This window comes from Tamandua tetradactyla, chromosome X, assembly GCF_023851605.1.
Source record: "Tamandua tetradactyla isolate mTamTet1 chromosome X, mTamTet1.pri, whole genome shotgun sequence".
In the NCBI taxonomy this organism is placed as follows: domain Eukaryota; kingdom Metazoa; phylum Chordata; class Mammalia; order Pilosa; family Myrmecophagidae; genus Tamandua; species Tamandua tetradactyla.
This window is the reverse complement of record NC_135353.1, coordinates 70061603-70205781: the sequence shown is the minus strand read 5'-3', so window position 1 is coordinate 70205781 and position 144179 is coordinate 70061603. Positions and strand designations below refer to the sequence as shown.

The 144179-nt window shown below is 40.2% G+C and overlaps 1 protein-coding gene, 1 non-coding gene and 2 pseudogenes across 4 annotated transcripts; 2 read left to right on the top strand and 2 right to left on the bottom strand.

The window, feature by feature from the left end:
* The first annotated feature begins 9728 nt into the window (after window positions 1-9728).
* On the top strand, window positions 9729-10266 carry LOC143670315 (acireductone dioxygenase pseudogene; annotated as a pseudogene).
* A 22221-nt stretch (window positions 10267-32487) lies between these two features.
* On the bottom strand, window positions 32488-141381 carry PLP1 (proteolipid protein 1). 3 transcript variants are annotated; one of them, XM_077145137.1, is made up of 7 exons: window positions 141213-141381; window positions 39386-39572; window positions 38344-38605; window positions 37099-37267; window positions 36574-36647; window positions 35741-35806; window positions 32488-34618 (listed from the first exon to the last, which is right to left on the bottom strand). In XM_077145137.1, exons 1-7 carry the CDS (start codon window positions 141271-141273, stop codon window positions 34547-34549), a joined length of 891 nt encoding a protein of 296 aa, XP_077001252.1. In that variant the 5' UTR covers window positions 141274-141381; the 3' UTR covers window positions 32488-34546. The 3 variants fall into 3 exon arrangements, with proteins under 3 accessions (XP_077001252.1, XP_077001254.1, XP_077001253.1); XM_077145139.1 differs by having other exon boundaries at window positions 38449-38605; XM_077145138.1 differs by lacking the exon at window positions 141213-141381 and adding an exon at window positions 47582-47800.
* LOC143670937 (large ribosomal subunit protein eL15 pseudogene) lies at window positions 71737-73112 on the bottom strand (annotated as a pseudogene).
* LOC143672345 (U7 small nuclear RNA) lies at window positions 110668-110729 on the top strand. The gene has a single exon (XR_013169800.1). It is a non-coding gene; the product is annotated as a U7 small nuclear RNA (small nuclear RNA).
* Window positions 141382-144179: the final 2798 nt, after the last annotated feature.

The window sequence follows — 144179 nt, the reverse complement described above, 5'->3', positions numbered from 1 at the left end:
GAAAAAGAAATACAAGGCATCAAAATTGGAAAGGAAGAAGTAAAACTCTCACTGTTTGCAGATGATATGATACTGTATGTAGAAAACTCCGAAAAATCCACAGCAAAACTACTAGAGCTAATAAATGAGTACAGCAAAGTGACAGGTTACAACATCAACACTCAAAAATCTGTAGTGTTTCTATACACCAGCAAGGAACAATCTGAGGGGGAAATCAAGAAAAAAAATTCCATTTACAATGCAACCAAAAGAATAAAATAATTATGAATAAATTTAACTAAAGAGACAAGAGACCTATACAAAGAAAACTACAAGAAATTGTTAAAAGAAATCACAGAAGACTTAAATAAATAGAAGGGTATACTGTGTTCATGGATTGAAAAACTAAATATAGTTAAGATGTCAATTCTACCTAAACTGATTTACAGATTCAATGCAACACCAATTAAAATTACAAAAATTTACTTTTCAGAAATAAAAAAACCAATAACCAAATTTATCTGGAAGGGCAGGGTGCCCTGAATAACAAACTATCCTGAGAAAGAAAAATGAAGTCGGTGGTCTCATGCTACCTGACTTTAAGGCATATTATGAAGCTACAATGGTCAAAACAGCATGGTACTGGCCTAAAGATAGATATACTGACCAATGGAATAGAATAGAGTGCTCAGATATAGACCCTCCCGTCTATGGACAATTGATCTTTGATGAGGCAGTCAAGCCAACTCACCTGGGACAGAACAGTGTCTTCATAAATGGTGCCTAGAGAACTCGATATCCACATGCAAAAGAATGAAAGAATATCCATATCTCACACCCTATACAGAAATTAACTCAAAATGGATCAAAGACCTAAACATTAGATCTAAGGCCATAAAACTGTTAGAAGAAAATGTAGGGAAATATCTTATAAATCTTATACTAGGAGGTGGTTTCCTAGACCTTACACCCAAAACACAAGCATTGAAGAAAGAAAGAAAGAAATGGGAATGCCTCAAAATTAAACACTTTTGTGCATCAAAGTACTTTGTCAAGAAAACAAAAAGCCTATACAATGAGAGACAATATTTGGAAATGATATATCAGATAAAGGTCTAGGATCCAGAATATAAAGAGATTGTTCAACTCAACAACAAAAAGACAGACAACCCAATTACAAAGTGGGAAAAAGACTTGAACAGACACTTCTAATAAGAGGAAATACAAATGGCCAAAAGGCACATGAAAAGATGCTCAACTTCCATGGCTGTTAGGGAAATGCAAATCAAAACCACAATGAGATATCATCTCACACCCACCAGAATGGCCATTATAAATAAAACAGAAAATGACAAGTGCTGGAGAAGATGTGGAGAAAGAGACACAATTATCCACTGTTGGTGGAAATGTTAAATGGTACAACCACTGTGGAAGGCAGTTTGGCGGTTACTTAAAAAGCTAAATATAGAATTGCCATATGACCCGGCAATACCATTGCTAGGTATTTACTCAGAGGACATGAGGGCAAGGACACATATGGACATTTGCACACCAATGTTTATAGCAGCATTATTTACAGTTGCAAAGAGATGGAAACTACCAAAATGTCCATCAACAGATGAGTGGCTAAATAAGCTGTGGTATGTACATATGATGGAATATTATGCAGCTGTAAGACAGAATAAAGTTATGATGTATGTAAAAACATGGATGGACCTTAAGGACATTATGCTGAGTGAGATTAGCTGGAAACAAAAGGACAAATACTGTATGGTCTCACTGATATGAACTAACATTAATGAATGAACTTGGAGAGTTTCAGTTAAGAACAGAGGTCATCAGGAGATAGAAATAGGGTAGATATTGGGTAACTGGAACTGAAGGGATACAGAGTGTGCAATGGGACTGATTGTAAAAATTCAGAAATGGATAGCACAATACTACCTAATTGCAATACAATAATGCTGGAACACTGAAAGAAGCTGAATGTGAGAATGATAGAGGGAGGAGGCCTGGGGGCAGAAATGAAATCTGAAGGAAGGATATATGATAAAGACTGAGATGGAACAATCTAGGAATGCCTAGATTGTATAATGACAGTGACTAAATGTACAAATTTAAAAATGTTTTTGCATGAAGAATAACAAAGGAATGCCAATATTGCAGGGTTTTGAAAATAGATGGTAATTAATATTTTGAAACTTTAACTTACATGTGAGAATAAAGCAAAAAATGTTTATTTGGCACAAAATTTATATTTTGACTAGTGCATTTCTTAATATAACTTATGTGGACAGCTTAATTGAACATCATAAGTACATGGAACCTTGAGTAGGGCATGAGATTTTGTAGGCTTGTCCAGAGTGATGCCCTGATAAATCCCAGAATGATTTGAACAGTGAATTAAAAAGTATTTGCAAAGTCTCCTTGGGGGAATGGTGAGAAAGGGGCAAAATTCAACTTCCGCATGTGGAGAATTCTTGATATTCTCACAAGCAGTGGGAACAACCAAAGCAATAGACTGAGCCCCCAATCTTGGTTTTGTTCATATGAAACTTAACCCCATAAAGGATAGGTCAAGCATACTTAAAATTAGGCGTGATAGTCACCCCCAAGAGAACCTCTTTTGTTGCTCAGATGTGGCCTCTCTCTCTCAGCCAATATGACAAGCAAACTCACTGCCCTCCCTGTCTCTACATGGGACATGACTCTCAGAGGTGTGGGCCTTCCTGGCAACGTGGGACAGAAATCCTAGAATGAGCTGGGACTCAGCACCAAGGGATTGAGGAAACCTTCTTGACCAAAAGGTGGAAGAGTGAAATGAAGCAAGATAAAGTGTCAATGGCTGAGAGATTCCAAACAGAGTTGAGAGGTTAACCTGGAGGTTATTCTTATGCATAATATAGATATCACCTTTTTAGTTAAGGTGTAATGGAGAGGCTGGAGGGAACTGCCTGAAAATGTAGAGCTGTGTTCCAGTAGCCATGTTTCTTGAAGATGATTGTATAATGATATAGCTTTCACAATGTGACTGTGTGATTGTGAAAACCTTGTGTCTGATGCTCCTTTTATCTACCTTATCAACAGATGAGTAAAACATATGGCATAAAAATAAATAAATATGGGAGCAAATGCTAAAATAAATTTAGTAGATTGAGATGCTAGTGATCAATGAAAGGGAGGGGTAAGGTGTATGGTACTTATGATTTTTTTCTGTTTTCTGTTTCTTTTTCTGAACTGATGCAAATGATCATGATGATGAATATACAACTATGTAATGATATTGTGAGTTACTGATTATGTATGTAGAATGGAATGATCATGGTAAGAATGTTTGTGTTTGTATGTTGGTATGTTTAATAAATAAAACAAATTTTTTCAAAAAGAAGTACATGAACATCATTAGCCATCGTGGAAATGCAAATCAGAAAACCACAATGAGATATCACTTCACATTTGCACAGATAGCCATAATAAAAAAGATAGATAATAATAAGGGTAGCAAAGATGTGGAGAAATTGGAACCCTTTATGGTGGGAATATAAAATGGTGCAGCTGCTTTGGAAACCAGTCTGACAGTTCCTCAAAAGCTTAAACATAAAGTTATCATATGACTGAACAAATTCACTTCTAGGTATGTATACCCAAGAAAAATGAAATTTTATGTCCACACAAAAACTTGAATGTGAATGTTCAGAGCACCATTATTCATAATAGCCAAATAGTGGAAACAACCCAAGTGTCCAACAAATGGTAAATGAAAAAAAAAAACATGCAATGGAATAGTATTCAGTAAGAAAAAGCAATGAAGTATCAATACATATTATATGTATGGACCTCGAAAACATGCTAAATGAAAGCAGCCAGTCATAAAGGACCACATATTGTATGATTTCATTTATGTTAAATGTCCAGAATAGGCAGATCTATGGAGACAATAGGTTAGTGGTTGCCAGGGGTCTAGGAGGAGGAGGGAATGGGATTTGATTGCTTTCTTGGGGTGACTTAAATGTTTTAAATTTGGTTGTGGTGGTGATTGCATAACTCTGCGAATACACTAGAAGTCATTGCAATGTACATTTTAACAGGGTGAATTGTATGGTGTTCAATTATATTTCAATAAAGCTGCTTAATATATATATATTATTCAAATATATATATATTCGTTCAAGCTGCCAATGTTCTGGAGTGGCTAGAAGGAAAAATCTGAGACGATGGTATGGTAGTCCATGACAAACTCTGGGATCTGTCCTATCACTACTTGTTGAAGGGTGTTTTGAAAACTATTGCTTTTTCCTTTCTTTGCTTTGTATATATATGCATTATTATACAATAAAAATGTTTTTAAAAAACTGAGAAAACCTGCTTTGAGGAATAAAACAAGTTTGGTACAGTGGAATGCTATGAAGTCATTAAAATGATTAAGTAGACGTTTATTTGTTTATGCAGGAATATATTCCTAAATGAAAACACAGTTTACAAAAAAAGAAACCCTATCTATTTTGTGGTATCTGTCTTGAGCAGCCTAAGAAAATAAATAATCTATTATACATGATATATTAGGTGAAAGAATAACTATGGTAACACTATGTGTGAGGTGTATGATAGTCAGATTCACATGTCAATTTGGCCAGGTGGTGGTGCCCAAATGTCTGGTCAGGCAAGTGCTGGTCTGCCTGTTGCTGTGAGAACATTTCATGGATTTCAATCATGACCATGTTGGTTGTATCCACACATGCTTGTATTTGCAGTCAGCTAAGTGGAGTCTCTTCTACAATGAGTGATGCTAAATCTAATCACCAGAAGACTTTTAAAGGAGGATTCTGAAGAGACAATCACTTTTCCTGCTTCAGCCAGCCATCCAGCCTCTCCTGAGAGTTCTTTGAGGACCTTCATTGGAGCTGCCAGCTCATGGCCTGCCCTACAGATCTTGGACTCTTACATCCCCACTGTTCCACGAGACACCTTTATAAATTTTATAATTACAAATATCTCCTGCTGATTCTGTTTCTTTAGAGAACTCTAACTAATATAGCTTGGTACCAGAAGTGGGTTTCTACTCTGACTAGACTCAAAGGCACTAATGACTTTGTTTCCTGTAATCAGGATGGCACTGACAGTCCACGGGGTGAGCTGACAAAAGAGATAGTCAAAATATCTTAATTCAATTCTGCTAATTGTATGCTTATATGAGGCAAAGCTCTGGGTGATAATGTTTTTGACACCTTTAAGGAGTTTTGTGGAATTAAGTGGTATAGAGATGTTGGATGGTCGTTGTTAGATATGGTGGATACATTGATGAGGGAAAGGGATGAGCTGAAGGCTTCAAATGAGAAGCTTATGTGCTGTATGACAGATGTAAACGTTTCTATGAGTGCTCTTAAGGAAAATCTTATTTCTTATAGCCACAGACTTGAGATCTCTGAAAATCAGACTCAGAGTCTCATTGTTAGAGTAGCAACTTGACAAACTGAAATCTCAACCTTGCATGGTGTCTGCCATTAAAGTGAGGGCATTGATTAGAAAGGAGTGGGACCCTGAAAAATAGGATGGTGACATATGGATTAATAATGATGGCTGTGGAGACATTGAAACCCTAGATTGTGCTGAGTCTTTTCTAGCTAACCCTGTAATAGTGCTCCCTGAGGACGTAGCCACCCTACCTCTAGCCTGCCCTGAGGAAATGGCTTCCAGACCTCCAGTCAGTCCTGAGGAGTCTGCCACCCAACCTCCACCTGACAGGATTAACCCTTCAGTGTCTGTGAAGCATGTAATTACCCCCCATGAGAAAAAAACCCTTGTTCCTCTGCCTGGAGTGATTAATCCTGTTTCACCAGATGAAACTGCAAAGGACTGCCCTGAAGTAATTGGCTTGGAAGATCCTTCTAATTTTTTTCATGACCCACCCCCACCATCCTTCTTTTCTTCCAGACCTTTAACTAGACTGAAAACCCAACAGGCCCCAAAAGGTGAGGGACAAAGTGTCACCCGTGAAGAGGTATGTTATACTCCAAAAGAACTGCATGAGTTTTCCAATTTATATAGACAGAAATCAGGGGATTATGTGTGGTAATGTGTTTTAAGGGTATGGGATAATGGTGGAAGGAATATAAAGCTGGATCAGACTGAATTTATTAATATGGGCCCACTAAGCAGAGACTCTGCATTCAGTGTTACAGCTCAAGGGGTTAGTTTGTTTGGATGATTAGCTGAAACATGGATCAAAAAGTTACTTGAGGTTGAAATGTCAGAAGTGCCCTAGTATAATGTAGAAGAGGGGATCCAAAGGCTTAGAGAGATTGGAATGTTGGAGTGGATTTGTTGTGGTAAGTCTGCTCATATACCTCAGGAATGTTCAGGGGACACACCTTTTATCAGAACTGTGAAAAATAAATTTGTGAGACCATCTCCATCATCCCCGAAGAGCTCTGCAGTCGCCCTTCTCTATAGGTCAGATATTAGTGTGGGAACTGCTGTCACTGAGCTGGAATCCTTAAACACAATGGGGATGACCAGATCCAGAGTTGGCAGAAGCCAGGTGGCAGCACTTAATCACCAAAGACAAGGTAGGTGTGGCTATCATAATTGACAGCAGACTCAAGGCAGGAGTCAAAATAATCTGACTCGCAGAGACTTCTGGCATTGGCTAATAGATCATGGGGTACCTAGAAGTACAATAGATGGGCAGTCTACTAAATTCTTCTTTGAGCTGTATAAGAAGAAGAGTTCTGGGTCAAGTGAACAGAAGTCTAACTTGAATTACAAAAACACAGTCACAGCCCCTTAATCAATTTCCAGGCTTGAGACAGTTTACAGACCCAGAACCCCTTGAATGAAGGGGAGGCCAGGTCCCTATGGGGAAGAAACCTGTTACACTGCCATGAATTTATACTGTCAATCTTCCCCTAAGCCTTCCCCAAGGAGACCCACGGCCTTTTAGCAGGGTAACTGTGCATTGAGGAAAAGGAAATGATCAGATATTTTGGGGATTGTTAGACACTAGTTCATACATGACATTAATTCCAGGGGACCCAAAATGTCACTCTGGTCCACCAGTCAGAGTAGGGGCTTATGGAGGCCAGGTGATCAATGGAGTTTTAGCTCAGGTTCATCTCACAGTGGGTCCAATGGGTTCCTGGGCCCATTTTGTAGTTATTTTCCCAGTTCCAGAATGCATAATTGGAATAAACATACTGAGCAACTGGCAGAATCCCCACATTGGCTCTCTGACTTATGGGGTGAGGGCTATTATGGTAGGAAAGGCCAAATGGAAGCCACTAGAGCTGTTTATATCAGGTAAAATAGTAAAGCAAAAGCAATACCAGATTCCTGGAGGGATGGCAGAGATTAAGACCCATCCGGTTCAGTGGAGCCACACCTTAGTTAAAGTGACCTCAACAAAAGGGTTCACACTCACAGAAATGGACTAAGAATGTGTTGTTCCAGGGTACAAAACTCCAAGCCACTACAGTCTATTTGAGAGAAGATGTTAATTTACCATACTTGAATCCATATATTAATTTGTTAACAAAGCCACATGTAAGCCTGATGTTTTAAAAATTTATGAATTCTACAGTTTAATGTGTTAGAGAAGAACAGACCTAGAACTGTTTTCTTTCTTCTTTCAACACTGACCAGCATGCCAACCTCCATAGAAATGGAAAAAGAGAAAGAACAACAACCTTACAAGGGCAGCGGATTGTGGGAAGATAGTGGGGTAGGAAGCTCCAGGAATCAGTCCCTCCACCAAAGTAACTATTGAACTGAATCAACCGCTTTGAAACGGCAGAATCTAGCAGAACACTATGCATTGTGTAGGTAGGAGCTAGAGGAAGAGACTGGTAATTTGTTAAAAAAAAAAAAAAAGACCAGCAAGTTTCACCCTCCCTGAAGCAGTTACCAACCCCCTTACCCTAGCCTCATGGCCAGCAGCAGTGGAGACTGGAGCTCCAGCTACTTGTTCAGCATTCTGGTGCCAGATTGGGACATAAAGAACTAGTCCTCCAAACTCCAGGGTTTGGTGGCCTGATCCTAGTTACTTCAGATCATTGGGGGACAGCACTGAGAGCAGCCATTGTTTCAAGTCCCTTGAAACAAAGCAAGCAGAGGAATCTTAAAGACAGTAATCTTCCTCAAAACTGCAGAAAACAGTTAAAGGACTGAATTGACCAGATGAGTGCTGAATTTTTAAAATGCAGCTTTAAAAGCGAAGAAGCTCCTGGGGCCCTTGCTGGCTCCTCTCCCACTGTCTCTACAACACAATGCGGAACCAGCTTGTGCTCCTATTATAAGTCCCTGGCCTGTTCCAAAGTGAACAGAGTGACCCCTGGGTGCATACCGGAGTACATGTATGTCAGTGTCAATCTAGCAAGTGGAAGTCTGAGAGACTGAGCAAGAAGTGTTCTGGCTTGCCCTCCAAGACTTTGTGGTGAAGGCAGAGTAGCCCCTTGCAGACAGCTGAGAAAGTGTGAGAAACAAGTTGAAAGCGTCTAGGGCAAAAAAAACCACCTGCTTTAGGTCTCTGGAAAGAGCACCCAGGGGGAGGAGTTCTGTTCCAAAGGGAGTAGATGGAGTATTCATTCAAACTCCTATAGATAGTGTACAGTGCATTCCTGAGGCCTCTAGCAAGGATGAGTGGAGGAGATGAAGCAGGCTCCCCTGCTCAGGCTCCATTCAAGCTCAGATAAGACAGAGGGGACCCTGTGTTTGCCATTTGCCTCAGGCTGATCTGCTTGATAGTGGGACTAAGCTCTGAAGGAGACCACCAGCCAAAGAAGAGCAAATTTGCAAATAAGCGCTTTTTGCCTCTGTTTGTTTGTTTTCATTAGCTCCTGGCATTCATGAAAATCTCTGTCATATCACTAGCTGGATATAAACTTAAGAGACATCCCAAGAACTAAATCTCAGAGTTAATACTTTAAAATATTAAAACACGCAGTGTGCAACAAAAGATTACAAGACAAAGAAACAGAAAATGATGGCCCATCCAAAGTAACAAGATAAAAATACAGATTGCATCAACAAAAAGAACCAGGCTTTTGATTTACTTGATGGAGATCTTTAAATGATGTTCTTCAATATGCTCAAGAAGATAAAGGAAACCATCCAGAAAGAACTAAAGGATATGAGGGAAACAATGAATGAATAATATGGGAATCTCTCCAAAGAAATACTGGAGTTGAATAACACAATAACTGAAATGAAAAATTCCCTAGATGTTTTCAACAACAAACTGAAGGTCGCAGAAGAAAGAATCAGTGAACTCAGAGACAAGACAACTGAAATTATTCAGGCTGAAGAACAGAAAGATAAGAAAATAAAAAGAATGAACAGAATTTAAGGGACATGTAGGATGAACATAGCTTAAGAGACATGTGGGATACCATCAAGTATACCAATATATGCACTATAGGGTCCCAGAAAGGGAGAAAGGAGCAGAAGGAATAGTCAAAGGAATAATGGCATAAAACTCCCCAAATTTAATGAAAGATATGAATATGCACATTCAAGAAGTCCTCAATGAAACTTAAGCAGGAAAAATTCAAAGAGAACCATACTTAGACACATAGTGATCAAATTGTCCAATGCCAAGGACAAGACCAGAGTTCTGAAAGCTGCAAGAGAAAAGCAATGAGTTATGTACAAGGGAATTCCAATAAGATTAAATGCCAGAGCAGCTCCAGGGGATTGGGACAAAGTCTGCTCCTGCCCTACCACAGGCCACACATTGCACTCCCCCAAGACTGAGGATGGTGGATGCGTGGTATATGGACAAGTCTTCCGAGGACCAGAGGAAGCCCCACTGACTGGAACCCGGCCATCCAGCTGACCTGGAGCAGCTGCTTCAACTTGGGTCTTTTACTGGAAGCTGGATGCTGACAAATATGAGAATGATCCAGAATTAGAAAAGATTTAAACAGAGAGAAACTACTCTTTGATGGACACAATAACAATAAACAAACATATATTACCAAATTATTAAGAAAAGACTAAAATATTTTATGAGGAACATATGCACTTGGATAATGAAGTTCAATACATTTGGGAAGGAAGTGGCTTTTAGATGTAAGGGATAAAGAGGACAAGTGGATCTGGATTTTTATGGAAAAAGGAGACATGGTAACACTTCCTGCTGGAATTTATCACCACTTCACACTGGATGAAATGAACTATGTGAAGGCAATGTGGCTGTTTTCTGGAGATCCAGTGTGGACAGCATACAACCGGCCAGCTGAACATCATGATGCTCAAGTACAGTATGTGAAGTTTTTTACCCAGAAAGCATAGTGATGCTCTCTGGAAACTAATACATTACTTGTAACAGTCCTAAACATGATAATTGAGCAGAAAATCAGTCATTTTCTTTTTGCCTTTATATTGTAGACTTGAGGCTAGATTGTCTTTTCCTATGCAAGATTATTTTTAATGATATTTTTTATTATATTTAAATATTTAAATGTATCAGAATATTTTTTAATGAAAATAACAATAAAACTAATTTTTGCATCCCTTTTTTATAACTAAATAAAAATAGTGATTCTCTAAAAAAAAGAGATTAAATGCCAATTTCTCATCAGAAATGATAGAGGCAAGAGGATACAAAATTGTTAAAGTGCTGAAAAAAAATTGCAAACAAAGACTTTTATACCCAGCAAGACTTTCAAAAATGAAGGAGACATTCCCATATAAACAAAAACTGAGAGAATTTATCACTACTATACCTGCCCTACAAACAATGCTAAAGGGAATTCTTCAGACCAAAGGGTAAGGACACTACACAGTAGATCAAGGCAACATAAAGAAGTACAGACTGGGCTAAAGGTAACTACATGATTAATTTAAATGCCAGTACTAGTGCATTGTACTGTTCGTTATGTCACTCCACTTCATACAGGTGCTAAAATGTAGATGCATAATAAGGATGAGAAAATGATGGTTTGGGACATACAATGTACAAAGATATAATTTGTAACAAGTACAAAAAATGGTGAGGGGACAGAGGAACAGTGTATGTGTATGCTATTGAAGACAAGTTGGTATCAAAGCAATTATGATTGTTATAGATTTAGGATGTTAAATTTTAACCCCAAGATAACAACAAAGAAAATACATGAAAAATACATTCAGAAAGAAAAGAGGTGTGTCTCATAATGGTACAGCACAAAAAGCCAAATAAATATGGAAGCAGGCATTAATGGAAAAATTGAGAGTCAAAAAAAGATATGATTTAGACCAAATAAGCAAAACAACAAAAAGTCCTGCATTAATCAGTAGTTACTTTAAATGTAAATAGATTAAACTCCCCAGTCAAAAAGTACAGATTGGCAGAATGAATTAAAATGTATGATCAAACTACATGCTGTTTACAAGAGACTACATTAAATTCAAAGATGTAAGTATGATGAAAGTGAGAGGATGGAAAACAATACAGATGCAAGTAGTAAAACAAAAGAGAGCTTCACATAAAGTAGCCTTTAAGTGAAAAACTCTTATGAAGGACAAAAATTGCCACTGTATCCTGATAAAAGGGTCAATTCAATAAGACATAACAATTATAAATATATATTCACCTAAAAGCACAGTCCTAAAATATATAAAGCAAATATTGACAGATTTGAAGTGATAAATGGACAGTTCTACATTAATAGTAAGAGATTTCAATACATCACTTTCAATAATGGATAGAACATCTAGACAGAAGTTCAATAAGGAAATAGAAGACTCAGAGGATACTCTAAACCAACTAGACCTAATAGATACATATAGAACATTTCATCCAACCAGCAGCAGAATTCACATTATTCCCTAGTGCACATGGGTCATTCTCCAGGATAGACCTGCATTAGGTCACAAAATAAGTCCGAATAAATTCAAAAGTATTGAAATCCTACAATGTATCTTCTTCAACCACAATGCAATGAAGCTACAAATTAATAATAAAGAGAGAAATGGAAAATTACCAAATATGCAAAACTTAACCAATTTTCTTTCAAAGAAGAAATCACAAGGAAATAAGGAAGAATCTTGAGGTGAATGAAAATGAAAACACAGCATACCAAAACTTCTGGAACGCAGCAAAGGCAACGCAGAGACAGAAATTTATAGCTCTAAGTGTTTATATTAAAAAAGAAGAAAGATCTCAAACTAGAGACCTTAGCCTAAAACTAGAGGATCTAGAAAAAAAGGGGCTAAATCAAAATGAACAGAAGGAAGGAAATAACAAAAGTTAGAGAGGCGACAAATGAGATAAAGAATTAAAAAAATAATAGAGAGAATCAACAAAGCCAAAAGCTTGTTCTTTGAAAAGATCAATAAAATCGACAAACCATTAGCTAGAGTGACAAAAAGAGAGAGAGGACATGAATAAATAAAATCAGAAATTAAAAGAACAATACTGCCAACCCCACAGAAATTAAAAGAACTATAAGAGGATACTATGAACAACTGCATGCCATACAAATCGGGTAGCCTATATGAAATGGAAAAAATTCTTAGAAATACACTAACTACATATGCTGACCAAAGAAGAAATGGAATATCTCAGTGTAACAATAACTAGAAAAGAGATTGAAAGAGTTATCAAAAACCTCCCAACAAAGAAGAGCCCTGGACCACATGGCTTCACAGGTGAATTTTACCAAACATTCCAAGAAGAATTAATATCTATTCCACTCAAAGACTTCCAAAAAAGTTGAAGAGGAGGGAACACTCCCTAACTCATTCTATGAGGCCAACATCACCCTTATACAGAGTCAGGTAAAGATACCACAAGAAAACTACAGACCAATATCCCTTATGAACATTGATGTGAAAATCACTAACAAAATATTAGCAAACCAAATTCAATAATACATCAAAATAAATTATACATTATGATAAAATAGAGTTCATTTCAGGTACGTAAATGTGACTCAACATAAGAAAATATGTCACATTAACAGAAAAAAGGTGGGGGAACCACATGATCATCTTAATTGATGCAGAAAAGACATTTGAAAAAAATCAAGCACGCTTTCTTGAGAAAACCACATAGCACATTAGGAAAAGAAGGAAACTTTCTTAACATGATAAGGGGCATATATGAAAAAACAACAGCTAACATCTTACATAATGGTGAAATATTGAAAGCTTTCTCTGCCAGTTTGAAAATGTTGTGTATCCCAGAAAAGCCAAGTTCCTTAATCCTAATTCAATATTGTTGGGTGGGATCTTCTTTATTAAGTTGTTTCCATGGAGATGTGACCTACCCAGTTGTGGGTGGGACCTTTTGATTGGGTTGTTTGCATGGAGATGTGTCTCTACCCGTTCAAGGTGGGGATGCTTACTGGAGTCCTTTAAGAAGGAAGGATTTTGGAAAGATCTGACAGAGCCCACACAGCAGAGACCTTTGAAGATGCAGAAAGAAAATATCCCCAGGGAAGTCATTTGAATGAGAAGCTGGAAGAGAAAGCTAGCAGATGTTACCATGTGCCTTCCCAACTGACGAAGGTGTTCCAGATCCATTGGCCTTTCTTGACTCAAGGTAATTTTCTCTGGATGCCTTATTTTGGAGCTGTATCTGAGATTCTACAAAGGTTCCATGTGCTATGAATGAAGCTGATCTGGATAGTTCTAAGATATATCAGAATACAGGATAAAAGATGATATCATCCATATTTTAAGACTTCAGCTTTTGTGTGAGACTAAAGGGAAAGATGTCCATCCACTTGGTGCAAAATTTATATTTTGGGTAGTGCATTTCTTAATTTAACTTCCATGGTCAGTTTAGTTGAACATCACAAGTACATGGAATCCTGAGTAGGATATGAGATTTTGTTGATTTGTCCAGGTTAGTCACTATATATCCCAGAGTAATTGGGCAGGGAATAAGTAAGTATTTACAAAGTACCTCTGGGGGACTGGCGAGAAAGAAGGAAGTATTCAACTTCCTCATGGCAGGGTCTCTTTTAGAAAATACTTACAAGAAAATTGAATACTGGATGTGAGTTCTTATTTTTTTAAATTTATTTATTAATTAAAAAATTAAGAACAAACAAAAAAATTAACATGTAATTCCATTCTACATATATATTCAGTAATTCTCAATATCATCACATAGTTGCATATTCATCATTTCTTAGAACATTTGCATTAATTCAGAGAAAGAAATAAAAAGACAATAGAAAAAGTAATAAAATGAACACAGGAAAGAAAAAAAAAAGATTATACATACCATACTCCTTACCCCTCGCTTTCATTGATCACTAGCATTTCAAACTAAATTTATTTTAGCATTTGTTCCCCCTATTATTTATTTTTATTCCATATGTTCTACTCCTTTGTTGACAAGGAGCATCAGACACAAGATTTTCACAATCACACAGTCAGATTGTGACAGCTATATCATTATTCAATCATCCTCAAGAAAAATGGCTACTGGAACACAGCTCTACATTTTCAGGCAGTTCCCTCCAGCCTCTCCATTACATCTTGAATAACAAGGTGATATCTACTTAATACATAAGAATAACCTTCAGGATAACCTCTCGACTCTGTTTGGAATCTCTCAGCCATTGACACTTTGTCTCATTTCTCTCTTCCCCCTTTTGGTCGAGAAGGTTTTCTCAATTCCTTGATGCTAAGTCTCAGCTCATGTGAGTTCTTATTAACAGTTACTTTTAGTCCAACGCTGTAATTGTTATTTCTAGATATTGAGAGGCTATGCAATATATGTATAACTTAGTATTTTCTTGGAACTTTGGGTACCTGTGTGACACCTAAGACTCAGAGTAGGAGTTCTGTAGGTCGGAAAGTCAGCATTGCCACATACAACAACTGGTAAAGAAATTGAGAAAGAGATCAGGCTTCTATTAGAGATCAGAATAAGATAATTCAGAATACAGGGGTAAAGAGGTCATTGCCTGTATTTTAGAATCTCACCTACTGTGTGAGACTAATGGAAGAGAGTTTTATTTTGTCCAAAACTTAAATTTTCTGTAGCACATAATCTAACTCAACCTGTTTGGATAGATCATTTAAACAACCCAAGCACATGGAGCTCAAAATTGGAATGAGGACTTTTGATTGGGTATAGCTTAACGTAATGCCCAGATACATCCCAGAGTATGTTGAGCAGATAACTTAAAAGTATTGGCAAAATCCCTTGAGGGATGGGAGAAAAAAATATGGAACTATTAAGATTTACCACTAGGGAAATCTGTGATACTATCTCAAACATTAGAGACTTCCAAGTCAATAGGCCAAGCCCTTGATCTTGAGGCTTGCTCTTGTGAAGCTTATGTATGTAGCACAGAAGTTAAGCCTACCTATACTTATGCCTAAGAGGTACTTCCAGAGGACCTCTTTTGTTGCTCAGGTGTGGAATTTCTCTCTCTAAGCCCAACTCTGAAAGTAAAATCTTTACCCTCCCCCCTCCATGCAGAATGACATCCTGGAGTGAAAGTTTCCTTGGTGACATGAGACATGACCCCCAGGGATGAGTCTGGACCTGGAACCATGGGACTGACAATGTCTTCCTGACCAAAATGGGGGAAAGAAACGTAAAAAATAAGATTTTAATGGCTGAGAGAGTTCAAATAGAGTCAACAGCCAATTCTAGAGGCTACTCTTTCACAAGCTTCAGATACATATTGCTATTTACCGTGGTTTGACAAACCCCAACCAAACCATTCCTGTAAACCCTAAAGAACACCTAGGGCTCAGTGCCTCTTTGAAGCTATTATATACTCCAGAGAAGCCAGAATCTAATCCTGATCCAATCTTGTGGGGGCAGCCGTTTCTTTTAATCCTGAATGAATATTGTAGGATGAAAACTTTTGATTAGATTATCTCCAGAGTTGTGGGGTGCTCAATTGTGGGTTTGGCTTTTTATTTAAATTGACATGACTCCACCCATTCAAGGTGAGTCTTCATTAGTTTATTGAGTCCTTTTAAAGGGGAAACATTTTGAAGAAATTTCAGATGCAGACAATTGGAAAACAGTTGCTTCAGAGCTGACAGAGACATGGGTGTTTGGAGATGCTTGGAGTGCCAATAGAGAAAGCAGATGTCTAGACACAGGCAGAACCCAACAGACATCACCATGTGCCTTCCCATGAGATGCTAAACAAGCCAGAGCCCAGAATTGTGTCCCAAAGGACCTAAGTGTAGGCCCACAGATGCTTAGAGAGGAAACCTCTAGACACAGGCAGAACCCAAAAGACATCACCATGTACCTTCCCATGAGATGTTAAGCAAGCCAGAACCCAGAGTTGTGTCCCAAAGGAACTAAGTGAAGGTCCACAGATGCTTAGAGAGGAAACTATTGGTATCTGAAGCTGGAAGAAACAGAACCAGGAATAAGGACCAACAGATACCAGCCACATGCCTTCCCAGATTGCCCTTCCTTGAGCCAAGGTATCTTTCCCTAGATGTCTTAGTTAAGAAGTATTTATGGACTTAGAACTGTAAACTTGTAACTTGTTAAATTCCCTTTTTAAAGGCCATTCCATTTCTGGTATACTGCTTTCTGGCAGTATTAGCAAGCTAATACAGATATAGGTACCAGAGAAGTGGGGTGATGCTGTGGTTTGCAAATACCAAACATGTTGGAACAGTTTTTTAAATTGATAAGGGGAAATTTTTGAAAGAGTTGTGAGGAGTTTGATAGAGAATGCCTGGAATGCTTTGAAGAGTCTATTGGTAGAAATGTGTACTCTAAGCATACTTCCGATAAGGCCATAGACCAAAATGATGCACATGTTATTGTAAACTGGAAGGAAGGTGATCCTTGCATTAAAGTGGCTGAGAATTTAGCTAAATTGTGTTCTGATTTTACATGGAAGTTAGAATTTAAAGACAATGAGTGAGAATACTTGGCTGAGGAAATTTCCAAACTAAATGTGGAAAATGCAGCTTGGCTGCTCCTTGCAGCTTATAGTAAAATGTGACAGGAAAGAGATAAATTGAGAACTGAACTCTTGGGTACAAGGAAAACAGAAATTGATGGTGTAGTAGTTAGGTTCAGGTGTCAACTGGGCCAGGTGAACGTGCCTGGTTCTGTTGCTGTGGACATTAGGTAATGGTACATGAACCTCATCTGTTGCTGATTACATCTGCAGTCGGCTAGGAGGCATGCCTGCTGCAATGAATGATGTTTGATTTAATTGGCTGGTGCTTAAATGAGAGAGCTTAATGTAGCACAGCCCAAGCAGCTCAGCATACCTCATCTCAGCACTCACAGCTCAGCCCAGGCCTTTGGAGATGCAGAAAGGAATCACCGCAGGGAAAGCTGTTGGAACCCAGAAGCCTGGAAAGAAAGCCAGCAGAGATCACCCTGTGCCTTCCCGTGTAAGAAAGAACCTCAGTTGAAAGTTAGCTGCCTTTGCTCTGAAGAACTATATGTTTTTAACTAAATAAATCCCCTTTTATTAAAAGCCAATTCGTCTCTGTTGTGTTGCATTCTGGCAGTTTTGGCAGGCTAAAACAGATGGCCTGGAAAATTCTGGGGTTCCAGAGAGTGAGACCCCAGTGAGTAGGGTCCCATGTGAGGATTTACCCAAACTTGGAAGCATTCAGACATTTCAGAACAAGGGAGGATTGAAGTTGGAGTTATCTAGAAAGGATTTGTGAAAACTCCTGTTGTCTAATGGCTTTGATCTTTGTGTACTACATGGAAAAATCAACACATTTTTGTGATATCTGCATGAACAGACCCATTCCAAGTCTGGACTAAAAAGGACAAATTGAGGGAAAAAGGGCTTCAGAGGCAGAACCATGGAAGCTAAGGTCTGGAGCCAAGAAATCTCAGGTCAGGAGAGCGGACTCACCCATATACATGGAGGGGGTGAGTTTACCCCGTTGCAGAGGGCAGGCCTTCCACTTCATTGCTCAGGAAGAGTTGCATTGTCCCAGTCCTCAGACAGAGTGGAGCACATAAACCGGGTATTGAGGGGAGCCTGTTTGCCACCCCATTGTTCTCGAAGGGTTGAGCATGTGCCCTGGGTATGGCAGAGATCCTGGGTGCTGCCTTGATGTTTGGAGAGGGTGGAGCTGAGAAACAGGTGGTCCCCCCAATAAGTTGAGAACTGAATTCTTCAGTACAAAGAAGGGGGCACCTTTTTCCCAGCTCCACCCTCTGGTTGTCCCCAGTATTGTAATCCTCACCCCAGTATTTGGAGAGAGCAAGGCTGCTGTGTAAGCCCTTGGAAAGGGTGGGACTGTGGTTTTCTAAAGCCTGAGAATGAATGACTCTCCGACTTTAAAATCCAATGTAGTTTTCCCTACAGGTTTTCAGTTCTGTTTGGGTCTGGTGACTCTTGTTTACCTTTCAATTTCTCCCTATGACAATGGAAACGTATTCTATGTCTGTCTCTCCTTTGTATATTGGAGGCAAACAACTTGTTATGAGTTTCTCAGGTCCACAGCCAGAGAAGATTTTTTTGCCTTAGAACAGACAATGCCTGTAACTGACTTTGATGAGATTTTGTACTGTTTTAGACTTTGTATGTGCTCTAGTTTGCTAGCTGCCAGAATGCGATATACCAAAAACAGAATAGCTCTTTTTCTTTTTTTGCAGGGCAGGCACTGGGAATCGAACCTGGATCTCTGGCATGGAATGGCTTTTAAAGGGGAAATTTATAAAGTTGCAAGTTTACAGTTCTAAGGCCATGAAAATGTCACAAAGCAACTCTATAAAAATGTCCAAATTAAGGCACCAACAAAAGGTTACTTTCACTCAAGAAAGTCCGATGAAGTTCAGGGTTTCTCTCTCAACTGGAAAGGCACATGGCAAACATGGTGATGTCTGTTAGCTTTCTCTCCAGGCTTCTTGTTTCATGAAGCACCCCTGAGGGCATATTCTTTCTTCATCTCCAAAGGTCTCTGACTGCATGGGCCCTGGTGGTTCTCATGACTCTGAGGCACTCTCCAAAATGTTTCCTCTTTTAAAGAATTCAGCAAAGTAATCAAGACCCACCTGGAATGGGTGGAGTTACATCTCCATCTAATCAAAAGTCACACCTGAAATTGAACACATCACATCTCTGTGGAGATACTCTAATTAAGTTTCCAACCTACAGTACTGAATAGGGATTAAAAGACATGGCTGCCTCCATAAGATGGATCAAGATTAAAACATGGCTTTTCTAGCATACATAATCCTTTCAAGCAGCACAGTATGGTATTTGTATTGTTACTGTAATGGTTTAAGGCTTTTGTGATACCGTGATGGAGGGAATGTATTTTGCATATGAAAAGAACATGCTTTTGAGGGGTCCAGAGAGTGGAATGTGCCAGTTTGAAACTATTATGTACCCCAGAAAAACCAGGTTTTAATCCTGATCCAGTCTTGTAGGGGCAGGCATTTCTTCTAATCCTGATTCTATATAGCAGTATGAAAATTTTTGCTTAAATTATCTCCACAGAAATATGACATGTCCAATAGTGGGTATAGCCTTTTGATTAGATGGAGATGTGACTCCACCCATTCAAGGTGAGTCTTGATTATGTTACTTGAGTCCTTTTAAAGGGGAAACACTTTGAATAAGTCTCAGATTCAGACACTTGGAGAACAGTTGCTTCAGGGCTGGCAGAGACACGGATGTTTGGAGATACTTGGAATGCTGGCAGAGAGGGCAAATACCTAGACACAGGCAGAACCCAGCAGATGTGACCACATGCCTTCCCATGAGATGCTAAGTAAGCCAGAATGCAGAGATGTGTCCTGAAGGAGCTAAGTGAAGGTCCACAGGTGCTTAGAAAGGAAACCACTGACATCAGAAGCTGAAAGCAATGGAACCAGGTACAAGGACCAGGAGATGCTAGCCTCATGCCTTCCCAGATCAACCTTCCTTGAGCCAAGATACCTTTCTCTGAATGCCTTAGTTAGGACATATTTATGGCCTTAGAACTGTTAACTTGTCACTTATTAAATTCTTTTTTTAGAAGCCACTCCAATTCTGGTATATTGCCTTCTCCAGCATTAACAAACTAACACAGGCTTTATCTGAGACTTTCCAAATGTTTCATGCACTGTGATTACTTTCCAGAAACCTATACCCTCCAGATTGGTTTCCTAGGCTAGATAAGTCCTGAATCCAGAGGGGTGAGCCTCTCCAGAAACATCAATTAGTTCCATCTCCCATCCCATGTTATCGATAGCCCTTTCCAATATGAAAAAGTTAGAATGGGAATAGCCCAAATACCCTCAGACTGGGAGAAGGATCAAAGGAGAAGGAGGAGTTATGACAGAGAAGACAGGATTTAACAAATAAGTATGACTCCTGAATCATTATATTGATATTTCTTTTAGTCTCCAATGTCTTGCAGCAGCTAGAAGGAAAAACCTAAAATTGTGGAACAGTACCTCATATCAAACTCCAAAATCTGTTCTATTACTCCTTGTTACAAGATACTTTGAAATCTATTGCTTTTTTGTATATATGTTATATTTCACGATTGAAACGGGCTTAAAAATTTTTTATGGAAGCATCAGGGACTCCAAATAGCCAAAGCCATTTGAGAAAGGAAAAACAAAATTTGATGACCCACAGTTCCCAGTCTTAAAACTTACTACAAAGCCATGGTAATCAGAAGTACATGGTACTGGCACAAAGACAGGCATATAGACTAATGGAATCAAATTGAGAGTCCAGAAATCAACCCTCACATCTATATCCAATTGATTTTTTTACAAGGCTGTCAAGTCCACTCAAATAGAAAAGAATAGTCTCTTCAACAGTTAGTCCTAGGAAAACTGAATGTTCATATTCAAAAGAATGAAGGTAGACCCCCTACCTCACATCATATATAAGAATCAGCTAAGAATGGATCATAGACCTAAATATAAGAACCAGAACTATAAAACACCTAAGAGAAAATGTAGGGATGCATCTTTAGGACCTTGTATAAGGCAATGGTTTCTTAGACTTTACACCCAAAAGAAAAGCAATGAAAGAAAAGTTAAGTAAGTGGGACCTCCTCAAAATTAAAAACTCTTTGCACCTCAAAGGACTTTATTATGCAAGTAAAAAAACAACTTACTCAATGAGAGAAAATATTTGGAAACCACATATCTGATAAGGGTTTAATATCCAGAATGTCTAAATAAATCCTGTAACTTAACAATTAAAAAAGGAAATAACCCATTTAAAAATGGGCAATAGATTTGAATATACATTCCTAAAAAGAAGATATATAAATGGCTAAAAAGTACTTGAAAAGATGTTCAACATCACTGGCTATTACAGAAATGCAGATCAAACTGCAATGAGATACCATTTCACACCCACTGTAATGACTACTATTAGAAAAACAACCACAGAAAATAACAAGTGTTGGAGAGGATGTGTAGAAAGAGGAACCCTTATCATTCTTGGTTGGAATATACAATGGTGCAGCCACTGTGGAAGACAGTTTGGTGGTTCCTAAGAAGCTAAGTATGAAATTCCTATATGACCCAGCAATCCAACTTCTAGGTATATACACAAAATATTTGAAAGCTGAGACTGTAACAGTTATTTGTATACCAATGTCCATAGTGGCATTATTCACACATTTTTCTTTTGCTGAAAGATGGAAGCATCCCAAGTGTCCATCAATCAATGCATGGATAAATAATATATGGTATATACATATACAATGGAATATCATTTAGCTATGAAAATGAATAAGGATAAACCTTGACATCATCACGTTGAGTAAAATAAGCCAGCACCAAAGGACAAATATTGTATGCCCTCAGTCATGTGAAGTAATTAGAATAAACAAACTCATAGAGTAAAATCTAGAATACCAGGGGAATGGTTGGGGATAGGGAATGAAGAATTTATGCTTAAATTGTACATAATTTCTGTTTGGGTTGATCTTAAGATTTTGATAATGGATGGTGGTGATGGTAGCACGACTTTGTGAACATAATTAGCCCTGGATTATCAATGTGAATGTCGTTAAAAGGGGAAGTTTTAGGTTGTATACATGTTACTAGTACAAAAATTCAAAAATACATAGGCTCATACAACACACTAATGAACCCTACTGTAGACGATGGGCTATAGTTAATAGTATAATTGTAAATGTGTTCTTTCATGAATCTTAACAAATGTACCCCACTAATACAAGGTGTTGATAATAGGTTGGCATATGGAAACTGTATTTTATACATTGTTTTTCTATTAACCTAAAACCTCTCTTAAAAAAAGAACTTGACTAGGAAAAAGATTGCAGCTCAGAAATGGATTAAATCACTAAAGTGATAAATGCGTTCCCCCCAACATTCAAAATACAAAAGCAGTAATCATATACAGCTTGTCTTACTCTACCATTCATGTAAAGTACAACTATTTTTTATACTGAGCCTGTGCAGAAATGTCTCCCTATAGCCCTCTGGATAAATGTAGTATAATGAATAGCACCCACAATAATATGCCCATAGTAGACACAGCCACTGTTTCACAGGACTGCTTTTTTGTTGGTGAGGGGGAATACATGGACCGGGAATTGAACCCGAGTCTCCCACATGGCAGGTGAGAATTCTACCACTGAACTATACTTGCATCCCCCATAGGACTGCTTTTTAAAAACATCTCCCAATATAGGTCACTGACATAACAAAAGTAAGCATTTCAGTAAAAATATTTCCATTAGGAGCAATATGATGTCATTCAAGTATGTTACTACCTGTTGACCTGGTTTAATCCAGGAACAGAATTTAGACCATAGAATGGAGTGATTCCCAAGCTTTGCATTTTTGTCCTCTGTGAATGGGGTAAAACTGGAAGCATTTCTGCAAGGAGTCCCCATGTCCATATGAACACTAAGTTGTCAAGAAAATTAATGAATAATATGCCTTCATATTTAAAGACATCAATAAAATGCAGACTCATTTTACAGTATTACTGACTATTGATAGCTGTAGAAGCTGATTGTTTTGGTTTGCTAAAGCTGCCAGACAGAATGCAATATACCAGAAATGGAATGGCTTTTAAAAAGGGAATTTGTAAACTTGCAAGTTTACAGTTCTAAGGCAGTGAAAATGTCCAAATTAAGGCACCAACAAGAGCGTACCTTCACTCAAGAAAAGCTGATGTCATCCAGAACACCTTTGTCCTCTGGGAAGGCACATGGCTAAGTCTAGTAGCTTTCTCTCCCAGCTTCTCGTTTCATAAGGCTTTTCCAGGGGTGTTTTCCTTCTGCATCTTCAAAGGTCTCAGGCTGTGTGGGCTCTCATCTTTCTTCAAAATGGTTCCCTCTTAAAGGACTCCAGTATGCAACCCCACCTTGAATGGTTGGAGACATATCTCCATGGAAACCACCTAATCAAAAAGTCCCACTCACAATTGGATGAGTCACAACTCCATGGAATCAACTTAATCAAATGATCCCACCCAGCAATATTGAAACAGGATTAAAGAACATGGCTTTTCTGGGGTACACAGCAGTTTCAAACTGGCACATTGAGCAATGGTACAAGGGGCTCGTTGCAACATTTTCTTTATTTTTACATATGCTTGAAACTTTCCATGATTAAGAGATTAGAAAGAGTGTTACCAAATTGCTGATAGATTTTATGTGTCAGCTTCAATCAATGGATAATAAATGCATAACCACTACCATGGTGGAGGCCTGAGAAAAGTTTTGACCTTAATAAGAGATCTTCATACTCAAAATGCTTTGGAAATACTGCTACAAAGTATTGTCTCTAAGTGGGATGTCTACATTCTATGGGGATTCTAACAAGATCTATTAGAATTAGCCTTTGTATTAATTTTTAATTATAAAGTTAGAAACAAATTAAGTTTTACTGATATCTAATATAGACTCTGGTGTCCTCACTATTTGTCAAGGAAAGACACCTTTAAAACACTGAGTGAGAAAGTAAGTGTTTTTTCAAAAGTATTATACCATAGAGAGAGCATTTTGAAAACAGATAATCTGGAAATGCTTTCATCATCTTGTGATTTTTTTTGCTGAAAACCATGTGTGTCACATATTTGCCAAGTTTTTTTTAATATAATGGTATATTTTTAGCTTGCAATAAAAAATCTCTGATCCAATAGGTTGAACTCATTAGCAAAAATATCTTAGTTTGAAAGAGCCATTGATTAATGTCAGGGAGAATGGAAATTTAATAGCCAAATTTCAGCAAAAAAACCCATGTGTAACTGCAGAGTGAGCAGAAATGGTTAAAATGGGAAGTTTTGTATTATATAGATGTTACCAGAATTTTGTAAACAACTATAGTGTGATTTACTGAGCACAACCATTGCTGTACCGTGCCAATTTAGATCTATGAATCTTTGTGAGATATTATTTTCAGCTCTGACATCCACTCAAGCCAAGTGTTAGTAGAAACTGAACTCAGTATTCCAAAATGTTCAACCATGATTTCAAAATTAATGAGGCATGTTCAATCACAATGTTCTAACTGAAACATTAAAAATGTTTCAAATAAAAGTCAGAAGTTAAACATATTATCAAATAAAATTTATTTTAATATATCATTTATTTAATAGTTATCTCATATCTTTAAATGTTGTTTTGCATGCTTTATAATACATATGCCAGTACAGCAGTACATGAATATAGAGTTAATATTTTAAATGTAAGTGTATTACACATTTTAACAAATCTTATATAGTTATATAATACAGATTTTAATACAATTTCTGTATTATAGCAAGTATATAGCAAACTTCAAATTTTAATGTGTGTTATTAGCTAGGGTTCTCTAAAGAAACAGAATCAGCAGGAGCTATCTGTAGATATAAAATTTATAGAAGTGTCTAACATAACGATGGGAATGTAGAGTCCAAGTTCTGTGTAGCTGTTAACCAATGAAGGTCCTCAACTCTCAGGAGAGGCTGGCTGGGCAACCATGGGAATGTAAGGTTCCAAGGTCTACAGGGCCATCCACAAGCTGTTAACTCTGATGAAGTTCCTCAGTGAACTCTCAGGAGAGGCTGGCTGGACAACCATGGGAATGGGAGAGTCCAAAATCTGTAGGGAAGGCTGTGAAGATGGTGACTCCAATGAAGGATCTAGACAAACTTCACAGGAGAGGCTCATAGATCAGTTCTAGTTTGCTAGCTGCCAGAATGCAATATACCAAAAATGGAATGGCTTTTTTAAAGGGGAATTTAATGTTACAAGTTTACAGTTCTAAGGCCATGAAAATGTCCCAATTAAAGCCAGTCTATAGAAATGTCCAGTCTGAAAAGATACCTTGATACAAGAAGGCCAGTGAAGTTCAGGGTTTCTCTCTCAAGTGGAAAGGCACATGGTGAACACGCTACCATTCTGCTTGCATCCTCTCTGGGCCTCTTGCTTCATGAAGCTCCCCCAGGGGTATTCTCCTTCATCTCCAAATGTTGCTGGCTGGTGGACTCTGTGGTTCTCTTGGCCTCGTGGTTCGGCTTGGCTCTGCTTTGCTCTGGTGTTCCGTCATTCTCCAAAGGCATTTTCTTCAGGCTAGAGGAAAGTGCCTAAAACTACAGAGCTGTGTTTTGGTAGCCATGTTTCTTGAAGATGATTGTATAATGATATGGCTTTTGCAAAGTGACTGTGTGCTTGTGAAAACTTTGTGTCTGATGCTCCTTTTATCTATGGTATGGACAGATGAGTAACATATGGATTAAAATAAATAAATAATCGGGAAACAAATGTTAAAATAAATTGAGTAGATTGAAATATTAGTGATCAATGAAAGGGAGTGGCAAGGGGTATAGAAAAAAATAGGGGGAACAGAAGTTAAAATATATTGGGTAGATGGAAATACTAACAGTCAATGAGAAGGAGGGGTAAGGGGTATGGTAGGTATGAGTTTTTCTTGTTTTCTTTTTGTTTCTTTTTCTGGAGTGATGCAAATGTTCTAAAAAAATGATCATGGTGATGAATATACTATGTGATGATATTGTGAGCCATTGATTGTACACCACATATGGAACGTTTGCTTGTTAAGAATGTTTGTGTTTGTATGTTGTTTTGGTTTGACAATAAAAAAAGGCATTCTCTCCAAAAATGTCTCCTCTTTAATAGGATCCCAGCAAACTGACCAAGACTCACATAGAATGGGTAGAGACATGTCTCCATCCAATTAAGTTTAACACCCACAATTGATTGAGTCACATTTCTGTGGAGATAACCTAATCAACTTTCCAACCTATAATACTGAATAGGGATTAGAAGAAATCATCGCTCCCACAAATTGATTAGGCTTAAAACATGGTTTTTCTAGGATACATAAGTCTTTTCAAATTGACACAATGGGTATACAACTCATCGTGAGATCTCGTTAAAGTGCAGTTTTTGATTCAGTAGTCCTAGGGCAGGGCCTGAGATTCTACGGTTCTAACAAGCTCCTAGGTGATGTTGATGCCACTTTTCCTCCTACTACACTTTGAGCAGCCAGGGTATGAGGGGTGTGAGCTCAAATATGTCTTATTGATAGGGTTGCACAATCAAAAATGTTTGGAGATGTCTGGGGAATGAATGGACTATACTTTGTTCAGGTTTTTCTCTATCACCACTTCTTTCTGTGGAGTTTTTATGTCCTGAACTGCAATGGCTTTGAAGTTCTCCCTCATAAACACTAGAATAAAGCTAATCTCTGCGGTCTTATCAATCAGCTGAGCTGGGACAGGATTAATATCTGTGAGGTTTGAAGTTGTACTACCCCAGAAAAGATCATATTCTTAAACCTAATCCACTCCCATGGGTATCATCCAATTCTGGGTCGGATATTTTAAATCTGTTTTTAATTTTTCAACATTTTTAATTGTGAAATATAATATATATACAACAAAGCAATAAATTTCCAAGTACATTTTAACAAGTAGTTATAGAACAGATTTTAAAGTTTGGTATGGGTTACAGTTCCATGATTTTTTGTGTTTTCTTCTAGCTGCTCCAAGACACTGGAGACCAACAGAAATATCAATATATTGATTCAGCAGTCATACTCATTTGTTAAATCCTATCTTCTCTATTATTCTTCTCTTTAAATAACATATACATAAAAGCAATACATTTCAAAGTACATCACACAATTAGTTGAAGAACAAATTTCAGAGCTTGGAAAAAAAAAATTTCAGAGCTTGGTACGGGTTACAATTCCACAATTTTAGTTTTTTATTTTTAGCTGCTCTAAGGTAGTGGAGGCTAAAAGAAATATCAATATAGTGATTCAGCACTCATACTCATTTGTTAAAACTGACCTTCTCTGTATAAATCCACCATCTCCCCTGATCTTTCTCCCACTCTTTAGGGGTATTTGGGCTATGCCCATTCTAACTTAATCATGTTGGAAGGGGTTATTAATAATATGGGATAGGGGATGGAACTAGCTGATGTTCTGGAAAGTCTGGCCCCTTGGCATTTCAGGACTTATCTGGTCCATGGACCCATCTGGAGGTTGTAGGTTTTAAAGAGTTACCCTAGTTCATGGAACCTTTGTAGAATCTTTTATAATGCCCTAGGAATTCTTTAGGATTGGCAGGAATGGTTTTGCTTGGGGTTGGCAAGTTATGATAGAAGCAATGTCTAATTGAAGCTTGTGTAAGAGTGATCTCCAGAGTAGCCTCCGGACTCTATTTGAACTCTCTCAGCCACTGATACCTTATTTGTTACACTTCTTTCCCCCTTTTTGGTCAGGATGGAGTGGATCCCACAGTGCCAGCATGACCTCATCACTGGGGTCATGTTCCACAACACCAGGGAGATTTTCATCCCTGGATGTCATGTCCCACATAGCAGGGAGGGCAATGGTTTCACTTGCATAGTTGGGCTTAGAGAGAGAGAGAGAGAGAGGCCACAACTGAGCAACAAAAGAGGTCCTCTGGAGGTGACTCTTAGCCATACCTATAGGTAGGCTAAGCTTCTCCACTACATGCATAAACTTCACAGGAGCAAGCCTCAAGATCAAGGGCTTGGCCTATCAAATCGTTAGTCCCTAATGTTTGACACAGTATCAGGGCTTTCCCCAGAGGTAAATTTGAATAGTTTTATATTGTTTCTCCCATCCTTCAAGGGGCTTTGCCAATACTGTTTGATGATCTGCTTAATATACTCTTGGGTGTATCCAAGCATTACATTAAATTATACAGCATTAAAGGCTCTTGTTCTTATTCTGGGATCCCTGTGTTTGGATTGTTTAGATAATCTATCCAGACAGGTTGTGTTAGATTATGTGCTATTGAAAATTTAGGTTCTGGACAAAATAAACCTTTCTTCCTTTGCCTTAAAGAGTAGGTGAAGTTCTAAAATACAGACAATGTCTTCCTTAATCCTGTTTTCTGAATTACCTTAATCCTGAGCTGATTGGCTTTGTTCTTATCTCTAAATACCAGGTTATACACATATAAACAGCCCCTCAAAATCCAGAAATAACAATTACCACTCCAGACTACATGTGACTGCTATAAGAGCTTACAGTCTAGGTCCCAGTTTTCTTATAAGTATTTTCTAAATGAGATCATACAATATTTGCTCTTTTTTTCTGGCTTATTTTACCTTACCAAATGTTCCATATGTTCATTCACATCTTTGCATGCCTTACAACTTCATTCCTTTTTGTAGCAGTACAATGTTAGATCATATGTATATACCATCATTAGCCAACCTACTTCTCAGTTGTACATGGAATCCTGAATAAGGCGTGAGATCAGGTTGGTTTGTCCAGGTTAGTGTAATGCCCCAATATATCCCAGAGTAATTTGGGCAGAGAATGACAAAGTATTTGTAAAGTCCCCTTAAGGGACAACCAATTCAATAGGCTGAGCCCTCAATCTTGGGGTTCAACCCTATGAAACTTATTCTTTCAAAGGAGAAGCTAAGCCTGTGTATAATTATGCTTAAGAGTCATCCCCAGAGACCCTCTTTTGTTGCTCAGATGGGGCCTCTCTCTCCAAGCCAACTCAGCAGGTGAACTCACTGCCCTTCCACCTACATTGGACATGACTCCCAGGGGTATAAACCTCCCTAGCAATGTGGAACATAACTTCCTGGATTCGCCTGGACCCGAGATCATGGGATTGAGAAAGCCTTCTTGACCAAAACAGGGAAGAAAGAAATGATAAAAAATAAAGTCTCAGTAACTGAGAAATTTCGAAGAGTCAAGAAGTTATCCTGAAGGATAACATTATAGAGATATCCCTTTTTAGTGTATGGTGCACTGGAGTAGCTGGAGGGAAATACCTGAAACTGCTGAGCTGTGTTCCAGGAGCCTTGATTCTTGAAGATGATTGTATAGTGATATATCTTTTACAATGTGACCATGTGTGATTGTGAAAACCTTGGTTATGATGCTCCTTTTATCCAGAGTATGGACAGATGAGTAAAATAATAAGTATAAAAAGTAAATAAATAATAGGGGGGATAAAGGGTAAAAAATTGGGTAGATTGAAATACTAGTGATCAATGAGAGGGAGAGTTAAGGGGTATCCAATATGTTGAGTTTTTCTTTTTTCTTTTTATTTATTTTGCTGGAGTGATGCAAATGTTCTAAAAATGATCATGATGATGAATACACAACTATGTGATGATATTGTGAGCCATTTATTCTACACCACGTACGGAATGTATGTGTGTGAATATTTATCAATAAAAATATTTTAAATTTTTATATATATATTTTTAAAAGACCTCTCCTAGCTTGTGGTAATTGTATAATGTCATCCGAATATAGGAAAATACTTGTGTTTATATTCACAGTTTTTGTTACTGTAGGATAGTTTCATTATTTTAAATCAAATGAGATTTCACCAAATTTATATCTGGTACATTTTGGGGGATGGGAAGGAGTTTTGGTTTCAAGGGCCACATATCCTTTCCTTTTTAAAAATCTCTCTACATGTGAGCTCAAATCATCAATTAGAATTAGATCCATCCATAAAATTTCAAACATCAAATAGGTTGTTTGATTTAATATTGTAATCCTGAGAATTTAGCTTTGTGGTTTCCCCTTTTGATATCTGAAGGGTAGAGTTCACCATAACATATCAAATATCAATGAAATTAGTTCCTTTGGGACTTGGAGATAGGTTACTATCCACATTGGTGAGCAAAACAGTCCAAAGCCATTTAACATTTTTCTACCTTAAATGCCAATGGCATTTCGGGGCTCTGACTTCTTTGCCTTCATCTTCTTTTACTTGGCCTTTTGTTTCTCATGAAGCCATAGAAGTTTCTCCCTGATTCTATATTTTCCTGTTAAAGGACACTAATTTCATTATTCACCATGCTTACTCTCTTCCTTTGTAACCATTTTTTTTAGTTGAATTCTATGAGGGCAGTCTCTGTGTCTGTTTCATTTATTACTGTATTGTCAGCACCTAGTATTAACATTTGATACAGAGAATTTGTTAAACAAATACTTGCTGAAGGTTTGAATAAAATGTTAAGGTTGGATTTCCTTTGGTTATTTCATACTCTGGAAAATACTCCAGACTTTTAACTTATTTTTATTTCCTTTAGAATAAAGCAGAACAATTCAAGGAGTACCAAAGCAGGAACACATAGACATCAAACTTTGCAGGATAGCAAAAATATTGAAGAGCCTGGCTGCTTATTTCAAAGCAAGTAATTGAACAATGAGCATCTTCCCCAGTTTATAGATATTGACTTGAATTCTTTGCCTACTTATTGTTGTAGGAAAGGGCCTGGTGTTGAGTTTTTAAAAGTGAGAATAAATATTTCTTCCATTTGTTACTTAATAATCATCAATATGTTACTATCAAAATGTACACACTGTGTGCGCTCACAGTAGGGAATTTCAAAGAGAGAAGGAATTTGTATCTTCTATTACCCTTCATTGGGTTCTTGGATTTATCCTAAATGGAGAGAAAAAGTTATAGCTGAAACACAGAATAGCCTGTATTTATTTAAATTCTGATCCATGCGCCCTCTGACTCCCTGAATCACCAAGTGGGTGGAAGCACGCACATGCATTGTGCCAGTGTGTGCATAAATGCTGTCACATGTAAGGCAAGAAGCAGGGTGACAGGGAGAGCAAGTCACAAGTTATCAGGACTCTAAATTAGAGTTTTGTTTTTATCAGGGCCTAGAATACCAGAGCCATGTGAAGTCATGGCCTTTAATCACCCCCTCTCCCACATACTGAGGGGAGAATTCTGGTGCCCATTGCAGTCAGCTGGTCAGATTGTATCTCGCATGCTCTCTGCCTCCACCCCAGTCTCAAACTTGAATCCCCCAGCATTTAGCAGAAAGCTAAAAAGGTGCACAGTAAGTATTTGTAGAATGTATGAATAAATGAATGATCAAACAAACGAAAGTGTTACTTTGGATAAAGCTGAAGCTTCCACACCCTGCATGACTGTACTCAGTACTGACCTTGGAGATAGGAGAAGCAATACAACTGACACTGTTAGAAAATGTTTCTTGTTTACACTGCTACAGCTTGATCTCTGACTGATCTAAGCACAAAAAGAGCTCTTATAGTTCAGAGAAAGGACGTTTCTGGTGTGTGGGAGAGCTAAGAACAATAGGCTCAGTTGATAGACTGGAGATGCTCTCAGCTTCTGAGAGGCTGCAAACTCCATCTATAGATTGGCCCCAGAGGGCAGAGCCAAATAAGGGCAGATGGAGAATGCAGCTTTCTTGGGAACTAGTTTTCTGCTCCTCTGAGGCAAAAATACATTCACTCTACAACCCCCTGTATCAATTTTCTAACATATGGTGCCGTGTCCTTATTTGCCAGTGTCTAAAAATACATCCTTGCCTTATTTTTATTCTTTTTGTCTTAAAGTCATACAACCAGACTTGTTTGTGGAATATTAACTGTAGTGAAGCAGAAATCAGGAGATTAAAGTGAAACTACTTTTGAATGGAGCTCCTTACCTGATGTCCGACTTGTTTCCCAAGTTAACATATCCTTTCTCTATAGTCTTGTTCCTTGCCAGTACAACGCCAGTACAAGGAATTTACAGCTAATTCCACGTTGGCTTTCTTTAGGCTGGTCATAAGAGTGCTATCTAAGAGTGTCAATTCTATCCTAAGGTTGTGATAGGGCTTTAATGCTATGTCCCAGGTGGACTAGTGGGTTGGCCATTCAGGGCAGTAGGTGCCCATGTGAATAATTGATTTTAATACTACCCTACCACAGCTTGTTCATTAAACCTTTCATCCAGCACTTTCCAGATAAAACTAAGTATCATTCATGTGTGAAGCACTGAGGGCTGATTATTAAGACTATCCAAACAATTCAAAGAAAGGGTACTAATAACCGAACCCAAACAGGCAATTAATTGGTATCAAAAGACCTAAGTTCTAATCTGAGCTCAGACATGTACTTATTGAATTTCTTTGGGTAATTTGCTTCACCTCTATTTCTTCGTGCCCCCAACTGTAAAAGAGAAGCGATATATTTCTCTCCTCTTTATTTCAGAGCATTTTTGTAAGAGTGAGTCAGATGGTTTGAAAGTATTCATGTACCTTGAACAAGGCACAATGTAAGGTACAATTATTAGGGTTTCTACTGTGGGATCAAACAAAACAATTCACTCAAAAGACATAATGTTTGATTGAGAACATTCTTAATTTTATTTTCTTTAATTTTATAAAATACATTTGGTAAGATAAGTTTCTAAAAGTTTATCCTTTATGTGTGTTAAAATTCAAATTCTATATGAGAAATGAAGGAAACACTTTCAGTCGATTAACTTTCTTCGTGTGTGTATATGTGTGTATGTATGCATGTGAGGTTTCCAGGGAAGGATTGGTTACTTGTTATGTTATTAAATCAAATACAACACAAAGTGTGGATTATGTCACTTTCCTTGATCTTGATTGATTTCTTACAAAACCTTTTCCTTCTCCTCCCTCTATGCTGCCTGACACTTGTCTTGTATATTAGACGGGGAAAAAAATATCAAATATCTTTTTGTGAAAATCTTACATTTCTTTAAACAGTACTAAAACTACTTGAGGGGGGACAAACAACTCTTTACAAAAAAAAGTACTACCGTCATACCATTGAAATCTTTCCTTAAAGACAAATCAGACTGTTTTTTTAACCCAAAGTTAACAGAAACTAGAAGAGAAGACTGAAATATGGGAACTATTCGGGTTACAAACTCTTTCCACCTGCCCTTTTCCTTGGATGCTTACTAACTGTGAATAGCTGACAGCTGGTGCATTCTCTCATGTGAGCTATACCATAAGAAAACAACCTTGATGTTAAACCTAACTCTTTAACACACCAGTAGAACATTGCTAAATAATATCATTCCCACCAGCTAGAAAGAATGATCAAATAGGTTATTTAAACTGTGGTTTAAATTCACCAAATCTGTTTCAGCAAAGGGCAGAATAATTTGTAGAAAATCCCAATGGATGCACGGAACTAGCCAATTTTAAATATCATCTGTGATGCATAATGCCCAATTTTCATTTGTTAAACTAGCCAATTTTAAATATCATCTGTGATGCACAATGCCCAATTTTCATTTGTTAAAGAATCATAATCAAATAATCATTCTCCAGACCTTTCTGGTACAACTGCAAACAGGTGATAAATTGGGAAATGTGAACTATGCACCATTCTGAAACAAATCAAGATCTTCAAATCACCTACTATAACTGAATTGACAATACTCCATGATAAGAGCACCAATATGAAGATACAACAGAGACCAGAGTACATAACTAATAAGAAAAAATAAAAAAAGATATGATATCCAGAGAGTTATCTATCCTGTGTCCACCAGAGGGCCCTCTTAGGTTACGCCATTAGCCAATGGCAACTGCTGCTCCCTATGCCAGTCTTTTCAATGTAAGCTAGTTTCCCTCCATTCTCAGATCCTTAGAAACCAGAGGGTTGTCACGGTAGCTATTATAAAGGAAAAGGGAATGAGAAGATGCTAATAACACCCTGTTTTTCTTCCCTAACAAAGTGTAAGGCCAGGTGCCCCCTTTGTCTACACAGACACTATGCTTCTTTACGGTATAAGTAGGGTTGGCTGAGTTAGGGTTTAAATAATCCATCACCATCGGGGTCAGTGCTCTCTCTCTGTGTGTGAAAGATCCTTGCTTTGACCCCTTCTCCCAGATGCAAATAGGCAGATTTGGGCAAATGCTCTTATAGTTTCGCTGGTGTTTTCTTCTTCTATCTTAGGCGGTAATAGGGAAATAGGAGTGAGTTCTCTGGTTTTTACACTGAAGAGAATATATTTGGTTTTCACAGATTGCAGGGGGCCAATGTCTCTACCTGAGCATCTTTGTTTCCACTTTGTTTTCCATCAAGTGTAAGTGCACTGTGAGAAGAAAGCACTTCCTTGTCCTCAGGAGATGCTTGAGAATTGAATTAAAGCCTTCATTTCTTTGTGACTTGCAGTTGGGGAGTCACTTTCTTAGGCATTTCCCATTTCTAACAGGACCAGCTGTGAAACAAAATGACTAAAAGAAGTACGTAAGAGGGGAGAGTCCATTAATCACTGCAAGACTCTCAATTCTTTTCACACTCGTCAAGAAGAGGGCCAATCAGTGGCAAAGGCAAAGAGTTAAGATAGGAGATGCAGCATTGAAGGCTGTGGGGTTAGAGCCTCGCTATTAGAGAAAGGGGAGTTTCTACAGGAGATCAGAATTTGGTGCCTCGGCCCATGAGTTTAAGAACGGCAAAGTTGTAAGTGGCAGCAATCATGAAGGTGAGCTGTAAAGAACAAAAAAAGAGAATATGCGTGAGAGTGGAAAGGGCAGCTCTCCACCCTCAAATCATTTTGGGAATTAAGAAGCGTAGAAATAAAATCACAACTAAATAAAGGGAAAATTCCTGCTCTGCTTTCTCCCTTTCCTTAAATACTTGCCAATAAGTTCTCTCTGAGACATTTCCTTCCAATGGCCTAGGCCCAGAGAATCAACTCAACAAGGATTTACTCCACACCTCTGCTCAGCTTAGAACTGAGTTTTCCTCAGGGAAGTGAACAATTCACAGATTCTGTCATCATCATATCCACATGTCTTAGTGATTTGTAGTCATTAGGTGCTGACTGTAGACCCATAGCCATGCTGTGCAGTCCAGCCCTCCCTGTTTAATGCATCAATTTATTTTACAAGAAGAGAAGCAACTCAGTTTTGTATAAAAAAGCCCCAAGAGTAGGGGCCAGGATTTCTGAAAACTCATCCTTGTCTGTTCACCAGCTTATTAAATGACTCAGATAAATCACTTCACTCTTCAGTGCTTTTTAATCTGCACAGTGAACACACTACATTGACACTTTGCTGTAAGACCATCAGCAGGATCCAAGGACATAGAACTGCATTATAAGTAATAAAAATTCTAATAACATTAGGAGATCCTTCCAGTCTTTCCATGCGAGTAACTAAATCCCTTGGAGAATGTTCAAGATAGATTCATATTTACAACATATCAAATTTGAATTCCTGCCTATAGCAAATCACATTTAGTGATGTTTCAGTTCCTTGTTACTAATCTGGCCAGAATGTGTCGAGAATTAACTGTAATTTATGAATGTAAGGCACTTGGCAATATTACATAGTGTGTAAATGTAAAATGTTATCATTAATTACTATGAATCCTTTACTTCCTCTTTCCTCATACCATTTTTCTTATTTCTGTCTAATATCTAAGTTTTTCTACTCTGAAAAACCCTCATCCACTAGAAGTACACAGTCACTGTACTTTTGCTGTCTCCTCCCAATAGCTTCTCCCTAGCATTCCAAGGTTGGACAGAGTCTAGTTTCTTGCCTTTCAGCACAGCTGAACCCAAGCTATCCCAGGACCATTTATTTGCCAAAATCAAAAACCGCTCACCAGGGAAACCAGTGTGGCTGCGGCTCCCACAAATGCAGCTACAAACAGGTGGAAGGTCATTTGAAACTGCAAGAAAATGCAAGAGAGAGAACTATTTCTAACAGCAACGAAGATATGCTCTGATGTAAATCGTGAATGTACCTTTCTGAATATGTTGCTACCTTTTTTGTGTATTAATTCTGCATCTCTAACTAAATTATCAACATACACCATAGCACCTAACCTCTCAGCACCCGGAACACAGAATACTCATTTAAAAATGTAATACTCCTGAATAATCAATAGGTTCCTTACAGTTTTACCCACGGTCCCATTTTTAAAGTCAACGTTCGCTTTCAAAAAAATACCTTACTAGCTTCCTCCCCAGGATTTACTTTTATTTCCCTGCCTCGTTTGTGTTCTCAAGACACTGTTATTCTTTTTCAAATGTATTATTTAACCTCTTTTTAGAGATTAAGAAGCTCCAAATTGAAATGTTTCATAAAACCTATGAATATCTCTGTGCACAGCCCATTTTCTTGATGCTTTTTAATTAAAAGAATGAAAATTTTCATTTTTTTTCCATTAAACTCTACCTTTACATAAAACTACCAATTTCTTTTTTAAGGGGGGAAGTTTTGGAATGGAAGTCTTTATGCAGGTCTAGGAAAAGTAGTTATTTTACCCTATTTGCCCATTAGCTCAGGCATACTCAGTCAATATTTTGTAGAAAGTAATCTGATAACTCAAAACACAGCAAAGAGAAACTGTAACCCTTAAAATGGAAGGCCATGGATAGGAATTTGTATGGTACTAATCATCCCTCTGTAATTTAACCTAAATGGCCAACTCACCTCAGCTGTTTTGCAGATGGACAGAAGGTTGGAGCCACACACTTTGCCAGGGAAAGTATTCCAGGGGAGAACACCTAAACAAGACACACAAATGGACTAGGGTAAGCTTGGTGGAGCTTTGGGGCCCATGAAAATTTCCCCCCAGGGCCCTTCCTCCATTTTTTATCATCCTGATTGAAAAGTTGGGTCCTGTCAACAATGGAGATCCTCTTCTCTAAAAATGTACAAAACAAGAGAAGACAGTATTGGAAAGTTGTGAAATCTTGTGCTTGTTATTGAAATATGCTGTTTCTGGGTTAAGAACAGCAGTCAACTCAAGTAAAGCAGTGTGAAAGGTAAGAAAACTCCCACAACTTCCAAGAAGTTCCCATTCCAGGGAATAAATCTCTCTAGTTTCAGTGGAGAGGGATTTATGAATCCCAGGTATCCATAATCACCACCCTCCTTTACCCCAGAAAAAGAACTAAATGTAATAGTGCTTCCACAGGGGGTAGGGGGAGCCAAGACACCCATGCCCTAACTCACCATACATTCTGGCATCAGCACAGAGACTGCCTATGCTGGCAGAAGTCTTGCTGGGGAAGGCAATAGACTGGCAGGTGGTCCAGGTGTTAAAGTAAATGTAAACAGGTACAGCAGAGCAGGCAAACACCAGGAGCCACACAATGGTCAGGGCATAGGTAATGCCCACAAACTAGAATGATTGACATGGGATGGTTAGAAATCAGCATCAGCCTGCAGACATTAAAACACAAACTGGAGATCCTGGAGTGGCATGTGCCAGACATGAAACCAGATTCCAGGGATCTCCACCAACTGAAATTAGTGAGCAGGGCATCTCTGCCAAGTGTCGTTGGCAGTATCTTCTAGATAATTGACCCCAAGTGTGAGGGGAGGTGGAGGAATGGGGGGGGAGGTGGGTGAGGAGGATCCCTGGGTTAGAGAGGCTTCAGGGGATTTTCTGGGCAGATAAAGTGTAAAGAATTCAAAACAGATCTTGAAAGAAAGTCGTGCCATTTCATGCCTTAGGCTGAGCCTAGAAAATGTCCCCCATCACAGGACTGTTGTCCCCTAGTTTTTGAGCAAAGTCAATTGGAGATTTAAATTTCAGATCCAAAAACCTTTCTAAGCCAACTGCTAGCCCCAAAAGAAAAGACATCATCATAACCCACACCTATTGAGTCTCCAAAAGATCTTAAACTCTAGAGTCTGAAAATCAATATGTATGTTGCTAGAAGCATGGGAAGGGCGTTGGACAAAGATGAAACATTAAATATGCAGGTCTGCTCTGATTCCCTCTGGGAGCTCCAACAGTGTAGAACCCAAGGGTTTTGTGAATTCTACCTTGGAATCAATTATTTAATTTCTATGATCCACCCTCCCACTCAGATCAGTTGCTAAGTCTCAATCCCATGAGTAGCATTTCCATACTCTTGGGCAGTCAGATCCACTCTTATTGTGGTTTCTGCTAAGAGGAGAGTAAAGGGATACTAACAGATGGCTTAGAAATGGTTTGATTGTTCAGTGCATCCACAAAACTCAGGATTTTCATTATGAGATGAAATTTTCTAGGGAACTTTTGAAAGATGTGGCCAAACCAGCCAGGCACCACGTTCTTCCTGACCTTTTTGTTCAGCTGTAGCCATCACTTCCTCACTCAAAAGCCAGGCCCGTTGAGAGGACCCAGCCTTGGGTGGGGTTGAGGCCACAGATTCACGCCCAATCATCCCCCACCCCTTGTTATTGCCACAAAATCCTGAGGATGATCACCTTGTCGGGATGTCCTAGCCATTTTCCCAAACAATGACACACCCGCTCCAAAGAATGAGCTTGATGTTGTCCTCTGGAACCCCTCCCCTTCTGGCCCCCTGTTACCGTTGCGCTCAGGCCCTTGCCGCAGATGGTGGTCTTGTAGTCGCCAAAGATCTGCCTGACTGCGCCGGTGGTGTAGAAGCCCTCAGCCAGCAGGAGGGCCCCATAAAGGAAGAAGAAAGAGGCAGTCCCATAGATGACATACTGGAAGGCATGGATCCTGCATTAACAGATAGCCAAGAGACCAGCGAATCTTATTAATTGAGGATTCAGCTCCTTTTCTACACTAGTGAGGTAGACACAAAGCTGGAATCCTAACAAGGCTAGGGATTCTTTAGAGGAATTTCTACGGCTCCTTCCTCCATGCTTTCACCTTATCTTTACTGAAGTAAAGGAAGACTGAGAGCATGTAGCCAAGAGCAGATGCTCCTCTATCACACCTTGCTTACTTTGTGACCTGAAGAACAAGGGCCCCTCTCTCTTTGCCTGACCCTTCAGAGATGCTACCTGAGAGGTGAGAGGAGAGAGGAGCTAGACAAGAAGGAAGAGGGCCCAAGGAGCAGGATCCTAACTTGCTCTAGGAACATAAAAGATCTTAGTACTGGACCTGAGCAGACTAAAGCAGTGTATCTAACCAAGAACAGGAACTTTACTTTGTCTAGTCATTATGCCTTCCCTGAACTCTCCATATCTACTATTGTGGAGGCTCTGACTCAATCATATTAGTCATACTAGCATAAGTTAGACAGAACATGTTTGAGAAAACAAGAAGGAAGTTGGGGGTGGACTGGCAAGCAGACAGACCTCCCTTCCTGATTCTGGCACTTTTCCCTCATTTAGGGCTTCAGATGTTGCAGAAGTGGTATCCATACAAAGTGGTAATATTCAGGAATCCTGGCCGGCTCCACACCAATCCCCTAGCAGTCACTAAGGCACTGATGAGTTCTGTATATCCAAGAGGAAGACAGAGGTGGGTTTGTGTACAAGCATAGGTACTTACACATTGATGAGATATTCATAGTCCTGGTAGTTTTTGGAGAAGTAGGTCTCAATAAGCTTTTCTGTGCCAGTGAGGGCTTCATGTCCACAGCCACAGAACAGTGCCACCCCAAAGAAACACAATCCAGTGGCCACCAGAGAAGCAAAGGGGGCCCCTACCAGACATCGTGCACAGCACTCTAACAAGCCTGGGAAAGAAGGACGGGAAACAGTCAGGGATGTTCAGTAGGTAGCTCATGCTGCTCATGCTAATCTGTCTGACCAGCCATTCTCTGTGCTCACAAGCATGAAGAATGTCACCCCAGAATCCAAAAGCAGGAGAATCTAGAGGTTTAGGCTCTTCGAATCTGGGGTGGACCCAGAATCTTTACTTTATTCCATTCTCAAAAATAAATCCTTACTTTTAATTTCCAAAATAAATTTTTTTAAATAATTCAGCAATTCAAGTAGCAAGCTAGAGAGATTTTGCAATCAGTGCCTCTTTTCTTACTCTGATTTGTTTGTTTGTTTTGGTCATTCAGCAATTACTTATGAAGTGCTTACTCTGTGCCTAGCATTGTGTTATGTGGAATCTGAAGACATAAAGACACAAACTCTACCATATGGGAGAGTTTAGTTTACTGAGAATGAATTAGTTATATAGATCTCATATTTTCCATGAACAATTCTAAGCAGTCAACTATGTGGTTACCAAGGGTAAATGCATTTGGAGTTCCAGGAAAGGATGAGTGGGGGCTAGAAATGTTGGTATTGTCAGACAGGATCCAAGCCTTGAAGGGCATTCCAAGTGGGGTAAACGTTGGAAATTGCATGCTTTGGGATATTCTTAAACATTGTGCATATTTCCCTCAAGGAATACTAGATTCTTCTTAGTCTAGAAATGTGGAAAGCAATCCAAAGAGAAGGAAGGAACTAGAAGAGGGCAAGAGAGGTACTGGGAAGATTGCTATTATTCACATCAATAAAAATGCAGGCTCAATGATTTCTGGACACTTAGCATGGCTGCTTTGTCCCCCTATACTGTAGCTTGGCCAATGTCTCCACCCTCAGTCCTACACTGAGGTTCTGTCAGAATAGCTACAAAGAGACTCATACAAAGTCACCAAAGCTTGAAACATCTTTCTGGAGTGAGAAAAACACACCAGGGTCTGAGAACATGGGTGTCTTAAAGTACAAAGTGTCTCTGAGATCCCCAGACCTGATACTCCAGGCCCCATGCCAGTGTTACTGAGAAACAGGAAAGGCACATATGAAATCACAGGCCCCAGGTACCAACCCCTATACTGTAATGTGCCATACAGGATGAAACTTAGCAAACATCAAGTACATGACTGACGAGATGGGAAAAAGGATGGTTCCCACTGGCCTCTTGGCCAAATCCCTAAAAGGAAAGTTGTCGGAATAAAAACGTTAAGTTCTTAAAAAAAAAAAAAAACTTTATACATATAGATATGTGTGTGTGTGTATATACATATATATGTCACACGATTTGTAAATGTGCTGAAGAATCTGCTATCGTGGAACAAGCATGTAGCAGGCACAAAAATTGCATCAGGTTTTTGAGTTTGGATTTAATATTCAAGCACTTCTTCTCACCAAACTTATTTATCTATGCCAGGAGATGGGGGAATCCTTTGCCTAACCCTCTTAATACTACAACAGTTTCTTTTCAGTCCTAAATACATGAACATTTGATGATTTGCACAGACGGCATACATCAATGTGAACTGTTTTTAGAGGACCAGATTATCTCTGTCATGAGAAAGTTAAGGGAGAGGCATTTGTCTCTGTTTTCAGAGCCACAAAATGGGTGAGCCTGTTACCCACCATTGCTTAAAATGATAGATGTTTCCTGGACCTCAAAAAGCATCTTCTTCAAAACTCCTTGAATGCCACACCAGAGATAAGGCTCAGAAGCCCAAGCCAAGCAAAGTAGCTGATATTTACAGCAGTACTGAGTACCTTTCCTTTTCCAAGAACTGCAACACTGCTATTAGAAAACTTGGCCTCTATGGGAAGCAATTTGTAGCTGTGCTGATTGATATAAGTGGAGGCTAAGTTTACTCAGCATGAAATTTGCAAGAGTGCTTGGAAAGAGTGCCTCATCAGAGTTGGCCCAAGGTGTGTGTGTGTATGTGTGTTTGCGCACATGCAAGCAAACACATACACACATATGTATACAAGAGGGAAGATATTATATGCGTCCTTTAAGCTAAGAAAGGGAGCCTGGAAGTAAACAGTGCTGCCATTTCCCTCTCAGCCTATGCAACTCCTCCCTACCCCCAAACACTTAGACTCTTCTGTTAAGAATGGCTCTGAAGCCTGGGGAGTGGAGGGAGAAGGTCAGTGACCTCACTGTTCCTTCTTTCCCCAGCACAGGGTCAAATCTTGGACAGAACCCTCCATAGCAAACCCAGACAAAGGAGCCTTGTTTTCTCCTGAGATTTCAGGAGCCTCATTGGTATTCTGTAGGGGCCTCCGGGCCTGGGGCTGGGGAGGGGGTCAGACCCAGGGAACAATGGCAGATCTGTTTGTTTAGCCCAGGGTAAGGAGAGCCATCCACCCAAGCAAGTGGCATCCTGGACCCACACACTGCCCCCCAGCTTTTTCATTCTGGGAGGAGCTAAATGGTGGTAGGTGTGATCAGGGATGGGCGAACTTGAACACTTGCGAACCAAACAAGAGAATTCCACTCTAAGTTAGCCAATGCGCATCCAGGTTGTAAATACGAGAAAAAAATCTTTAGTGTTTTTCATCCCTTCATCCCTAATCAGAGTTTCATATGTACTATTCTTACTGAGTGATAAAGGGCTAAACTATGGGAGAAAATCTTGAATCACCAATTGATACTCTTTCTCCTTGCATCCAGTGTTCCTCTCTTTTACTAGAGCTCAAATAACTTAGCACATCCTTTGCTGCTCCACTGCCACTCAAAGCAAACGACAAGAATAAAATAGGCTTAAATGAGTCCCTATGTGGAATATGAAGTCAATTGTCTTGGATAAATGTATCCTTCAAGCTATACATAGCTCAACAATAATGGCAAAAGCATCAGATGTCCATTTCTGTCATAGTCAAAATGAAATGTTTGCTCTGAGGACTTGTGAGTTCAGCAGAAGTGAAGAATCTCAGGCTGTCCAAGTAAAAATCAAATTTCAGACTCCAACTGGGGAAAACTTAGGAACATGCATGAAATTGTCTCTTCATCAAAGTAGTTGGCAATCAAAGCATTCTGAGAAAGATCCATTGGGTTCATTTTGATTTTTCACAGCCCAAGAAATGTCCTTGGACATGAATGAATTATAGCCTAAAGTCATGGGCTCTTCATTTCAGGACCCCTCATGGTTGAAGCAGTGTTGTTTGATTCAGAAATCCTGTGAAAGATTCCAGAGAAGTTCTTTTGCTCTCTCATGAGATATCCTCACATTCCCAGACTAAATACGGACTTTGTCATGCTAAAGTTCACACAAAAGGATTCTATAATAATAATATTGCCCAATGCAAATTGATTGGGTAAAATTGCCTGACTTTGATGAGAGGTCATAGACAAGAATAATGACCTGTACTAGTATTTTCCTTTCATTTCTGTTTATGTGGATTCAGTACAAGTATTAAGCACCTTAGCTGTAACCTAGAAACTGTGGGAAACAGAAAGGAATTATATAAGGCCTAGTCCCTTTCTTCAGGTAACTTGCGTCTTAATGAGGAAAACAAACTTATGTCTTTGTGTCAAAGATCAAAGATACCTACAATCAAGTGTAAAATGGATATAACCAAGACCTGATGACAAAAGGTAAATAAAAGGGAAAGATCCAATGTTAGTTGGACTTATTTGCAATTCCCAAACTAATCTAATCGATCTCTGATTGAACTGAAAGCCTTTCTCACTCTTCACAGGGGTCTGACAAACATCAACAGAACCTTTATGACTTTCACTCAAATCCATGTCTATCCAAGGGACTGTGTTGATCCTGACACTATCTCTTTAGGTAGGAGCCAAGAGCTTCCAGGCACTCCTTTCTTTCCCACACCCTGAGCATGCCTCAAGGACGAGCTCCCTGATGGAAATTCAGTGTGAATCTAGGAGCTCATCAAAGGGAAGAGAGGAAGGGATTTCATTGAAAGGGATGGTAGAAAGAGACTTATTGTGCCCTGTACAATTCCCAGCCTGTCCCTTGAATTCAGGAGACAAAGGAAGAGATAGAAGAACCCTATACAATAGAGCTAAACAACAGGCAGGCTCATTGAGTGAGACGCTGGCCCCATCTCCCTAAATCTCTAATCTGCACTATAGTCTTACCCTCCTCCCAGAACCCACCCCTTAACCTTACGCCATGAACAGAGGCTTCCTTGATCAGGGCCTATGGAATTGACAGGGCCAAGATGCTAGAGAAGCCGTGACTGGTACTAGGGATGGATGGAGATCAGTGGGTGGATTCTAGGAGTGAAACAACAATCGTCAGGAGGTCCAGAGACAAAGACTTTTGCTTCTGGCCTTCTCCTGGTCAGACAAAGCCCTGCCTATGATTTTGCCTTTCCTCCATGATATCACACATACCACTCAAGTGCTAAAAAGGGATCCTGTAGGTGCTGAGGTCTGGAAATCTAAGCCCCACTGAATAATAAAGTCATACAGACAGGGTTAAATGAAGAGGAATCCCAGAGTCTTCTTTAGACAGGCATTATTATTACTGTTGCAACAGCATTGGGACCACCTAGTTTCCTACATGCTTGCTCCTCCCCAAGACAAATACACACACATGTGTATGCATGTGAACTGTATGGGCATGCCAAAAAAGCCCAAAGAATGGGAGGCAGAGATAGAAACTTGATTGTTAAAACTTGTCCCTCACATACTATCTCTGCCTTGCCCACTTAGTGGAAGGTAAAAGAGAAGTACCTGGCACTAAGCTAAGAAACAACAGTTATCATACCTGATTCTTTCAGTCTCCCAACAATTTCTCCTCTTTCCTTGTTTGCAGTGTGAAGCTGGTCTGGGGAACCTTGTTCTCTTCTTTGGGATGTCACTGGCTCCTCTCGGAGCCTGCTTGCAGAGAGCTCAGAGGCTAGTGCAGAGCTGAGAGATAATACTTAGGGCCATTTTGGAATAGCCAAGGAGGGATTAATCAATTAATACTTGCAGATCTTTTGATGTTAAGTTTGGCCCTGGATAGGGCCTGGCAGTGGGAAAGGAAGGAAAAGTCGCTATGCTCACCTGCCCGAGCTAATGTGACCCATCATGATCACGTCAGTGCCCCCATGTAGCCTTCTCTGAACCTAAAGTTCTATGTTGCTTTCTTTCAAGATCAAGAGCTATACTCCAGAGATGGATTTCAGTGTTTCGCAATGAAGCACAAAAAGGCAACAATGGACAGAGGCGGGGGGGAGGGGGTAAGATACCACTGGCTGGAGTTCTGCTTTGATGGGTTTGGAGACCACATTTTCCCTTGTGGCCATTTCCCAGGGGTTTCTTAGGCCTTATTGCTACTGAGGAAGCTCTGAGAGAGTAGTTTTAGTTGTTAGGCTGTTGAGTAAACTTCTTGCTTTCCTAGCTCAGAACCAGGAGGAAAGCACCCCAAAGCAGAGCAGACCTTTTAATCTGTCAGCTCTTCAAGAGCTCCTCCGGCTCTGGAGGGCCAAGGGAGAGGAGTGGGGTGAGATTGGATGTCCTTGATCAATTTAGTCAGTATCCCCAGGAAGAGAAAATGAACATGCTGGTTTGGATCTGGTGTCTTATAAGCGCCTAACATTCTCACAGTATTCTTGCCAATCTTGGTGAGATTCAGTTAGTCTTTAGAGATTTTGTAAAAATCTGGGCCCCTGCTTGGCCTCCATACTTTTTGTCTGGGCTACACTCACTTACTCCCAGCCAACCAAAACTATACGGCTCTATACCGCAAATAGCCACTTCTGGAGGGAAGCATCGCAGTCTGGTTACCAGGGCAACAGCCACTGTTCTCAGACAACAGACTTGCAGAAGCCAATGTTTTGCCATTCATTAATGGCACTGTATTACCAAACAGTGAAAAATCAGCTACTGCTCCTTGATTCTTTTCTGGTTACATTGCTATCCCAAAGACTCATTTAGAACATCCTCCCTCCCAGGTTGGGACAAAGTTTAATGAACTATCATTTTTCTATAAACCTTTTGTACAGACACTACTGAATTGATTGTTCCTCTTCATTTCTGATCATAAGGGATTCTATATGGTTGAGGTAGTGAGCTCCCTGTTCTTGGAGGTTATTAAGCAGAGGCTGTATGAATATTTAATTGGCTGATGTAGAAAGGAATCCTACACTGAAGGTTGGCTCAGACAACTTCTAAAATTCCTTCCAATCACCAATTCTATGATACAATTGTCTAATGCAAATTTCACTCCAAAACAGAAATGGAAGCACTTTAGTACCTTATTAGAGGTGGTTTAGAATTCACAAAGTATTTGAAATACCCTGTTACTGGATAACTGAAAACTCAAGGTTACTCCATCATGTGTACCTAGCCCAAGTGTTGCCCAACGCCAGGATCTGGGATCCAATACATGTCCCCAATGTTGCCCTCATATATGGCCATCTTCCTCTGGAGGAAATCATCCAGCCTTCATAACCGGAAACTGTTCCTATGGTCACAATATCTGCTCCCACCTCTGCCTCAGGGCTCTCATTCTCTGAGAAATCAATATTCAACATCCTTCTTTACCTTCTCTCCATTTTAAATTTACAAGCTACCTAATCAGCTGCCCTGACATCAGACAGATTCCTGATGATTCCCAAGGCAGGAATTGAGTTCCTCCAGTACTCATCTTTCACCTGGTCACACTTAATAGGTCAAATGATTCTTAACCAGGCACACAAAGTACCCACAAAGAAAACCCAATCATCCTGGAAAGATTAAGAATTAGTTTGTACACAAGTGATTGCATAATAATCGGTATTAACATAATTTACAACTGTTAGAGAGATTGCCCATTTTCAAAGAATTTCCACACCATTTTTATTTGATTCTTACAACCCTGAAAGTATACAGAGCAGTTTTCTTTATTTCTATTTTCCAGATGATCAAATGGTTATTTACAGTGACCTGCCCAAGTTCACTCACTTCATAAATGGGAGAGCTGGGATTCAAACCTTATTGTGTGACACTTAACCCAATTTTCTTCCCTCTTAACTATCCTACCTGAATATATTCTTCAAAGAGCTCTCTCAGTGTTTCAGGATGAAACAATCTAAAAGCCAACACTGGTTCAATTATAGTTGAAAACCTATCTCCATAGATGTTGCTGGAGTCTACTAGGCACTAGTAGACTATTTGATGGTGAATACATGGGGCAATTGATTCTCATTTCATTTAAGATGCATCAAATCTGCTACCCATGTTTTGCCAAATGTGAACAGGATCTACATGTCTCTGTGGCATCCCGTATGGACAAAGACACCTTTGCTCACAGAAACTCATAGCTTCTCTCTTTGATCACAGAACCTGGGGAAGCCTTCTGTACTCAACCAACTCAGCAAGGGACCTAAGGTCCCAGAAGACTCCCTGTTACAAGCAGGAATTAGGAGTCTGAGTCTTGCCCTCAAAAAGGCTAAGTCTTTGACATTTGCTAGAAATGGTTACCCATATGGGCACATGCACACACACACACACACCTACACGTATCTGTGCCCCATGATAGTCATTGAGGACTTTATTTTCATTTCCTAAATGCCCTCCTCTGCCATGATGAAGCCTGAGTCTAGATTGCCTGGTTCTCCAACTTCCTACTAATGCCAAATAGGGTCCAAGTTTTATATCAAGCAAGCAGTTATTTTGTAAACCTGAAGGACAGCCAACCCTCATTTGCCTCCAGCAGAACCAGAGATGCCAGCAGACCTGGCCATTACCAGGGCCTTCAACCCAGCAAAATAGAAAAGGTAGAGGGAAATGAGGGGGCAAAAGGACACATGATCACATCCATCCTGTTAGGCACTCTCTCCAAGGATCTCTGGGACTCTTCACTTACTGTTGGCATTCTTTGTCAAAAAGCATCATTCTCAGTACAGCAGAGATGGAATTAACTTAATTGAATGCTAAGGAATTAAAAAGTAAAAAGGACAACTCATTAAAATCCATTGGAAACCCCAAACCCCAAAGGTGGAAATCCTCTTACAAATTCCTGTGCCTCCTTGAATCTTCCATGCTAAAGTTTTTGAAACTCACCCATGTCTTTGGGACTCTGACTCCAATTGTAGCCGGCTGGCTAGTCTGCTTTGCAGCTGACTTTGTTCAGCTGGCAGGATCCTGGTCTCTCCAGGCTCCTTCTTCGATCCTTTACTTTTTCTCTCTGAGCATCTTTGTCCTTTTCTCCAGCAATGAAAAGGGCTTTCTGATTGACAGCCAACCCCCTTAAAGGGACAGGCCTCCTCTCTTCCCCTTCTCCTCCCCTTGACCCCACCTCCTCAGGGATACTCCCTTCTCTAAGGGTTCTATATTCTCTTTCTGCCTCTCACTACCAATTGTTTCATTTTCTTCTTTTTTTTTGTCTTAAAGCTTGTCTGTGTGGAATTTCACTTAACTAAAGAGACATCTGGGCATACAGATTGGGGGTAGAAATAAAAAGAGACCTTGGAAGACTCCAGTGATCCTTGGGTCTTTCTTGGTGTGGGATGTGGCAGCACAAGAGTCTGAAACCATGGAACTGGTAGCCCTGACGACAGGTTCAGGGTCAAAAAACCTATATGCTACCTCCCAGAGTCCGTCCAGCTTTGCATCAACCCTACTTCTCACTCTCTGACCCAGTCCACCTTTCCTCTCCCCCAAGTCCCTGGCAGATAAGCACACCCCCCACCCAGCTTGAGAAATACAGTAGAGAAGAAAATTTTGTCTTAAAAAATAATTTCCCACAAATCTTTCTTGGTTTCAACTGAATAAGGATGAAATGCAAGCTGTTGATTGCATGAACAGATTGTGATTAAGTCGGGGGAAGTTAGACTTGTAATAATTTTATAGCTAGGATATCAGAAACTTACAGAAGGGATAAGCCCTGGGCAAGTTCACAGAATGAGCTAAAGAAAATGCCAGAGTTGAGAATGTGGGTAATTTCCAAGGAGGATAATCGATTTTGAGACAGATCAAGAAGTGTTGAGAATCAGGTGGTCAATGCCACATCCTGAGAACATAGTGTCTTTAGCAGAAAGCTAAGGCCAGGCTAGCGAGAACCAGGGTGTGGGTTGGGGTGAGGCAGCCAGTGGCACTGAGGGTGGAGCAAAGGAGAAAGGAAATACAGTTTTTGCCTCAGAGAAGGAAATACTAAGAAAAAAAGCAGCGAACGTAGGGGAATAATATATGAAACCTGCCTAACAATAAAAGTTATATCTAAAGTCTATGAAGGACACTAGAGGTATTTCAGTGCCCCATGCTAGGTAGGAGTAGCTTGGGAAGATTTTCTAGAAGACTTGACTATAAACCAGTGTCTATCTGACCTCCTGAAGATATTTTCTTTCCCTTCAAGAGTCTCAAAGAGGCACAGCTCTCTTGATTTTGTGGCCTGCTTCCTCCCATGGACGTCACACAACTCTAAGGAACCTGGCTGGCACATAACTCAAGGAGTACCTGTTGGAAGACTCCAGGGAACAAAGGTATCACCTCCCAGAATTTTTCCTGTGGCTTTGTCTTGAGGTTAAAGAGCAAGGGAGGGGAGTGTTGAGCAGAGCCTAGAATCTCTTCCTGTTGGGGGAGAGAGGCAAGATTGTGTCTTACAGTTTTCTCTTTGGGCTATGGCTTTGGGCATATTTCTGTCTTGGGCTCTGTTAGGAGATACGTGAGTCTTCTGCAGTTTCCCCTGGAGGTCCACCGTAGTGCCAAATTCTGCAAGATTGAAGTTTGCTCAGAGTCCTAGAATTCTGTCTCCTTTGCTCTTATACCACTCTCAAGGAAAAAGGATTCCTGTTAGAACTGCCCTTTTTGCAGAACAGCATTGTAGTAGCTTTCCAGAGCATATATAACTGATGGTAGAGGGTTCCAGGACCCCTGCTCTCCCCAGCCCTGCTCTCCAGTCATAGGCTCTGCCTTCTGTGGAAGCTGAGTTGTTGTCACAATTGCCCTGGGGAAGGGTGAGAACAAGAACAAAAGTCACCAGACTTGTGCCCTTAGTTCATTAGATGGCAGGAGGAGCTGAGTCTAAACATTGGAGGTACTGATTACAGGATGGGAGAGATGGTTCTTTAAAGCTCAAGTAGATAAGACATCTCTGCATGCAAGGGAATTGCCCAGGCTGAGCGTTCTCACAAATACTCCTCTGAATTCTAAGCAGCAGCTCTGGATACTTCTAGCCTACTTGGAAGAAAATATATGGTCCCAATAAAATTGCAGATCCCAATTTATCAACCACATTCCCCTAATACACATTGCTCTTCTCCTTTCTTCCATTTCTAGTCCCTTACTATTTGTTTGGCCTTCTCCCTGAGTCTCCATATCTCTGTGTCTCTGTCTCTCCCTCACTGTCTCAGTTTCTTTCTGTGTCTGTCTCTCTGCCCTGTGCATCTCTCTGTGTCTCTGTTTTATCTCTCCCCTTTCTCAGTTTCTTTCTTTCTCTCTCCATACTTGTTAATGGATCATGTCTTCCTGTCTCCAATTTATTCTTATGCCCAGAGCTGAAAAGGGTGTTTGGCTACGTGATTGTGTCATCATCACTGTCCCCAGTGCCTTAAGTTTCCCAACTCCCCAGGATCTAGTTTGTTACGGTAGTCTGTACCTTTTGACACTCTGCCCCAGCACCTACTCACCTCACCACCCCTATCCTGAGCCCTCCCCAGAGCCCTCAGAGTATTTCTTTCCAAATCCCCAAGAGGGCATTTTTACCCATCCACTAGCACCTTTTTCTGTGATTCTGCTTACACTGATTCTGTTGAGTGCCCTTGGCAAAATGTTCTCCAGGGTCCAGCTGGGCTCCTGGCAGTACCCAGGTATTCCTCTAGAGGGCACTGTCAGCTTTCTCAGTGGCAGACTGCTGCCTGCACTGGGTGCCTATGGGAACAATGCAGGATTGTATGAAACTAGTAAACAGTTTCCTTCATGCAATTCTGAAGCGACCTCAGAGGCTCTGGGCTCCTTTGATCATAGCTTGGTTTGATTGTGCATCTTTTTTGCAAAGAACTCCAAAACACCTGGACATGTCCTTCCACTCTGCTCCGTGATCCCACTGTACCAGATTCTTGAAGGCCAATGTGCAAGTGAGTTCTCCTTGCTCCATTGTATAACGTGAACTCTGAAACTCAGAGAAGTCAAGTGAATTTCCCTCAGGAACCTAAGTAAGGACTTGAGGGACCCATCTGGTTTTCCATTCCTTAATGTCTATGTAGAAGATCATAAAAGAGAACAGAGAAGGCACAGCACCAGTGAGGGCCTGAGGTCACCTGCTGGCATTTGGACGTGTGGAGCTGAGGTTTCACTTCTTTCCAAGATAATGTCCTCTGAGACCAACTATGGAAATGCAAATGACTTCTTCCTACAGCTTTTCTAGCCCAAGCACAGAAAACTGGCTGGCTGGCAGTATACTATGTCCTGTGTCCTTGCAGCCACATCTTTCCACACCCAACTTCATGCCAATTGGCTTAGCCATGCCTTTCTGGCCATTCAGAACTGAGGGCTGAGGGCCGGAAATGCCACATACTTCAAGCTAGCATGGGTGGGGGGAGTGGCGGCTGCTCTTCTACCTCTCCTGATGATTCAAAGAGCTGTGCAATGTTGGATAAGGGGAGGTGATGAATCAGATGTATATTTGTGAGGGGAAGATACCCATGGCCTGGGAATGGGGTGAGAGTAACCTGGAAGTCAAAATAATCAGATTAATGAGCTCAGGAAAGGAGTACCTGAGGAGCACCAAATAGCTGCTAGCAACACAGAGAAACCAGCTGTCCACATAACCCATCTGGACCAACATGAAAACTCAACCAACTGTTATAGAGTGGTTCCTTCAGAGAAGCCACATGTCTGAGGCAATCTCTGTGCACAGCAGAAACAAGACTACTATCCTTGGCTGTCAAAACTCACTTTACTCTAAGGCACCAATATTGTTAATTCCATTTTACTGATGGCAGCATTCTCAATGCTATCCAGCACGCAAAGAACAGAGCCACCTCTAGATAGGGTTCTCTCCAGACTCTCATTACAGTTGCTTGGAAGATTGTTCTGCTCCAAAATAATGTTTCAATTGAGAGCCTCTTCCCTGAGCAAGAATAGCCAGGGGAAGGATGGACAGGCTTCAGGCTGCTGTGGCCTGAGATTCCAACCCTCTATACTTCTCAGGCTAAGTAGGAGGCTCATGTTAGAAATCTAGGACAGGGGCAAGTTTTGTGTGGTTTGTAGGATCTATGGGATTCAACATAGTCAGTGGGGATTAGATGATATTAAGGAATTTTTGTTAAATTTCTTGGGTGTGAAAATAGCATGGCAATTATTTTTAAAAAAACCTTTATAGTCAGAGATGCATACAGAAGTATTTATAAGTGAAATGTCATGATGTCTTGGATTTCCCCTTCCCAGAAAATTTTAGCTACAGGATTAGATGACATAACATTCACCAAATGTTGATAATGATTGACGCTGGGAGAAGCTAGTATAATGGTGGTTTATTATACTTTTTTCCTACATTTTGTATGGCTGAACTTGAGGTCAGAAATGAGGAGGCATAAGAGTTAAGATTGAAACTAACTCAGAAAAAAAAAAAAAGAAAACATTTCCAAGCACAATCTGATATTTCTGGAAGGCAGCACATAGATTGGTAAGAATGGCTGCTTCCAGGGAAGGAGATTGGAGTTTGGAGTGGGAAGGAGACTTACTATTTACTGTATGCCCTTTAATATGGTTGGAATTTGTAATTATTTGCATTTCTTACTTTTTCTGTTGAAAATTTCATTTGAAAACTCCTTCAGGCTGGGTTGAGGGACAGCAGTGCACAGGTCCCTTGGGCCTGCTACATGGCAGGGCAATCTTGAGATCCCTCACTGACGGAATGGCGGTGGGGAGGGGGCAGGGATGCCAGCCTCCACTCCCTCCACATACACATGCACCACCCACACCTTTCCTCCGCCTGGGCCTATGAAACCCTGAAACATAGGCTGCTCCCAGTCACAGGAAAGGACTTATAGGAATCCCTCCCTGAAGCACAACTTGATGGGGAAAAGGGGCAATGCTCTGGCCCTGCTCCCATGGGAGGAGAAAAGATGAGTCCTGGAAAGGGAGAAAGGTCCTCAGACTAAGGCCCAGCCTCTCTGCCTTCCAGTGGAAACAAAGCCCTTCCTTTCCTCTCTGATGAATTCACAAACAACACTGAAGGCTCTTATGCCAGATAGCTGCCCAGGCCTCCTCCTTTCAAAGCCACTGCCCAGAGCAGTGCAATGGTGGCTCAGTGGTATAATTCTTGCCTGCCATGCCAGAGACCTGGATTCGATTCCCAGAGCCTGCTCATGTGAAAAAACAAAAACAAAAAACAATGCCACTGCCCAGGGCTGCATCCTTAGAGGTGGGATTTTATCCCCTCCAAAATAATGTCGATAATAATAATAATAAAACTTTGCTGTTTGTCTAAGAAGCCAAGCCAAACCCTTCACTGGCTATTAGCTGGGTAAGAAGAATCACCTGGGCAGTGGGCAACACCTCAATCTGAAGCTGGGCTCCTAGAGAGCTGTTTATCCAATTTTGAGGCTGGAGAGGATTGTATAACCTTGGGAAACTGGGCCTGTAGCAAGGATGGAGAAGAAAGGGAGCCTTAGTTCTCCCTGCTGAGAGCTGCACACTCAGGTGAGCACAGATCATGGAACCAGAGAGCCTGGAGCAAATACCCCATGCAGGGAGACTTGCCATGCTTAAGCCTCTTAGCTGAGGTTTTCTTCTCCTGCCCTGGCCAAGCCCAGGAGGAGGCCTGGGAAGCTGCTGTCTGCCCCAGCATGGGCTGAAGTGACAGCCTATATCCTGGCACACAGAAGTAAGAGTCCCACTGCCTCTTCTCACCATCTAGTATGGTGGGGCAGGCTCTGTATTCCAAGAACCCCCACCCTTTACTATTCTTCCCCCAGGAACTCAGTCGCTGTGAAATTTTCTCCATGATAGGCGGGCATTAGGGGCACTAGGCCCTAGAGCTGTGGCTGTTGGCAGGCTCTGCTCAGCTGCTGCTTACCCCAGGTCCCATGGCAGGGAGGGGTTAATGCATTCGTCCATCCTGGCTTGCCCTGTCCTAGGCCGTAGGCCCTCTAGCCTTCAGAGAAAATGGTTTCTTTTTTTAAGCACAATTAGTCCAAAACCATAAAGTCTAAGAAGCAATTCCCCCAGAGGACACTCTGAAGAGGGTTTTACATGCTCCTTGGGTTATCCTTGAAAATACTTTAAAATTTCTAAAGCACTGCAATTATTTCCACAGGCTGAATCTAGCAATTCTTGGAAGGGTTTCAAGGGGTAGAGTGGCAGCAGCTCCCCTTAGCCTCTTCTCCCTCCCTGTAGCATTAACCTTCGGTAGAAAGTAGCTGTCCTCTTTTACTCTAGCTCTACCTCTACTGCCCAGCCACAGAGAATCTGTTCAGTTCTCTGCCCAAGGGACTTCCCCCAAGGAGCTGGCCCTATGGTTAAGCTACAAGTCTAAAGAGCCAATAGGGTTCTTCATTCAGGGGCAGGAACTGCCTAACTGTACTGAAATTCCCTCACAAAAGGGAACATGAAGGTGGCTGGTGGATGCTGGAGTGGGAAAACTCATCCTGTTGATGCTGACTTTGGGGAGAGGAGTATCCTGGGTTTCCTGGGAGTAGCCATCCTCTCTCTACTGATAACAGAGCAAAAGGGAAGATATTAGAATTGCAGTATGAGGGTTTTTAGCTAGACATCAAATAGGTCTTCCACATGATCAGGTCTCACTATGAACAGTGACGTATAGTGGTTAAGGACATAGACTCTGATATCTGACACACCTGGGTTTGAATAGCAGCTCTACCAATACCAGCTCTGTGACTTTGGATGAGGATTTAATCTTTAGTTTTTCATCCCTAAAAAGGAATAATAATAGTAGTGAACCCAAAGCATCATTGAGAGGGTTACTGAAGATAATGAACTTAAAATACCTAACACAGTGCCTGGGCTAAGGTACAATATTAATAATAATAATAGCCAGGTGAATGGATGATGTCTCTATCTCTGGAAATGTTTAATAAACATCCAACAAACAGGCTGAACTTATTGATCTCTGTAACCAACACCATTCAGATCTAAGATTTCTAGACTTCTCCCAAATTTCAGTCTGCCCATCTTTAAAATGGAGCCAAGGAAATGTTCTTGGGAGAAAAACTGAGACTCTTTGCGACCCAAGTAACAGTTTCATGTACTAGTTATCTTCCAACTTCCCCAACTCCTGAAGATGTGCCCAGAACTAGAGTGACCACCTGTCCTAGAGTGCAAGGAACTAAGAGGCTTTCCACAATTTGGGAGTTTTAATGCTAAAATAAGGACAGTCTTGGGAAATCTGGGACAAGTTGGTCACCCTACTCCAGCAATGGAGTGCTGAAGTAAGCATTGTGCTTGAAGCAGTTCCCTCAAGGACTACCAACAACGGCAGGTATTAGTTTCCCCATGCTGAAGCCCTAAATGGGGCATTCCAAATGCCATTCCTCCAATCTCAGAAAAATCATGCCCAGGTGAGTAGAGAAGCCAGGTAAAATACATGACACTCAGTTAAATTTGACTTTCAGATGAACATACTTATACTAAAAATTATTCCTTGTTTATCTGAAAGTCAATTTAACTGGAGCCCTGAATTTTTGTTTGCTAATTCTGGCAACCCTACAGGCAAAGGCTATCTGCTGTGGCAAGGTAAGCTGGCTTCTGGGGAGGCAGCCAGGAGAGTTGCTAGGGAAATCTCAAACAAGAAAGCATGATTCCCTAAGAAACACACCTTCTACTCTGCATTTCAGCCCATAATTCCTTCCTCTTGTTGGCGTGCCCTGGGCATTCTGGTCATGCCTTGCTCTAGGGAACATCGTTTTGAGCAAAGAAAGATGAGACAGGTAGCCTAATGCAATGGTTAGGAGTTTGGGGTTGTAACCAGCCAAATTGGGTTCATATATCACCTTGGTCTAGGACATAACTCAATAAATGACAATTGTTGTTAATACTTAGAGCATAGGCTTTCTGCTGTTTATCTTTTCTCTTCCCTTACTCCCATCCTTTAACCAGCACTTTGCCAGACACTGAGGGGAATTCAGAGGAAGGGGAAGATTTCTGGATATAGCTCTGCCCCCGGGGAGCTCATTGTCTTGCCTGGAAGTACATTGAAGACATTAATGAAATGCGAATTCAGATACAACTAATACTGAACACCTACCCAGCGTTGGGCCCTGCCCCAAGTGCACAAGTAAACCACATCCAACAGAAGCTTAGTCTGTCCTTTCAAATTCAGATTAAACTCATTCAAACCTCTATCCCAACCCTTGTTTGGAAAGCCCAGGGTATTCCTAGAGATTTCTGAGAATTCTGAGGGAACTTATGATCCCATGTCCAGTTCTGATTCTGAATTTGACCTTTGTGCCGATTTGAAAGGATTTATGTACCCTAGAAAAGCCATGTTTTAATCCTGATCCAATCTTGTGGGAACGTTTCTTTTAATCCCTATTCAGTATTATAGTTTGGAAACTGGATTAGGTTATCTCCATGGAGATGTGACTCAAACAATTGTGGGTGTTAACCTTGGATTAGAGGGAGATGTGACTCCACCCATTCCAAGTGGGTCTTGATTAGTTTACTGAATCCTTTAAAAGAGGAAACATTTTGGAGAGGGTCCCTTTTAGAGCCACAAGAACTACATGAGCTCACACAGCCAGAGGCCTTTGGAAAATGTTCCGGGGGAACTTCATGAAACAAGAAGCCGGGAGAGAGAGCTAGCAGATGCTGCCATATTCTCCATGTACATTTCCAGTTGAAAGAGAAACCCTGATCATCATTGGCCTTCTTGAACCAAGGTATCCTTCCCTGGATGTCTTAGATTTGACATTCTATAGCATGTTTTCACAGCCTTAGAACTATAAACTTAAAACTTAATAAATTCCTCTTTTTAAAAGCTATTCCATTTCTGGTATATTGCATTGAGCAACTTGCAAACTAGAACAACCTCCTAATGAACTAACATCACACCCGGTTCATCTTCTATGGCCACTCTTTTTTCTATTTTGTGTCACACCAGACAGGGAACATTGCTTTCCATCCTAGATTTCTATAGAAACCACTCACATGAAGGATTTACACAAATAGCAGCACTTATCCAGGAATATATAGATGGAGGGTACATATGTTATGGCAACACAATTATGATTACTGACAATACAGATAATTAACAAGACCAAAAGTCAGTTCTTTGAAAAGAAATCGAAACTTTTAGTTAGACTAACAAAGAGAAAAGATGCAAATAAATAAATTTAAAAATGAGAGGGGTGGACATTAGTTAATTTAACTAAAAGAACTGAAACAAAAATGATCAGAAGAGGATACTATGAACAACTGTATGCCAAAAATTATACAATCTAGAAGAAATGAACAAATTCCTAAAAATACACAAATAATCTACTCTGACTTTGGAAGAAATAGAAAATATCAGCAGACTAAAAATAAGAGGTAGAGTCAGTCATCAGAAACCTCTCAACAAAGAAATTTCAGGACCAGAGGACTTGACTTGTGAATTTTCCCAAACATTCAAAGAATAATGCAAATACTGCTCAAACTCTTCTAAAAAATTAAAGAGGAGGGGACACTTCCCAAATCGTTCTGTGAGGGCAACATCAGCCTCACACCAAATCCAGATAAAGATATCACAAGAAAATTACAGACCTATTTCTCTCATGAATATGGATGCAAAAATCCTCAACAAAATACCAATGTTCTAGTTTGTTAGCTGCCAGAATGCGATATACCAGGAATGGAATGGCTTTTTAAAAGAGAAATTTAATAAGTTACAAGTTTACAGTTCTAAGGCCGAGAAAATGTCCCAATTAAAACAAGTTTATGGAAACGTCTAATCAAAGGCATCCAGGGAAAGATACCTTGGTTCGGAAGGCTGATGAAGTTCAGGGTTTCTCTCTCAAGTGGAAGGACACATGGTAAACACAGTCAGAGTTTCTCTCTCATATGGAAGGGCACATGGCGAACACAGCATCATCTGCTGGCTTCTTCCCCTGGCTTCCTGTTTCATGACGCTCCCCAGGAGGCATTTTCCTTCTTCATTTCCAAAGGTTGCCGGCTGGTGGACTCTGCTTCTTGTGGCTATGTCGTTCTGCTCTGCTCTCTCTGAATCTCCTTCATTCTTCAAAATGTTTCCTCTTTTATAGGACTCTAGAAACTTGTCAAGACCTAACCAAATGGGTGGATACATGTCATCACCTAATCCAGCTTAACAACCACTCTTGATTAAATCACATCATCCAGGGAGATGATCTGATTACAGTTTCAAATATACAGTACTGAACATGGATTATTCTGCCTTTAAGAAATGGGATTTAGATTAAAACATGGCTTTTCTAGGGGACATACATCCTTTCAAACCAGCACAACTAACAAGCTGAATCCAACAACACATTAAAAGAAGTATGCACCATGATCAAGTGGGTTTTATCACAGGCATGAAAGGGTGGTACAACATAAGAAAATCGATTAATGTAATATACCTCATTAATAGAAGGAAGAAAAAAAGGTGATTATTTCAATTGATGCAGAAAAGGCATTTGACAAAACTCAGCACAGCTTCATGATAAAAACACTCAGAAAACCAAGAGTAGAAGGAAACATCCTCAATATGATAAAGGGCATATATGAAAAACTCACAACTAAAATCATACTCAATGGTGAAAAACTGAAAGTTTCCCTCTAAGACCTGGAACAAGACAAAGACGCCCACTGTTACCACTTGTCGGGCTATGAATTTACAGAATGGGTTCCACCAAAGTTCAGTAGTCACTTAAAACAAAGAAATGAAGTAGGCCACTTCATACAGCAAAATAGTAACAATTTATTAGGGAACGTACAAACCAGGAGCTGGTCCTGGGTGGCCCACAGGACTTTCAAAGTGGCACTCCTTGCCACGCAGGGTGTTACGAAGGATATATGGGGATAAGAACAAGGAAGGCAAGAGCCAAGTTGGGATCTGCAAGATTGTAAATATGTTTCTTTGAAGCTACTGATATGTAGCAGGAGTGGTTCTAGTATAGCTAGCTATAACGCTTAGGAATGTGCACATGTGCCTTAAGATATACTACAGGTTTTTTTTGTTTGTTTGTTTTACTTATCTAGGAATTTATGGTTTCTTTGGTTTATGGCCTTAAACCACTGTTATTCAACATCTACTGGAAGTTCTAGCCATAACAATTAGGTAAAACAAAGAAATAAAAGGCATCTGAATAGGAAAGGAAAAAGTTAAATCCTCCCTATTTGTAGATGACATGATCCTACATAAGAGAGAATCATGAAAAAAATCCACAACAGATCTAGTAGAGCTAACAAATGAATTCAGTAAAGTAGTAGGGTAACAAGATGAATATGTAAAAATCAGTGGTGTCTCTATAACTAATAATGAACAATTTGAAGAAGAAATCAAGAAAAAATCTGCTTACAATAGCTACTAAAATAATCAAATATCTAGAAATAAATTTAACCAATGATGTAAAGGATTTGTACATGGAAAATGAAAAAACATTGCTGAAAGAAATTAAAGAAGACCTAAATAAATGGAAGGACATTCCGTGATCATGTACTGGAAGACTAAGTATTGTTAAGGTGTCAATATTAAGCTATATGCAGATTCAATGCAATCCTAATAAAAATTCCAACAAACTTCATCACAAAAATGGATAACCAATCATCAATTCATATGGAAGAGTAAGTGACCCCGAATTGCCAAAACCATCTTTAAAAAACAACAAAGTTGGAGGTCTCACACTTTCTGATTTTAAAAACTATTAAAAAGATGATGGTATGGTAGCCCATGACAAACTCAGGGATCTGTACTGTAACTACTGTTGAAGAGTGCTTTGAAAACTATTGCCTTTTTTCTTTGCTTTACATATATGTTATACTATATAAAAAATAAATAAAACCTATTGCAAAGCCTCACTAATCCAAACAGCATGATATCAAGCTGTGGGGACAACCAAAGCAATGGGCTGAGCCCCCAATCTTGGGGTTTGTTCATATGAAACTTAACCTTGCAAAGAACAGACTAAACCTACTTAAAATTAGGCTTAAGAGTCACTGCCAAGAGAACCTCTTCTGTTGCTCAGATGTGGCCTCTCTCTCTCAGCCAACACAACAAGCAAACTCACTGCCCTCTCCCTCTCTATGTGGGATATGACTCCCAGGAGTGTAAACCTTCCTGGAAATGTGGGACAGAAATCCTAGAATTGAACTGAGACTCAGCACCAAGGGATTGAGAAAACCTTCTCAACTGAAAGGAGGAAGAGAGAAATGAGACAAAATAAAGTGTCAATGGCTGAGAGATTCCAAACAGAGTCAAGAGATTATCCTGGAGGTTATTCTTACACATTAAATAGATATCACCTTTTTAGTTAAGGTGTAACCGAGAGGCTGGAGGGAACTGCCTGAAAATGTAGAGCTGTGTTCCAGTAGCCATGTTTCTTGGATATGATTGTATAATGATACAGCTTTTGCAGTGTGACTGTGTGATTGTGAAAACATTGTGTCTGATGCTTCTTTTATCTACCTTATGGACAGATGAGTAAAACATATGGATTAAAAATAAATAAATAATAGGGGGAACAAATGTTAAAATAATTTTAGTAGATTGAAATGCTAGTGATCAATGAAAGGGAGGGGTAAAGAGTATGGTACGTATGAATTTTTTTCTGTCTTCTTTTTATTTCTTTTTCTGAATTGATGCAAATGTTCTAAGAAATGATCATGATGATGAATATACAACTATGTGATGAAAAAAACAGTGTGATACGAGCACAAGGACAGACATATAGACTAATGGAATCAAACAGGCAGTTCAGAAATAAACTGTTATACCTTTGGCCAACTGATCTTTGACAAAGGTGCCAAGTCCACTCAGTGGGAAAGGAATAATTTCTTCAACAATTGGTGCTGGGAGCACTGGATAGCCATATGTAAAAGATTGAATGTGGACCCCTACCTCATACCATATACAAAATCAACTCAAAATGTATCCAGACCTTAATATAAGAACAAAAATCATAACACTTCTAGAAGAAAACAGGGAAGTGTCTTCAGGACCTTATGATACATACATGGTGGTTTTTTAGACTTTACATGAAAAGTAAGAGCAACAGAAGTGAAAAAACAGATATATAGGGCTTCATTAAAAGTAAAACTTTTTGTGCATCATAGGACCTCATTAAGATACTAAAAAGACAACCTACAGGGTTTGGTTCCTGGAACCTGCCCTTGCCAAAAAAAAAGACAACCTACAGAATGGGAAAAAATACTCAGAAACCCTATTTATGATAAGGGTATAATATCCAGAATTTATAAAGAACTTCTACAACTTAACAACAAAAAGACACACAGTCCAATTTAAAAATGGGAAAAGGACGTGAAAAAACATTTCTCCAAAGAAGATATACAAGTGGTCAATAAGCACATGAAAAGATGATCAAAGCCATTAGCCATCAGGGAAATGTAAATTAAAAGCACAATGAGATACCATCTCACACCTACTAGAATGATTACTATTTAAAAAACAGAAAACAGGGCAGGCCACGGTGGCTCAGCAGGCAGAGTTCTCGCCTGCCATGCCACAGACCCAGGTTCGATTCCCAGTGTCTTCCCATGCAAAAAAACAAAACAAAACAGAAAACAACACATGCTGGAGAGGATGGAGAAACTGGATCATTCATACATTGTTGGTAAGAATGTAAAAATGGTGCAGACACTGTGGAATGCAACATGGCAATTCCTTAGAAAGTTAAGTATAGAATTGCCATACGACTTGGCAATCCCAAAAGAATAAGTATATACCCAAAAGAACTGGGAGACTCGAACAGACATTTGTGCACCAATGTTCATAGTGGCATTATTCACAATTGCCAAAAGGTAGAAGGAAATCAAGTGTCCATCAGCAGGTAAATCAATAAATAAAATACAGTGTATACATACAATGGAATATTATTTATCTATAAAAAGGAATGAAGTTCTGATGCATGCTATAACATGAATGAACCCTGAAGACATCATATTGAGTGAAATAATCCAGACCAACTGGACAAATACTGTATGATCTCACTTATATGAAATAAGCAGAATAAGCATATTCATGAAGTCAGAAACTAGAATACAGTTTACCAAGGGTCAAATGGGGTAAGGAGGTGGGGAGTTAATGTTTAACTGGTCTGAAATTTCTGTTTGGGGTGATGGAAAAGTTTAACAATGGACCATTGGGATGGAAGTACAATTTTGCATATGTTTAATTAATGCCACTGAATTGTATATTTATAAAGGGAAGAAAGAATAACTTTAAGTTGTATATAAGTCACCACATACAGACACAGAAAACCCACAGAACTGAACAGGGCAATGTATACAGTGTGATAAAGTTAATAGCATAATTATAATAATATTATTTTATGAATTGTAACAAAGGTATCACACTAATGCAAAATGTTAGTAAAAGGGAAAACTGCATGTGAGAAGGGAGTATGTGGGAACTTTGTACTTCCTGCATAACATTTCTGTAAATGTACAACTGCTCGAATGAAATTTTTTAATTGATTAATAGACATTCCTGTATTTAAAATCTTTTGGCTGCATTGCCATTACAAATTTCTCTACAAATTCTAACCTTCTGCCATGGAACCCTCCTGCTCTTTTCTCCCCTCCATTTCCCCTTTTTCCTTCACTGTCCCAAATTCATGTTGATTTCTTAGGAAGAGCAGATTAGCTACATATCCTTTCGATCAAAGCTTTTCCCTTCCCCCAATTGGTTTATCAGGGTATTTTCCTTAAAACAAACAAACAAAAAACCTGTCTCTTTTTAAAAATAAATTTTGATGTAAGCTAATGAAATAATCATTTTCATCACTCCACTATTCTTGTACAAACATAATCCTTGTTAATCCCACAACACGTGAGATAGGGCTTTTTATACCCATTTTATGCATGCGCAAACTGAGGCTTCTGAGGCCCATAATACTGGAAGAGCTAGGATTCAAACCCATTTTTTCCAAATTCAAGTCTAATGTTATCTCCAATACTCAAGGCTATTGCTGCAGAGACTATATCAGAAAGTGCTAAATTGTGTAGAACAGACAGTAGAGAACAAACACACCAGGGATGGAGGTTGGAGAAATTGCCTGGGGAAAGGGGCTTTCTTTCTGCAGACAACCACCCTCTCCCTCTATCTACAACAAAATAACAGGTCTTCAGATTCACTAGGCCACTGAATTCCTGAACTGGTTACTCTAGGGGCCACTTCAGATATAACCTAGCTATCACACTTTTGTTTCATTTTTAAAACAAATTTTATATCTGTGTCTTACAGCAGCCCACAACAGTTGACACTGTTACTATGTCCAATTTATAGATGAGAAAATCTAGTATCAGAGAAGTCAAGTGACTCGCCCAAGGTCAAACAGCTGGTAAGTGGTAGAAGCTACAATGCAGGCTTTCTGGTTTCATGTGTAGAAATGCTTTCAATACTCTCCAACCAAAGACCACCAGGAACACACCTGTAGTTGAACAAGTTGGGTTTTCTGCTCAGTGGTTGCTGCAAAGGGGAATGCAGACCAGAGGGGTAAGTTATCTCCTTTTGCTGCAAAGAGCAATAAAACCCAACTTGTTCAATCACAGGTGTGTTCCTGGTGGTCTTTGGCTGGGGGACATTGACAGACAAGGAGGGTCACTGAGATTCAGCTAAAGCCCTCACTGCCTTGGATCCAAATATTCTACTTAGTAACAGTGACCACATCTGTGACCCCTCAAGTCTACCTATTTGAGGTGCCACCCTGCCCATGTTTGGCAAGTGAGTTCATGCTGAATTGGGAGGGAAGTTTATTCTGAATTGAGCTCTGATATTTCAATGAAGCCCTTCTGCGTTGGGCTTATTTTGTTTTCCTATAAATTGGTTATGTGATTGCATCTTTATTGTTTCCTGGTGAAGCTGTTTTCTAGCCTTCTTACAACATACTCCTATGGTCAGACTGCTTGCCTAGTGCCCTTAACGTTTCTTGAATATAAAAGGATAAGCCTATAGGGAGAAGATGACAATAGTTCAGATAAGTTTGTTCTTGAACTGGCCCTGGGGACGGAGTTCAGATCTCCTCAGACCAATGTTTGGTAGATACATTTTGCCTCAGGTTATCATTTTAAAGCCTTACAAATACTTTATGGTCTCATAGATACGAACTAACATTAATGACTGAACTTGGAGAATTTCAGTTAAGAACACAGGTTATTAGGAGATAGAAACAAGGTAGAGATTGGGTAATTGGTGCTGAAGGGATACAGATTGTGTAACAGGACTGATTGCAAAAATTTAAAAATGGATAGCACAACACTACCTGATTGCAGTACAATAATGTAGGTACACTTAACGAAGCTGAATGTGAAAATGATACCGGGAGAAGGGCTGGGGCACGTATAAAACCAGAAGGAAAGATAAATGATAAAGACTGAGATGGTATAATTTAGGAATGCCTGGAGTGTACAATGATATTGATTAAATGCACAAATTAAAAAATGTTTTTGCATGAGGAAGAACAAAAGAATGTCAGCATTGCAGGGTGTTGAAAATAGATAGTCATTTGTATTTTAAAACTTCAACTTCTGTGTAAGATTAAAGGGAGAAATGTTAATTCGCTGTAAAATTTATACTTTGACTAGTGTATTTCCTAATTTAATTTGTCTCATCAATTTAATTGAATACCATAAGTACGTGGAATCTTGAATAGGGCCTGAGATTTTGTTGGTTTGTCTAGGTTACTGTGATGCCCCGACAAATCCGAGAGTGATTTGGACAGTGAATAAAGAAGTATCTACAAAGTCCCCTTGGGGGAATGTGGAGAAAGGGGGAAATATTCAACTTCCCCATTTGGAGGATTCCTGATATTCTCGTAAGCAGCAGGGACAACCAAATCAATAGGCTGAGCCCTCAATTGTGGGGTTTGCCCCTATGAAACTTATGCTTGCAAAGGATAGGCTAAGCCTTCTTAAAACTAGGCCTAAGAGTCACCCCCAGAGAACCTCTTATGTTGCTCAGATGTGGTCTCTCTCTCTCTCTCTAAGCTGACATGGCAAGTGAACTCACTGCCCTCCCCCTTTACATGGGACATGACTCCCAGGGCTGTAAACCTCCCTGGCAACGTGGGACAGAAGTCCTAGGATGAGCTGGGACTCCACATCAAGGAATTGAGAAAACCTTCTCGACCAAAAGGGGGAAGAGAGAAATGAGACAAAATAAAGAGTTAGTGGTTGAGAAATTTCAGAGATGAGAGGTTATCCTGGAGGTTATTCTTATGCATTACATGGATACCCCCTTTTAGTTTATGGTGTATTAAGTGGCTAGAGGGAAGTACCTGAAACTGTAGAGCTGTGTTCCAGTAGCCATGTTTCTTGAAGATGATTGTGTAATGATGTAGCTTTTCCAGTGTGACTGTGATTGTGAAAACCTTGTATCTGATGCTTCTTTTATCTGGGGTATGGACAGATGAGTAAAACATATGGATAAAAAATAAACAAATAATAGGGGGAACAAAGGTTAAAATAAATTGAGTAGATTGAAATATTTGTGGTCATTGAGAGGGAGGGGTAAGGGGTATGCTATGTGTGAGTTTTTTCTTTTTTCTTTATTATTTCTTTTGCTGGAGAGATGCAAGTGTTCTAGAAAATGATCATGGTGATGAATACACAACTTTATTGCGAGCCACTGATTGTAACCATGTGTGGACTGTATGCATGTCAAGAATGTTTGTATTTTTGTTTGTTAAGGTTTGACAATAAAAATATTAAAACAACAACAATAAAACAACCTTATAAAGACTTTTCAGTCCTGTCTTTGTGTTCCTGAGACCTACGTTGCTTAGTTTTGTCTACCCAGAATCAGGGTCTGGTCCCTGATCTGTAACACCTGGCCTTTGGCCAAACTCCAGAGACACAGATTTCACAAGTATCATTTTTACGGACTGGTCAGTTCTCATAGAGTTTTCTCAGTCTAAAACAGTTCCTCTTCCAGGCCAAACATCCCTCACATTCTCTCACTACAATGCTAACCGATGTGCTTCTTTCTCTGCCTGGACCAATCTCACAAGGGACAATGTCAAATTGCAGTGACTACATTGGGGAGCTTTTGACATGAACAAAAGAGGAACTTTAGAACAAAAAGAAAAGAAACCCTATTAGGTGATTGTCGAAAAGAAAGCGTTTGTTGAACGTAGGAGATATCCCCTCCTTCGTTTGCATATTTGGGGATTTTTTTTTAATTTTATTTTACACCTTTAAAAATGTCAAGGGCCCATGTTATGTCAAAATCATATGTATTCCCCTCTCTTTTATGTGTTTATATCTCAAAATCTGTTTTTTTGTATGTTAACTTTCTTTCCTCATCTTGCAGAAGAAACATAACTAGTCTTTTACAGTGATAATTGCATATTTGACAGAAGCCAGTTCTCTTTCTTTGTTTTCTGCTCCACTTCCTCTTGTTTTCCCTCTCTTGCAACATGTTTTTTTATTAGCAGCCATCAACAATTTATTTAATATAGCATGGTGCTTAAAAGTGTGGACAAAGGATAATAATAATTTGAAATCACAGCTTATAAATCATGGTTCTCTAGGAAAACAGAACTGACAGGAGATATCTGTAAATATGAGAATTTTATAAAAATTATCTCATGCTGAATGAAAGAGGGAGGAGGGCTGGGTGCACAAATGAAATCAGAAGGAAAGATAGACGATAAAGACTGAGATGATATAATCTAGGAATGCCTATAGTGTACAATGATAGTGACTAAATGTACAAATTAAAAAATGTTTTTGCATAAGGAAGAACAAAGAAATGTCAATATTTCAGGGCGTCGAAAACAGGTGGTAATTCATATTTTAAAACTTTAACTTACGTGCAAGACTAAAGCAAAAAATGTTTATTTGGTACAAAATTTATATTTTGACTAGGGCATTTCCTAATATAACTTATGTGGACAGCTTAAGAGAACCCCTTAAGTACATGGAACCTTGAGTAGGGCATGAGATTTTGTTGGTTTGTACAGAGTGATGCCCCGATAAATCCCAGAGTGACTTGAACAGTAAATAAAAAAGTACTTGCAACATCCCCTTGGGGGAACGAGGAGAAAGGGGGAAAATTCAACTTCCCCATGTGGAGAATTCCTGATATTCTCACAAGCAGTGTGGACAACCAAAGCAATAGGCCGAGCCCTCAATCTTGGGGTTTGTTCATATGAAACTTATCATTGCAAAGAACAGGCTAAGCCTACTTAAAATTAGGCTTATGAGTCACTGCCAAGAGAACCTCTTCTGTTGCTCAGATGTGGCCTCTCTCTCTCAGCCAACACAACAAACAAACTCACTGCCCAACACCTCTCTATGTGGGACATGACTCCCAGGGGTGTAAACCTTCCTGGTAACATGGAACAGAAATCCTAGAATGAGCTGGGACTCAGCATTAAGGGATTGAGAAAACCTTCTAGACCAAAAGGAGGAAGAGAGAAATGAGACAAAATAAAGTGTCAATGGCTGAAAGATTCCAAATAGAGTCAAGAGGTTATCCTGGAGGTTATTCTTACGTATTAAACAGATATCACGTTTTTAGTTAAGGTATATTGGAGAGCCTGGAGAGAAGCGCCTGAAAATGTAGAGCTGTGTTCCAGTAGCCATGCTTCTTGAAGATGATTGTATAATGATACAGCTTTTGCAATGTGACTGTGTGATTGTGAAAACCTTGTGTCTGATGCTCCTTTTACTTACGGTATGGGCAGATGAGTAAAACCTGTGGATTAGAAATAAATAAATAATAGGGGAAACAAATGTTAAAATAAATTTAGTAGATTGAAATGGTAGTAATCAATGAAAGGAGTGATAAGGGGAATAGAAAAAAAAGGGGGGAAACAAAGGCTAAAATATATTGGATAGATGGAAATACTAGCGATCAATAGAGGGAGGGGTAGGGGGTATGGTATGTATGAATTTTTTTCTTTTTATTTCTTTTTCTGAATTGATGCGAATGTTCTAAGAAATGATCATGGTGATGAATATACAACTATGTGATGATATTGTGAATTATTGATTATATACCAAGAATGGAATGATCATATGGTAAAAATGTTCATGTTTGTAGGTTGTTTTTAAATAATTTAAAAATTAAAAAAAAATGAACCAAGACAAATGCTTTAGCTAATTTTTTAAAATTTGATGGTTAATTTTACTCAGAAAAATAAGACTTTTTAAAAACTATTTTCCTATCTCAATGTGAATTTATTCACCTTAAAAATAACAGACTAGCAGCTGAAATAGATAATTAAATCATAATGTCATAGAAAAAAAATATCTCATGCTATTGTGGGGAAGCACGAGTCCAGATTCCGTAGAGCAGGTACAAGCTTGGAACTCTGATGAAGATTTTTCATGAATTCCCTGGGACAGCAGCTGGCTGGCTGAAGTAGAGTAAAAATTCTCTCTTCTGACTGCTGAAATCATTACTTCTCCCTTTAAAGTCAATAACTGATTGGATTAAACATCTCTCATTGCTGAAGACACTCTCCTTGGTAGTTGAAATCAGCCATAGATGCAATAAAATTACTGATGATTTAAGTCCACGAAATGTCCTCACAGTAACAATGACGCCAGTGCTTGCTTAACCAGAAAACTGGACACTATCACCTGGCCAAGCTGACACATGAATCTAACCATAACAGGCAGTAAAGCAAATATAAATGGTTCTTCAATAAATGAATGATTGGCTCAACTTATTGAATTAGTCAAGGTCAAGCTAGGATATGCTGCCATAAGAACTAAAGCAACTAACACAAATAAAGTGTTATTTCTTACTCTTATAGTCTGATAGGAGTTGAACAACTTTCTTCCCTCTTGTAGTTATGCTATCTGGATCATTGGCCTCCAAAGTTGATCGTATTTTGCAAGAGGCATATCAACTCTCAAATGCCTTGTGTGAAGTAACATATCACTTCTGCTCACATTCCATTGGAAAAAAATATCATAGGGTCCCTACCTAAACATATAAGGGTCAGTAAAACAGTTAGCTTATCTGTGTGTCCACGGAAAAAAAAGCTATGATATGCATATAACTTTGCCTCTGCTTTACTCAGAGGCAAAATAAAACTATCTAGCAATATCATTTTCCCCTATTATATTGGCAGTGATTTTTAAAATGTGATAATGTGTTGGCAAGCATGTGGGTAAACAGATCCTCTCACTCACTGCTGGTGGGAGTGTAAATTTTTGCAATCTCTATAGAAGACAATATGGCACTATCTATCAAAATTAAAGTACACATAATTTTTAACCCTGCCATTCTACTTTTAGGAATTTGTCCTACAAACTAAGACATATACAAAAAATATTTTTTTTGTAATAGCATAAGCTTGAAAAAAAATCTTAATATTCATTGGTAGGGGCAGCATTTAACCAATTAGAATACATCCATATAATGGAATACCAAGCGGTATAAAGAAGAATGAGGAAGCTCTTCATGAACAAGCTCTAATTAAGTGAAAAAAAAAAACAATGTGTATAATGTACTGCTATTTGGGCAATAAAATGAAAAATACTTACACTTATACAGTCATAAAAACATCTGATGAAAATTCAAGAAACTGATCATACTGACTGTGTCCATGGGTAAACTGTGGGGCAGGGAGACTTTTTACTGTAGAACCTACTGTACCTTTTAAATTTTTATCCATGTTAACTTATTACCTAATGAAAAATTTAAATTAAATTTAGAGACAGGGTTTGGATTCACACAGCTACTTAATATCTGTGGGACCTTCAACAAGTTGCTTCTCTCTGTGCCTCATTTTCCTCATTGGCAAAAAAGGGTTAAGAATAATACCTACACCTCATGGGGTTGTGATAAACCAATTGCAGTATTTCTTAAGAAAATCTGACTCATCAGTTTTGATGTGTTTGAATTATATGCTGCTACAGAAATATTAAAGCAAACGGGAATGGCTTGTAGAGTGGCAGGGAAAACTCTCTAAGGTGACACTTAATACTCTGGGGAGTTTTCCTGTATAGAGGACAGCAAATGCAAAGGCATTAGGACAAGAGTGGTTGAGAAGCAGTACGGAGTCTGGGATAAGATCGAGTGAGGACAGCATTAGGACATGAAGTCACAAGGGAGGTGGGAAGATCATGGAAGTTATTATGACTCTGGTTTCCAGCACAGAAGTGACATGATGGATTTAGCAGGATCCATCTACCTACTTTGTAGAGATAAAGACAATACTGTAGGAAGGACAGGAGCAAGCAAACACTCCTTGGAAATAGATGATGCCAACCTTTGGCCTGAACCCTCACCCCTTTCCTAGCTAAACTTCTGGAATAGTTTTAGAAGTTTTCTAATTCATGCAATGCCCAAATAACCAAGAATGAGAAGCTCTAAAGACTAAATACTATATATTTTATTTTTTCTCAGATTATATTGACAATTTTTGCCATCAAGTTTTGACGCCTTTTTGCAGATTGCTTTAAAGCACATTAGTACTAGATGCCAAAAGATAACAGAAGCCTGATAACAGAAGTCTTGTTTGTCTTAAGTTTAATAGACATGAATTCACTCAGTTGAACCATCCCTACCCACATCAGAATTTATAGTTTATTAAAAATATTTTTAGTAGAAAGGAATTAAAGTTAGAAGGTTTTATTAATGAAGGTTGTTAAAAATGTTTTCTGGAAATCATTTAACTAGCCTTTTGAGACTTCTAAAAAATAAAAATTGGCTCAAGGAAATCAGCAATCAAAAATCAAACTAACCATTCTTAATTCAGCAAACTCAGAATTTGAAGTTGAGTATTTCTTACTCAAATATACCCCGAGAAACAGAGGCTTAGTCTACTGGAAAAAAAGTTAAGGTAGGAAAACAATTGATGGCCCAAGTCTGCAGAATGGTATTTTGAAGGTAGTTTGACCAGGGAGAGGAGTAAACACTTCAGCCTAGGTTGGAAACCATGAACCTACACTGACGCCAAGAATATTTTTCTCAGTAATCTTATGGGAATGGATAAAGTGGGTCAATCAAAGATCAGTTGTGAGGTTATATTGTACTAAGCAATGATGTGCGTTTATATAACCAATTGTATTTTTTTCCCTAATAAGGCTAGAGCCTCATAAAGGCCACAAATTACCATTACAGTAAGATCTTGATTAAAGCAAGTTTCAATTTTTTATCCTTACAAATTTGAAAGTATTAAGTCTAATGGCCTCTGGCTTCATGACCGTATGTATTACTAGTTTACAAACCTTAAGGTTAATAATTCACTTGTCTCATTTACCTTCTAATGCTCAGTTTCCACCACTCCCAATATATAACAGTGTAAATACCACAGCTAATTAATCAAATTCAGGATTATTCATATATCATAGATAGAAGTATGGAATTGAACCAAGTTTCACCTTTCATGTGAACTTAATGGTACTGTGGAGACCAATCAATTTTGTTTAGGTTGTCAACCCAGGTTTATTTCATTTGTAAGAGAACTCATTTTAAAAATTTTTCTAGAAATGGTGGCATTCTTTTGAAGTTTTTTCCCTCTAAGAAGCAGCAGTTACATGAATAGAATACAAGATTCAATCTAAAAATGTGAGCTCTAGTTCCGATTTTAATTACTTTATTGCAAATGATGTAAGAGAAAGGATATCCTCCTCCCATCCTACAAATTTCCAAGCAAATTTCAATTTTAAAAAACTTTTCCAAATTTTCCCTCTAACTAAACTAAAAAAAAAAAAAGCTACTTGAGAATAAACCAGGACAGCATGTTATCCCCGCAATAAAATTGCAGGTTTTCATGCACCAAACAAATCTACAGAAAGAGCTAAAGAGCTGGCTTCAGTCCTCCTCTTTTGAAGAATTTATTTTACACCTTTACCACACTGCATGGCATTTTAAGCATTAACATGTAACTCCCTGAAAAGATAAAGCAAAGACAAAATTGTTTATCTTATTAGAAACAAGATACACCATCACTTTATAGTCTTCAAACATTATTGCACTTTAACTTTCATAATTTGACAATATATATATATATTCATGAAATAATCTGCAGACAACTACTGTTTAACAAAGAACGCTTTTAAGTAGACGTGACTGTCCTAAATTGTTTATTATGTATTAATTTTACAAACATTTATTTATATTAGTGGTAACAATGGGGCTTGGGAGTACTGCGCCTTCTTCAAGCTGCACAGTGAGAGCCACCAATACTGTGGTGGAACATGTGGCCCTTTCCACGGCCACGGCTCTTGTGGCCTGCAGACGTTAGCCCACACATCTTCCTGTGCTTGTGGACTGGCTTGGTGATCCACTGGGTGTCAAGATTTCTTCTGATAGCTTTATAGAATGGATCAATGAGAATTACCTCAAACAATTTGCATATAGAATCTTCACCAACCCAATAAGAATTGGGGACTCTCAGTGCCCCCACAATGGCATCCAGCATGCTCCTCAGCAACAGACTGAAGGTTTCTTGCAAACTTCAGTTGGGTAACACATGAAGGACAAGCTTGCCATACATTGCACCCTTAGGAACTGGGTGTTTTCAACCACCACGGCACACTCAAATCCTATAGATGACATGATCTTACTTGGCCTTGTATCCCAGTCTGTGTGCTTTATCAGGCCGGGTGAGACCGTGGGGGTTGGGTGGGCTGTGGAATGCAGAAAGCTGGCATTATTGCCAGTAGCAGACCCTCAGAAGAAAGCACATCACATCGGACTGCTTCTTCCTCCATAGCTCCTATATATACTTATAAGCACCTGACTGAAAGGGCTCTTGCAACACTTAAAAAACAAATTGATAAAAAAAAAACTATTGAGTTGCTTTGCACACACTCTAGGAATATGTAGTCCACATAAACTGGCAAATCTGTCTAAAAGAAAATTAAAGAAGTTAATGAACTATGTTTCTTTGTGTAGGCATTGAAAAGTATACTTACATAAGAGCTTTTGTAATTATAACTATAAGAAAATAAGAAAAGGTGTTAGTGTCAACATAAAAGAAGAATTCTGGAACACTATTTTGGTTTGTTCAAGACCAGGGTTAAAGTTCTCATAATTCAAATCACCTAAATCTCCTACATTAGTTTTATGAGTTCAATAAGGTACCACTGTTTACATAACTTGTTTCAACTAAAAAATATGGAGAGGACTTCCAGGAAGATGGTCGACTATAATAGCTCAAGATTAGCCCTGCTCCTCAGAAAAGTTAGAGAAGGGACAGAAGGGCAACTGAGGCAGCAATTTGGGAGTACAGCTGACCTGGGAGAGCCTTTTGTACCACAAGCGGCAGCCCTGGTTACAGAGGTCAAGGAACTGAGAAGCAGACAGCTGGAGCCTGGCACAGAGGTGTGGAGGCGCAGAGGTGCAGAGCTGGTGGGACAGCACGAATGGGAGCATGGGACTAGGAAGTAAACCAAGCCTCGTTCCTTGGGCACACAACCCTCACAAGGGCAGCCCCATGACCGGCGACTCACCCCACAGCCCAGGCACCTGAACCATGTCATCCACTCCCATTCCCTGTGCTCCAGGCACCCCCACCCCACCAGCCCCCAGTGCGTGTACCTGCCCCACACCCTCACCCCACGTGCAGCCCAACCCACCTGTCCTGTACCCCTCCTGAGCATAGCCTCCCCCTCCCTGCTCACTGCAGGCTGTTGCCAACACATAAAGGTGGTGGGCACTAACCTCCATACTTAGGCTATCACTGCACCCCCACCCAAAGTGCCACACAGCCTCAGCCCACCCTCCTTGAGCTCAGTGCATCCATTTTTGGTACTCCCAGGCCCTCACATGTGCATGGGCCCTCAATCACGTCATTCAGCTATGGGAACCACACTTCACAGCAGTCCTAGAACTGCGCATATCCACAGCCCTCAGCCTCACTTCCCAGCTCTGAGAAAGTGCCAACCTGCGCAGCTGGATCACATCTGCCCCCAATCCATGAAGGCATAATGCCGACCTGCTGCAACAGCTCTAGGCATGTGCACACCCATGCCTTAGACCAGCTCACACCTCAGTTACGCCCCTGAGACCAATGCACCCGCACAACTACAACCTCCCTCATCGCTGGGCACCAATGTTCACAAGCATTAGTGTAACATCCCCAACCAGCATCCATACCAGCTCTGAAAGAAATCACTGCACTGGGTGCTCTACCCTGTACCTTACTCCCTGTTGTACAACCATCCTGGAAACACAAGGCCTTAGAGTACCAAAAGAAATCAACTCCCAAAGTAAATCAATCAAGATATTTACATGCAACAAAGACAGCAGAAGATGACTAAGCATATCACAATGCAGACAGATATGGCCCTGCCTAATGAACAAATTAAAACATCAGAGGAGACACAGACATTGGAACAACCAATCAAAGATGTTCATACAACTCTAATAAAATAAGGGAAAGCAAATGACATAAAGGAGATCAAGAAGACAGTAGAAGACAAAGAGGAATTTGAAAGAATAAATAGAAAAATAGCGGAAATCACAGGAATTAAAGACGATGTTGACCAAATAAAAAACATACTAGAGGCACACAACACCAGATTTGAAGAGACAAAAGAAAGAATAACTGATATAGAAGACAGGATAATTGACTTCAAAAACTCAAAACAGCAAATGGCAAAAAAGATGGAAAAAATTGAATTGGATCACAGGGAAATGATAGATAAAACAAAGTGCACAAATATAAGAATCATTGGTGTCCCAGAAGGAGAAGAGAGGAATAAAGGGTTAGGAAAAGTAGTTGAGGATATAATGGGGAAAAACTTCCCAACCCCCATTAAGGACATAAATATACAAGTCAAAGAAGCCCAACAAACTCCAAACAGAATAAATCCAAACAGGCCTTTCCCAAGGCACATACTAATCAGTCTGTCAAATGTTGAAGAGAAGCAGAAAATCCTGAAAGCAGCAAGAGAAAAACAATCTACTACACACAAGGGAAATCAAATAAGACTGAGTTCCGACTACTCAACTAGCACCCTGGAGGTGAGAAGCCATTGGTATGATATATTCAAGATGCTGAAAGAGAAAGACTTCCAGCCAAGAATTCTGTACCCAGCCAAATTGTCCTTCAAAACTGAGGGAGAGATTAAAATTTTCACAGACAAAGAAGTCCTGAAAGAATCTGTCAACAAGAGACGAGCCGTACAAGAAATACTAAAAGGAGTTCTGCCAGCTGGAAAAAAAAAAAAAGACAGGAGAGGGAGGTCTGGAGGAGGGAAGAGAATTGAAGAGTACCACTAAGGGTAATTTAAATAATATAAAGAGAAAGAGGGAAAAGAATATATAGATCTGACAAATAAAAAAGATAAGATGGTAGAATCAAGAAATGCATTTTCAGTAATAACACTGAATGTAAACGGACTAAACTTACCAATTAAAGGATACATATTGGCAGGATGGATTAAGAAACATAATCCAGCTATATTCTGCTTACAAGAGACTCAGTTTAGACACAAGGATACAAATAGATTGAAAGAGAAAGGATGGAAAAAGATTTCCACACAAGTTACAACCAAAAGAAAGCAGGAATATCAATACTAATATCAGAAAAATAGACTTTAAATGTAAAGACATCATAAGAGACAAAGAAGGTCACTGTATACTAATTAAAGGGTCAATGCAGCAAGAAGATAGAACAATCATAAACATTTATGCTCCCAATCAAGAAGGTCCAAAATATATGAGAGAGACATTGGCAAAGGAGACTTCAATACACCAATCTCCTCTATAGATAGAACAACCAGACAGAAGATCAACAAGGAAACAGAGAAGTTAAATCACTTGATAAATGAATTAGACCTAACAGACATATATAGGTCGTTGCACCCCAAGCACAAGGTTATACATTCTTCTCTAGTGCTCACGGAACATTCTCCAGGATAGATCCTATGCTGGGGCACAAAACAGGTCTTTATAAATTTAAAAATACTGAAATTATTCAAAGCACTTTCTCTGATCATAATGGGATGAAGTTGGATCTCAATAACCGCCAAAGAGAGAGAACATTCACAAATATATGGAGTTAAATAACACACTCGTAAACAACCAATGAGTAAAAGAAGAAATGGCTAGAGAAATCAGTAGCTTTCTGGAGCTGAATGAAAATGAAAATACAACTTATCGGCACTTATGGGATGTGGTCAAGGCTGTGCTGAGAGGGAATTTATTGCCCTAAATGCCTATATTAAAAAATAAGAAGAAGCAAAAATTTGAGGACTTAACAACCACCTGGAGGAACTTGAGAAAGAATAGAAAACTAACCCCAAAGCAAGTAGGAGAAGAGAAATAACAAAGATTAAAGCAGAGATAAATGAATGGGAAAACAAAAGAACAATAGAAAGAATCAATAAAACCAAAAGTTGGTTCTTTGAGAAAACCAATAAAATTGATAGGACACTAGCAAGACTACAGAGAAAAAAAGAGAGAAGATGCAAATAAAGAAAATCAGAAATGAGAAGGGGAGTGTTACCACAGACCCTGAAGAAATAAAAGAAATCATAAGAGGATACTATGAATACACCAACAAACTAGACAACTTAGATGAAATGGACAAATTCCTGGAGACACACAAACAAGCTACACTGACTCAGAAAGAAATAAAAGAACTCAACAAACCAATCACAAGTAAAGAGATTCAATCAGTCACCAAAAATCTTCCTACAAAGAAAAGGCCAGGGCCAGATGGCTTCACAGAAAGAACTAACACCAACCCTGTTTAAACTTTTTGAAACAATTTAGGAAAAAGGAACTCTATGTAACTCATTTCATGAAGCTAATAAAATTTTAATACCAAAACCAGGTAAAGATGATACAAGAAAGGAAAACTACAGGCCAATCTCCCTAATGAACATAGATGCAAAATTCCCAATAAAATATTAGTAAATCGAATCCAATAGCGCATTAAAAGAATTACACACCATGACCAAGTGGGGGTTATACAAGGAATGCAAGGTTGGTTCAACAAAAGAAAATCAATTAATGTAATATAGCACATTAACAAATCGAAAAGGAAGAATCACATGATCACGTCAAGTGATGCTGAAAAAGCATTCAACAAAATTCAGCATCCTTTTCCAATAAAAACACTCCAAAAAATAGGAACCAAAGGTAGTTATCTCAATATGATAAAGGGAATATATGAAAAATCGTTAGCCAGCATTGTACTAAATTGAGAGAGACTGAAAGCCTTCTCCCTAAGATCAGGTACAAGATAAGAATGCCCACTGTCACCACTATTATTCAACACTGTGCTAGAAGTTCTAGCTAGAGCAATGAGGCAGGACAAAGAAATAAAAGGCATCCAAATTGGAAAGGTAGAAGTAAAACTCTCACTATTTGCAGATGATATGATACTATACTTGGAAGATCCTGAGAAATCTACAGCAAAGTTACCTGAGTTAATTAACATATTCAGCAAGGTGGCGATATAAAATAAATGTGCAAAAATCAGTAACATTTCTAAACACAAGCAGTGACCTAGCTGAGGAGTCAGTTGAGGAAAAAAATCCACTCAAAATAGCAAGTAAAAGAATCAAGTACTTAGGAATGAACTTAACTAGGGACATAAAGGGCTTGTACACAGAAAACTACATAACATTGCTAAAAGAAATCAAAGGAAATCTCAATAGGTGGAAAGACATTCCCTGCTCATGGATAGGAAGGCTAAATATAGTTAAAATGTCAATTCTCCCCAAATTAATCTACAGATTCAACACAGTGCCAATCAAAATTCCAACAACCTATCTGAAGATTTGGAAAAGCTAACTACCAAATTCATCTGGAAGGGAAAGAGACCCCAAATAGCTAAAAGCATCCTAAAAAAGAAGAACCAAGTGGGAGGATTAACACTCCCTGACTTTAAAGCCTATTATAAATTCACAGTGGTCAAAACAGAATAGTACTGGTACGAAGACAGAAGCACTGACCAATAGAATTGAATCAACAGTACAGAAATAGACCACCAAATCTACGGTCAACTTATTTTTGAGAAGGCCCCCAAATCCTCTGAACTGGAACAAAATAGTCTTTTCAATGGTTGGGCATTGAAGAACCGGATATCAATACCAAAAGAATGAAAGAGGACTCCTATCTTACACCCTACACAAAAATTAACGCAAAGTGGATCAAACACCTAACACCTAAATATAAGAACTAGCACCATAAAGCTTCTAGAAGAAAATATAGGGAAACATCTTCAAGACCTAGTTATAGGAGGTAGCTTCTTAAACTTTACACTCAAAGCACAAGCAACAAAAGAAAAAAATAGATAAATGGGAACTCCTCAAAACCAGATGCTTCTGCACCTCAAAACACTTTGTCAAAAAGGTGAAGAGGCAGCCAACTCAATGGGAGAAAATATTTGGAAATCACATACAAACAAAGGTTTGATTTCTTGTATATACAAAGAAATCATACAACTCAACAATAAAAGAATAAACAACCCAATTATAAAATTAGCTAAAGATATGAATAGGCATTTTTCTGAACAGCAAATAGTGATGGCTCAAAAGCACATGAAGAGATGCTCATTTTCCCTGGCTAGAAGGGAAATGCAGATCAAGACTACAATGAGATACCACCTCACACCTGTAAGAATGGCTGCTATTAAACAAACAGGAAGCTATAAATGTTGGAGACGATGTGGAAAAACTGGGACAATTATGCACTGCTGGTAGGAATGTATAATGGTGCAGCCACTATGGAAGACTGTTTAGCAGTTCCTCAGGAAATTAAATATCGAGTTGCCCTGTGACCTAGTGTGCTGGTTTGAAAGGAAGTATGCCCCCCAGAAAAGTAATGTTTTAATCAAAATTCCATTTCATAAAGGTAGACTAATCCCTATTCAATACTGTATGTTTGAAACTGTAATCAGATCATCTCCCTGGATGATGTGATTTAGTCATGAGTGGTTGTTAAACTGGATTAGGTGACATGTCTCCACCCATTTGGTTGGGTCTTGATTGGTTTATTGGAGTCCTACAAAAGAGGAAATGTTTTGGAGAATGGGAGATTCAGAGAGAGCAGAGAATGCTGCAGCACCACGAAGCAGAGAGTCCACCAGCCAGCAACCTTTGGAGATGAAGAAGGAAAACACCTCCTGGGGAGCTTCATGAAACCAGAAGCCAGGAGAGAAAGCTAGCAGATGACGCCATGTTCGCCATGTGCCCTTCCAGCTGAGAAGGAAGCCTTGACTATGTTCGCCATGTGCCTTCTCACTTGAGAGAGAAACCCTGAACTTCATCAGAGATGAAGAAGGAAAACGCCTCCTGGGGAGCTTCATGAAACCAGAAGCGAGGAGAGAAAGTAGCAGATGACGCCTTGCTCGCCATGTGCCCTTCCAGCCAAGAGAGAAACTGTGACTGTGTTTACCATGTGCCTTTCCAGTAGAGAGAGAAACCCTGAATATCATCGGCCTTCTTCAACCAAGGTATCTTTTCCTGGATGCCTTTGATTGGACATTTCTAGAGACGTGTTTTAATTGGACATTTTCTCGGCCTTAGAACTGTAAACTAGCAACTTATTAAATTCCCCTTTTTAAAAGACATTCCGTTTCTGGTATATTGCATTCTGGCAGCTAGCAAGCTAGAACACCTAGCAATAGCACTACTTGGTTTACACCTAGAAGTGCTGAAAGTAACTGCACAAACAGACACTTGCACACCGAAGTTCACAGCAGCATTATTCACAATCAAACAATGGAAACAAACCAAATGCCTATCAACAGATGAGTGGATCAACAAAATGTGGTATATACATACAATGGTATATACATACAGCAGTAAGGCAAAATGATGTCCTGAAGCACATGACAAGATGGATGAGGCTTGAGGACATAATGCTGAGTGAAATTAGCCAGACGTGAAAGGATAGATATTATCTCATTCCACTTTTACGACCAGCATAAAGGTATAATCAGAGGCTTATAATAAAGAATATAGGGGACTTAGAGATACATAGAAGCTAGAAATGGGTGAGCCGTTAGCTAATGAGGTTAACTCTGTTCTAGTTTGCTAGCTGCCAGAATGCAAAATACCAGAAATGGAATGGCTTTAAAAGGGAAATTTAATAAGTTGCTGGTTTACACTTCTAAGGCTGAGAAAATGTCCCAATTAAAACAAGTCTATAGGCGGGCCACGGTGGCTCAGTAGGCAAGAATGCTGGCCTGCCATGCCAGAGGACCTGGGTTCGATTCCCGGTGCCTGCCCATGTAAAAAATAAATAAATACAAAAAAATAAAACAAGTCTACAGAAATTTCCAATCAAAGGCATCCAGAGAAAGATACCTTGGTTCAAGAAGGCTGATGAAGTTCAGGGTTTCTCTCTCAGCTGGAAGGGCACATGACGTGGTGGTGTCTGTTGGCTTTCTCGTGGCTCTACAAAAAGGGACTCTCTCCAAAATGTTTACTCTTTTAAAGGATTCTAGTAAGCAACTCCACCTTCAGTGGGTGGAGACACATTTCCATGGAAATCATCTAATCAAAAGGTACCACCCACAATTGGGTGGGTCACATCTCCATGGGAACAATCAAAATGCTCCCATCCAGCAATATTGAATGCCTAAGAGTTACTTTTGGAGGATTTCTGTTGTAATCAGACCAGTGTCATCATACACAGATATATGCATGTTTAATGTTGCTTCCTAAAACTGTTAAAGTGTTATAAAATGATTTATCATGAAGAAAAAATAGCTAAACAATTTTTGATTTTCTGTTCTCTAGTCTTCTCTTATGTCTGAAGAAAGGAAGGTTGATAACTTAAGGTAAAGATGAGAATTAATACAGATGGTTTATTATAGTAGGTACAACAATCACAAAGAAATAGAAATATATATACAAAAAATGGTTATTACTCTCTGCTTCAGAAAGTTGTTACAGTTCATTCATATGATAAATTTAATATGACATTGTTTTAGTTATATACTGATAAGCTATGACATTTTAAAACTATGGTTAAAAGCTTGGGATTATTACCTATGTGTATATTTATATAAATATCTGTTTGCATAAGTGCATATATAAAGGTATATTTTAATAAATCCTTTATTGCGAATTGTTACACGAATAATGTACCAAAGGAGTAAAATAAAAACTGGGGTCATTTTCTGTAGAATTATTATATTGTTTTATGCCCAGATTATAGAGGTTTTTGTCACCAAAGTATTCAGTTAATTCTTGGTGCTTTTTGACATATTCTTCAATCATTTTTTTTATACCAGCTTTATTTGTAATATCCAAAAAAGTGGAAATAAGACAAATGTCTTGCAAAGGATAGTTAAACAAACTGTGGTATATCCATCAAATAGAATAATACCCAGAAATATAAAGGAATAAGCCACTGATACATACCCAAACTTGACATTATGCAGGGTAAAAAAGTCTAATCTCGAAAGATTATATTTCCATTTACATAACATTCTCAAATTATAAAATGTTGATATGGAGAACATATTAGTGGTTCTCAGGGATGAGGGAAGTGTGATGCTAAGGGAATAAAATAAGGGATTTTCCTCTCTAATCCCAGTTTTTTTTTAAATCAGTTTAGGGGGCAGTATGCATTTAGCTTACTTTTGTAAAGTATCCGCATTTTCATTAATTTTTTGTGCTTTTTTAATATCATTTTATGGGCTTTTTAACTCCTGATATCTTTTGGTTTATTCTGTGGCACTTTATAGCTTTCTGGATTGAGATTTTAATTCACTTATTTTTCTTTCATTGTTACCGATATTCAATTCCATTAATTTTCTTTTGCAGATTTCTTTTGTTGAATCTCACAAATTCAGATATGTCTGCGTTTTCCTTATGATTTGCAGCTTTATGTTTGTAGTTCCCCTTGACTGAAATATTGTATAAGAGCATGTTTTCTAGTTACCTTATGTTTTATTTTCGTTTGGCTTCTCAAGAAACTATGCATTGAGAATTTATGACTTACGGTTTTGAGGCTAGGAAAAAAACCCAAATGTCAAAGCACCATTAAGGCAAGGATTTCTTCCCAAAGACTGGCAATACACATGGAGGCTTCTCTTGGCTTCTCCCTTCTTTTTCAGTTTCTGTTGATCTTCAGCCTCTTGCTTCCCATGGCTGTTTTCTCTTAGTCTGGATTTCATTCTGCTTATAAAGTTCTCCAGTAATATGATTATTACCTATCTTGATTGAGGCAGAACACATCTTAACTGAACTAATTCTTCAATCATTTTTAAAAGATTCTTTCCATTTAAAAAAGCTACCTTCCTACCAGCCATTCTTGTTTATTGCTGGGTGATTTTACAATGTTAACTGTAAATATTCCTTGCTTTGGATACTTATGACTCTTAACTTGTCCCTTCTAACAATTATTCTTGGTATTGCCTTTCCCAAATTCAGAATAATCTGCCTAAACTGCCTTTGAGTTTTCTAAAATGGCCACTAGCTCATACAAAGATTGGCTCTTTCACCCTACAAAAGAGAGGATAATAAGAATAATGAGGTTGTCTAAATTTCTCCAACTTTTAATTGCTGAACAGTTGCAAGAGTTTTTTTGTACCAAACTAAGTATTAAAATGACCTGACAAATTAAAACTAGAGTTTACCTTCCTAGTTAATTTATATAAGTAACATGTTAGTATAAATATCTTTTAATGATTGAATACTTTTCAGTTTAAAAGAAACATATATTTAAACACAAAGACTGATGTTTTAATTGTCTACCACATGATTTTTGCAGGGTTCTAGATTAACACACTTTTTTTCTTTTCTGTTCATAAAGTTTCTGGAAAGGCACTAGTATTGCTGATTAATTACATGGGAATGATCAGAGGTCTATTGCTTACTTCAGTCTTTAACTAGATCCATTAGCCAAGACATATTCACCTTATCTAAGAGCTATAGCAGCAAAACATGTACAAACTTTAATTAGCTTAGTTCTAATTCACCACTAAGCTTAATGGTGCCCCCCATTGTACAAACTCCTCTAGTGAAGAAAAAAAACAACACTTACCACTTTTCAGCTAGTTCCCTAATCTCCTATGAAATATTGTTTTCCCTTTCACACTGCCCATTGCTGCAATACTCTAAACCCAGTCACACTCCTTCATTTACTTGACGAAGGAAAAACAATTGCTTACTTCTGTTAGGGAACTCACCATGCCCCACACTGACCTCCAGAGACACTTCAATCTGCTCAGGAACAGTTTAACTCTACTTAAAAATTTTTCCACCTAGAGAATCCCAAAATTGGTCACTCCTATTGTAATAAATGATATTTTTACTCCCAATACAGTCTGCCCTGCTACAGTATATCAGGCATCAATACCACACCCAAACTTATCCTATGTATTCAGTATAATATTTAGAGACTTTCAGATATTTAAAATCACCACACCAGAGGATTCCTATAAATCTCCAAAATGAGATGCACAGAGGTTACTCTGGAGAATTCCTATAATGGATAACTGATTGCTTCTTCCTCCATACTATGCAAGTTCTGATTCCCATATCAGGAATAATAAAGCTGTCAAAGATGCTCTAAAACCTGTCTCTGACCCTAGAAAGAGTTTATATCAAGAGTTATAAGTAACATAATTTCTACTATGAAAGCCCAAGAAAGTTTCATTCATTGGCCAGGGTTGTAATGGACAATCACATAGCCCTTGATTTCTTCTTGACTAGCCAAGGAGAAATTTATGCTGTATCAAATACTTCTTGCTATACCTATATACTTCAAGATAATTAAAACAGCCTGTGACTAAGGTTAAAAAATGCCACTTGGTTCACAGATTAATAATCATTTCATTTCTGATCATTGTTAGCATCACAGTGGTTGATGTATCCTGTCCAGAGTCTCAAATGCTGCACAGCCATTGCCATATTAGAGGATTCAACAACTCATCCTGCAATATAATGAGTAGTATAAACTAACCCTCATCTATCTACAGGCTACATTCTCTGAACAACCTCCTGATCAGCAAAATCTTGGCAATAGTGAAAATCTGGATGTCAATGATTAACGTCCTGCAACCTGATTTCCTCTGTCTTTGACTATAAGGGGAAGGAGAGGAGGGCTGAGAAAAAGCCAAAAAGCCCCTGACAGCTAGGAATTGGCCTGGAACTATCAGTTGGGCCTTCTTGTTCTGTTAAACATAAACAATTTTTACAGAACATTAACATCAGACAAGGCCATTTGTGACCATGATCTATCAAGGCAAGACAAGACCATTCTATAAACATGAACATTGTCCAAACAATAGAAATGATGAAACATGTCCTATTCTGGCTAATATGAGTGGCTGCTGCTTCTTTAACTATAGCTTTATCCTCACTCTAATCTTCCCTCCCTATAGATAAGATTTGTTGGGACACCCAATTATAGAATTATCTCCACTTCCTGATGGCATCCAATCCAGAGAAAATTCCACTGCCTTAACCCCCCAAATCAGTTAACACATGTCTGATACCTAGAATAAGTCATTCTTAACACACTTACTGAAGCATCCCATGGTTCCCCATAGTGTGTCTTCTCTGTCACTGCAATGAATCATACACATAGTATTTTACTTTTATCCCACAAGGAAAAAATTATCATTTCCATTTTACGGATAACTCAACTGAGACTGAGGATTTAGATAACTTTCCTGAGATTATTCAGCTAATAAGCAGAGAAACCAGAACAAGAACTCAGAACTTACTCTTTGCTTTTAAAGGGTGTTTAAGAAGGAAGTTTCCATTAGGTTCCTGGCAATTCCTTTAAAGAAAATTCCATTTTCAAATAGCCTACATCTTACCCTTAAATGACATATTGACATACTATCCCCTCCATGAGTCTCAAGTACTTGGAATGCTCTCATTAACCATGAATGCAGTAGTTGCTCATTAAATTGTGTGTGTTGGCGGGGGGTGGGGGGGGAGTGGAGTTGGGAGTGGGGAGGCTGTGATCTTGATGTCATGTGATTTGTCCTGGGGCCTGCACCTGGTTACTAGAATCACCCAACCATATTTGCATAGAACACCACCAGGCAAACCTCCTTCTTCAGCCCCTTCTTGGCTGGCCTTAATAGAGCAGAGGAGCTCAGCAGGCCAGGCCAGCCATGGTGAGACTAGTAGCTCAGCACAGCGTTGTGCAGAAGCATGAAAGGAGGAGCCAGAGTAGCAACTGTGGAGCTTCTGATTAGACTATGCACTGCTGACAGAGGAAAATCAGTAGGTCAGTCACTCAGCTAGGATGAAGTGAATCCTTAATGCTGTCGTCCTCCTGCCCACTTAGCACACACTCTGCTGAACATAAAGGATGGAAAAGGAAGTTCAGAAAGCATATAAAATATGCCTTCTGTCCGGGGGGGCCTGACTTGGCTCCCCAACGAGACTGCCTCCTGCCATCCCTCCCTCCCATCAGCTGTCACATGGTAAGATGCCAAAGGAGGCACTCTTAGGGTGGGGTGGGGTATGTTGCTGGATGATGAGGGCATGAGGCATAGTCTTGAGAGCCCTTAGATGAAGAAGTGCGAGCATTCCTTGAGCTGGGCACATCAGGTCTATGATCATTACCAGGCAAGAGTCTCCAAGTGGGGATGGGGGACGGGGGATGGGGGGAGGCAGGTGACAAAGTTGCAGCCATTTTTATGCAGTAGGTACTTATGGAGCAATCTGGAATGTGTGTTAGAGGAGTGAGGGAATTTGCCTTGAGGCTGCATTTGCTTAAGGGCACTTTATTGGGATTACACTTTCATTTGGGGTGGTTGGTGAGCAGGTGGCAGCTGAGAGCAGTAAGAGTAGAGCTAAAGCTGCTCCCAGCAGTCCCTGTTTTCAGGTGTGGTCAGAGGGGCTCCCTCCCAGTGCCAGCCAGACAGCATAGGAAACCAGAGCAATGGGGCCAGGAAGGAGGGACTGGAGTCCTGAGAAAGGACTGGTAGGGGCCAAAGCATCTCAAATACAGTGAGTCCTTTCTGAGAATCAGCTGGGACAGTGCCTGCTATGCACTGCCCAAGGCTATATTCAGAGCTGATAGGGGCAGAAGGTGTGCTAGATGTAGTCTCTTTGTGAGGGTTTTAAGAACTAGGCATCCTCTCCTACTTCCCTCTCTCCACAAGGCCCTGTGGTGCCTTGTTCATGGCTAACCTTTATGAAATAATCAAAGACCATTTCCCCATCTCTACTCATAGATACAGGAAGGGAATAGAATCATTGGGAATGATCCATGGCATTCTTGAGATTGGATCCTCCAGGTTTTGATCTGGAGGGTTAGTGTGGGAGACCCACTTGGTCCCTCTGGGATTCCATTCTATTGTTTATCCCACAGCCACCAGAGCCACCTGCTCAGTTTCTGCTCCTCTTCTTAGAAAGCCCCCATTCAAAACAAAGACACAAGGCCTCTTTCCCTTCCCCTGCAGCCCAGCTGACACAGGCTAGCATTTTGACAAAAAATCTCCCTCCACCAAAGAGGAGATAACAAATAAGGAAGAAAGTAGCAATAGCATTAAATGAAAACATTTCTAAAGCATTGAAAAAATTTCTTGGAGACCCTCACTGGAAGAAGATCAGAATTTCTTAAAGTATGTTTCAGAGGATGCCAGTTCCACTGGATATTGAAATGTGCAATGTGAAAAAGAAGGTTCTACAGGCAATTATGTCTGGGTAAGACTGGGATAACCAGAGTTAAATAAACAAACAAAAGTGTTCTCTATATAGAGACTTCTCTGAACCTACAATGTGCTAATGTGTTACGGTATCCAGCAGATGGAGGGAATAGAGTTTGCAGCTATTTATCAAGAGTTTGCCATTTATCAAACATTTTCTGAGCCCTGGGCTCTATGCTAAGTGCTGCACAAGTATTAATCCTTATTAAATCCTCATCACATAAAATAGATGCTACTGTTATCTTCATTGATGAACCCTTAGCAAGGCTGACAAAAAGAAGAAGAGAGAGGAAGCAAATAAATAAGATCAAAAATGGAAGAGGAGACACAACCACTGACCCCACAGAAATAAAGGAAGAAATGACAGCATACTACGAACAACTTTATGCTAATGAACTCAACAACGTTGATGAAATGGACAAGTTTCTGGAAAAGCATGAACAACAAACATTGACTTGACAAGAAACAGACGACCTCAACAAACCAATCACAAGTAAAGATATTGAATCAGTCATTAAGAAGCTCCCCAAAAGAAAAGTCAGGACCAGATGGCTTCATATGTGAATTCTACCAAACATTCCAGAAAGAATCAGTACAAATCCTGCTCAAACTCTTCAAAAAAACTGAAGAAGAGGGAAAGGTACCTAACTCATTCTATGAAGCCAACATCACCCTCATACCAAACCGAGACAAAGATATTACAAAAAAAAAGAGAAAACTATAGACCAATCTCTCTAAGGAATATTTATGCAAAAATCCTCTACAAAATTCTAGCAAATCGAATCCAGCAGCACATTAAATGAATTATACACCATGACCAAGTAGGATTCCTCCCAGGTATGCAAGGATGGTTCAACGTAAGAAAATCAATTAATGTAATACACCATATCAACAAATCAAAGCAGAAAAAACACATGATCATCTCGATTGATGAAGAAAAGGCATTTGACAAAATTCAACATCCTTTCCTGCTGAAAACACTTCAAAGGATAGGAATAGAAGAGAACTTCCTCAAAATGATAAAGGAAATATATGAAAAAGTCACAACTAACATCATCCTCAATGGGGAAAAATTGAAAACTTTCCTCCTAAGATCAGGAACAAGACAAGGATGTCCACTATCACCACTGTTATTCAACATTGTGTTGGAAGTTCTAGCCAGAGAGATTAGACAAGAAAAAGAAATACAAGGCATCAAAATTGGAAAGCAAGAAGTAAAACTCTCAGATGATATGATATTGTATGTTGAAAACCCCCAAAAATCCACAGCAAAACTGCTAAAGCAAATAAATGAGTACAGCAAAGTGGCAGGTTACAAGATCAACACTCAAAAATCTGAGGGGGAAATCAAGAAAAAAATTCCATTTATAATTGCAACCAAAAGAATAAAATATTTATGAATAAATTTAACTAAAGAGACAAAAGAACTATACAAAGAAAACTACAAGAAATTGTTAAAAGAAATCACAGAAGATCTAAATAAATGGAAGGGTATACTGTATTCATGGACTGGAAAACTAAATAGAGTTAAGATGTCAATTCCACCTAAATTGATTAAAATCTCAAAAACCAACTTTTCAGAAATAGAAAAACTAATAACCAAATTTATCTGGACGTGCAGGGTGCCCTGAATAGCTAAAAGTATCCTGAGAAAGAAAAACAAAGTTGGTGTGCAAATGTCCGTTTGCATCCTTGCCCTCATGTCCTGACTTTAAGGCATATTATGAAGCTATAGTGGTCAAAACAGCAAGGTACTGGCATAAAGATAGATATACTGACCAATGGAATTGAATAGAGTGTTCAGATATAGATCCTCTCATCTATGGACAATTGAACTTTGATAAGGCAGTCAAACCAATTCACCTGGGACAGAACAGTCTCTTCAATAAATGGTACCTAGAGAACTGGATATCCATCTGCAAAAGAATGAAACAGGATCCATATCTCACACCCTATACAAAAATTAACTCAAAATGGATAAAAGACCTAAACATTAGATATAAGACCATAAAACTGTTAGAAGAAAATGTAGGGAAATATCTTATAAATCTGATAATAGGAGGTGGTTTCCTAGACCTTACACCCAAAGCACAAGCATTGAAGAAACAAATAAATATATGGGAACTCCTCAAAATTAAACACTTCTGTGCACCAAAGAACTTCATCAAGAAAGTAAAAAGACAGCCTACACAATGGGAAACAATATTTGGAAATGATATATCAGACAGAGGTCTAGTACCCAGAATATATAAAGAGATTGTTCAACTCAACAACAAAAAGACAACTCAATTAGAAAATGGACAAAAGACTTGAACAGACACTTCACAGAAGAGGAAATACAAATGGCCAAAAGGCATATGAAAAGATGCTCAACTTCCCTGGCTATTAGAGAAATGCAAATCAAAACCACAATGAGATATCATCTCACACCCACCAGAATGGCCATTATCAATAAAACAGAAAATGACAACTGCTGGAGAGGATGTGGAGAAAAAGGCACACTTATCCACTGTTGGTGGGAATGGCAAATGGTACAACCGCTGTGGAAGGCAGTTTGGCGGTTCCTCAAGAAGCTAAATATAGAATTGCCATATGACCCGGCAATACCATTGCTAGGTATCTACTCAGAGGACATGCAGGCAAGGACACAAATGGACATTTGCACACCAACGTTTATAACAACATTATTTACAAATGCAAAGATTTGGAAACAGCCAAAATGTCCATCAACAAACGAGTGGCTAAATAAATTGTGGTATATATATATATACGATGGAATATTATGCAGCTGTAAGACAGATTAAAGTTACGAAGCACGTAACAACATGGATGGACCTTAAGGACATTATCCTGTGTGAGATTAGCCAGAAACAAAAGGACAAATACTGTATGGTCTCACTGATACGAACTGACATTAGTGAATAAACTTGGAGAATTTCATTGGTAACAGAGACCATTAGGAGGTAGAAATCAGTTAAGACATTGGGTAATTGGAGCTGAAGAGATATAGATTGTGCAACAGGACTGAATGTAAAAACTCAGAAATGGACAGCACAATACTACCTAACTGTAATATAATTATGTTAAAACACTGAATGAAGCTGAATGTGAGAATGATAGAGGGAGGAGAGCTGGGGGCACAAATGAAATCAGAAAGAAAGATAGATGATAAAGACTGTGATGATATAATCTAGGAATGCCTAGAGTGCATAATGATAGTGACTAAATGTACAAATTTAAAAAACTGTTTTTGCATGAGGAAGAACATAGGAATGTCATTACTGCTGGGTGTTGAAAATTGATAGTAATTAATATTTTTAAATTTTAAACTTATGTGTGAGACTAAAGTAAAAAAAATATTTATTTGGTACAAAATTCATATTTTGACTACACATTTCCTAATATAACCTATGCAGACAGCTTAATTGAAAACCATAAGTACATGGAACCTTGAGTAGGGCATGAGATTTTGTTGGTTTGTACAGAGTGATGCCCCGATAAATCCCAGAGTGACTTGAACAGTAAATAAAAAAGTATTTGCAACTTCCCCTTGCGGGAACGAGGAGAAAGGTGGAAAATTCAACTTCCCCATGTGGAGAATTCCTGATATTCTCACAAGCAGTGGGGACAACCAAAGCAATAGGCCAAGCCCTCGATCTTGGGGTTTGTTCATATGAAACTTATCATTGCAAAGGATAGCCTAAGCCTACTTAAAAGTAGGCCGAAGAGTCACCCCCATAGAACCTCTTTTGTTGCTCAGATATGGCTTCTCTCTCTCAGCCAACACAACAAGCAAATGCACTGCCCTCCCCCTCTCTCCGTGGGACATGACACCCAGGGGTGTGGACCTTCCTGGCAATGTGGGATAGAAATCCTAGAATGAGCTGAGACTCAGCATCAAGGGATTGAGAAAAACCCTAGAATGAGCTGAGACTCAGCATCAAGGGATTGAGAAAACCCTTAGAATAAGCTGGAACTCAGCATCAAGAGATTGAGGAAACCTTCTCCTTGACCAAAAGGGGGAAGATCAAAATGAGACAAAATTAAGTATCAATGGCTGAGAGATTCCAAACAGAGCTGAAAGGTTACCCTGGAGGTTGTTCTTATGCATTAAATAGATATCACCTTGTTAGTCAAGATGTAATGGAGAGGCTGGAGGGAACTGCTGAAAATGTAGAGCTGTGTTCCAGTAGCCATGTTTCTTAAAGATGACTGTATAATGATAGAGCTTTCACAATGTGACTGTGTGATTGTGAAAACCTTATGACTGATGCTCCTTTTATCTAACTTATCAATAGAAGAGTAAAACATATGGCATAAAAATAAATAATAGGGGGAATAACTGTTAAAATAAATTTAGCAGATTGAGGTGCTAGTGAGCAATGAAAGGGAGGTGTAAGGGGTATGGTATGTATGAATTTTTTTCTGTTGTCTTTTTATTTCTTTTTCTGAATTGATGTAAATGTTCTAAGAAATGATCATGATGATGAATATGCAACTATGTGATACTATGAATTACTGATTATATAAGTAGAATGGAACGATCATATGTTACGAATATTTGCGTGTGTTTTTACATTTTTTTAAAAATTTAAAAATTAATTAAATAAAAACACTATCAATAGCAACTGTACATGGCAGGGGGTGGGGGTGGGCATTGTGGTGAGAGGAGAGACAGCACATACCCAAAGGGCACACAAGTTCCAGCCTGTGAAAGCATGGCTAGCTGAGGGGTGGGTGGTTCATGATCTACTTCATCCTGCCTTGGGCTGGGGTTGGACGATGGAGAAGGTAAAATAATAATCACAGCTAATAGTTGTTGGATAATTATTATATGCCCACCAATGTTCTAACCACTTCATAGACAATAATGTATGGAACCTGTAAGACACCCCTCTATGGAAGGTACTATCATCCCCATTTTATGGGCAGGAAAACAGGCACAGAGAGCTTACATAGCTGATAGGTATTAGAATAAAGGATTGAACCTCCTGATTTAATCCTTCTCCACTCAGGACCTGGTTCCTAATGCCTGGGGGCCTCATCTACCCCAGGACAAGCCTAGTGTTTTTCCACCATAAGGTCCCAGGCTGGTGTGGCCTTAGGACACAGAGCAGAGAGACCCTCCTAGGAATCCCAGGATAGCCAGGAAAGGAAAGGAAGGAAGGTTGCGACTTCAGATGTATGGAGGAGGAGGCAACTAGGAAGGTAAATGAAAGGTGGGAGAGAGTCCTCTCCTCTCCCAAGGCAATATAGCTACTCCCTCAACCTACCCCCATACACACAGACACACACACACATGCACACATTTTGTGCTCAATTATTCCATCAGAAAGTCAGAGTAGTTCTTCCAGAGTAGAGACAGCTTGTTAGTGAAGGGAGCTTGTCAAACATGCCCTCCAGCTCTGCTTTTGAAGGAGGCCAGAACATTGGGGACTGGGCTATCTGAAAAACTCCCAGTGCTAGGAGAGCCCCCCCAGTGAGGGCAGGAGCTGAGGAAGACACTTGGCTGTTCTGTGCAACTGGTTTATTCAAGCCTCTGTGAGCAAAGTTTTATGGGAAGCTTCCTGGACTCCTGACCAAGTTTTAAAGTTCCCCTCTGGACCTTCCTAAGGGAGACTCAAAAGGAATATCCAGAGGAAGCCTCATTTCCTTTGACTTCTACTTTTTTGTATGACCCCCTCCACCTTTTCAATTTCTGGGATACCTGAGGATAGAGCTCAGCTCTCAAGAGTTTCATAGGCTTTTGACTGCTCTGCGCGCAAATACAGTCCTAGTGACCACCCCCAATACCCCAGTTCCCAAAGAATAAACCAGCTGAACCTAAAAGTAAAGCCTTCTGTTTTAATTTGCTAATACTGCTAGAATGCAATATACCAGAAATGGGTTGGCTTTTATAAAGGGGATTTATTAAGTTACAAGTTTATAGTTCTAAGGCCATAAAACTAAGGCATCCAGAGAAAGATACCTTGACTCAAGAAAGGCTGATGGTATCTGGAACACCTCTGTCAGTTGGGAAGGCACATTACTGGCATCTGCTGGTCCTTAGGCTTCTGGTTTCCAAGAACTTCCCCTGGGGCATTTTCTTTCTGTATCTCCAAATGTCTCCGCCTTTGTCAGCTCTGAGCTTAAACCACCACCTTGAATGGGTGGAGACACTCTCCATGAAAACAACCTAATCTAAAGGTCCCACCCTAAACAGTAGGTCTGTCCCCACAAGATTGGAATAGGATATTAAAAACATGGCTTATCTGGGGTACATAACAGTTTCAAACCAGCACACCTTCCCATAATATCTCTCTCCCAAAGGCTCTCCACCCTTTGTCATTAGAACCTGTCTACCTAACATCATCAGACAGCTCAGCAATTGCCACTTACTGTTTTATTCTTACTCTTTTCATTATGTTTACATACACATGGTCTCACATGTACTTACATGACTTAGTTTACTTATCTGTGAAATGAAGATGACACTGACCTGCATATGTCCTAGAAATCTTGAGAATCTGATGAGATAAAGTTCTGAATGTTCTTATAAAGTATACAAACTGTTGTATGAGATAGGATGTGACAGGTCCATCTCACTCACCAACCATGAGTTTCTTATCTACCTGATTGTTCCCTTCTTAGTATCCAGCAGAGTAATTTGCATATAGTAGGTACCAAATAAAGCAGTGCTTCATGATCACTGCCCTCCCCCCTATGTGGGACATGACATCCAGGGGTGAAAATCTTCCTGGTAGCATGAGAGATGACTCCCAGGGATGAGCCTGGCCTTGGCACCATGGGATCAACAATGCCATCCTGACCAAAAGGGGGAAAAGAAGTGTAACAAATAAGGTATCAGCAGCTAAGAGAGTTCAAATAGAGCCAAGAGGCTACACTGGAGGTCAATCTTTTGCAAGCTTCAGTTAGGCATTGCTATCTATCATAACTTGCAAATCCCAACCTAAACCATTTCAGCCAATTCTAAAGAACAACCAGGGAAATACATAAGATTCTACAGAGGTTCCATGCACTAAGGTAACTTTCCAGAAACCTACAACCTCCAAATGGGTCCTTGGGCCAGATAAGTCCTGAAACCTAGAGGGACCAGCTTCTTCTGAACATCAGCTAGTTCTAGCTCCCTACCCATATTACTGACAGCCCCACCCAACATGAAAAGAATAGGTACAGCCCAAATACCTCTAAAGAGTGGGATAAAAAGATCAAAGGTGAAGGTGGAGTTATACAGAGAAGGTAGGGTTTAACAAACCAGTATGATTGCTGAATCGTTATATTGATATTTCTTTTAGTCTCCAGTATCTTAGAGCAGCTAGTAGTAAAAAATCTAAAGAAATTCTGGAATTGTGACCCATATCAAACTCTGAAATCTGTCTACAACTATTGTTGTGCTATGCTTTGAAATTTATTGCTTTTTTGTATATATGTTATTTTTCAAAAAAATAAAGGAACGAAAGTCGATTGTGATGGTAAAAAAATATTTATTCCTTCTAACCTCCTACATTCTGGAGCAGCTAGAAGGAAAAATCTGAGCAGATCCTATGGCAGCCCATGATAAACTCTGGGATCTGTCCTGTAACTACTTGTTGAAGAGTGCTTTGAAAACTATTGCTTTTTTCTTTCTTTGCTTTGCATAAATGTTATATTATACAATTAAAAAAAGTTAAAAAAAAAAAAAAACAGCAGTGCTTCATGAATTCAAGGTATGACTGGAAACATGCTATTTTAGTACTATAAATGATCATCAAGCCTCTGTTACTGTGAGCTGCTTTCCAGCCCAAGCCTTGGACCAGGCCCTTCCTATAGTCCCCAAGGGCAGCATCAGGTGACACCAAGTGAGGCCAACATAACTCAGTCAAGTGGGATAGGGTTGTGCTACCAGGCTGTAAAGAGATTGGGACAATGACATAGTCTCTTCCTTCATCAATGACAATGAGATGAGAGTAAGAATGGCACCTGTGATCAACACTATGGTGGTAGAGGGTATAAAGGAGGGCACAGTGAAGGAAGAAGACTGAGTCAGACCATTTCACTCTAGCAGCTAGCACATGGCCTAAAACTTGAGATAGAGGATATTTTTACATCAATAGCCACACCTGTTGGTGACAGGCTATAAGCATGACTCAATGTTGCTGACAGGCTAGCTGAATGGTTAGTGGCACCAGAGCTGGAGTCAGACAAACCTAAGTTTGAATCTCAGCTCCATAGTTTACTGTTTGTGAGACCTTGGGGAAGTTGCCTATCCTCTTTGGACCTCAGTTTCCTCATTATAAACTGGGTAAAGATAATAGCTGACTCACTAAACCGTTTTGAGAACTAAATGTAACAAAGTACACAGAGCTCCTGGCATGGCTAGAGATACAAAGTAAATGTTCCAAACTCTAAGTAACTTTTCCTTTCACTCTGAGCCTTCCTCTCAACTTCAGTGCTTCTCTCCACAGAATGACTCCACTGCAAGGAGGGGAAGAGGCAGTTGATAACAAAAGCTGAGGAAGTGAGCTTTGGAACAATATGACCAGGAGTTTTCTTCTCCTATCACCTGGCTCCAGCCCCTCCTCCTTCCTGCCAAGGACATTTGACAAAAGAGTACCCAGAGTGGATTGGCACTCCCCATGCTATTTGTATTCCTGGGCAGGCAGCCTGCAAAATCTTTAAATACAAATTAAAAAAAATTAAATCAGCAAATCCTAATTGCCTGCCCTTGGAGGCAAAAAGTCAGATAGACAAGAGGTGTAGAGGAATGAGCCAGAAGAACTGAGGCCCCAAGAGCTTGGGGGGTGGGGGAGGAGGTGGAAGTGAATAACTGAAGGTGAGGAGAAAAGTGTACAAATCTGGATGCTCACCACATGGTTGAGTCCCCTTCCCTCCAAACACACAGCCAAACAACTTTGAGGCTTATTAGGACCAGGCCTCCATCTCCCTTAGGACCTCCAAAATCAAGGTCAATGTCAACTCCTGACATTGGCTCAATCGGTATCCTAGCCAGTAGTCGCTTGGCTCAGAAGAAATAGAGAGGCTATGATAAGCAGTTTTCTTTCCAAACGCCCTTCCCTTTATGCCCCCAGCTACACTTGTCTGTCCCTTCCCATCTGTGGTGGTTTTGAGCCTGTATGGACCCCAGAAAAACATGTTCTTAAACCATTCCTGTGGGTGTGAACCAATCATAAGTGGGACCTTTTTTTTTTTTTTCAATTTTTAAATTTTTTAATACCAAAAACACCAAAATAATGCAAACATTCTTAACTTTTGATCATTCCATTGCGTTCTACATATATAATCAGTAATTGACAATATCATCACATAGTTGCATATTCATTATCATGATCATTTCTTGGAACATTTGCATCAATTCAGAAAAAGAAATAAAAAGACAACAGAAAAAGAAATAAAACAAAAACAGAAAAAAAATTCTACATACCATACCCTTTACCCCTCCCTTCCATTGATCATTAGCATTTCAAACTAAATTTATTTTAACATTTGTTCCCCTATTATTTATTTTTATTCCGTATGTTCTACTCATCTGTTGACAAGGTAGATAAAAGGAGCATCAGACACAAGGTTTTCACAATCACACAGTCTAAGTAGGACCTTTTGATGAGGTTACTTCATTTAAGGTGTGGCCCACCCAATCAGGAGGGATCTTAATCCTATTCCTGGAGTCTTTTACAAGTAGAATGACATTCGAACAGAGAGAAAGCCACAGGGAACAACCAGAAGCTGAAATTCAACAGAACCTAGTAGAGAATGGAGAGATCAGGAGAAGCCTCCCTGTGCAGTGCCATGTGACAGAGGAGCCAAGCACCAAGAATCACTGGCAGCCAGCCCAAGAATGCCAGTCTGCAAGGAGAAAGCATCGCCTTGATGACACCTTGATATGGATTTTCTTTTAGCCTCACAACTGTAAGCAAATAAATTTCCATTGTTTAAGCTGACCCATTGCATGGTATTTGCTTGAACAGTCAAGGAAACTAAAACACCATCTATATCATTGTGATTTGGAACTTCTACAAAGGGACATTATCTCCCAGCTACAAAATAGGTCAAAGCCAAGCTGGAGACTTGAGGCATTCCTCTGCCTCCATTGTCATAACTCAAGGTCTCACGGATTACTCTTTCTTAAACCATGCCCTTTCTCACATTGCTTCTCTTACTTCTCATCTTGGGCAGTAAGTCCCTGGAGGATTCTATCTCCAGAACTGGTTCTATTCAGGCTGAGCCTGGCTGGACTAGGCTGATTAACCTCCAGCAGAAGTCAAGGTTGAGGCAGGTGAAAAGCAGGCTTTCCGACTACCTCCCTGCTTTGGACCTTGCAGCTCAATGTTTGAGCTAAGTGTCTTTAATTAAACACTATGCTTGCCTTTAGGTTAAATTTTTGTATCCCTTCAAGGGTAGGAGCAGTTTCCTTAAACTAGCTGTCAGGAGTCTTCGCCTCATGTTTCTGACAATGTAGTATAATGGAGCCCATTTCTCAGAGCATCCAGGGGATCTCAGGGCAGGTATAGAGTTGGCTCAGTCAGAAGAGATAAATCTTCTCCCAGCCCTTCAGCAAACAAGAAGGCTAGTCTCACTGGATCTATGATGGCCAGCGCTACTGATCCGGCTCTGTGGTACAAGGGTGGTGGGGCTGGGGACATGAGGGGCAAAGGGAATTCACATCCCAATGAGATACATTCCCTTGTTGGTCCCTGAGCAGGTGCCTTCATTTCACTCTTGGTATCCTTCAGCAGGTGCACTTCCTCCAGGTGGACGAGTTGCCATCCAGAGACAGATCCAAATGCCCACAAGTTTGACTCCTAAGCCTGTAATCCTCCCTAATTACTTCCACTTCCCTCCCAGAGAAGAAAAGGATGAAGCAGGAAAAAAGGAAACTCGTATTCGCTGTGCAAATATTGGTTGCCAAGCATTGTCTCAAACAATTTCCTACAACTTCTCCCATTTCTTTCTTTTTGTCTTTGTGTGGGTGATGAGCGGGTGGGTATACCTCGAGTACAAAGAATTGCATTGACTGGAATTCTGTCAGAGTCACACTAACATCATTAGTTCATGCATTGTCCCACTTTATTTTATCTTATTGCTATTTTTTTATTTATTTTACTTTATTTCATTCCCACTTTATTGGCCTTCATAATTCCATTCTCCTTTCCTAATGGATTCCCACTCTTGTATGTTTGATTTACATAAATGGTATTATTCTGTTTATCTTGTTCTGTCATGTAGTATTACAATTATTGAGAACTAATTATGCTGATATTTATAAATCTAAATTTTCATTTTAACTACTGCATAGTATTCCATTATGTGCATATTTTGTATTTTATTTATCCATTCTCCCATTGATGGGCATTCAGGTTGTTTCCAAATTCTCTTTATTACAATACTGCAATGAATATTCTTATGCAAGCCTCTGTGTATCTGTGAGAGAAGTTCATGGGTGACGTGCTGGTTTGAAAGTGTTGTGCATCCCAGAAAAGCCATGTCCTTTAATCCTGATTCAATACTGTAGGGTGGAAAATTTGATTGGATTGTTTCCATAGAGATGTGGCACTCAACTGTGGGTGTTACCTTGTGATTAGATTAATTCCATGGAGATATGGCACACCCAATTGTGGGTATAACCTTTTGATTAGATGAAAACGTGACTCTCCCATTCAAGGTCAGTCTTCATTAGTTTACTCGAGTCCTTTAAAAGTTTAGAGAAACTTCAGATGCAGTCACTTGGCAAACAGTTGACACAGACATTTGAAGATGCTTGGCATGCCAACAGAGAGAGCAGACACCTAGACACGGACATTTGCAGATGCAGAGCCCAGTAGACATCACCATGTGCCTTCCCCCATGAGATACTAAGTAAGCCTGAACCCAGAGTTATGTCCCAGAGGAGCTAAGTGAAGGCCCATAGATGCTTAGAGAGAAAACCACTGGAAGCAACAGAACCGGGAAAAAGGACCAGCAGACACCAGCCACATGAGTTCCCATATGGCAGATGTTGGCCTTTCTTGAGTCAAGGTATCTTTATCTGGATGCCTTAGTTTGGACATTTTTTATGGCCTTAGAACTGTAAACTTGTAACTTAATAAATTCCCTTTTTAACAGCTATTCTATTTCTGGTATATTGCATTCCAGAAACATTAGCAAACTAATACAGGTGGAATGTACTCAGAAATGGAACTGCTGTGTTACAGGGTATCTACAAACTCAATTTCTCCAAAGTACTTCCAAAGTCCTCTCCATAGTGGCTACAGTCATTTGCATGATCCCTAGTGAGGTGTGATGATCCCTATCTCCCTTTATTATCACCAACACTTGTCATTAGCCCACTCTTTTAAAATGTTTTGCCAGTCTGATGGGTATAAAATAGTATTTTGCTGCTGTTTTAACTTGTCTTTCCCTGATTATAACGAGGTTGAACTTTTTTTTTCAGATGATTTTATCCACTAATTTGGGCTTCCCCTTTTGTAAGTTGTTTATTTATACATTTTCTCTTTTTTCTACCAGGTTTCCTGCTTCTTTCTTGTCCCATATATTCTGGATATTAATCTCTTTTGGTCACATACCTCACAAACATTTTCTCCAAGTGTCACCTGTCTGTTAAATCTGCCCATTGTGTTCTGTATAGAAAGATATCTTTATTTTAATGCACTATAATCAAATCATCAACTCTTTCCTTTATGATATGTGCTCTCATCATGGTGTTTAAGAAAACTTTCCTACCCCAATGCCACAAAGATTTTCTACAAATTGTTGTATAAGGTTGCCATTTATGTTTAAGTCTTTAATGCCTATAGATTTTACTTTGTTTATGATGTGAGATATGCATTTAATCTTATTTTTTCTATATAATAAGTCAATTTTCCCAATATCACTATATAATGATTACTATATATAGCATGAATCTTTCCATTTACTGAGCACCTATTGTGTTCAGAAGCCCTGAAGAGTTATTCCAATGAAATTAACCACAGGAAATATGCCATCCAGTAGGAAAAATAAAATATACAAACAGGAAAGGGATTTGAGCGCATAAACAAAACAATACCTAAGCAAGGATAAGTAAAGTTTTGGAAGCTGAGAATACAAGTTAGAAGGATTAGAAAAGGGGCATGAGGCATATTCCAAGACTGGGATGGATAAAAGGGTTGGACTAGGAGTGCAGGGATGCTACGTGGTATCTTCACTTTGGGATTTCACATTCCATCAAGCTAGCTCAATGTGGTTGTCACATAATGAAAGAGGAAGCTTCATCATTTGCCATGAGCTGGACTTACAGGTGTACCCAGGGTCCCCTTTCCATGCCATTTGCCCTTTTTATTGCTTTTTAGCCTTGGGGTACCAACAAGAAAGGAAGCAAAGTTTTTTTTTTTTAACTGGAAACAAGGCACAAGGTCTAAAAAATCTTCCTGAACCAGCTGTCTTCCTTTTCAGAACAATGGATCGAATTGAAAGGAATTACTTATTTTAAAAATAAGAATTATAGTAGTAATAATAATAACATCCTTATAACATTTCTGGAGCTCATATTTACTCTCCATAAGTACTCTGCCTTGAATTACCACTGAGAAGGGAGGCAGCTGATTCAGGAAGATTTTGTGGGCTAGGTGCCTGGACTCTAGCAAAAAAAGACATTTGGATGTGGGAATGACAAAACAGGAGTTTCTTGGCAGCCAAGACTGAGCTGCCCCTCTTTACCTAGAGGCCTCACTCAGCCCAAACTCCTGGCTTTTAATTCATCTCGCCACCTTTTCCAACCCAAAGGGATTTGCACCTTCTTTGAACAAAAGCTGGAGGAGACAGAAATAAAAATTCATCAAGGTACATATTTTCACCTTGTCCTCAGGAGGTAGCTGTTCATTGGTGATGATATAACTTTTTTTTTTTTTTGCATGGGCAGGCACCAAAATAATATAACTCTTTAAACAAAATGCAGAAGGCATGCTGTTCTGGAAACTTTCCTGGCCACTTCTCTCAATCCAACTTTGCCCTACCAGACTCCCAAAGATGACATTGCCACAGCAAAAAGGCAGTGACCCCCATATATAGATAGCCATATGCCAATGTGGGCACTCCTTCAAGTCTATTTCAGAGGCTTTATAATTCCCACTGGCTGTTGCTTTGGCAATTATATTTCCTAAAGAAACTGAGGCTGGAGCTGAACATGGGGCTGGGGCCAGATTCACTGGCCTACATAATGAGTTGGCCTTGAAAAAATCAGACTTAAATTTAGTCTTCAGGCAGCTCACATTGGCCCTATAACACAACAATGTGAGTGGATTTTTAGATCCTTTCCTGAATTCATGCTTTGACAAGGCAAGATGAGATACTGAGGTGGAGAGAAAAGACTCAGGGGAGGCCCCTGGGTGTTTTGCCCATAGCCATGGCTAGTTAAGGGTTACTTATCTTGCTTTCTTAATGAATTTTTCCCCCTATTTCAGACTGGAATTGGACACTCCTTCCTCTTTAAAAACACTACCTTCCCTTTGTCTGTATGCCCTCTGTGCCTGATGCCAATGGACACTCTTCCCTTAGTTGAGTTCCAGAATCTGGAAAAACAATCATCTTCCTTCATCCTTAACCTTGAAGGTCCTAATAACATGGAGTTATTAATTCCTGAATTGAGGTGGAGTCTTTCTTTCGGTCACTTACTCACTCACCAAACAGTTGCTAAAAGTCACCAGATTAAACTCTATGAGGGCGGGTGCCAATCTTTGCTTTTGCTTACCATTGTGTCATTCAGTACCCACTTGGCACTTAACAAGTATTCAGTGAAATCTTTTTAAAATTAAGCCTATTATGTTGTTTTAGTTTGTTAAAGCTGCTGAAATTCAATATACCTGAAATGGAATACCTTTTAAAAAGGAAATTCATTAAGTTTCAAGTTTACAGTTCTAAGACCATAGAAATGTCCAAACTAAGGCATCCAGAGAAAAATACCTTATCTCCAAAGAAAGAGCGGATGGTGTTTGTGGTTTCTCTCTCAGCTGGGAAGGGACAAAGGGATGTCTTCTAGCTTTCTCTACCAGCTTCTCCTTTAAAAGGATTCCCTTGGGGTGGCATCCTTATGCATTTCCAAAGTTCTCCGGCTGTGTGGTCTCTAAAGCTTTTTCCAAAATGGTTCTCTCTTAAAGGACTCCCGTAAGCAACCTCACCTTGAGTGGGTGGAGACACATCTCCATGGAAACCATCTAAGCAAAAGTTACTACCCACTGTAATAACAGGATAGTCACATGGAAAAAGAATGAAATGTGACCCCTACCATACAGAATACAAAAAAAAAAAAGTTACCACCCACAACTGGGTGGGTCACATCTCCAAGGAAACAATAAAAAGATCCCATCCAGTAATATTGAATGAGGATTAAAGAACATGGCTTTTCTGGAGTACACAAAAGCTTCAAACCAGCACATATGTGTATAATCTCAGAGTCTGTTGATCACTCAAAATAACATCAGCAAATAAAACTTCCAATTTATTGAAAAACTATTACATGCCAGGACCTATTTTAAATGCTTTAATATTCTCATTTAAGATGTATGCCAACTCTTAGGCATAAAAATAACTGTTAATTGCATTTTATAGATGAGAATACTGAGGCTCAAGGATGTGAAGTAATTTGTCCAAACCACATATTGAGTAAATGGCAGCACCTGGTACCAAATCCAGGTCCCTTGGACCCCAAAAAGCCTGCATCTTTATACTCTGTATAAAGACTAATGGAAGAAATAATCATGAAAATTTTCCATCCCTTATGAAAGAAATAAAATTACAGATCTAAGAAGTGCAGCACACCCCAAACAGAATCCATCCAAATAGCTATACCCCAAGACACTTACCAATCAGACTGTCAAATAACAAAGACAAAGAGAGGATACTGAAAGCAGCAAGAGAAAATTGCACATACAAGGAAAGCTCAAAAGGAATTTGTGAGGATTTCACAGCAGAAACCAGGTAGTCAAGAAGGCAGTGGTATGATACATTTAAAATACTGAAGGAGAAAAACTGCCAACAAAGAATTCTATACACAGCAAAACTGTCCTTCAGAAATAAGGAGGAGATTAAAATATTTTCAGACAAACAATCACTAAGAGAATTTGTGACTAAGAGACCAGCTCTACAAGAAATACTAAAGGGAGCACTACAGGCAGATAGGAAGAGGCAGGAGTGAGAGGTGTGGAGGAGAGTGTAGAAATGAAGACAATCAGTAAATGTAGAAAGAGAAAAAAATTTGATATGACATATAAAATCCAAAAGGCAAACTGGTCAAAGAACGTATTGCCTTTACAGTAATAACATTAAATGTTACAAAATACAAAAGACAAACTGGCAGAACAGATTTAAAAACAGGACCCAGCTATATGCTGTCTGCAGAAGACTCACTTTAGACCCAAGGACAAAAAATAGGTTGAAAGTAAAAGCTTAGGAGGTTTTCATTCAAACAGAAACCAGAAAAGAGTGGGGGTAGCTATACTAATATGCAACAAATTAGACTTCAAATGTAAAACAATTAAAAGGGACAAAGAACGACACTATGTATTAATAAAAGGAACAAGTCAACAAGAAGACATAACAATCATAAATATTAAGACATAACAATCATAAATATTATGCACCACGCCAGAGTGATACAAAATACATGAGGCAAACACCGACAACATCAAAGGGAGAAGTAGACATCTGTACCATAATAGTTGGAGACTTCAATTCCCTACTCTCATCAATGGATAGAACATCTAAACAGAGAACCAATAAGGAAACAGAGATTTTGAATAACACAATAAATGAACTAGACTTAATAGACACTTACAGAACATTACACCCCACAACAACGGGATCCAGATTTTTCTCAAGTGCTCAAGGATCATTCTCAAGGATAGACCATATGCTGGGTCACAAAGCAAATCTCAATAAATTTTAAAAGATTGAAATCATACACAACACTTTCTCGGATCATAAAGGAATGAAGTTGGAAACCAATAACAGGCAGAAGGCCAGAAAATTAAACAATATATGGAGGCTAAACAACACACTTTTAAAACAACCAGTGGGTCAAGGAAGAAATTACAAGAGAAATCAGTAAATATCTTGAGGCAAATGAGAATTAAAGCACAACATATCAAAATTTATGGGATGAAATAAAATAAAAATTATGAGATGCAGCAAAGGCAGTGCAGAGAGAGAAATTTATTGCCTTAAATGCCTATATTAGAAAAGAAGAAAGAGCATAAACCTAAGAAATAACTGTTTACTTGGAAGAATTAGAGAAAGAACAGCAAACTAACCCCCAAACAAACAAAAGGATGGAAATTACGAACATCAAAGCAGAAATAAGTGAAATTGAGAATATAAAAACAATTGAGAAAATCAACAAAACCGTAAGTTGGTTCTTTGAGGAAATTAATAAAATTGACATACTCTTAGCTAGGCTGACAAAAAAAGGAGTGAGGATGCACATAAATAAATAAACAATGGGGGAAAAGAATAAATAAATGGGGTAGACAGAAATACTAGTGGACAATGAGAGGGAGGGGTAACTTTTATGGTATGTAGGAGTTTTTCTTTTTTCTTTTTATTTATTCTTCTGGAGTGATGCAAATGTTCTAAAAAGTGATCATGGTGATGACTACACAACTATGTGATGATGTTGCGAGCCATTGATTGTACACCATGTACGGAATGTTTGTGTGAAGATTTCTCAATGAAAATATTTTTTAAAAAGAGAAGCTCCCAAAAAAGAAAATCCAGGACCAAATGGCTTCACATGTGAATTTTCCCAAGCATTCAAGAAAGAATTAATACCAATCCTGCTCAAACTCTTCAAAAAAACTGAAGAGGAAGGAAAGCTATCCAACTGATTCTATGAAGCTAACATCACCCTAATACCACAGCCAGTCAAAGATACTACCAGAAAAGAAAGTTACAGACCAATCTCTTTAATGAATATAGATGCAAAATTCCTCAACAAAATACTTGGAAATTGAATCCAGCGACACATTAAAAGAATTATACACCATGAAAGCTTTCCCTCTAAGATCAGGAACAAAATAATGATGCCCACAATCACCATCATTATTCAACATTGTGCTGGAAGTTCTAGCCAGACCAATTAGACAAGAAAAAGAAATAAAAGGCATCCAAATTGGAAAGGAAGAAATAAAACTCACTTTGTGCAGATGACATGATATTATGTGTCAAAAATCCCGAAACATTTACAGCAAAGCTACTAAATAAATGAGTACAACAAAGTGGCAGGGTACAAGATCAACATCCAAAAATCAGTATTGTTTCTATACACTAGTGATGATCAATCTGAGGAGGAAATCAAGAAAAAAAATCCATTTATAACAGCAACCAAAATAACTGTGCCGGTCTGAATCTGTGGTGGACCCCAGAAAAGCCATGCCCTTTGATCCTCATTCAATATTGCTGGGTGGGAGCATTTTGATTGTTTCTATGAAGATGTGACCCACCCAATTGTGGGTGGTAACTTCTGATAAGATGATTTCCATGGAAGTGTATCTCTACCCACTGAAGGTGGAGTTGCTTGCTGGAATCCTTTAAAAGAGGAAACAAGGAAACATTTTAGAAAGAGTTTCTTTTTTTGGTAGAGACACGTGAAAACCAACAGACACCACCATGTTTGCCATGTGCCCTTCCACCTGAGAGAAATGTTGAATGTTGCTGGCCTTCTTGAACCAAGGTATCTTTCCCTGGATGCCTTAAATTGGACATGTCTATAGACTTGTTTTAATTGGGACATTTTCTCGGCCTTAGAACTATAAATAACCAACTTACTAAATTCCCCTTGTTAAAAGTCATTCCGTTTCTGGTATATTGCATTCCAGCAGCTAGCAAACTAGAACAATAACCAAATATTTAGGAATAAACTTAACTATAGATACAACAGACCTATACACAGAAAACAACAAGAAATTGCTAAAATAAATCATGGAAGGCCTAGATAAATGGAAGTGCATACCGTATTCATGGATTGGAAGACTAAATATAGTTAAGATTTCAAGTCTACCCAAATTGATTTATAGATTCAATGCAATACCAATTAAAATCACAACTACTTACTTTGCAGAAATAGAAAAAACAATAACCAAATTTATTTGGAAGGGCAGGGTGCCCTAAATAGCTAAAAATATCTTGAGAAAGGGAAATGCAGTGGGTGGTCTTACATTACCTGACTTTACAGAATATTATGAAGCTACAGTGGTCAAAACAGCATGGTACTGGCACAAAGATAGATATACTGACCAATGGAATCAAACTAAGTGTTTAGAAATAGACCCTCTCATCTATGGACAATTGAACTTTGATAACGTGGTCAAGCCAACATACCTGGGACAGAGTAATTTCTTCAATAAATGGTGTTTTGAGAATTGGATATCCATATGCAAAAGAATGAAAGAGGATCCATATCTAACACCTTATATAAAAATTAACTCAAAATAGATTAAAAACCTAAACATTAGAGCTAAGACCATAAAACTTTCTGAAGAAAATATAGGGAAATATCTTGTAAATCTTGTAATGGAAGGTGGTTTCCTAAACTTTACACCCAAAGCACGAGCATTAAAAAAAATAAATAGATAAATGGGATCTCCTCAAAATTAAACACTTTTGTGCATCAAAGAACTTTGTCAGGAAAATAAAAGGCAGCCTAAGCAATGGGAAACAATACTTGGAAACCACATAAGAGATAAGAGTTTAGTTTACAGAACATATAAAGAGATTCTTCAACTCAACAACAAAAAGACCAACAACTCAATTTAAAAATAGGCAAAAGACATGAACAGACACTTTTCAGAAGAGAGAATACAAATGGCTAAAAGGCACATGAAAAGAAGCTCAACTTCACTGGCTATTAGGGAAACGCAAATCAAAACCACAATGAGGTATCATCTCACACCCACTAGGATGACCATTTTCAATAAAACAGAAAATGACAAGTGCTGGAGAGGATGTGGAGAAAGAGGCACACTTATCCACTGTCAGTGAGAAGGTAAAATGGTACAACCACTCTGGAAGGCAGTTTTGCAGTTCTTCAGGAAGCTAAGTATAGAATTGCCACATGATCCAGCAATTCCATTACTAGGTATATATTCAGAGGAACGGAAGGTAAGGACACAAATGGGCATTTGCACACTGATGTTTACAGCACCATTATTTATGATTGCCAAGAGATGGAAATAGCCCAAATGTCCATCAACAGACGAGTGGCTAAACTAGCTGTGGTAAATACATAACAATGGAATATTATGCAGCTATAAGACAGAATAAAGTCATGAAGTATATAACAATGTGGATGAAACTTGAGGACATTATGCTGAGTGAAATTAGCCAGAAACAAAAGAATAAATATTGTACGGTCTCATTAATAATATGAACTAACATTAAATGAGTGAGCTTTGAGAGTTGAAGTTAAGAACACAGGTTGCCAGAAGATTGGATTAGGGTAGAGATCGGGCATTTGGTGCTGAAGGAATACAGACTGTGCAACAGGACTGGTTGTAAAAACTGAGAAATGGATACCATAATGCTATCTGATCGAAGGACAATAATATAAGTACACTGAATGAAGATGAATGTGAGTATGATTGAGGGAGAAGGCTCGGGGCATGTGTGAAGCCAGAAAGAAAGACAGAGGATAAAGAAAGAGACAGCGTAACTTAGGAACGCCTAGAATGGACACTGATGGCGATTAAATGTACAAACAAAAAATGCTTTTGCATGAGGGAGAACAAATGAATGCCAACATTGCAAGGTGTTGAAAATGGATAGTATTTAGGAAGAGGTACAATCAATGCAAGCTAGGGTCTATAGACAACAGTAATATTGTAATATGCTTCCACTGAATGTTACAAAGGCATTATGCCAAAACTAAATGTCAATAGGTTGGGGTAAGGATATGGATCCTTTGTGGAAGAAAAGGAAATGTCTTCATATAGATTATGATGGCAAAGGCATGTCTATTAGGTTGGATTGTATAATATGTAAATAAAACTTTAAAAATGAACAGAGTGTGTTAGTTAGATTCAGTTGTCAACTTGGCCAGGTGAGCATACCTAGTCTTGTTGCTGTGGACATAAGTCAATGGTACGTGAACCTCATCTGTTGCTAATTACATCTGCAGTCGGCTAGGAGGCATGTCTGCTGCAATGGGTGACGTTTGACTTAATTGGCTGGTGCTTAAATGAGAGAGCACAATGTAGCACAGCCTAACCAGCTCAGCATTCCTCATCTCAGCACTTGCAGCTCAGCCCAGGTCTTTGGAGATGCAGAAAGAAGTCACCCTGGGGAAAGTTGTTGAAACCCAGGGGCCTGGAGAGAAGGCCGGCAGAGACCATCCTGTGCCTTCCCACGTAAGAAAGAACCTCAGTGGAAAGTTAGCTGCCATTCCTCTGAAGAACTAACAAAATAAATCCCCTTTTATTAAAAGCCAATCTGTTTCTGGTGTGTTGCATTCCAGCAGCTAGCAAACTAGAACACAGAGAGAAACAAGTGCTAGAGAAAATGCAAAGAAAGAGATGCACCTATTCACTGGTGGTAGGGAAACTGAGAGATGCAGCTCCTTGGAGGGTAGTGTGGTGGTTCTACAGAAGGCTAGGGGTGGGGCTGCCTTATGATCCTGAAAGCCTGTTGCTCAATATATACCTGGAGGAACTGAGTGTGGGGATACAAATGGACATTTGCACACTGGTGTTTATGGCGACAGTGTTCATGATCCACAATGGATGGAGGGGGCCTAAAGGTACAATGACTGAGGAACAGAAGGGGGAACTATGGTGTGTACATACAACGGACTACTAAACAGCTACAAGAAGGAATAAAATTGTGAGGCATGCAACTAGGTGAATGAAATGTCAGAAACAAAAAGACAAATATTATCAAGCCTCACTCATATTGCAGCAAGCAGGCTTTTAAGAAGGCAGGCCGCTCCCCACCTTCTTCTTCTGGTTCAGCTGCCTTCTCTGTGGAAAATCCCCAAACCCCATCACCTGACCTTCAGGAATGGGTAAAACTGCAGGCAAGCAAGATAAGACACATTCCTGGGATAGAAACCTCCCCTCCTAGCCTTCAGGACCAGGTAAAACTGCAGGCAAGTGAGATAAGACACCTGGGATGGGGACCGTCCCCTAGCAGCTCATCTGCTTCTGTAACCTGCTTTGCTCCTTAAACTGACCAGTTGTTTGTCCTTTGACATTACCGGTCACCATATTAAGCTTACCTTATCTCTACCGTGTAATACAGTCTATAAAAGCTAAGGTTGCCTTTTGTTTGGGGCTCAGACTTTCAGAGGCTACTCTGCTGAGCCCTATGGCCATAGAAAATAAAACCTACTTCCTGAAACTTCGGAGCCCCAGCCTGGTTTATTCTATTCCTATACAATATTCCAGAGACTTAAAGTCTTGTCCCTCTTTTCACACAACAAAATAAACTATAATATAAAAACTTGATAAACTGGGTGTGAGGAGCCAAGCTGGCGGCTCAGCAAGGTGTGGCATTTAGTTCATCCTCCAGAACAGTTACTAAATAACCAGGAACAGTACAGAACAGCTCCTGGGGCCATGTCAGTGACCGGGCACACAGCGTACCCCAGTCTGGACCAGCTGGACCAGCCGCAAGCCCCCCCCAGAACTGTGAGTTCCGCAAGCCGTGGTGGCCAGTGGCCGGCGCCCCTCCAGCACAGGCTGCAACGCAGAGGGGAAAGAGAGTTTACCAGCAGCAGGGGCTGAGCCCAACCAAACGCCAGTTGTGGAATTAATTCACAGATTCTGACTCCTAAAAATAGGCCCCCAGCTCAGGTGAACATGGTAAAGCGGAGGTTGCTGATTTTTGCCCCTGCACTAAGGGGGCAGGCCTGATGGAAAAAGAAAAAAAGAAAGGTTTTTGTGGCTGTTTCTATGGAGGCTTGGCTGCTTTTGGATACAGCGGCAGGGCTTCTCAGGCTGCAACTGCCCCAGGCATAGGCAGAAACAAGCTTCTTTGAGAGCCTGTCTGGACCTGGTACCTTCCCCAGGGTACGGGTGAGGCCCAACTCAGGTGGAATACCTCCCTCAAGGAATTCAAACCCCAGGGCTTGGTAATTTGAAACCATTAAAACCAGCCTACAACCTCTCCTCTATCTCCACCACGCCCCCAGCAGGGAGAGTCTGCCAAAGTTAAAGGTACAGTATCATCTTATGCTGGTGGGACCTACAGGTAGACAAGCACCACATACTGGGCAGGATAAGAAAAACAGAGTCCAGAGACTTCACAGGAAAGTCTTTCAACCTCCTGGGTCTCACCCTCAGGGAAAACTGACACAGGTGACTCTTTCCTCCCGACAGGAGGCCAGTTTGCTCTGGGAAAATCCGGTTGGGGTCTATAATACCTAAATAGACCCTCCTAAGGGAGGGGTGGTGGGAGGCACCATATAAGCAGGGCAAGACACAAGAAAACAAGAACTGAAAAATTCTCCTCTGTTGAACAAAGCCTAAGCTAGAGGTCCAGAAACAACTGACCTGAATGTCAAAGAAGAGACAGACAACAAATTCATCCAGCAAGAAAACTCCAGGTAAAAGAAGTGAAAACAATCTCCAGAATACACTAATTAAGGTAATTAAATGCCTAGATACCAGCAAAAAACTAACAACCACAGTAGGAAAATTAAAGATATGGCCCAGTCAAAGGAACAAACCAGCAATCCAAATGAGACACAGCAGTTGAAACAATTCATTCAGAATGTTCAAACAGACATGGAAAACCTCATGAAAAATCAAATCAATGAACTGAGGGAGGATATAAAGAATGCAAGGAATGAACAAAAAGAAGAAACTGAAAGTCTGAAAAAACAAATCACAGAACTTATGGGAATGAGAGGCACAGAAGAAGGGATGAAAAATCAATGGAAATCTACAGAGTTAGATTTCGAGAGGCAGAAGATAGGATTACTGAACTGGAGGATGGAACATCTGAAATCCGACAAGCAAAAGAAAATATAGAGGGAAAAAAAAGGAAAAATATGAGCAGGGACTCAGGGAATTGAATGACAATATGAAGCGCACAAGTATACATGCCATGGGTGTCCCAGACGGAGAAGAGAAGGGAAAAGGTGGAGAAAAACTAATGGAGGAAATTATCACTGAAAATTTCCCAACTCTTATGAAAGACTTAAAATTACAGATCCAAGAAGTGCAGCATACCCCAAACACAATAGATCCAAATAGACATACTCCAAGACACTTACTAATCAAAATGTCAGAGGTCAAAGAGAAAGGGAGAATCTTGAAAGCAGCAAGAGAAAAGCAATCCGTCACATATCAGGGAAGCCCAATAAGACTATATGTAGATTTCTCAGCAGAAACCATGGACATGAGAAGACAGTGGGATGATATATTTAGATTACTAAAAGAGAAAAACTGCCAACCAGAATTCTGTATCCAGCAAAATTGTCCTTTAAAAATAAGGGAGAGGTGTTGCAGCTCTTTTAGAATTTGTCTAGTAGGTTTTCTGGCTTTAGCCGGAAAACCCTCGTAAAAATAAGGGAGAAACGATAACATTTACAGATAAAAAATCACTGAAAGAATCTGTGACCAAGAGACAGCCACTGCAAGAAAAACTAAAGGCAGCACTAGAGGCAGATATGAAAAGACGGAGGGAGAGATGTGGAGAAGAGTATAGAAAGGAAGCCTATCAGTAAAGGTAAAAAGAAGAAAAATAAGATATGACATATAAAATCCAAAACGCAAAATGGTAGAAGAAAGTACTACCTATACAGCAATAACACTAAATGTTAATAGATTAAACTCCCCAATCAAAAGACACAGACTTACTTCCGGAGAAGATGGCGGCTTAGTAAGACGCGCGGATCTTAGTTCCTCCTCCAGAACAGCTACTAGGGGAGTAGAAACGATACAGAACAGCTCCCACAGCCACGACAGAGAACAAAAAGACAGCGTACCCCATTCTGGAAGGGCTGACTGGCTGAGAGAACCCGCTCCAGTGAGATCGCCGATAGGGCGCGGGCTTCACCGGGCGGGGCGGCAAGTGGCCGGAGTTCCTCCCTTCCCCCTTCCCGGGCCGGCTGGGAGAATTGGACAGGTGGTTCCATCAACCCGCGGCAGCTGGCACCCACACCACGCGCGGCCCCCCGGACCAACTGAGAGAATTGGATCAGAAATCCCCAGGCCACGGAGAACAGTGACGGTGGGGGGGGGCCCTTCCAAACACGTGACTCCCCGGGAACGATGAACTCTCCCGGGCGGGCCGCGGTGGCTGGCGCCCTCCCGCCACGCTTGGCGCCCCGGGCCGACTAGGAAATTCGGACGGGTGCTCTCCCGGGCTGCGGCGGCCGGCGACCCTCCCCACGTTCGGACCCTGGGCCGGCTGGCACTCTTCCAAGCCGCTTCGGCTGGCGAACCTCCCCGACAGTGAGAGTTTTCCAAAGTTAAAGGACCCACAGCACCTTTTACTGGTGGGACCCGCAGACAAATGTGTGCCACGAGCGCCACCTACTGGGCAAGATAAGAAAAACAGATCCCAGAGATTTCACAGAAAACTCTTCCAAATTGTTGGATCCAGCACCCAGGGAAATCTGACTAAATGCCCAGACGCCAGCAGAAGATAACGGATCACGCTCAAAAAATTGAAAATATGGCCCAGTCAAAGGAACAAACCAATAGTTCAAATGAGATACAGGAGCTGAGACAACTAATGCTGAATATACGAACAGAAATGGAAAACCTCTTCAAAAACGAAATCGATAAATTGAGGGAGGACATGAAGAAGACATGGGCTGAACAAAAAGAAGAAAGAGAAAAACTGAAACAACAAATCACAGAACTTATGGAAGTGAAGGATAAAGTAGAAAAGATGGAAAAAACAATGGATACCTACAATGATAGATTTAAAGAGACAGAAGATAGAATTAGTGATTTGGAGGATGGAACATCTGAATTCCAAAAAGAAACAGAAACTATCGGGAAAAGAATGGAAAAATTTGAACAGGGTATCAGGGAACTCAAGGACAATATGAACCGCACAAATATACGTGTTGTGGGTGTCCCAGAAGGAGAAGAGAAGGGAAAAGGAGGAGAAAAACTAATGGAAGAAATTATCACTGAAAACTTCCCAACTCTTATGAAAGACCTAAAATTACAGATCCAAGAAGTGCAGCGCACCCCAAAGAGATTAGACCCAAATAGGCGTTCTCCAAGACACTTACTAGTTAGAATGTCAGAGGGCAAAGAGAAAGAGAGGATCTTGAAAGCAGCAAGAGAAAAACAGTCCATCACATACAAGGGAAACCCAATAAGACTATGTGTAGATTTCTCAGCAGAAACCATGGAAGCTAGAAGACAGTGGGATGATATATTTAATTTACTAAAAGAGAAAAACTGCCAACCAAGACTCCTACATCCAGCAAAATTGTCCTTCAAAAATGAGGGAGAAATTAAAACATTCTCAGACAAAAAGTCACTGAGAGAATTTGTGACCAAGAGACCAGCTCTGCAAGAAATACTAAAGGGAGCACTAGAGTCAGATACAAAAAGACAGAAGAGAGAGGTATGGAGAAGAGTGTACAAAGAAGGAAAGTCAGATATGACATATATAATACAAAAGGCAAAATGGTAGAGGAAAATATTATCCAAACAGTAATAACACTAAATGTTAATGGACTGAATTCCCCAATCAAAAAACATAGATTGGCAGAATGGATTAAAAAACAGGATCCTTCTATATGCTGTCTACAGGAAACACATCTTAGACCCAAAGATAAACATAGGTTGAAAGTGAAAGGTTGGGAAAAGATATTTCATGCAAATAACAACCAGAAGAGAGCAGGAGTGGCTATACTAATATCCAACAAATTAGACTTCAAATGTAAAACAGTTAAAAGAGACAAAGAAGGACACTATCTACTAATAAAAGGAACAATTCAACAAGAAGACATAACAATCATAAATATTTACGCACCGAACCAGAATGCCCCAAAATACGTAAGGAATACACTGCAAACACTGAAAAGGGAAATAGACACATATACCATAATAGTTGGAGACTTCAATTTCCCACTCTCATCAATGGACAGAACATCTAGACAGAGGATCAATAAAGAAATAGAGAATCTGAATATTACTATAAATGAGCTAGACTTAACAGACATTTATAGGACATTACATCCCACAACAGCAGAATACACCTTTTTCTCAAGTGCTCATGGATCATTCTCAAAGATAGACCATATGCTGGGTCACAAAGCAAGTCTTAACAAATTTAAAAAGATTGAAATCATACACAACACTTTCTCGGATCATAAAGGAATGAAGTTGGAAATCAATAATAGGCAGAGTGCCAGAAAATCCACAAATACGTGGAGGCTCAACAACACACTCTTAAACAACGAGTGGGTCAAAGAAGAAATTGCAAGAGAAATTAGTAAATACCTCGAGGCAAATGAAAATGAAAACACAACATATCAAAACTCATGGGACGCAGCAAAGGCAGTGCTAAGAGGGAAATTTATTGCCCTAAATGCCTATATCAGAAAAGAAGAAAAGGCAAAAATGCAGGAGTTAACTGTCCACTTGGAAGAACTGGAGAAAAAACAGCAAACTAATCCCAAAGCAAGCAAAAGGAAAGAATAACAAAGATCAGAGCAGAAATAAATGAAATTGAAAACATGAAAACAATAGAGAAAATCAATAAGACCAGAAGTTGGTTCTATGAGAAAATCAATAAGATCGATGGGCCCTTAGCAAGATTGACAAAAAGAAGAAGAGAGAGGATGCAAATAAATAAGATCAGAAATGGAAGAGGAGACATAACTACTGACCTCACAGAAATAAAGGAGGTAATAACAGGATACTATGAACAACTTTACGCTAATAAATACAACAATTTAGATGAAATGGATGGGTTCCTGGAAAGACATGAACCAACTTTGACTCAAGAAGAAATAGATGACCTCAACAAACCAATCACAAGTAAAGAAATTGAATTAGTCATCCAAAAGCTTCCTAAAAAGAAAATCCAGGACCAGACGGCTTCACATGTGAATTCTACCAAACATTCCAGAAAGAATTAGTACCAACTCTCCTCAAACTCTTCAAAAAAATTGAAGTGGAGGGAAAACTACCTAATTCATTCTATGAAGCCAACATCACCCTCGTACCAAAACCAGGCAAAGATATTACAAAAAAAGAAAACTACAGACCAATCTCTCTAATGAATATAGATGCAAAAATCCTCAACAAACTTCTAGCAAATCAAATCCAGCAACATATTAAAAGAATTATACATCATGACCAAGTAGGATTCCTCCCAGGTATGCAAGGATGGTTCAACATAAGAAAATCAATTAATGTAATATACCATATCAACAAATCAAAGCAGAAAAACCACATGATCATCTCGATTGATGAAGAAAAGGCATTTGACAAAATTCAACATCCTTTCCTGCCGAAAACACTTCAAAGGATAGGAATAGAAGGGAATTTCCTCAACATGTAAAGGAAATATATGAAAAACCCACAGCTAACATCATCCTCAATGGGGAAAAACTGAAAACTTCTACCCTAAGTTCAGCAACAAGACAAGGATGTCCACTATCACCACTGTTATTCAACACTGTGTTGGAAGTTCTAGCCAGAGCAATTAGACAAGAAAAAGAAATACAAGGCATCAAAATTGGAAAGCAAGAAGTAAAACTCTCACTGTTTGCAGATGATATGATACTGTATGTAGAAAACTCCAAAAAATCCACAGCAAAACTACTAGAGCTAATAAATGAGTACAGCAAAGTGGCAGGTTACAAGATCAACACCCCAAAATCTGTAGTGTTTCTATACACTAGTAATGAACAATCTGAGGAGGAAATCAAGAAAAGAATTCCATTTACAACTGCAACCAAAGGAATAAAATATTTAGGAATAAATTTAACTAAAAAGACAAAAGAACTATACAAAAAAAAACTACAAGAAATTGTTAAAGAAATCACACAAGACCTAAATAGATGGAAGGGCATACCGTGTTCATGCATTGGAAGACTAAATATAGTTAAGATGTCAATTCTACCTAAATTGATTTACAGATTCAATGCAATACCAATTAAAATCTCAAAAACTTACTTTTCAGAAATAGAAAAACCAATAACCAAATTTATCTGGAAAGGCACGGTGCCCCAAATAGCTAAAAGTACCCTGAAGAAAAAAATGAAGTCGGAGGTCTCACGCTACATGACGCCAACGCATATTATGAAGCTACAGAGGTCAAAACAGCAAGGTACTGGCATAAAGACAGATATACTGACCAATGGAATAGAATAGAGTGTTCAGATATAGACCCTCTCATCTATGGACAACTGAACTTTGATAAGGCAGTCAAGCCAACTCACCTAGGACAGAACAGTCTCTTCAGTAAATGTTGCCTAGAGAACTGGATATCCACATGCAAAAGAATGAAAGAGGACCCGTATCTCACACCCTATACAAAAAGTAACTCAAAATGGATCAAAGACCTAAACATTAGATCTAAGACCACAAAACTGTTACAAGAAAATGTAGGGAAATATCTTACAAATCTTATACTAGGAGGCAGTTTCCTAGACCTTACACCCAAAGCAAGAGCATTGAAGAAAGAAAGAAATGGGAACTCCTCAAAATTAAACACTTTTGCACATCAAAGAACTTCATCAAGAAAGTAAAAATACAGCTTACACAATGGGAAACAATATTTGGAAATGATATATCAGATAAAGATCTAGTATCCAAAATTTATAAAGAGATTGTTCAACTCAACAACAAAAAGACAGCCAATCTAATTACAAATTGGGCAAAAGACTTGAACAGACACTTCTCAGAAGAGGAAATATAAATGGCCAACAGGCACATGAGGAGATGCTCAACTTCCCTGGCTATTAGGGAAATGCAAATCAAAACCACAATGAGATATCATCTCACACCCATCAGAATGGCCATTATCAATAAAACAGAAAATGGCTAATGCTGGAGAGGATTTGGAGAAAGAGGCACACTTATCCACTGCTGGTGGGAATGGCAAATGGTACAACCACTGTGGAAGGCAGTTTGGCGGTTCCTCAAAAAGCTAAATATAGAATTGCCACATGACCCACTAATACCATTGCTAGGTATCTACTCAGAGGACATGAGGGCAAGGACACAAACAGACATTTGCACACCAAGGTTTATAGCAGCATTATTTACAATTGCAAAGATTCAGAAACAGCCAAAATGTCTGTCAACAAATGAGTGGCTAAATAAACTGTGGGGTGTGTGAGTGTATATATATATATATGTATGTATATATATATATATATACATATATATATACATATATATATACATATATATGTATGTATATATATATATACATATATATATATATATATATATATACACGATGGAATATTATGCAGTCGTTAAGACAGAATAAATTTATGAAGTACGTAACAACATGGATGGACCTAAAGGACATCATGCTGTGTGAGATTAGCTAGAAACAAAAGAACAAATACTGTATGGTCTCACTGACATTAGTAAATAAACTTGGAGAATTTCATTGGTAACAGAGGCCAACAGGAGGTAGATATAGGGTAAGATATTGGGTAATTGGTACAGAGGGGATACAGATTGTGCAACAGGATCAAATGTAAAAACTCAGAAATGGACAGCACAATACTACCTAACTGTAATACAATTATGTTAAAACGCTGAATGAAGCTGAATGTGAGAATGACAGAGGGAGGAGGGCTGGGGCACAAATGAAATCAGGAAGAAAGATAGACGATAAAGACTGAGATGGTATAATCTAGGAATGCCTAGAGTGTATAATGATAGTGACTAAATCTACAAATTAAAAAAATGTTTTTGCATGAGGAAGAACAAAGGAATGTCATTACTGCAAGGTGCTGAAAATAAATGGTAATTAATATTTTAAAATTTTACCTTATGTCTGAGACTAAAGCAAAAAATGTTTATTTGGTACAAAATTTATATTTTGACTAGTGCATATCCTAATATAACTTATATAGATAGCTTAATTGAACATCATAAGTACCTGGAACCTTGAATAGGACATGAGATTTTGTTGGTTTGTCCAGAGTGATGCCCCAATAAATCCCAGAGTGATTTGAACAGTGAATAAAAAAGTATTTGCTAAGTCCCCCTCGGGGAATGATGAGAAAGGGGGAAAACTCAACTTCCCCAAGTTGAATTCTTGATATTCTCAAAAGCAGTGCAGACAATCAAAACTATAGGCTGAGCCCCCAATCTTGGGGTTTGTTCACATGAAACTTAACCCCACAAATGATAGGTCAAGCCTACTTAAAATTAGGCCCAAAAGTCACCCCCAAGAGAATCTCTTTTGTTGCTCATATGTGGCCTCTCTCTCCAGCCGACACAACAAGCCAACTCACCACCGTCCCCCGTCTATGTGGGACATGACTCCCAGGGGTTTGGACCTTCCTGGCAACGTGGGACAGAAATCCTGGAATGAGATGAGAATCAGCATCAAGGGATTAAGAAAACCCCTAGAATGATCTGAGACTCAGCATCAGGGGATTGAGAAAACTTTCTCAACCAAAAGGGGGAAGGGTGAAATGAGACAAAATAAAGTATCAGTGGCTGAGAGATTCCAGAGTCAAGAGGTTATCCTGGAGGTTATCCTTATGCACTAAATAGATATCCTTATTAGTCAAGATGTAATGGAGAGTTCCGGAGAAGATGGTGGCTTAGTAAGACGCGCGGGTCTTAGTTCCTCCTCCAGAAAAGCAACTAAAGAAACAGAAACAATACGAAACAGCTCCCGGAGTCACGACAGAGACCAAAAAGACAGCATACCCCATTCTGGAACAGCTGAACGGGCAGGGAGAATCTGCTGCGGTGAGCTACCCGAGGGGCGCGCGTTTTCCCGGCCGGGGCGGCTGGCGACTGGGGTCCCCTCCACGCACGTGGCTCACCGGCCTGACTGGGAACGTTGGATAGCGGGGCCCTCCCGTCACGCTTGGCGTTTCGGGCCAGCTGGGCAATTAGGACCGGCACTCTCCCAAGCCGCGGCGGCCAGCGACCCCCACCTCCACGCGCGGTTTCCCGGGCCGACTGCGGTGCAGACAGACGAGCGCCACGAGCGCCACCTACTGGGCAGGAAAAGAAAAACAGAGCCCAGAGATTTCACAGAAAAAGCTTTCAACCAGCTGTGTAACACACCCAGGGAAATCTGATCAAATGCCCAGACACCAGCATAAAATAATGGATGACGCTCGGAAAATTGAAGATATGGCCCAGTCAAAGGAACAAACCAATAGTTCAAATGAGATACAGGAGCTGAGACAACTAATGCTGAATATACGAACAGAAATGGAAATATTCTTCAAAAACCAAATCAATAAATTGAGGGAGGACATGAAGAAGACATGGGCTGAACAAAAAGAAGAAACAGAAAATCTGAAAAAACAAATCACAGAACTTATGGGAGTGAAGGACAAAGAAGAAAAAATGGAAAAAACAATGGATACCTACAATGGTAGATCTAAAGAGGCAGAAGCTACAATTAGTGAACTGGAGGATGGAACATCTGAATTCCAAAAAGAAACAGAAACTATAGGGAAAAGAATGGAAAAACTTGAGCAGGGGATCAGGGAACTGAATGACAATATGAAGCGCACAAATATACGTGTTGTGGGTGTCCCAGAAGGAGAAGAGAAGGGAAAAGGAGGAGAAAAACTAATGGAAGAAATTATCACTGAAAATTTCCCAACTCTTATGAAAGACCTAAATTTACAGATCCAAGAAGTGCAGCGCACCCCAAAGAAAATAGACCCAAATAGGCGTTCTCCAAGACACTTACTAGTTAGAATGTCAGAGGTCAAAGAGAAAGAGAGGATCTTGAAAGCAGCAAGAGAAAAACAATCTGTCACATACAAGGGAAACCCAATAAGACTATGTGTAGATTTCTCAGCAGAAACCATGGAAGCTAGAAGACAGTGGGATGATATATTTAAATTACTAAAAGAGAAAAACTGCCAACCAAGACTCCTATATCCAGCAAAATTGTCCTTCAAAAATGAAGGAGAAATTAAAACATTTATAGACAAAAAGTCACTGAGAGAATTTGTGACCAAGAGACCAGCTCTGCAAGAAATACTAAAGGGAGCACTAGAGTCAGATACGAAAAGACAGAAGAGAGAGGTATGGAGTAAAGTGTAGAAAGAAGGAAAATCAGATATGATATATATAATACAAAAGCCAAAATGGTAGAGGAAAATATTATCCAAACAGTAATAATACTAAAAGTTAATGAACTGAATTTCCCAATCAAAAGACATAGAATGGCAGAATGGATTACGACCCAGCAATACCACTGCTAAGTATCTACTCAAGGGACTTAAGGGCAAAGACACAGACGGACATTTGCACACCAGTGTTTATAGCAGCATTATCTACAATTGCAAAGAGATGGAAACAGCCAAAATGTTCATCAACAGACAAGTGGCTAAACAAACTGTGGCGTATACCTACGATGGAATATTATGCAGCTTTAAGACAGACTAAACTTATGAAGCATGTAATAACATGGATGGACCTAGAGAACATTATGCTGAGTGAGTCTAGCCCAAAACTAAAGGACAAATACTGTAAGGTCCCACTGATGTGAACCGACATTCGAGAATCAGCTTGGAATATATCATTGGTAACAGAGACCAGCAGGAGTTAGAAACAGGGTAAGATAATGGGTAATTGGAGCTGAAGGGATACAGACTGTGCAACAGGACTAGATACAAAAACTCAAAAATGGACAGCACAATAATACCTAAGTGTAATGTAACTATGTTGGAACACTGAATGAAGCTGCACCTGAAATATGGTTTTTTGTTTGTTTGTTTGTGTGTTTGTATCTTTTGTTTTTGTTTTTTTTCTTTTTCCTTTATATATATATATATATTATTAGTATTATTATTTTAATTCTCTTCTCTATATTAACATTCTATATTTTTTTCTGCTGTTTTGCTAGTTCTTTTCCTAAATCGATGCAAATGTACTAAGAAATGATGATCATACATCTATGTGATGATACTAAGAATTACTGAGTGCATTTGTAGAATGGAATGATTTCTAAATGTTGTGTTAATTTCTTTTCTTTTTTTTGATTAATAAAAAAATTAAAAAAAAAAAAAAAAGATGTAATGGAGAGGCTGGAGGGAACTGCCTGAAAATGTGGAGCTGTGTTCCAGTAGCCATATTTCTTGAAGATGATTGTATAATGATATAGCTTTTACAATGTGACTGTGTGATTGTGAAAACCTTGTGTCTCATGCTTTTATCTACCTTATCAATAGACAAGTAAAACATATGGAATAAAAAGTAATAATAGAGGGAACAAATGTTAAAATAAATTTAGAGTGAAATGCTGGTGATCGGTGAGGGGGAGGGGTGAGGGGTATGGTATGTATGAATTTTTTTCTGTTTTCTTTTTATTTCTTTTTCTGAATAGATGTGAATGTTACAAGAAATGATCATGATGATGAATATGCAACTACATGATGATATTGTGAATTACTGATTATATATTACTGATTATATATGTAGAACGGAATGATCAAAAGTTACGAATGTTTGCGTTTGTTTGGTGTTTTTTGGTACTTAAAAAAATTTTTTTTAATTAATTAAAAAAAAGCCTTCTGGTGATTAGATTATGATCATTCATTGCAGAAGATACTCCCTTTAGCTGATTTCAAATGCAATCAGCTGTGGTTACAGCCAATATGGTCATGATTTAAGCCCATGAAATGTCCTCACTGCCACAGACAGGCCAGTGCTTGCCCCACCAGACAACCGGGCACCACCATTTGGCCAAGTGGACACATGAAGCTGACCATCACATCATGTAATATGGGAGAGGTTTAGTATGAGAAGCAGTCTGAGATGAACCCTCAGAAGACCACCTTACTTAATTAAAAGAGCAGAGAGCTGAGAGTCAGATGGCCTTTTGTCCAGCTGGATCTAGAATTTGGCCACTGCCAGTACCTGAATTTTCTCATCTATAAAACACATATTAATTAAATTACTCATCCAAAGATTAAAAAAAAAAAAACTCGATGAACTGAAGTCAAGAACATGGGTTATCAGGTTGGAACCTATTGTAAAGGGTCCTAATTCATAAGCTCTTACAGCAGTCAGATATATTCAGGAGTTGCAACTGCTATTTCTAAATTCTGAGATACTTACCTATTTGCATATAACCTGGTCATTCCCAGAAACTTCAGATACTTATGTAACACCTAAGACTCAGAGCTAGAGCTCTGAAGCTATGAAAGTCAGAACTACCCCATACAGGAACCGTTTAGAAAGTTGAAAAAGGTATCAGACATGCAACTAGAGAAACGAATGAAGCTGATCTGGATAAGGTTATCCTTATCCTTAATAAGGACTAAGGTTAATCAGAATACTGGGTAAAGGACGATATGGCTAATAATTTAAAACTTCAACTTCTATGCAAGACCAGAGGGAGAAATGTTTATTTGGTGCAAAATTTATATTTTGGGTAATACATTATCTAATTTATTTGGTATGGTCAGTTTACTTGAACACCATAAATATGTGGCATCCTGAATAGGGTATGAGATCTTCTTGGTTTGTACAGGTTAGCGTGATGCTCCAATGTATCCCAGAGTAATTTGGGCTGAGAATAAAAAAAGTATTTGTAAGATTTCCTGGGGGGACTCAGGAGAAAGGAGGAAATGATCAACATCCCCATCTGGGAAATTCCTGATATTCTCGCAAGCAGTGGGACAACTATTTCAATCGGCTAAGCCCTCAATTTTGGGGTTTGCCCCAATGAAGCTTATTCCTGCAAAGAAGCTAAGTCTATTGATAATTACATCTCTCCAGAGAGCCTCTTTTCATTGCTCAGATGTGGACTCTCTCTAAGCTAATTTGGCAGGTGAACTCACTGCCCTCCTTCCTACATGGGACATGACTCCCAGTGGTATAAATCTCCCTGGCAACATGGAACTGAACTCCCATGATGAGCAGGGACCTGGCATCAAGGGATTGAGAAAACCTTCTTGGCCAAAATGAAGAAGGGAGAAATGAGACAAAATAAAATCTCAATGGTTGAGAGATTTCAAACAGAGTCAAGAGGTTATACTAGAGGTTATTCTTATGTATTATACAGTTATCCCCTTTTTAGTTTATGGGCTGTTGGAATGGCTGGAGAGAAGTACCTGAAACAGTTGAGCTGTGTTCCAGTAGCCTTGATTCTTGAAGATGACCATACAACTATATAGCTTTTACAATGTGGCTGTACGATTGTGAAAACCTTGTGTCTGATCCTCCTTTTATCCAGGGTATGGACAGATGAGAAAAAATATATGTAACGATAATAAATAAATAATAGGGGGAGACAAAGGGTAAAAATTGGGTAGATTGACACAATGATTTGAAAAGCTTGTATTAAAAATGTAAAATGTTAGGAAAAAGGTTGAGTAAATTGAAATATGCTGGTCAAGAGAGGGAGGGGTAAGGGGTATCATATATAGTTCTTTTTTCCTTTTTATTTCTTTTTCTGGAGTGATGCAAATGTTCTAAAAATGACCATGGTGATGAATATACAACTATGTGATGATATTGTGAGTAACTGTATAATGTGGTTGGACTGTACATTTATGGATATTTCCCAATAAAAATATGAAAAAAGGAATATCTATATGATTATGAAATCAAAGTCATCCCTTAAACTCTGATTTCTCAGTTACACCAGCTCTGCCTCTCCAGAAGCAGGTAACTATGAAAACCATCAGCCTGACAAAGCCTTAGTCTCCTCACCTGCAAAAAGGGGACAACAATATTACTGACCTCACAAGGGTGTTGAAAATGTAGGCAACACAGCCCGCTGCCTTAATAAACACTCAATAAACGTTAACTCTTCACCTGTCATCAGAAGCCTTCCTTCCCCAGAATTCTGTCAATCGGTGCCCATTCAGGTCTGTAGTTTGTCACAGTGCTCAGTCACTGGGACCTGGCTCTTCATTCCAGAGGGATCACGGCATTCTGGCTGTGAGAGATGTGATTTGCAGATTGCCTGAGCCATCCCTTCAGAAAGTTCGCAGATTGGTACAGTGTATGTGATTTTTATGCAGCCGCACGTGTGGCCCACTTCATTTTCTAGGCACCCTTGAAAACACTGCATGGAGACAAATGCTCCAGAGCTACAGAGACCCCCTGTCCATGACTCTGCAGACAGCAGGGGTAGGATAAAGGGTGGGGCTAAACCTCAGGAAGACAGGAAGGCTGGGGAGTGACTGCAAATGGTCCGCACGGAGGCACTGCACTCAGCATTGACTTCCAAGCTGCAGTGAACACCAGTGCCTCCCTATCCATTCTTTCTTTGTTCATCCATGTGGTCATCCAGAAATATTCAGCTGGCACTTACCATGTGCCTGGTACTGGGTAGGTGCTGTAGGGTGCACAATGCCAAGCAAAGCAGGCATAGGCCTCAACCTCATGGAGCTTACAGCCTAGTGATGGTGAGGTGGCATTTACGAAAAACAGCCCCTGTGAATAGGAGATTACAAATTGTGATAAGTGCAATAAAATCAAAGAGCAGGGGGTTGTGGATGCCTCAAAGATCAAGCAGAAGGCCAGGAAAGAACTCTGAGGAGGTGATAATTAGGCCTTGACCCCAAGAAAGAGAAGGCAGCAAGCAAGCAATGAGTGGTGGGAAGACTGGGGCAGGGGAGGGGTGAGCTCTGTTCCTGCTCCAAAGCCTCATATTTCCACACCTTTTGGGCTTGGCAGTGTCAGGCTCTCTGAAGCTTGGAGGCCTGTTGGGATTTATTTGCATAACAAACTCTCTGACTGCTGCCACCAGAATCTATGTTGAAAATGAAGGTGTCATTAAAGGCGGCCCAATTTCCCCATGATCAAGGAGCTGCCTACCTGCTAAATTTGCCTTCTTATCCATCTGAAAAGAGACCACAAAGGGCTTCTAAAATCCAAGCTCCCCAGCTCCTCTCTCTCCTTTTTCTCTCTGGACAAGTATCATATCCAAAAAGGAGCCAAGGCAGAAAAGGTCCCACAGTGTGATGGTCTGAAGCAGTATATACCCGAGAAAGACATGTCCTTAAATTTAAGTAATTTCTGAGGGTGTGGACCCACTTAAGTAGGAATTGATGTGGTTACCTCAGTTAAGGAGTGGCCCACCTCAATCAGGATGGGTCTTAATCCTATTACTGGAGTCCTTTACAAACAAAATGAAATTCAGACAGAGAAAAGAAAGCCACAGAGGGAGCAGCCAGAAACTGAGCATCAATAGAACCCATTTGTGAAAGGTGAGACCAGGAGAGGCCACCAGGTGCCTTGCCATGGGACAAGCTAATGGACAAGGATCACCAGCAGCCAGCTCAAGAACACCACAGCCTTCAGGGAGAAAGCATCACCTTGATGCCTTAATTTAGACTTTCTTTTAGTCTCAAAACCACGAACTAATAAATTCCTATTGTTTAACCTGACCTATTTCATGGTATTTTCTTGAACAGCCCAGGAAACTAAAACACATAGTGCAACCAAAATGCTAGAAATGGAAATACCAAAGCTTCACCAAGGGCTAAACCCTGGTCCTAGAAACCAGAGCAGAAAGAAACCATTAGCTGATAGATTCACAGGGCAATAGAAAAAGTATATAGCATCACCATGGCAACCAGTTTCCAAAGGTCCATAGCACCTGTTCCATTCTACACAAGATTTCCCCAATCAGGGATATTTCTTACTTCCTTGTTTTTCTCTTCAATAAAGATGTTAATTTTATTTCCCCTCATTTGTGCTTAGTAGTGCAGTAGCAATTTACCTTTTCCTCAACTCTCTCAGCTGCTTCCTGTTTCCCAGAAATCTTTTCTTCTCCTGTCTTCCCATTCTTCCTTTCCCCTCTGTCTATCTCCTCTAGTCTCTGTGTTTGTCTTCACAATCTTCCCTCCCCTTGGACAATATTTTTACACATTTCTCCTCTCCCAAAATTAAAGCCCTCATCCAGGACATTTTATCAGCTGCAGTTTTAAGAACCTAGTAATCATTGGTCTTTGCTCTGGATGTGCTTTATATGATAATCCCTCCAAAGCCCACTGTTCTGGTATCTCCCAGCTAGAGGGGTACAGTGCAGTAAAACCACTTCAGCCCACAGAACAGATGAAGGAAAAGGACTCCAGGATAGAGAATAATTATAATTTTCATTTATTGAGTGCTTACTTTGCACCTGGCCTTACACTTGAGCTTTGTATCTATTATCACATGTAATCTTCATGGCAACCGTGATGACATCTCACTTAACAGATGGGAAAAGAGGGCCCTAGACTTGTTAAGCCACTTGTACAAGGTCACACAGCTAATGTGCCGGTTTGAAGCTATTATGTGCCCACAGAAAAGCCATGTCCTTCAATCCTCATTCAATATTACTGAGTGGGATCTTTTTTATTGTTTCCATGGAGATGTGACCCACCCAATTGTGGGTAGTAACTTTTGATTAGATAGTTTCCATGGAGATGTGTCTCTACCCATTCAAGGTGGGGCTGTTTATAGAGTCCTTTAAGATGGAACCATTTTGGAAAAGCTTTAGAGCCAACAGAGTCCATACAGCTAGAGACCTCTGAATATCCAGAAGGAAAAATGCCCCCAGGGAAACTTTATGAAATGAAGAGTGAAAGCTATCAGGCATCAGCATGTGCCCTCCCAGCTGAAAGAGAAACCCCAAACTTTATCGGCCCTTTCTTTAGAGTTAAGGTATCTTTCTCTGGAAGCCTTAATTTGGACATTTTCATGGTCTTAGAACTGTAAACCTGTAACTTAATAAATTCTCTTTTTAAAAGCCATTCCATTTCTGGTATATTGCATTCCAGCAGCTAGCAAACTAGAACAGCCCACTAAGAACTCTCAAAGCAGAGAAATCCAAGGCTGCCCATGGCATGTGACTACTTTCCTCTTGGAGAAGGCAGCTTCCTTTTTCCAGATTGCTTACTTCTTGAAGTCAAAGAAGAGACTCAGAGCTTTCTAGAACACAGAGGTTGTTTCAAACACCAATCTTCTATGCTGACAAGGTCTCTCGATAAAGAAAGGCACTGCTGAAGCAACAGCATCGCAAGGGAAGGTGGATTCCCTCTCTGTTCAGCTAGAAGATAAAGGCCAAGCAGGACAGGGATTAAAGAAATGGAGAAGGTGGGGGTAGCCAGAAATTCTAAGGAAATCCAATAGTTTCTGTTTCACTTGCCCTTTCCTCTCTTCTCCTCTTTTCTCCTTTTACCTCCTCAGCTCTGTTTTTGGGGGAGGATGAGTTATTGAGTAAACAGTGTAAGAAGCAGCTTGCATGTGCATATTTTAGCTGACATGTGGCTTAATATAAAGGGACTCCCTTGGCCCTACTGCTGAACCTCAGCTGCAAAATAGCAACCTGGAAAGGCCAGATTACCTGGGCCTATGTTCTGCCAGGCAGGGCTCACAGCTACAAGGTACATTGCAGTGTAGGTGTGTACAAGCATATTTTGTGGATGGGGTCATAAGGGAAATATCAGAGAGCACAAAGCAGAGGACTGGTTTGGCTTTTGGTAGAAGATAGCAGTGTGACTGGGGAGCAGCTGGCTTGGGAGCCACAGTGTCTGAGATCTAATCCAAGCTCTGCACTAAATCACTGGATGACCTTGAACCTACCATTTGACCCTTCTGGTCCATCCTGTGGCCTTCCAAAGGTAGGGTTTGGATTTGATCTCTAACATCCTAGCCATTTCTAACATTCTTTGACTTGGTGAGATTTTAAGGGGCATGGGGAATTTCATCTTTTCTTCATCTTTTACCCCCATGCAAGTCTCCTCTTCACTTTTAGTTCAGCCCCCCTTCCTTACTAAAACAATATATTTCAAGCACTAAATGGAAGCTGCAAGGTACTTCTAAACCACCTGACAGAGTAGTCAAGGGCTGCTGCCATATCTACTCATGGTACAGCTGGGCCGAGCTACTGAACAAATACTTCTGAAAAAACCTGAGAACCAATTGCATCTTCCTTCCAACTCATCTCAGGTACAGGGCAAGGCTGCAGAGAATTGGTGGCAGGGTGTGGGTAAGGGATGGAGCAGAGATGAATCAAGCCCTTTAGAAAAAAAGCCTTTGCTATGTTCATTTCATCCATGTTTTATCTGGCGGCTGAAAGGACCCTCTCACTAAGATGGAGACAACTTCACCAATAACCACAGCAAAGTGGTTGAGGCCAGTTGGGGAACAGACCTGCCTGGCTTGATGGCAAACTTGTGTGACCTTTGGGAAAAGGGACTATACCATGGCCAATTTCTGTGGAACAGAAGTGGAAGCAAGTGCAATTTCTTTCTATAAAAGCTTCCAGAGTGGCCTCTGATGCCTAGGAAAGTAGGACACTTGTCATTTCTCCACTCCCCAATCACCTCCTAAGACCAGGAGAAGCTGCAAGGCAGAATCAAGTCCCATGATGAATCAATCAATCCGTTCTTCCTTTCCCCATATTCTTCAAACGAAGGGACCAACTCTCTCACTGGGTATCAAAAGACTTCAGTCCATCTCTGGCAGATGACCCTGAACATGCAAGGAAATGAAGGTCTGAGCAGGTAGAGAACAGTGGAAAGCCCAGATACTGAATATGGAACTGGACATGAGACAGATGCCTAAATACTCCTTGGCCACTAACTACAAAAACAAGCCTAGTTTCATCTTCACCACAGTCTATTTTATTGGTTGGTTTGATTTTTATCAACTTGCAAACATAACATAGTTATGTTTAGGAAAGTGGGTATGGAATGAGAGTGGGAGAGTATAGATTTGATGCAGCAGAGACAGATGTACAGTGTCATGAGCCTTCATTTTCTCATCTATTAGATGGATCTAGGAAGGACCAATAATGGCAGATCAGACTAAGACTAGGAATTAAAGACAACGGAATGTTTCTAAAGCTGTTATGAATCCCGCCTCCTAGAACAAAGGCTCTTCCCTCCCTCTGACCATTTGACAGCACCTGAATACCAGAAACTGTTCTCTCAAAGTAACTCAACCTCCTTTCCAGTCTACACAGAAACAAGAAAATCCTCTCATTTTAAGAAGATGGGAAAGGCTCTCTGGGGTCATTAGAGTCTATGGTGACTCGGTTCTATGCTAGGATTTAATCAATGCAATCAAAATGAGCTAAGGCTCCCCAGGCACTGGACTTTTTAGTACTGATAAACAGCTCCTCCAGGCTCTGGTCTAAGGCTTGTCTCTTTAGTTTAGCTTTCTCTGGGAATCTTCTGACTGCTGCTGGTTGTTATTTGATCTTGTGGAATCTCAGCAAACTTTTTGCCAAAAACTGAGTCATCAAAAAAGAGCCACTTCAAATTCTCTCCCTCTGGTAGCTCTGGACGAGCTGAGCTCCCCTGCCCCTGCTTCCAATTTCCTGCTAGATGCTTCTCTATAGTGCTAAAATATTCATCCTCACTCAGTGAACCTTTCAAATGGTCCGCTTCTACTCTACCCTACCATTTCATAGACCTGGTTCTATACATGGAAAATAATTTGGTCTTTTGTTTTGACTTAAGCTAATGCAACTGAACAGACTCCCCTGGCTCTGTGCCACCACTTGCCTGAAAATGTCAAGACCTCAGTATCCTCTTTGTCTCTCCTGAAACTAGACCATAATTGAGGCTAGTTGTACTGGGTTTGCAGTTGTGAAACAGCACCTGCCTTTGACTCAGCAGTGGGCACACTGCTGTGGAAAGTAAGGGGATTATCAAACACATGGGATGCAATTCACGTTAGAAAGGCAATGTGAAGGTTACAGAAAGAAACTAACAATAGGCAGGAAAGGGAAGTCAGGATCCTCAAAGCAACATTCTCTGAGTGTCTGAAAATGCTGTCGCTGACGGTGCAGGAATAGGTAGAAGCAAAAGCTGGTGTGTGTTACTTGCTGAGGTTTGGAGTAGCCTATTGCCTCATTAGCTTCCCTGATGATTTTTGAGGAGTGCCTGTCAATAGTTAGAAGCTGTCACTTTGGGCCATATGCAACATAACTCTGCAAAATGTATTAACCCACCCAGTACAACGAAAAGTGTTCACTTTGTCACTTTACAAAAAGATTCCAATTATTCTGGGTAAGTGACATTGGCTAGAAGGGCTTCAGTACAGTAAATGTGGAAGCCACAACCACAAATCAAAGAACAATTTCCGCATGCACTCTGGATGAAAATGACTACTCATAATACCCCAACTTCTTCAGTTACCGTCACACTCCCATATAATAATTGCTGGCAGTGGGGGGATCATATTCAGATCATCAAGGAGAGATCTATGAATATTTCTTTTGCTGAATACATGTGTATACTCAGATGATGAACACTACAGGAGTGCAAGGTTAAATTAGTGCATCACTTATTATGTCAAACTTATAATTCTTGGCATACAAAATTGGCTAAATTAAGTGTAACTGTATGATTAGTATTAATGAATATTAAGCTTTCTGCGTAATTCTATGTAGTTTACCAGCCAAGCCTTTCCTTATTTCAGTGTCCAGTATCCTACTGCAGCACACTGAATTTATTCATGGTTAAATTAAAAAAAAGACAGACAGACAGAAGAAAAGACAGACAGACAGAAAGGCCAAAAGACAGACTGAAAAAAATTCTGAAGGAGGGAGGAGGGTGGGAGGGAGGAAGGAAGGGAGGGAGGGAAGTAGGGAGGGAGGGAGGGAAGAATCCTAAATAATTAGAGATCACCACAGCAAGAGTGTTAGAGTGCTTTAATCCCACTAACTCTCCTAAATGAGAAAGGTACAGGTGCAGATATATGTGTACTACCAGAGGTAATCATGGAACTTGAGTTCTAATTAGAGATGGGTTATTGGATTATTGGTTGGGTACTTGGGAATGTATCTAGCAGATAATAACCTGTGATATGACTAGCAAACAAATTCTAGGATGTATGGAAATGAAACTTATTCCAGTCAGGTGAAAAGTAGTCCCCTTTTTCCTAGGTGACATAATAAATACCCTGCTCAAATTCTATGAGAGGCACTTAGATCCTGGGGAATTGCTGATGATTCATGTAGGACCTTCTTTGGGAAGGAATTATATTAGTATCTCCAATAAAATGTAAGCTGCATGAGTTCCTGGACTTTGCTTTGTTTGCTGTTTTATCTCCAGTGCCTAGAATAATAGGTATATGATTTTTACCTCAACAAATATTTGCTGAATGAATGCATGAATTAGTGGGAATGAAATCCACTTCATACAGTATATATTTATTCATTTTTCCAAGTTCTGTTGCTTTTATTTTATTTAAGGGTTCCACAGCTTATAGCTTATACAGGATGGATTATCATAATCTCCAAATGAGTGAAATAAGATATTCCCATGAACATGACCACAAGCAAAAACCTATTTACCTTTGAGGAAAAATGTGACACAGTCTTATCATCTCTGAATAAGTATGTTTCAGTTATGAGAGCCAAGAGGTATAGAGAGTCAATGCAAACTATGTGGAAACCTTAAGAAACTCTCTGTACATCTTGTGAATTGCTCTCAAGTGGATGAAGGAATGAGTAATGGTTCTCAGTGTACAGCAGAGGAGAAAGGATGCATAACTGGGGTAGTTAATGCACCTTCCCTAACTGCATTCCTATCATTCTGTTGCCCTGTGGACACTGAATAGAGAGTCTAGTAAACAAGGGCAGGACCGTTGCTCATTGTTGATATCCTGGTACTGATACCTGCTCTGTATTTGGCAATTGGAAGGACCAGTTAGCCTCTTCATGGGCCACTCCCAAAGTTGGACAACCCAGGTTTTGTCTGAAAGTCCCACGCATGAAATATTCCATTTTTTTATAAAGATGCCTAATCTTTAAAACATCAGACTTGATCCAGTCACTCTCCAAAAGTCAAGAGAGCACTAAACATGCCTAACACATCTGTAATTTTGCTCTTCCTTATTCCAGATGACCCCCCCACCCCACTCTGCCACACTATGCATTGTCTCCTTAAGCCTAAACAGCTAGAGGGCTTCCCGCCTCTGGCAATGAGGCTCCCTTAGTACAAAGATGAGCCCCCATTTTTGAGTAAACTGTCACCTCCTTGAAAGTTGAAAATAACCCTAAAAAAGAAAACTCACACACAGCAAAAAGATGCAACCCTGCTTCTTGTAAATCCAACTGAGATGCCTGGTCTTGGTTAGCAGATTTTTTAGAAAGGCATTTGTCTTTTATTTCAACACCACCCCACACACAAAACTTCCTACCCCAATGCTTCTGAAAAGTACCTAATTTCTGGAAATGTCCTCAGCCTGCTTTCAGAGGTAGCCTTCATCCCACTTTCTACTTCAGTTAAGTGTGAAAGGCAGTATGGGGGGGGTCATATTCTTCTGGATAATTGAAACTGGGTCCAGGAAGGGATGACAAAGATTCTCAAACTTAAGTTTCAAAATCCAGCCCTAGAAGTTACTGAATTTACCAAACAATACACATCCTAACACAGACACTCTGCTCCACAGACAGGTTTCAGGAAGCCTCCTTATCAGGAGGGTACAATTGCAAAATTCCCTGCATAGGGCTGAAGTATGACAGACTCTTCCCTGGAATGAAACATTTATGAAAATGTGCTTAATCCATTTTTAGCAGCTCAGTAGTTTTTCCATGACAAAACAGTACCTTTCATCCTGAAAAACACTTTGCATGTTCTAGCTTCCACACAATCTCAGCACTGAAATACAATCTGTATTCGGGCCAATGTGCAAAACAGCCAATTGCAAAGCAGGAAGAGGATGCAATATATTTTGGAAAATGGAGACTCATATACACCATAATTTTGTAATTAGAATACAAAAAGCATATGGGGTAAGGCTGGACACAGTTTTGTATTCTTCCCAGACCAGAATATGCCAAGTCATCTTCAGAGAGTGTGCCTTCCAGTTAGTACCAGGAACTCTTCGAATGGGCATCTCCCCTGCTCCTTTTCAATTCCTAGCTACAGCTTCTCCAGTTCCTTGCTTCCATTTCCTCCCTTCTTCACCCAAAGAGACTGCTTCTAAACCCCTAGGAATGCTGTATCTCTTCATCCCTCCAGCCAGACATTTGGTCATTGCTGCAGCGTTTCAAAAGAAGGGATCTTTTCTCTGGGTAAGCTGACCCTGCTGTGCTCTCAGCACTCAATGATCCCAAGGGATGCACAGGAGGTGACAATGGACCAGTCTATGGGGACTTATGCTTTCCATTAGCCAAGAATTTCAACAACTAAGTGTGAGACCACCGGCCTACATGGCAAAAGAATGAAAACTGCTTCCTCATTTTTCTATATTACCATTACCTCATCCTGGCCTTCTCTCTGTGTGTTAGATTTGTCATTATTATTTGACAGCGAGAGATGCACAGGCACTGAGCTTCAAGAAAAATCTGTGTGTGCCCAGGATGCATCTTTTACAAATGTTCACTAATTGCCTATGTTGGGCTATGCTGGGCTAGGTCACAAGGATTTGGGGGATGATGTGTCTCTGCCCTCAGGGAGCTCACAGTGTAGTGGGCATGAGAGAGAAGTAAATCAGCAACTGTGACAATATGACCAGTGCAGTAAAGGGGGAAGGCAAGGGTCCTGTGGGAACACAATGGAGGGTCTCCAAACCCAGACCTGGAGTGGAGGATGGCAGGTCTCCAAACCCAGACCTGGAGTAGAGGATGGCAGTTCAAGAAGTTTTCCTTGAGAAAGTAACAACAAAGCCTAGCTTGGAAAGATGAGGAAGAGTGTAGGGAAGAGTGCTTTGGCTGTAGGGAACGTGTGAAAAATGCTTGGAAGCCAGAGAGACAGAACCAGTGACTCTAGATGCATCAGTGGGAGGAGCAAACCAGATCATGCAGGGCCTTGGATTTCAGCCTAAGAGCAACAGGGATCTGCTGAGGCAAAGGAAGTGACATGATCAGATGTGTCAGAAGGAGTAAGTTAAACAGTGTAGACAAATGCCCACCTCACCTATCCCCTAATTCTCCCCTCACTGGAGCTCTGCTGGGGGTTCTATAAGGCTCCCTTCGTGCTTGGTTCCTGCCCATGGAGTGGGGATTGTGACTTTTCAGGGAAATGAGGAGGGAAGGTGGGCAGGTGAGAGGGCTGCTAAAGGTTTCTAGGATAAACAGTAAGTTTTTTGTAGTTACTGGGCATATAGGGGTTCCTTGAGACTTGTAATGTTCCCCGATTCAATGCCATGAGCCTATCTCCCTCATCAATAGTTTAGTATTTATTCTTTTAAAATTGTCTTCTTTCCCTTTCATTTGTGGTTTGAAAATTCCATTTCTTTAATAACATGGCCAAAAGGGAGATGTAGCACAAGTTCCACCCAATGTGGTCTTGTTAATTAGTCCCTCTAAATAACCGATGGGCACTGTAGAAGAGTTTCCAATCCCCATAAACACGTCTCTGGGAATGTAGGGGAGGACACAGTTAGCTCTGGGATTGACCCATGTAAAGTGAAACAAATTTCTCACACTAGTACACTCAGAACTCACACAGGTAGTGTGAGAGTTCCCACTGAAGAAGAAACAAAATCCCTTGGCTTCTCACCACTGTAATTTAGGAGGAGAGGGTGAGAGTGAGGATAGTGGAGAAGTTGAGAGAGAAAACAGGATGGAGAGAAAATAAGGGGGAATGAAGAGGAGGAGACAGAATGGGAAGGCGAGAAAAGAGAAGAAATGGGTAGGGACAGATTAGCAGACAATGGGAAGCAGATTGAGGAGAAAGGATAGATGAAGGAGAGTGTGCCAGTTTGAATTTGTGGTGTATCCCAGAAAAGCCATGTCCTTTAAGCCTCATTCAGTATTGCTGGGTGGAGCTTTTTGATTATCCATGGAGATGTGACCCACCCAATTGTGGGTGGTAACTGCTGATTAGATGGTTTCCATGGAGATGTGTCTTCATCTATTCAAGGTGGGGTTGCTTACTGGAGCCCTTTAAGAGGGAACCATTTTGGAAAGAGCCACCCACGAAAGCCCATGCAGCCATAGACCTTTGGAGATGAAAAAGGAAAATGCCCCCGGGGTAGCTTCATGAAACAAGAAGCCTAGAGAGAAAGCTAGCAGAGGTTGCCATGTTTGCCACATGCCCTTCCAGTTGAGAGAGAAACCCTGAAGGCCATTGGCCTTCTTGAACCAAGGCATCTTTCCCTGGATGCCTTAAATTGGACATTTCTGTAGTCTTGCTTTAATTTGGACATTTTCACAGTCTTAGAACTGTAAACTTGCAACTTATTAAATTCCCCCTTTAAATGAGTTAACTGTGTTTAATGTTTCCTTCTAAATATTTTTATTGATAAGTTTTCACACACATTAATTCCATACATGAGGTACTATTAATGGCTCACAATATCATTACATAGTTGTGTATCCATCATCATGACCATTTTTTAGAACATTTGCATCACTGCAAAAAAAGTAATAAAAAGAAAAAAGAAAACACTCACACATACCATACCCTTTATACCTCCTTCTCATTGACCACTAGTATTTCCATCTACCCCTATAATTTACTTATTTTTCATCCATTTTTTTTTTTTACTTATTGGCCCATACCCTGGAAAAAAAGGAGCATCAGACACAAGGTTTTCACAATCACACAGTCATATTGTTAACGTTGTACCTTTATACAATCGTCTTCAATAATGAAGGCTACTGGAACACAGCTCAATAATTTCAGGTACTTCCCTCCAGCTACTCCAATACACCATAAACTAAAAAGGGATATGTATATAATGCATAGGACTAACCTTCAGGCTAACCTCTCGACCCTGTTTGAAATCTCTCAGCCACTGAAACTTTATTTTGTCTCATTTCTCTCTTCCCCCTTTTGGCAAAGGTGTTCTCAACCTCTTGACGCCGGGTCCCAGCTCATTCCAGGAGTTCTGTCCCATGTTGCCAGGGAAATTTACACCCCTGGGAGTCATGTCCCACATAGAGCGGAGAGCACTGAGTTCACTTGCTGAGTTGACTTAGAGAGAGAGACCACATCTGAGCAACAAAAAAGGTTTTCTGGGAGTGACTCTTAGGCCTAATTTTAAGTAGACTTAGCCTATCCTTTGCAGGAATAAATTTCATAGGGGAGAACTCCAAGATTGAGGGCTCAGCCTATTGATTTGGTTGTCCCCACTGCTTGCGAGAATGTCAGAAATTCTCCAAATGGGGGAGTTGAATATTTCCTCCTATCTCCCCAGTCCTCCAAGGGGACTTTGCAAATACATCTTTATTCACTGTCCAAATTACTCTGGGATGTATAGGGACATCACACTAATGTGGACAAACCAACAAAATCTCAAGCCCTATTCAAGAGTCCATGTATTTATGGTGTTCCACTAAACTGACTATACAAGTTAGGAAATGCACTACCCAAAATATAAATTTTGTACAAATAAGCATCTCTCTCTTTGGTCTCACATAGAAGTTGAAGTTTTAAAATATGGATGATATCATCTTTACCCTGTATTCTGATTTATCTTAGTCCTATCCATATCAGCTTCGTCAATATCTCTACTTGAAGTCTGATAACTTTTTCAACTTTTTAAACAGTTCCTGTATGAGATAACTGCTGACTGAGAAAGCCTTCTTGACCAAAAGGGAGAAGAGAGAAATGAGACAAAATAAAGTTTCAGAGGCTGAGAGATTTCAAACAGAGCGGAGAGGTTATCCTAGAGGTCATTCTCATGCATTATATAGATATCCCTTTTTGGTTTATGGTGTATTGGAGTGTCCGGAGGGAAGTACCTAAAACAGTTGGGCTGTGTTCCAGAAGCACTGATTCTTGAAGAGGACTGTATAATTATATAGCTTTTACAATGTGACTGTGTGATTGGGAAAATCTTGTGTCTGATGTTACTTTTATCCAGAATATGGGCAGATGAGTAAAAAAAAATATGGATACTGAAATAAATAAACAATAGGGAGGATAAGGGGTAAAATAAATTGGGTAGATTGAAACACTAGTGGACAGTGAGAGGGAGGGTAAATTGTATGAAACACTAGTGGACAGTGAGAGGGAGGGTAAATTGTATGGTACGTAGGAGTTTTTTCTTTTTTCTTTTTATTTCTTTTTCTGGCTGGATGTAAATGTTCCAAAAATGATCATGGTGATGAATACACAACTATGTGATGAATACTGGGAGTCATTGATTGAACAACAGGCATGGACTGTATGTATCTGAATAATTGTTAACAAAAATATTTTTTAAGAAAGAAAGAAAGCAAGGGAGTTGACCAGCCCACCTTCCCTGCTCTCTCTTCCACCCAGGGTTGAGGGTCACCTGTGTTCTGCATTGGGAAAGCAGCTTTTCTAGGGCTCTCACTGAGGCTAGGTCATTGCTCTTTGCTACCCTCTGAAGCCTGCAAAGTATGCAGGGCCCCAGTCCTGCCCTGCCCCTGTCAGGGGCCACTATACCTTTCTGCTAGCCAGGGTGGGGAAGGGGTTTTGGAGAGGGTTGTGGATTCTGAAAGCAACACAGAACAGACCAAGCTCATCAGAGAGGACCTGAGGCCGGGAGCTGGAGGCTGGCAGGGAAAAGAATGCATAGCTACAAGGATAAAGGAGATGGTGGAAGGCAGACTGATGGACAGACTAACAGGTAAGCAGAGACATGTGAAGAGGGCTCTGACATTCCTCTACTACCACCATGTCTCCATTCTGGGTGTTGGGGAAAAGCTGCCCCTACCTGCAGTCTCCTCCTCACCTTCTCTCAGACCCAAGGCTGTCAGCTTAAGAATACCCAGTGGTTCTCCATCTAAACCTTTTAGGTCTTTTCCCCTGTTGTAAAAATGACTAGGACTTTATTCTTTGGCCCCAGCTTGGTTCCAGGCTAAAAGAAAAGCTGCTGGGGAGAAGAGAGGCAGGCAACCTGCACACAGTCCTCCTGCTTGAGAGTGAGACTCTGAACAGAACACCTCCAGCCCTCCCCAAGCAGCAGCAGCAGCCCAAGCTCCTCCCCGGCACACGCTGCTCTGAACCCCACTCCAGCTGCTGGCGACTGTGCCTTTAAATTGCTGCTTTCGGAGGGTTCATGGGGGGGGGGAGGTAGGAGAGAGGGAAACATCTTACTAGGTTCTCTCTTTCTTCCCCTCCAAGACACCCCAGGATTTAGAGAGTGATTGCTGCCCAAAGAGAATCTCTTCCAGATCCCCAGCCAGCTAAGGCCCTCCGGAGTCGGAGGTGAGCTCCCAGGCAGAAGTCAGTAGGGTCATCTGTGTCAAGATCATTTCTCAGAGACCAGTTCTGGAACCTGACTGGTAAAGACAGGGCAGAGGAGAAGAGAACAGAAGAGGAGAGCACGCAACACCTAGCCCGGCCTCTCGGACTCCGTGCAGGTAGCCTAAGTTGGAGGAAGGCCCTGTACTTTTAGCATTCCAGCACCTTGCAGCCAGGCTGAAAAAAACGTTCCAGAATGACAACTCTTGCTCCTGCAACCCTCTCCTTCCTTCTCCTCTGGACTCTGCCAGGGCAGGTCCTCCTCAGGTAAGCTGAGTGCATGCAAACACTAGTCTCCTGGCTGGGGACAGCTGGGGTGTTTGGCACAGTTACCGCCAAGCTTCCCAAAAGCCCACAGCCTGGAGGGTTTCAGGGGAGGACACTGCTTTCCCCATTAAGGACCCAGGAGCTTTTCATAGGGCATGTCTATGCCCAGTGCTGGTGGGAAGGCGTCTGCATGGGTAGGAGCTTCCTGAACTTGGGTAGGGGCTAAGTAGCTCATTCCAGAAAGAGAGGCCAATTGCCCTACCACCCAATCCTGTCTCCCTACCAGCTTAGCCACACTCTGCTCAGCTCCCCAAAACTGACAGCAACATCTTCCAGTTGCCTGCCTGAGAGATTTCAAGTAGCAGGGGTTTGCCCAAAGACCATATCAGGATGGAGTTGGACTGGCCAAGCCTTGGCTCTCTGCAATCAACCTACCCATGTGTGCCTGGTTGCTAGGTGTCCATGGAGTAGCACTAAATAGCAGTCATTGCCTGGGCTTGGAGGCAAAATATGTTTTGGGTCCCCTATAAATGTCTCACCCATTCCCACTTTCTCATTAGACTAAGAGACAATCTAGGTTGGCAGGGAGAGCTGAGCAGGAAAGATGGCTGTGGCCTGGGCTTTTGAGAAGTGCCTACTGAGGTTTGGGGTGAGGTGGGTACCACTGCAACATCCTCCTCTTCTTATGAATTCAAGGAGCACACTAGGGTTGCTTGCCTCTGAGGAGCCTCTGACCCATTGCTCATAGACCCATTGGCTGGCAGGTAGGCAGGGACCCAGTGTGGGGCAGTAAACTTCTTAAGAGTGAAAAGCAGCTCAGAGTGGAATGGTAGCTCAGCTGGAATTGGGTGGAGGATACAGACAAAAGCCCCAGATGGAGCTTGGTTACCCTCCTGGATGGGAGGCTGCAGCATCCCTGCTTGGCTTGGAGGAACAATAGTCAGAGCAAGAAAGTCTTGAGTCTAAGTCCTTTACTGTACATATGGAAACTGAGGCTGAGAAAGGGGCAGTGACTTATACTAGGTCACTCAGTACCCACAGAGGCAGAATCAAAGTATCCCCCTATCCCACCACAGGGCCTTGTATATGCAAGATTCTCAGCTCTAAAATCTCCCAAGTCCTACCAGTGTTTGGGACTTTCTAGGAATGGAAGGGAGGAAGAAGACACACAGTGACTATTCTCAGGTCCTCAGACAAGGCAGCCCCAGAAGAAAGGCACTGTAGTAGGGGTTGAGAACCAAAACAGCTGAACCCACAGCCTGTCTCAGGGTCCTGAGGCTAGCAGAAAAGGTGACCTGAGTATGGGGATAAAGTCAGAGGAGAGTGTCCAGCTGCTTCACGTGCAGGGCCATGTGGCCTCCCAGTGGGCAGATGGCAGGTGGTCAGCAGTAGCAGCAGAAACAACAGCACCTGGCCAGTGTGGACATCCTGCAGTAAAGTCACGGACTTCTGCTTGCCCCAGCACCACTACCAGTCTCCTTGGATTTTCAGAGGCTGCTTAAGCCACCTGCTCAGGCAGCCTGGGCCTGCTCCCCTGTGTGGGGGCAAGATGGCCTCTGTTCCTAGGTTAAGGGCTTCTTCCTGCTCAGCCAATTCAAGGAAGCAGGACTCTAGGAGTCCAGGGAGTGGTTGTCACTGACCTTCCCCCACTCTGGTTCCATGTTAGCTCACCCTGGGCTGCTGGCATCATGGTATTGGGGTAGATAGCCTTTGTTTCTAAGTCAAATAGCCCTGGTTTCATATCCTAGCCTTGTCACTTACTGCTGTATGATCCTGAACAGGTCTCATCTCACTAATCCTTGGCTTACTCATATAGATGGAATGGAGATAATAATAATACTTACCTGAGAGGACTGATGGGAGAACTAAACAAAATAAGGTACATGAGGCATTTAGCATGGTACCTTAGATATACTTTTTTATTATCAATGGCTAATGCATAGATTTACTGGGAAAGAGGAGCCCACTGACTCAGAGATGACTACGACCCAGGACAGCAGTCACCCTGCCTCCTAGCTCCACAGAGCACCAGTAGCAGCAGCAGTAGTAGCAGTGGGAGTAGCAGGGCTGGCTGGGGTGCCTGTTGCAGTGACGATGGCAGGATGGAGCTGGAGGCACATGGCCCAGCCAGGAGTCCAGACTGAGCCCTGCCCTCTGCTCCCAAGGCTTTGCTGAGCTGATGGTCCCTAGTCCATGCGTTGGCTGGAAAGCGGATAAGTAGGCATGTGGAAGGGGCTTTGCTGCTCTAAGATGGAATATGCTTGTTAGGGAAGAAGGGGGCTGGCTTTTAGGTTAGGCCAAAGCACACTAGCCCCTTCCTCAAATCAAGTTGTTAGGGGGCAAAATGGTGGGAGTTGATCTTTACAGCATGGCCACCCTGCTGGGCCCTGCTTCCCCACCTATTTCATTGTCAAAACATATTCACTTGCTCATAGTTGCCACAGCCCTGAACTAAGATTCAGCACAAAATCTAGCCTCCTGCTGAAACAAATGCCAGAAACCAAGCCTCTTTCCCTAGAAGCTGGTCCTAGATCCTGTACATCCCAGCATGATGCCCAAACAACTGAAACCAACTCTTAAAGATGTAGATTGTCTTCAACCCTTCCCATCCTTGGCTAGGTCAGATGCATGAAATGTTGCTGCAGCTATGTTATTTCCAATGAGTCACCACTCTTCTTTGAGTGCTTTCATGGCACTTTCAGAAAGAGAACACTAGATGAGGCCTCAGCCCTGGGTTTGAGTCCTGACGCCATCACTCACTAGCTTCGAGACATTGGACAAGTCACTCTTTCTCTTAAGGCCTCACTTTTCTCATCTGTAAGTGGAGATACTAATCATCACCCCCATCACACTGCGAACTGTGAGAGTAACAAGACGTAATATATATGACAACACATTCCTAGGCCTAACTGGTGAGCGACTGTGTTAGCTGACCATTTTCGTTCTCCTAATTTTGCAAATGGGCATCCAGAGACCCATCCTTTCCTATCCTCCTGTCTGATGGGGAGATGGTGGGATTGGAGGTTGAGGGAGCTATGATAGATGCAGAATGCATCTGGCCTCAGACTTCTTTACCTCTCCTGTCCAGGATCACCTTAGCAAAAGAGGAAGTCAAATCTGGGACAAAGGATGTTCCCCAGCCCATGTCCCCCTCTGATTTCCTGGACAAGCTCATGGGGAGAACATCTGGTTATGATGCCAGGATTCGGCCCAATTTTAAAGGTAAGGAAAAGTCATCCCAGAAAAAGATCATCTTCCCCTATCCTTTTGGAGATACAATATCCAACCATCCCTTACTCCGTGCCCCAAGGAAAGGAGGCTGGAGGTACAAGGCTAGCTCTTCCAGCTTAGAAGATGCCTCCGCTCACCATTGCCCATGGGCCCATGTAGCTGACACTGCTTCTGCCAGCAGTGTCCAGCCCTGAAGCTCTGTGCGGGATTCCTGAAACCTGCTCCTGGAATGCTCTGCCAATGGGCTGTGCTTTGCTGCCCTTAGGCCCACCTGTGAACGTGACCTGCAACATCTTCATCAACAGTTTTGGATCCGTCACCGAGACCACCATGGTAAGGGCATGCACTCTAGGGTGAATGGGAGAAGCCTATCAGATAGCAAACATTTCCCCTCTCTGCTATCCTTTCCCTGTTTTGTGGACATGGCTAAAAACATAGGATGCCTAAAGTTGGTCACTAGGAGGACACCTTTCCCCAGCCCCAGGTTTCCATGGCTAAAGAGAGAGAAAACTAAGCAGCAAATGGGTGAACTGTGTGAGCTAGCTTGGTAAGGAGCACAGGCTTTGGAACCAGACAAACCTGGGTTCAATCCTTACACTATTATATAATAGCTGTGCAACCTTAGGCAGGTTACTTAAATCTCCCTTTGTCTTAATTTTCTTATCTGTAAGATGGAGATCATTGCAGAGTTGTCCTTACAGGTTTAGTATGAGTTAAATGAGATGATGCATATGTAGAACGCACTTAGCAGAGGGCCTGGCATATAGCAAGTGCTCAATAAATATCTTTTTCCTTTCTATCATTGCCATGTCAGCCCAAGGCAGGCCCTTTCTCCAGTGGACACTGTCCACTGGACATGCCTCTGAGACATGTTCCCAACATTTCCTCTTCATGGTTCTCCTGCCCATGTAGACTTGCTAGGCCCCTGGGAATAGCATTGCCTCTGATGTATCCATCTCTGCATCTTCCCAGGACTACCAGATGAATGTTTTCTTGAGGCAACAGTGGAATGACCCACGCCTGACCTACCAAGAGTATCCTGATGACTCACTGGACCTTGATCCCTCCATGCTGGAATCCATCTGGAAGCCTGATCTGTTCTTTGCCAACGAGAAAGGGGCCAGCTTCCATGAGGTGACCACAGACAACAAGTTACTACGCATCTTTAAGAACGGGAATGTGCTCTACAGCATCAGGTGCAACTGATGGTCAGACAAGAGAGTTTGGGCCAAGGGGGAGAGGCCAGTCAGAGGCTGAGAGGTGGGAGGACGGTCCCCTGTTCTGTACTGGCCCCCAGTAAACTGATGTCAGTTCTTTCTTTCTGTCCCCATAAGGCTGACCCTCATTTTGTCCTGCCCAATGGATCTCAAGAACTTTCCCATGGACATTCAGACCTGCATGATGCAGCTGGAGAGCTGTAAGTGCCCCTAGAGAGTAACAGGCTAGGTCTAGAACACCAGTTAGTTATTCCCATCCCCTATTCCATACAAGGAAAGGGGAACCCAGAGTGGGGAGGGACTTACCCAGAGACACACAGCCAGTTCTTGGCACAGATGAGACTAAGTTAGGGCTCCCTAAAGCCCAGTGTAGTGTATTTTCCCATCTCCACATTATTTGCTGAACAGGGCCAGGGAGTGAGAAGGCACCAATTTTTCATAAAAATGTACTTGTGCTGGCCAGGGTGGGGCAATCTGAGGGGTACCTCCCTTGTGGCACCATATATCCCCTCTTAAAGTGCCAGAAGTAGTTCCACCTTTACTCCCTCTGAGTTAAGACATTCTCGATGCTATAGAAATGTTGGCAGCGTTGGCAGGGAGGGGGAGCTCTTTGAACCTTGACCACCCATGAACACAGACAACCTTTGTAGAGAGTTAGGAGAGGGCAATTGTAGGCATAGGACAGTGCCAATGGTGGAGAGGTGAACCGAGGGCTATTCTATGCTAAGGGTGCCAGCCTGAAGGGGATGCCTAAATTACACAAGGGCCAAGGGATGACAAGGCTAGACTGTCACCTATTTCCACTCCCTCTCTATCTCCTGGGTGAACTGTGACTGTGAGATCAGGAGACTGATATTTGGTCCTCAGAGAAGAAGGCTTGGAAGGGTATTTCAAGCATACAATAACAATGATAAATAGGATGTGTTCTGTGTAATCAGCTCTTTAGAGTTCATAAACTGCTTTCACATCCAGGTTCTCATTACGCCTTCACAACTCTGAAAGGTGGTAGAGTAGCTACTATTATCCCCATTTTACAGATGGGGAAATGACTTGCCCAAAGTCACACAGCTACTCTGTACTGGACATCTGGGAGCCTTGCTGTTTCTTCTCCCATTTCTACCTGATGTGTGGGAAAACAGTCACATATGTGGCGTGAGCTTCATGACTGCTAGCAGTCTGTGAGCAACCTGTCATGTTCAGATGTGAGCTCTCAATTTGCCCCACTTCAGAGCCCTGGTTAGGAGTTTGTGGTATGCACATTGCCCCATGCATGACTGGCAGGATATAAATAGCTCTCCTCTCCCCCAGGCGAGGCTGGTTCAGCTCAAGACATGTGGTCTGTATACATGATTGCTCCCCAGAGTTTGAGATATAGCAGGAGGTTCCCAGATGGGTTCCTTGATGCCTTTCCAACCCTTTTGACCTGCTTTCTAGGTCCACCAGAGTAATTTCTCCTTTAGTCTTTCTCTAAAGCTTGAGAACTTGGTGGGAGAGGAGTCTGGCATCTTCTTGATTTATACACTTTGAGATGGGCCCCTGAGACAATTGCTCAAGTACCCTCTCCAAAAAAGTCTCTTTCCAAGATAAGCATGAAACTCCTGAAACTCAGGCCTTACCCCCCATCTGTCATCTTTCCTGACAGTTCTGACCCTTACCCCTGACCTCTATCACAAACCCACACTCTGAAGCCCTCTGCCATCTCTGTCACTTTCAGTTGGCTACACCATGAACGATCTCGTATTTGAGTGGCTGGAAGATGGTCCTGCTGTCCAAGTGGCTGAGGGGCTGACTCTGCCCCAGTTTATCTTGCGGGATGAGAAGGATCTAGGCTACTGTACCAAGCACTACAATACAGGTAAAAACCCAGGATCTTTACTGGATGTGAGCCAAGGAGGGCTCCCTGTGATGCAAGAGAAGGTGTAAGGAAACCAGCCTCTAATGAGGGTCCAATCTGAGCCACATATGATACTAAATGTTTCATGTATCTTATCTCATTTCATACATACAGCAACCCTGTAAGG

Excerpts from the sequence above, each read along its gene's own strand:
- PLP1 (XM_077145137.1), bottom strand. The coding sequence starts at position 141,273 with ATGGTGGTCTCGGTGACGGATCCAAAACTGTTGATGAAGATGTTGCAG. Across the intron at positions 36,648-37,098 it reads TGCTGATGCCAGAATGTATG|GTGTTCTCCCCTGGAATACT; the intron begins GTGAGTTAGGGC and ends TGTCTTGTTTAG. Across the intron at positions 34,619-35,740 it reads CAGCCACACTGGTTTCCCTG|CTCACCTTCATGATTGCTGC; the intron begins GTGAGCGGTTTT and ends TGTTCTTTACAG.